The 117,614-nt window shown below is 35.2% G+C and overlaps 4 protein-coding genes across 11 annotated transcripts; 2 read left to right on the forward strand and 2 right to left on the reverse strand.

Moving 5' to 3' along the window:
- Nucleotides 1–622: 622 nt before the first annotated feature.
- nr2c1 (nuclear receptor subfamily 2, group C, member 1) lies at nucleotides 623–17,518 on the reverse strand. 3 transcript variants are annotated; one of them, XM_048155661.1, is made up of 15 exons: nucleotides 15,808–17,518; nucleotides 14,418–14,457; nucleotides 11,510–11,618; nucleotides 10,886–11,116; nucleotides 8,355–8,433; nucleotides 8,054–8,233; nucleotides 7,778–7,925; nucleotides 7,588–7,684; nucleotides 4,292–4,470; nucleotides 4,046–4,199; nucleotides 3,835–3,956; nucleotides 2,608–2,747; nucleotides 1,943–2,080; nucleotides 1,753–1,858; nucleotides 623–1,626 (listed from the first exon to the last, which is right to left on the reverse strand). In XM_048155661.1, exons 3-15 carry the CDS (start codon nucleotides 11,561–11,563, stop codon nucleotides 1,452–1,454), a joined length of 1,803 nt encoding a protein of 600 aa, XP_048011618.1. In that variant the 5' UTR covers nucleotides 11,564–11,618; nucleotides 14,418–14,457; nucleotides 15,808–17,518; the 3' UTR covers nucleotides 623–1,451. The 3 variants fall into 3 exon arrangements, with proteins under 3 accessions (XP_048011618.1, XP_048011617.1, XP_048011619.1); XM_048155660.1 differs by lacking the exon at nucleotides 14,418–14,457; XM_048155662.1 differs by lacking the exons at nucleotides 14,418–14,457; nucleotides 15,808–17,518 and adding an exon at nucleotides 14,315–14,343.
- A 566-nt stretch (nucleotides 17,519–18,084) lies between these two features.
- fgd6 (FYVE, RhoGEF and PH domain containing 6) lies at nucleotides 18,085–51,031 on the reverse strand. Of its 4 annotated transcripts, none has more exons than XM_048155376.1 (21): nucleotides 50,762–51,031; nucleotides 46,590–48,597; nucleotides 38,160–38,271; nucleotides 37,465–37,532; nucleotides 37,293–37,323; nucleotides 33,658–33,809; nucleotides 33,351–33,507; nucleotides 31,017–31,104; nucleotides 29,888–29,938; nucleotides 27,058–27,116; nucleotides 26,902–26,973; nucleotides 26,745–26,813; nucleotides 26,190–26,273; nucleotides 26,018–26,097; nucleotides 25,767–25,866; nucleotides 24,455–24,598; nucleotides 24,265–24,367; nucleotides 23,985–24,079; nucleotides 23,726–23,854; nucleotides 19,243–19,391; nucleotides 18,085–19,156 (listed from the first exon to the last, which is right to left on the reverse strand). In XM_048155376.1, exons 1-21 carry the CDS (start codon nucleotides 50,769–50,771, stop codon nucleotides 19,120–19,122), a joined length of 3,798 nt encoding a protein of 1,265 aa, XP_048011333.1. In that variant the 5' UTR covers nucleotides 50,772–51,031; the 3' UTR covers nucleotides 18,085–19,119. The 4 variants fall into 4 exon arrangements, with proteins under 4 accessions (XP_048011333.1, XP_048011331.1, XP_048011332.1 ...); XM_048155374.1 differs by lacking the exon at nucleotides 50,762–51,031 and adding an exon at nucleotides 50,521–50,750; XM_048155375.1 differs by lacking the exon at nucleotides 50,762–51,031 and adding an exon at nucleotides 50,521–50,749 and having other exon boundaries at nucleotides 38,160–38,268.
- Nucleotides 51,032–52,758: 1,727 nt separating this feature from the next.
- On the forward strand, nucleotides 52,759–95,730 carry vezt (vezatin, adherens junctions transmembrane protein). Of its 2 annotated transcripts, none has more exons than XM_048157367.1 (12): nucleotides 52,759–52,930; nucleotides 59,282–59,419; nucleotides 68,344–68,433; nucleotides 71,143–71,327; nucleotides 71,408–71,689; nucleotides 80,686–80,835; nucleotides 80,934–81,081; nucleotides 82,236–82,564; nucleotides 82,875–83,068; nucleotides 85,304–85,401; nucleotides 87,674–87,878; nucleotides 92,806–95,730. In XM_048157367.1, exons 1-12 carry the CDS (start codon nucleotides 52,895–52,897, stop codon nucleotides 93,309–93,311), a joined length of 2,361 nt encoding a protein of 786 aa, XP_048013324.1. In that variant the 5' UTR covers nucleotides 52,759–52,894; the 3' UTR covers nucleotides 93,312–95,730. The 2 variants fall into 2 exon arrangements, with proteins under 2 accessions (XP_048013324.1, XP_048013325.1); XM_048157368.1 differs by having other exon boundaries at nucleotides 80,698–80,835.
- Nucleotides 95,731–96,379: 649 nt separating this feature from the next.
- Nucleotides 96,380–111,428, forward strand: metap2a (methionyl aminopeptidase 2a). 2 transcript variants are annotated; one of them, XM_048157369.1, is made up of 11 exons: nucleotides 96,380–96,659; nucleotides 97,844–97,945; nucleotides 99,081–99,146; nucleotides 103,560–103,662; nucleotides 104,194–104,355; nucleotides 104,547–104,728; nucleotides 106,356–106,450; nucleotides 106,519–106,615; nucleotides 106,707–106,810; nucleotides 109,579–109,694; nucleotides 110,712–111,428. In XM_048157369.1, the coding sequence occupies exons 1-11, from the start codon at nucleotides 96,503–96,505 to the stop codon at nucleotides 110,962–110,964; spliced, it is 1,437 nt and encodes a 478-aa protein (XP_048013326.1). In that variant the 5' UTR covers nucleotides 96,380–96,502; the 3' UTR covers nucleotides 110,965–111,428. The 2 variants fall into 2 exon arrangements, with proteins under 2 accessions (XP_048013326.1, XP_048013327.1); XM_048157370.1 differs by having other exon boundaries at nucleotides 96,392–96,659; nucleotides 97,847–97,945.
- Nucleotides 111,429–117,614: the final 6,186 nt, after the last annotated feature.

Consider the following 117,614-nt stretch of genomic DNA (forward strand, 5'->3'; position numbering starts at 1 on the left):
CACTATTTTTCACCGCAGCATTGGGGGAATTGGTGATCCTCTGCCCATCTTGACTTCTGAGAGACACTACCACTCTGAGAGGCTCTTTTTATACCCAATCATGTTGCCAATTGACCTAATAAGTTGCAAATTGGTCCTCCAGCTGTTCCTTATTTGTACATTTAACGTTTCCGGCCTCTTATTGCTACCTGTCCCAACATTTTTGGAATGTGTAGCTCTCATGAAATCCAAAATGAGCCAATATTTGGCATGACATTTCAAAATGTCTCACTTTTAACATTTGATATGTTATCTATATTCTATTGTGAATAAAATATAAGTTTATGAGATTTGTAAATTATTGCATTCCTTTTTTTATTCACAATTTGTATATATATATATATATATATATATATAATTTTTTTTTTTTTTTTTAGAAAATGAGTGATGGTTTCTCTAGATAAGACCCTTATTCCTCGTCTGGGATCGTGTAGAACGTTTTGAAGCTGCAATGAAACTAATTTTGACCTTCAACCGTTTGGGCTCCATTGAAGTCCACTATATGGATAATAATCCTGGAATGTTTTCATTAAAAACCTTAATTTCTTTTCGACTGAAGAAAGAAGGACGTGAACATCTTGGATGACATGGGGGTGAGTAAATTATCAGGAAATTTTAATTTGAAAGTGAACTAATTCTTTAATAAAAATATGACAACAAATATAAAGGTACACAAGGTACTGCTTGGAATGAACCTGGAACAACTGAATGGATTCCAACACGTTTGACCAATACATTTCCATGACTTCCATTTCTTTACTAGATTTATTAAGTCTATTATTATTTTATACAGAGATTGCACTCACATAGTATTATTTTGCCAATGAAATATATTAGAGCATAAACAGAAAAACATACATGCACTACAGAAATTCCCATGACTTTTCCAGGGATGGAGAAAAGATGGAGTTTTCTGTGACCGTGGGAACCCTGTATATCACATCAAATGTGTTCATAAAAAAGGAAAAGGCAAACAAATACCAAAATACCAACATTTTTCCCCTTGATTTGACATTTATTATTCCTATATACATGATTCATATACATACAGAGAAAGTCAGTGCTTGGGGGTGGGGGGGGGGGGGCAAAGTTCTCTTTGGAACAAGTTCTTAAGAACAGGTTCCTTGCACTTCCTGTGTCTTTATAGACACTTGTCTAAACATAAGTACAGCAATACAATAAAAGCCCAAATTATCCAACCGCAGCAGTTGCAGTAATCCACTTTATCCATACTACATAACTCAGACACAATCACTGACCAAATGAAAAAGCAAATTCATAACAAAATGATTTTCTCATTCAAAACTCATATGATTATATCATCAAGATCGCTGTTTTGGCCCAAAGGGTCTGAGTTAGCAAAGCTAATGACATTTTAAAGCTGATGGGTGTGGCTGTAGGCGAGGCTTCAGTCACTCAGAGTTGCTGATTGGCTGGCTGTTGTAGTCGGTAGACTCCATTTTGAGGATGTAGGGAATGATGCTGTCGATCTGGACGTTGCCGATGAGACCGGCGAAAAAGAGCTCTTCAGTCACCGCAGCGCTCATGAGCCGCAGTGCAGGCAGACGAACTAACAGTTTTGAAAGGCTAATAGAAAAAGAGAATTTATATTTTGTTTATAGTCACATCTAAGATATCTCATCATTAAACTAATTGAAAAAAATATATATATTTCTGAATATTTAAAATTCAGAAGCTACAAGAGTCAATCACCGATATGTGTCCTCTGGATACACTTTGCTCACATAGTCCTGCAGTTCCATGTAGGCTTTTTCCTGAAAGCGCTCAATCTGAAGGGTGCCGTCCACTCCGGAGTGATCTACGACAAACACATACAGTCAACTTCATTCTTACCTTTTTCATTTCCCTGCATATTTTTCACATAAACTCCAGTTGTGCTCACCCGGGCTGAAGAGAACCACAGCTTTGAGGTAAGCATATTCATATGCATCAGGACTCATGCGACTCATACTGTTACAAAATTCCTGCATACGCCAGATATGCTCCATGACTTGCTTCACCCGCTCTGGGGACAGTTTATCTGTTGAACACATGTACGCATCTCATTAGTTGTCTGTGCCTCAGTGAATTGGCACAAATTGGTTTTCAAACTGGGGCCTGGGGATCCCCAGGCATAACCTGATATTGCTGAGTTCAACATTTTTGTTGATCCTGGAACAACATTCAAATCAACCAGTCAGATTTGAGGGACACGTTTACAGATTATGTCAAGTTAAGGCTTAAAATCATGAATTGGCTTTTCTACATCAGTGTTATTCATCTATCATTTCCCTCTGATTTTTGGGATAACGTATGGGTAGGGTTAGGTTTAGGGGTAGGAATAGGGTTAAGACTAAATTTTTTTAGACTAGAATGTTGTGGAAAAAATATGTTGACCCAGGAACGCATCTAACTCAGCAATATCAGGACGTGCGATCCCCAGAGGGTGCTAGGGGGTCCGTGCAAAATTTGAGAAATGTATGCATGTAAAATATTGTGCTTAAAATATTGTTTTACATAATTTGACCACATTTAGAAATATATTATACTCAAAAATAGTAGCAATACCTTCATCCAGGCTGGTTTGTAAGTGGTTGATTATGGCCGTGAGGATCGTTTCTACATTCATAATGTGTGAACACTGAGCCAGACCTAAAGCAAACAACTCATTCCAGCAGGCCTTCATCAGCGTGATGCTGTTCTCTGAGCTAAACACAAAAAAATACAGAGAATGAAAATAAATAAAATCATTACACAGAACATTGCAATTTGAATTAGGTGTAGGAGAACAAATAAGGGTAAAAATGGCCAATTATGCCTGTAATTCTGTTCCACTGCCTAGGGGGCAACATTTTTAGGCATCATATGATCGCTTCTCTGACATTAAGGCTGTATTAAAAGGTAGGTAAGATTCCTAAGATAATTTTTACCCAGTTCTAATGCAGCATGTCAGAATGCATTCGAGTGAGCTGTATAAAAAAAGGTGGTGGAGAAAGCGCGGATTATAAATATACTTATAATTCATTTAGTACTTAAAAAAAAAAGTATATTTTAAAGTATTATATTTATTTTTTAATTATTAAAAATATAAGGTGATGATTTAAACCTGTATTTAGTGCTATCCACCCGAAACCAGGTGTAAACTGGCAGTGTTTGGGGTAACACATTACAAGTAACTTGAGTTACGTAATCAGATTACTTTTTTCAAGTAACTAGTAAAGTAACGGATTACTTTTAAATTTACAACAAAATATCCAAGTTACTTTTTCAAATAAGTAATGCAAGTTACTTTGTTTTCACATTTATTGATTGACAGTTCTCCTGTCCCCATGTCGAGAGAAATCGTAAGTGCAGAAGTGTTGTGTGCGCTGTATAAACATGACGGTTATTGTAGTTCTAGATTTAAATGTGAGCATTTACTCATCTCACTTGCACAAAAACAGACAGTATTCCTCAAAATGAACACAAAAAACAGTGAAATGCAATCTCAGAATATTGTACAAACCTGCAATAATTAAATTACACAAATATACTTTATGTATTTAATCTTACTTTATTAACCAAAGTCTTTGCTGCTGACCTTCGATGATCCAATCCAACCATACTAATAAGCAAAAATGATTTTGAATAAACATCACATTTGTGATCAGCCTGAAGCTTATTCAGTTCACTTTTGGTGTGAAAGGGCCTTTACATTTGCCAAAAATAGAACTTTTTTGTTGTTATTAAGAAACAATTACTTTTTAAAGAAAAAACTTTCCCCAACACTGTAAACTGGGATATTAATACACTCACCCAAGGGCCTGGAAGGCTGGAATAGAGCGTGCCCAGTGCATAGAGAGGAAAAGCAGACGGGAAGCTGATTCACAGATGTAATTCAGATTCAGGAAGTCTGGCATGGGCAGCGGCATCATCAGCTACACACAATATTTAATACAAACTGTTATTCGACCATCATTTTTAGTGCTATAACTGCAGTGTATGTCAATCAACAGTGACCCCTGACCTTAAAGGGCACATGCATATCTGAGAGCAGTGGTCCTTCCAGTTCCAGTAGGGCGGTGGACTGTTCATCAACCCTGACAGCCACTATCCCTTCTGCCACCTCTTCCCCACAACTATCCTCAGGCTGAAGCACCTTTGTGAGCGTGTCAAAGGCCCTGGACACAAACAAACACAAATGTGTAAGCACAGCCATGTACCGCACATCTTCCAGGCTTGACATCAGAACTACACGAGTTGCTTTCCGCACCGTGTGACGTCATTCGACTCTTCCCTCTGCATGTCTGTCATAACGCTGTCATCGTTACTCGCGGTCTCTATCCCCGATAGGTCGGTACTGCTGTCCATCATCTCACGACTTTTGTTGAGGTGACCGAGAGACGTGACCACGTTAGCCAGGGTACCCAGATCTCCCTGACTGGAATCATTCTAAAGTGAACATCAGAAAACTTGAATATACATATTAACATATGAATGTCATACAATGAATCTCATGAAAACATGCTCAGGTTAGATTTCCAGGGCATCTCCAGGGTTTTTAAAATCAAATTTAAGCCTTTTTTTAAAACCTGCACTAATAAAATTAATGCTGTATGAGCTGGGAAGGGCAAGTCTATGGTAACACGTAAAATGTTAATTAAATCGTAAAATGACTGTAAAAACCACCATTTAAAGTGTTGAAATACAGGCTTTGACAAGAACAAAAAGTTTTATAAATTGATAAACCTCACATTTCAGCCTTTAGACCATTTTTTCAGAAAAGGGTTGAGTCAAAATTATAAATGATTAGGCCTATATTTATTTTCTGATGATTATACACATATATTTTAATTATTTTTTTGCAGTGGTATAATAAAACAGCACAGGCTGAATGAAAATACTAATTAACTCTCTGATAGTAGGTGGCGTTTAGGGAACAGCAGAAATATAGTGGTTACCCTGGTAAGCAGCTGCACTTTTTAGAACTGCGAATTTGCAGGTGATAAACACCAAAAGGTAAACTATCGCAATTACTGTTTTTCCTTTCCTCTTGAAATGATAATTAAGACTTCTCTTATACAATTTAAAAGATTTAAGATTTTTTTTGGCCTTAAATTTGATCAAACTGAATTTAAGATTTAAGACTTTAAGGACCTGCAGGGACTCTGTTTTCAACCCAAAATCTTATTTTTAAAATTTGTAAAAATTATTTTCTTAAAAAATCTTCAGAAATTTTTATGTTGTAAGAAAAGAAAACTAAAATGCTGTAAAACTACTTGCAAATATAAATAATATATAGTATATAGTTAAATAATATATATTACTAAAGAAAACTGGGGGGAAATATACGTTTAATTTTCATTAAAATAATGCCACAGTGCAAAAAAAAAAAAAAAAACGTGGCAGTCCTAAAATAGGCTTCATTTTCTATATGTAAATTTTATTTTGATTTTGTGGTGAAACATGTCGAAGCATGTCCTTGACAGGGAGATTTACCTAGTAGTCTTTTTTAATTTCAGGGACCAGGAAAATAGATTTACAAATAGATTACAGCTGAGTTTCTAAAGGAACCAAAGGGTTAGTTCACCCAAAAATGAAAATCAAACCTGTAAGACTTTCATTCATCTTCGGAACACAAATGAATATATTTTTAATGAAATCTGAGAGATTTCTGTCCCTCCATTGACAGTCTACGCAACTACCACTTTGAAGCTTCAAAAAGTTCATAAAGAGATCGTAAAATTAGTCTAAATTTTCTGAAGAGACTCGATTGCTTTATATATTGAACAGATTGAATTTAGGCTTTTATTCACGTATAAACATTGATCAGCGAACATAAACAGAAGATCGACCGTACATGCTTTGAAGCTCAAGAAGCTCTTGCGGAAGCTCAAATGTGCTGCGTAACACAAGAATAAACCTCATTGGTTCTCGCAAGTCAAACAAGCATGCTTGAGCTTCCTATTACCAGATCAGATGTGTGAGTTGATGAACAATTATGTGAATAAAAGTCTAAATTTAATCTGTTCATCATTAAAAGGATCTTGCCTTCAGAAAATTTGGACTAAACCGCTCAATTCATATGGATTAGTTTTACAATCTCTTTATGAACTTTTTGAAGCTCCAAAATGGTATTTGCGTAGCTGTCAATGGAAGGACAGAATCTCTCACATTTCATTAAAAATATCTTCATTTGTGTTTCCAAAATGAACAAAAAGATGGGTTTGGAATGGCATGAGGGTGAGTAATTGATGACAGAATTTTTGGGAGAACTAACCCTTTAAAGGTGCCCTAGAATTAAAAATTGAATTTATCTTGGCATAGTTAAATAACAAGAGTTCAGTACATGGAAATGACATACAGTGAGTCTCAAACTCCATTGTTTCCTCCTTCTTATATAAATCTCATTTGTTTAAAAGACCTCCAAAGAACAGGCGAATCTCAACATAACACCGACTGTTACGTAACAGTTGGGATCATTAATATGTACGCCCCCAATATTTGCATATGCCAGCCCATGTTCAAAGCATTAGACAAGGGCAGCCAGTATTAACGTCTGAATGTGTACAGCTGAATCATCAGACTAGGTAAGCAAGCAAGAACAATAGCGAAAAATGGCAGATGGAGTGATAATAACTGACATGATCCATGATTACATGATATTTTTAGTGGTGTTTGTAAGTTGTCTTTCTAAATGTTTCGTTAGCATGTTGCTAATGTACTGTTGAATGTGGTTAAAGCAGGGGTAGGCAAGTTCAGTCCTAGAGAGCCGCTGTCCTGCAGAGTTTAGCTCCAACCCTGAAAAAAAACCTTCAGCTGCCTATAGCCTTCGTAATCCTGAAGAGCTTGATTAGCTTGTTCAGGTGTGTTTGATTAAGGTTGGAGTTAAACTCAGCAGGACAGCGGCTCTCTAGGACCAAACTTGCCTACCCCTGGGTTAAAGTTACCATTGTTTCTTACTGTATTCACGGAGACAAGAGAGCCGTCGTTATTTTCATTATTAAACACTTGCAGTCTGTATAATTCATAAACACATTTTCATTCTTTATAAATCTCTCCAACATTGTAGCATTAGCCGTTAGCTACGGAGCACAGCCTCAAACTCATTCAGAATCAAATGTAAACATCCAAATAAATACAATACTATACAATACAGCATGCATGACGAACACTTTGTAAGGATCCATTTTGAGGGTTATATTTAGCTGTGTGAACTTTGTTTATGCTGTTAAAGGCAAGCGCGAGCTCCGTGGGCGGGTGAGCGCAAGATTTAAAGGGGCTGCAGCATGAATCGGCTCATATTTAATGATGCCCCAAAATAGGTAGTTAAAAAAATTAATTAAAAAAAATCTATGGGGTATTTTGAGCTGAAACTTCACAGACACATTCAGGGGACACCTTAGACTTATATTTCATCTTGTGAAAAACGTTCGATGGCACCTTTAATAATAATATATATAATTTTTACTAATAATTATATAAAATACAATATTCTAATAATATTAATAATATATTTATTTTTAATAATAAGAATTACTACCAAAAAAAAAAAAAAAAACATTTTACCTGATCTGGTGAAGAAGGAATTAAAATGGTGTTGTCAAGTTTGGAAAGTGATTGCTGTATGTTCAAGAGCATGTTGGAGTCCAGTAAACTGGTGGACCTGTGATCAGACAAAGTGAGAGCTAGAAATGGAAAAAAAAAAAAAAGAAAAAAAAAATCTTTTTGACTGACAAAAACACATTCACATCCATACCTGGTGGTCTCTTTTTCATTAACAAACGTTGGCATGGCAGCGAGAGGGCTGCAGAGGTTTTTGCGGATGTAGATCTTTTCGATGGAGGGCGCACAGTTTGCTGGCTTCTCTCTCGACACCTCCACTGGTTTCCTCTCACACTGAACAGCTGTTGGCAGAATTTCACCAGGTGAAAATCTTAAGTCTTATCACAAAAGTAACAGCACACCCCTGCATCAGTCATGTCCAGAATGACAAATGGTTCAGGTACATGTTATGTATCTGATCTGGACTCACAGTCTTGTTTCATGCCGAGGGCCATGCAGCGCTGCAGTCTGCAGTACTGACACCGGTTCCGATGGTGTTTATTGATGATACATTCTCCAGAACCGCGGCACGTGTACACCAGATTCTTCCTGATGCTGCGCTTGAAGAAACCCTTACAGCCCTCACAGCTCACTGCTCCATAATGACGACCTAGACACAAACACACAATGACCAACAGAACAAATGCAACTATATACAAGTGTCTTTCTCCAATAATAGCTTGCAGACAGTTTGCGGTCTACACCTGTGTGAGTGTGTGTGTGTCATGTACCTGAGGCCTTATCTCCACAAACTACACAATACTCCACTGGAGGCTTCGTAGCGCCCTGTTCTGATCCCTCTGTCACAAACTGAAAAACAAAACACTCTAGCCTATAAATATGAACATTAACATTGTGTAAATTACAAAAGGAAATACCATATACAAAACAAACAAGCAAGTACAGACTATCACAATTCAAACCGATATGAGAGGACTACAGTTATACAGTTACACCTAAAAAAAGTATTGTGGTGGTACCACATTACAGTGATGTATCAGATGCTAATACTATGGTATACTTTGACATATACTTGGTATCAAAGTATTTATATGGTGTTTCTCTGCACTAAAGGCTCAACTTGAGTTTGACATTAGCATGTTGCTATGCTAACAGCGCAACTCTTTAATAAGCGACACATAGCACACACAAAAGTTGGGTAAAACCATCCATTTACACCAAACTGTTTTAATAAAGTGGTGGATCCAAAATGGTCAATATCACACATTTTATACATATTTCATGTTAATCATTTATGGCTTATGATTTATCAATATTTCTTTTGATTTCATATATTCATGTACTCCTACTCCATATATTAATCCTCATCATATTTTCAAGTATTTACACCTTATTGTACTCCTTTATGGTTACTCGTCTTATATCTTTAAAGGGTTAGTTCACCCAAAAATGAAAACAATGTCATTTATTACTCACCCTCATGCCGTTCCGAACCCTTCGTTAATCTTTGGAACACAAATTAAGATATTTTTATTGAAATCAGATGGCTCCGTGAGGCCTGCATAGTCAGCAATGATATTTCCTCTCTCAAGATCCATAAAGGTACTAAAAACATATTTAAATCAGTTCATGTGAGTACAGTGGTTCAATATTAATATTATAAAGCGACAAGAATATTTTTGGTGTGCCAAAAAATATAGTGATGGCTGATTTCAAAACACTGCTTCAGGAAGCTTTGGAGCGTTATGAATCAGCGTGCCAAAGTCACGTGATTTCAGCAGTTTGGTGGTTTGACACGCGATCCGAATCATTCGACATGCTGATCCATAACACTCTGAAGCTTCATTAAGCATTGTTTTGAAATCGGCCATCACTATATAAGTCGTTATTTAGTTTTTTTGGCGCACCACAAAAAAAAAACTAAATATTCTCGTCTCTTTATAATATTAATATTGAACCACTGAACTCACATGGACTGATTTAGATGTGTTTTTAGTACATTAATGGATCTTGAGAGAGGAAATGTCATTGCTGGCTATGCAGGCCTCACTGAGCCGTTGGATTTCCACAAAAATATCTTAATTTGCGTTCCGAAGATTAACGAAGGTCTTACTGGTGTGGAACGACATGAGGATGAGTAATAAATGACATTATTTTCATTTTTGGGTAAACTAACCCTTTAAGAGTATGTATGCTTGCTATATTCAATTGTTCTTCAAAGTGTTCCAATGTGACAGGTTATATTGACAAGTTTGTGGTTAGATATTGGACGCCTGCCAAGTACTGAAGCGATGATGTTTTCAGAATTAGTTGCTCATTTGAACTTGATGTATCTTTTTATCAAAATATGTCTGTTTCCTGCAATATATGTCTGTTTTTCTGCAATATTCTCTTAAAGGTGTCAAAACAACATCTCGTATTTTCATCTATCTTTGACATTTGACCAGTCACTCTGACCTAGACATTACACCAACTATGACATAATGGATAAATCTGTTTGACCTTTTCTTATTAGACCAAATCATGAGCTTGAGTGGGATGTAAGTTTTCCTATGCTTATGGTATAAAACGGACTGGGTCTTAGATAGTTTAGCTTTTTCTTTGCTCTTTTAGCTGCTTCTAATTCTTTTCTTCTACCTCTCATTTCATTCTGCAAATGTCTTAATTTTGTTCATTCTTTCTCTATATTCTGATCTTCATCTTCATCTGTTAGATACAATACTCTGGATTTTATTATTAACTATTAATTACTTAAATAATTTGTTTGTCTCTATAATTTTTAAATAATAAATTTGTTATTCCTTATTCAAATTTGATCTCTGACATAATCATTGCTGGATTGCCTGGATCTCATTGCCTCAAGTTTTTGCATCATAAAGGAATGAAATATCTGTTTTTTATAATGCAAATGCATAGATTATGCATGCAGTTGAACGCATAGCCTTTGAAAGTAAACTCCATTTGATAGCATGCACAAAAACAGGCAGTCAAGTCAACACATGCCAACTAGACTAGAAAGTTTCATCTTTGTCTAGTGTCTATAGAAGTTATGCCTGCTAAAAATGTACTTTTTTAAACTAGAGTTGTGGGTGTCTCTTAACTGGTCTCCAGTAGTAGTAGGAGGCCTAGTAGTAGTTGTTGTTTCGTTTCTTTTTCAACTGTGAAACAATGCTTCAGGCCAGTGTTGCCACCTTGTGGACCAACTAAAAAGGTCAAAGAAATTCAAGGCGCATACACAGTATGCGCACACTATGCTAATGATGAAATGTACAGCACGCCTACTCAATGCTGAAATGTTTACCTGGATCTGTTGTCCTGTCAGCTCAGGTGATGCGAAAAGCAGTTGATTGACAGCTGACCCATCGGCAGAGGTTAAGATGACCTTGGCTGGTGAGTTCTCTTGTTTGATGAACAGTTTCTCCTGGTTGGGGTAATCCAGGTTAGCTAATATAAACTGCTGCTTGCCGGCTCCAGCCTGATCAATAGCTGTGACTATCTGCACCTTCTGAGCCAACTGCTGCTCCGTCACAATCTGATACAACACATGACAACAAAAACCATCAAAATGGAACCTAATGACGTTTACAGCATTAAGTTCAGTGAACGCCTGTTCACACAAACATGAATGATTGGCACTAAAATTCTTCTTCTTCTATTTACTGTGGCTTAGCAAAAAAAGCACCAAGTCGTAAGGTGTGTTCGATTTGAAACAGCGCTGTGCAGCACCACTTCAAAGTCGAACACACCTAAAGTTCATGTAACAGTGACTCTGTGACCAAAAGTGCCAATCTTATTGGTTGGCCAGCTTTTTTTTGCAGTGCGATGATTTTTTTTTTTTTTCTTACAACCATCCATAAAAAAAAATATAACAGCCATTCATTAACAATTCAAATACTTATTGCACTAAATGTACAATCTAAGTCACCTGTAGGCCTCCATCTGCAGACACCAGCTGAATTCTGGGACTTTCTCCTTCCATGATAACGATTTGTTAAAACCGTGGCTTAGCAACGCCCCATCAGCCACACGCCCACCTGAGAAAAATAACACAAATCTATGTTCTGATGCTTTTTTAAAGGGTTAGTTCACCCAAAATGCAAATTCTGTCATTAATTACTCACCCTCATGTTGTTCCAAACCTGTAAGACCTTCGTTCATCTTCGGAACACAAATTAAGATATTTTTTATGTTTTGTTTTTTTTATCTCCCATAAAAAGCAACGAAATTACCACATTCAAGGACCAGAGAAGTAGTAAAAACATCATTAAAATAGTCAGCGGTTCAACCTTTACGGTGGCACATCGCTGCCACATACATAATATTTTTTCCACTCAATTAGGGCTGCACAACGATTAATCGCGATTAATCGTTTGCAAAATAGAAGTCTTTACGTTATAAATGTGTGTGTTCTGTGTATAATAATTATGTATATATAAATACACACACATACATGTATACATTTAAGAAATATATGTATGTATAAATAAATATATTTTATATTATATATAAATATAAATATTTTATATATAAATATAACATTTTTCTTAAATATACATATGTGTGTGTATTTATATATACATAATTATTATACACAGAACACACACATTTATAACGTAAACACAGACTTTTATTTTGCAAACGATTAATCGTTGTGCAGCCCTACACTCAATTATGTCGTAATAACGAGTTATGTCGTTAAAACGACATTTTCTTGTAATAACGAGATGTTATGTTGTTAAAACAACATCTTTTTCTCGTTAAAATGACATATTTTCTTGTAATAACGAGATGTTGTTAAAACAACATATTTTGTACATGACGTGTATGTTTACCTTTATCTAATCTATAATAGAGAATTTATAGGCTATAGCTTAAATCAGTGCCTTTATCACACTTCCGCACTTGAAAAGCAAGCAAATATAGTGTATAATACCTTTCAATGCCTGTATCAATGGCTGTGCCCATAGAGTAATAAACACAATATTATTGTTTTATTGGCGTATATACCCATTTGTAAATATGCAGTTTCTAATAATAGAGCACAATTTTATCATTTAGCATTCCTTATTTGCTGGAAAATAAGTTGCAAATGTTGTCACATGCATCGGGTCAGACTTAAGTTTTTGAGAGGAGAAAAAACACCCCCAGATAAATCTTGTTGGTGTATCAGTCGTATTTTATTATACATTCAAAAATAATGTAGCTAAAATACCAGTAAAATTTTGCAAACATTTGGCTATAAACCTGTATTTTAGGCTATTTCCACAACAAATTCTTAAAATGTAATGGTAATCAATAAAAAACAAGAATGAAAAATATAAGTATAAATAAACTAATTATAGCTACATTAGCTACAAACGATATTTATTTTAAAGTCTAAACTAATTTATTTAAAGCGAAGCTTAAACTGAAACTTGCTCCTCTCTCATTCGGCACGAATCCAAATATTTCTATTTTCGCACTTGGACACTAAACTATTATTTATTATGTTAACAATGCTTTGTACTTTACTCGTGTCCCAGTATCCATGTAAAACAGCATCCTTCACACACGCAAAAACGTGTTTTGGAATAACAAAGTTAGTAGTCTCATACTTCAGTGCTATAGCCTAAAATTGCTAAAAATTTGTTATAATATTCATCCAAGTTATTTTTACTTCACAAATGCAGAGCTAAAAAAGATAATAGTGTTTAAAATATTACATGTATTGGAAAAAATATTTTACCCACATATCTAGTTTTTCTAGACAAATCACTTACAAAGGCGATCATTTGTTTATATAAAGCATATACATTTACATTTTTTTTTCGAAAATAAATGAACATTTCACTAGATAAGACCCTTGTTCCTCATCTGGTATCGTTTAAAGCTCTATGAAGGCCATTGAAATCCACTATAAGGAGAATAATCCTGGAATGTTTTCATCAAAAACCTTAATTTCTTTTCAACTGAAGAAAGAAAGACAAACATCTTGGATGACATGGGGGTAAGTAAATTATCAGGAAAATTTTATTTGAAAGTGAACTAATCCTTTAACTGCATGTGTAAGCAGTTCCTGTAAAGCTGCTTTGAAACTATTGTGAAAAGCGCTATAGGCCTATATAGACAAATAAATGTGAATTGAATAGCCTATTTAATTGATAAACTGATGTAGGCTATATAAATCTAAACTCTATTATAGATAAGATAACGGTAAACGTACACGTCATGTACAAAATATGTCGTTTTAATGAGAAAAAGTTGTCGTTTTAACGAAATAACATCTCGTTATTATGAGGAAATATGTAATCTTAACAACATAATATCTCGTTATTACAACATAATTGAGTGGAAAAAATATTATGTATGTGGCACCAATGCACCACCGTAAACCTTAATGTTATGAAGTGACGAGAATACTTTTTGTGTGAAAAAACTAAACAAAAATAACGACTTTATTCAACAATTTTTCCTCTTCCCTGCCAGTCTGCTACGCAGACGTAGCAAACGCACTGCAGAGCTTCTGTGTTTACGTCCGAATGCTGAACCTCTCTGATTTCATCAAAAATATCTTAAATTGTATTCTTAAGATGAACAAAGGTCATACGGGTTTGGAACGACATGAGGGTGAGTGATTAATGACAGAAATTTCATTTTTGGGTGAACTAACCCTTTAACTGCAGTTTTCTCACCGCTGTCATTTTTGTTGTTTATTTTGTTATTGAGAGAAAAGCATGCAACACATATTTACATATTTATCTAAATGATGCTCCCAGCACTGTGTGCTGTGTTATAACTCATAATGTTCGTTAACAGCAATAAAATAACTATATCAGGGTCTTAAGATACTGTACAAGTTTTCAAACTGGGATCCACACAAGAGTGCATGGGGGTCTGTGGAAAAGTTGAGAGAAAAACAGTGTAAAAAATAAATAAATAATTAATAATTCTAAAATAAATAACTAAATAAAAATTGATACAAATAAATAAATAATTATTTAAATAAATAAATAAATAAACATAACAGTCCAGTAAAATGCATAGTATTGTATTGTTATAGAATCTAAATATTTCCAAATAAAATTTTACAAATAATTTGTTTATTATTTTTTCACAGTATAAATTGGAACCTGACTTTTACATTTTAGGATGGGGGTCCCTTGAACAATGATGATCATATTTGGGGTTCTGTAGCATATAAAAGATACTAGGATGTTAATTAAATAATAATAATAATAATAATAAAAGCATAAGCTGTCTAGGATGGCTTACATACTGAAGTTCAATATTTAGGTTTATGGGACTGTTCAAATAATAATGCAAAGGAGGTCTGCCTCAATTCATATTATGTTTCAACCTATTTAATATCAGTGATTCACGACCTTACAGTTATTGTCATTCCATCATCTTGACCAATTATTTAAATCAGGACTCAACATTAATGAGCTACTGTTATACGCTCTACATATGTATTCTGTTCAGTGTTGTAAATCAGTTCAGATTGATAAAGAAATACTGAAATCTCACAGGCAGGCATTTGATTAGCAGTAGCTACATTAGCACACTAGCCAGCATCGCGATTTGGTTTTAGTGTTATTCAAAGAATACAATGACTTAAGAATGAATAAACGCGATCTAGCGTGAATGACAGCTGGGGGTCAGTAACTCCTATGGAATGTGTGTGTGTTGATCCGGGAAGATAAAGTTAGATCTGTTCCTGTAGGTTAAAGGTCATGATTGAAGGGTTAAAGCTCCTCAGACATACACAGAGGGATCTTCACTGCAGCAGCTCCTCACACGCGGATTACAGGACAAAATCTAGTACCTTCAAAAATTTAGATCATCAAATAACCCATAAATAGGTCAGAATAATCGCCTTTGTGTTTTTGTTATCGGTATTTGTTGTGTTTATCAGAGCGCTGATGTCAGATTTGCCCACTAATAGCGTTAGCTTGCTAAATAACGTCATACCTGTATCAAATTTGCTATGATGGCCATGAAATGTCTAGTTATATGCGTTTAATTTTCTTAAATATCCAAAAAGCTCGTCTTGACAGTTTATCGCAGACATGTAAGGATTGATTTGATTCCCGATATTTCCTGTTAAGTTAGCGGCTAACTTACTACGCTAACGCGTGTTAGCAGGCCGGCTAACAACAGTGCTAACATTATCCCGAATTATTAATCCTGAACAATTACTGCAAGCACAATGTGGTTTAATAATGTAGAAAGGGTTCATCTTACCCTGAAACCGTGAATAATTATCCAAATACTGTGATGTTTTGATAAATTATCGTAAACTGACGGCTCACTGCAGCTACAGGAGGTCAGAGTTCGCGACCCGTTCAGAGGAGACCGGCACATCTGCGCATGCGCGAATGCACTCGTGAGCTAGGCAGTCAGCGTTGAACGTTCATTTTAGTGAAGGTTGAATGATAATTTACGCCGTTAGCCAGTATGACTTATTTATATTCCATTTTTTTATATAGTAGTGCTCTAGGAAGCCAAAATGATATACAATGGCCAATAACGGTCCCAGTTTAGCCAATTGTGAATTCTCTTACGTTAGCTGTAACATCTACAGTACCAACAGCTCTGCTAATGGATGATGCACAAATCAATAAAAAATAAAATATTTAAGTCAGTTGCTGTACTTGTTGTATTAGCCCATATTAAATATGCATTGGCTATCAATAACTTTGCTCTCTTGTTATTGTATCGTCAATTGAATGAAAGAACCCATATCATGATGTGTGCAATGTACTTTTATATTTAGCAAACATAACCCAAGTCATTATGAACCAAAGTTTAACCAGAGACCCATACATGTTTATCTCATTACATTACATTATTTATTAAAAAAATTATTTGCACTTTACATTTATGTTGGGGCATAGTCTACTCCCTTGAAATCCTCAAGATATTAACAGATTACTTCAGGATGTAAAACCTTCAGGAGATCCTCAGAACTTTGGGATACAACAGTGAACTAGTGCCAAGATGACCAGGAATAGCAATTTTTCTTAAACAAACAAAAAAAAAAAAAACAGTGGTGTATCTGTTTCCCAAAATCAAAACAATCTTACAAAATGTAAACATTCAAAACACAAATGTGATCAATATCGAACATATTAGCACAAAACAAAACAAAAATCCATTTCTTGTTACCCTTCAAACGGTGAAAGATCAGTGGCTTGCTGTGCTTGGAGCTGATGAAGGATTTAGTGAAAACTGTAGAGAATATAATCAGGTCATACCCATTGTCAAAGTGTCCTGAAAAAGGTGCATTAGAGTATTTAATGTGTGTTATATCTTTCCCTGATAAGAGCACTAGTTTTTCTCTCTGTATTCACAGCCGGTGTGCTATAATGTCATATATAGTAAGTTAAAACAGTGCTGAGTTAGCCAGCCTAGCACTGTGTCTTTACTACCCATAATTCATGTAGGCCATTAAACATCCTGAACTATTTTAAATACACCTGCATTATATTACCATTTACAAAATATGTACACTTCCAGTTCTGTCCAGTATAATGTTTAAAACAGTCAGTATGCCTACTTTTTTTATACAAAAGAGTTTAAGATTATTAAAAACATTTTTGTAACTGTAACAGGCTAACTGAAAAAAAATCAAATAACAAAGGGCCTCTTCAGGAAATATTAGCAGAACAAATATGTATAAATTGTTCGTAACTTCATTCTTGCTAAAATTGTTTGTGCATACATAAACTGTTGCATGCAATGTGTAATTCTTGCATGAATGCTCACATTTCATGCGTGAATCTTTCAAAAATCATTATGTAAATAGTTACATGTAACGCATTGTTTTTGAAAACCATTCCGTTCTTAAAGGGTTAGTTCACCCAAAAATGAAAATAATGTCATTTATTACTCACCATCATGTCGTTCCACACCCGTAATACCTTCGTTAATCTTCAGAACAAAAATTAAGATATTTTTGATGAAATCCGATGGCTCAATGAGGCCTGCATTCACAGCAATAACATTTCCTCTCTCAAGATCCATAAAGGTACTAAAACATATTTACAATAGTTCATGTGAGTTCAGTGGTACAATATTAATATTATAAAGCGACAAGAATATTTTTGTGCGCCCAAAAAAACTAAATAACGTCTTTTTAACAATATAGTGATGGCCGATTTCAAAACACTGCTTTGGAGCTTTACGAATCGAATCAGTGACTCGGAACGCCAAAGTCACATGATTTCAGCAGTTTAGCCATTTGATAGGAGATCCGAGTGACTGATTCGATTTGTAAAGCTCTGAAGCAGATTTCTGAAATCGGCCATTACTATATTGTTAAAAAGTCATTATTTTGTTTTTTTTGGCGCACAAAAAGTATTCTCGTCGCTTTATAATATTAAGGTAGAACCACTGTACTCACATGAACTGATTTAAATATGTTTTTAGTACCTTTATGGATCTTGAGAGAGGAAGTGTCATTGCTGTAAATGCAGACCTCACTGAGCCATCGGATTTTATCAAAAATATCTTAATTTGTGTTCTGAAGATTAACGAAGGTCTTACGGGTGTAGAACGACATGGCGGTGATTAATAAATGACGTTATTTTCATTTTTGGGTGAACTAACCCTTTAAAAATGTATATTGTTACATTCAACGTGTGCATCATACGTAAAACCGTTCTTATGTAAATTGTTGCAGGTAATGAAAGAATTGTTTGTAAAACCACGCTTGGGTAAATGGTCACATGTAATGTCTAAAATCTTTGTAAAAAATGTTCTGCAAATGGTCACGTTCAACGCATTAATCATTCGTAAAACGGTTCGTGTAAAAACTGCGCAAATCAGTTGTAAAAACAATGGTTTTACATACAACGCATACATAAAGTCACTCTGTTTGTGCTTCACGATTAAGGCCCAGTAACTTTTTAAGCCTTCTTTTCCCAGCTTTCACAGTTGAAATCACAAAATCTCCCATAATGCACCATGCCAGACAGCACCACATGATCGTGCCAAAGGTGCGACCTGGCATCAGACATTCCTTGTGTCATACTTGCTCATGCACATTCAGACTTGACTATGAATCACACTAGTGACCAAATTTTTAAACCTTCATCAGGAAACAAGTAATACCTGCAATTAGATTCAAACTGTCCCTATGACATCATAATGGAGTGTTTCAAAATATCTAGCGTTCCAACACTGGCAAGGATTCGAGTCACTGTCTGGTGGTTTTGACTCTGAACGCACTGTGGGCTGGTTTCATGGTAATGTTAAGCACCAAAATGAGCTGTTACTGAGAGGCAGTGTTTCATAAAATGACATTAAGAACAAACTTATGGATTAATACCTCATATTTTTGAAGTACAATGGAGGCAGTCTGATTAAACGGCCAGTTGTTTTACCTTCATTAAGGTGCTTAAGATAGATTAATGCATAAACTACATCTTCCAGCATCCTTTGCTTCAAACTGGGTTTTGATTTATGCATCCTCAGACGCACCACCTGTGTAACACACTGGAGAGACCCAGACCAGCGACATTCATTTATTCTATTTAATCCAACCCTGACCAGTCAAAGGATCATGGCCTCTTGAAACGCTTCGATCCATCTGAAAAAGAAGCTCAGATTTAGTTTGAATCAACGATTCTTTGATTAGATTTATAGACCAAACTCTATAGTGTTTTTTTGGTGTACCTCTGAGCAGTGGGGATGTCCTCTGCTCTGAAGATGTAGTAGAGTGTGTTTTTATGGTACAGTTTAAACTGCATTTTCTGAGCCGGTCCTGTCTTCTCTTCGCGGAGGAAAAAGCCCAGCAGTGGCTGGCTCTCCAATGCTGCAACATCCTGAAAACAACACAATCATCGTCACATGACAGCTTTTATTACGTCATACACATCTGCATGACATTCTCATGACACTGAAAAAAAAAAAAAAAGGAGGAGTATAGAGGAAATAATCGACGTAATTAGAGTCTTCAGTATTGCAAAAATGGCTGTTTTCAAAATAACAGTTTTTCCAAGAACAAGCAACTTTTTTTTCCTGTAACTTTACTAAAAAGAAATTCAAATGTCATCTTAAAACTGTATATGCTGACTGTATATGTTTTTGGTAAAGGAATAAATGTTTAGTTAAACAATGTCGCTATGTTTATGATGTTTTTTTTGTAGAGTAGATAGTTTTGCTGCCAACCATGGGAAGATTCTAGTTTTGTGGACACTGTGTATGTAACATAAATTAAAGGGTTAGTTCACCCAAAAATTTAAATTCAGTCATTAATTACTCACCCTCATGTTGTTCCACACCTGTAACACCTTCGTTCATCTTCAGAACACAAATTAAGAAATTTTTGATAAAATCAGATGGCTCAGTGATCGCCAGCAAGATCATTTCCTTTTTCAATGCCCAGAAAGCTACTAAAAACATATTTAAAACAGTTCATGTGACTTCAGTGCTTCAACCTTAAAATTATAAAGCGACGAGAATACTTTCTATGCGCCTTTATTCAACAATATCTAATGAAGGGCGATTTCAAAACACTGCTTCATGAAGCTTTACTAATCTTTTGTTTTGAATCAGCGGTTTGGAGCGCCAAAATCATTTGATTTCAGTAAACAAGGCTTCGTTACGTCATAAGTGTTTCAAAACTTCAATAGTTCACGTGACTTTGGTGACCACTGATTCGAAACAAAATATTTGTAAAGTTTCGAAGCTTCATGAAGCAGTGTTTTGAAATCGGCCATCACTAGATATTGTTGAATAAAGTCACTATTTAGTTTTTTTGGCGCACAAAAAGTATTCTTGTCACTTCATGACATTAAGGTTGTAGCACTGTAGTCACATGAACGGTTTTAAATATGTTTTTAGTAGCTTTCTGGGCATTGAAAAAGGAAATGATCTTGCTGGTGATGCAGGCATTACTGAGCCATTGGATTTTATCAAAAATATCTTAATTTGTGTTCCGAAGATGAACGAAGGTCTTACAGGTGTGGAACGACATGAGGGTGAGTAATTAATGACAGAATTTTAATTTTTGGGTGAACTAACCCTTTAAGGTCCTTTTAGTCTTATGATAAAGTGTGAATTTACATGTTCAAATTGGATGTGAAATCCTGAAGATTATCCTGCGCATAAATTTTAAAAATGCACGTAAAAAACTTCATGCGCTCAATTGAGTCGGATTAACTTTTTATCCCATAAGAAAATATGCGCATAAACTACGATGGAAACACATTAACTGAATAAATTCCTTGATATGCATCAAAAAAGACATGACTTTGTGACTTTTGGTGTGTTCAAGTCCTTCTGGGAAGTTCGTATTTACGAAGTTCGTTGTGTTTACGATGTCAGGTGCATTCAAGTCACTTTCGTCAAAGATTGCGGTGTACCTTCTCTTCATTAACCACACACAAATATAGAAATGTTTTTGAAATATGCTTATAGAAAATGAAGAACAAAGAATGTGTGTTTTGCTTTTTGATGTTTTAATTAATTTATGAAGCCAATATATACTTTGTCGGTACATATTATATTGTTATATTACAATGCATCTTGGATGACATGGGGGTGAGTAAATTATCAGGAAAATTTTATTTGAAAGTGGACTAATCCTTTAAGTAAAGATCATAATCCATGAAGATATTTTGTAAATTTCCTACCGTAAATATATCAAAAATGTATTTTTGTGAGTGGATGTGCAATGCTAAAGACTTCATTTGGACAACTTTAAAGGCGATTTTCTCAATATTTTGATTTTTTTGCACACTTAGATTCCAGATATTCAAATAGTTTCATCTCGGTCAATTATCATCATATCCTAACAAACCATACATCAATGGAAAGCTTATTTATTCTATGATTTATAAATATCAATTTCAAAAAAGTGACCCTTATGACTGGTTTTGTGGTCCATGGTGACATTTTAGCACCAGTTTATCAGGAAGTGATTATTTTGTTCACTTCAGCTCACTGGATGGAAACAACTTTATTCACAGATGTTTTGTGCGCAAAAAATTCCAATTTTGCGCTCAAATTTGCAACTTTGGATGGAAACAGCTATTGTTATGCAAGTTTCTGTGTGTAAATATATTCTTAAAATGTTCATAAAATCATTCTTAAAACAGCCAAGTGTGACAGTTTGATTCCTTTTAGTAAATCATTTTGTTCAAACAGATTTCATAAATGAACGGTTTAAAAAAAAAGTCCCTCTGTGGAATTTTACATCTTTTTTATAGTGACATAATTAGTTAAATGTTGTCATTTGTCACTATGTTTTCCACTTGAGATCTTTTTTTAGTTTTATTAGTGGCATTTAGCATATACTCACAATAATCCACTTTTTTGTGCATCTGATAATGGTTAAATATATATAAAAATAGCCTTTAAATAGTTTCAATATAGTTAGCTACTATTTGTTAGTAGCTTGGTCAACGACAGATTCAAAGTAGCTTTCCCAACAAAGCTCTGTTAAAAGCCTTTTTACGTACAGTGCTCAGTGTAAATGAGTACACCCCCTTTGAAAAGTAACATTTTAAACAACATCTCAATTAACACAAAAACAATTTCCAAAATGTTGACAAGACTAAGTTTTATATAACATCTGTTTAACTTACAACATGAAAGTAAGGTTAATAATATAACTTAGATTACACATTTTTCAGTTTTACTTAAATTAGGGTGATGCAAAAATGGGTACACCCTACAACAAAAACTACTACATCTAGTACTTTGTATGGCCTCCATGATTTTTAATGACGGCACCAAGTCTTCTAGGCATGGAATGAACAAGTTGGCGACATTTTGCAACATTTATCTTTACATTCTTCAAGTATGAGCTCTTTTAGAGACTGGATGGAGAGTGATGCTTGTCTCTTCAGAATTCCCCATAGGTGTTCGACTGGGTTCAGATCAGGAGCCACTGAATCACTTTCACCCTGTTCTTCTTCAGAAATCCAACAGTGGCCTTAGATGTGTGTTTAGGATCATTGTCATGTTGTAAAAGTGCACGACGACCAAGGGCACAGAGTGATGGTAGCATCTTCTCTTTCAGTATAGAGCAGTTCATCTGTGATGCCATCAATGAAATGCAGCTCCCCGACACCAGCAGCACTCATGCAGCCCCACATAAGGACACTGCCACCTCCATGTTTTACTGTAGGCACCATGCATTTCTCTTTATATTCCTCACCTTTGCGACGCCATACAGTTTTGAAGCCATCAGTTCCAAAAACATTTATCTTGGTCTCATCACTCCAGAGTATAGAGTCACAGTAGTCTTCATCTTTGTCAACATGGGCCCTGGCAAACTCTAGGCGGGCTTTTTTGTGCCTGGGCTTTAGGAGAGGCTTCTTTCGTGGACGGCACCCATGCATGCCATTCCTCTGCAGTGTACGCCGTATTGTGTCACGGGAAATAGTCAGCCCAGTTTGGCTTTCTACTTCTTTAGATAACTGCAGTAAGCTTGCATGCCAATTTTCTTCAACCCTTCTCATCAGAAGACGCTCCTGTCGAGGTGTTTACGTCCGTGGATGACCTGGACGTCTCTGTGAGATGGTTGCAGTTCCATCTTTTTAAAATTTTTGTACCACTTTTGCTACAGTATTCTGACTGATAAGTAAAGCTTTGCTAATCTGCTTGTAGCCTCCATCTTTGTGGTGTGAAGAAATGATTTTCTTTCTCAGGTCTTGTGACATTTCTCTTCCATGTGGTGCCATTGCTGACAGCATGAAATGGGAAGGGCTTTTAACACCCTTTTATAGTCAACTGTCTGCTGGACACCTGTGTAATGAATAATTAGACTCACCTGTGGTTGAATTCTTGTTAAATTAGACATTTGTAGTCTAAAATTTAGCTTTGCCCCACCCTAATTTGAGTAAAACTGAAAATTTTGTTCTCCAAATTATATATTTAACCTTACTTTCATGCTATAAGATAAATAGATGTTATATTAAACTTAGTCTTGTCAACATTTTGGAATTTTTTTTTTGTCTTCATTGAGATATTGTTTAAAATGTTAGTTTTCAAAGGGGGTGTACTCATTTACTCTGAGCACTGTAGCTTCAATATAGTTATCTGCTTTTTGTTAATAGTTTGTAGTGTAACTATGCTACAGAGATACCACTGAATGATAAAGCTTCCTCAACACTGGCTAAAAGTTATTACATAAATAAAGTCAGCATACTTCACTAGCGGCGTAAGTGTAGAGGACTTTGTTCTTAATGACGAACCACAGCCTCTTCCACGGTTTCTTGTGGCCTTTGGATCTTTGCAGATATCCACTCATGGAGGAGTTCTCAGTGTTGGCAGACACCTGCGAGTGAGATATTCAAATAATGACATCAGCGTTGTGGTAGAAACCGAAACCTTCACTACAGCAAGATATAAGTTACATAAATTCTACACGTCATTGCATTAAAGGTTAATGTACAACTTCAGGTCACCTCTTTGAGGGCAGAAGGGATCTTTTTCTGTTTTCTAGAAAAAGCAAATGTTGAACTCCGCCCACTAGGGGAAACCGTTACATTGGATTGGTCACCTAAGAGACAAAAGCAAAATAGGTATTTATTTGCTGTGCAACCACACAAGTTTAATACTTAAGGTCAAGTATGAGCAAACAATCTCTAAAAATAAGCATGTTAAATAAATAACACTACTAGTAGAGAAGTGGAAGTAAGAGAACATGAAGGAAAAGAAATTTGGTTGACAGCTGAGATCTCTTACCCTTGTGCTGTAGTTTGATATAGCAGTGGTCGCACACTCGTGCCAGCTGATTCTTCAGGTATTCCAGGTAGTATTTATTGGACGAACATGCCTGACACACCACCTGTTCCCACAACAAACGGATATCAGTCAGTCCTATTTGTTCATTCAATAAAAAGAAACAAAGCCTAGAAGTTTTCGTATTTCGAACCTTTCCGCAGGCACGGCAGTGGTGGCGTCTCCAGGTGAGCGTGAACTCGCACGTGCAGATCATACACATGGTCGTTCTCAAATCTGGAATCCAGATAGGAGCTTTAGAGCCCAGCGGTAGACCGTCATCAGAGATTCCCTCCAACTACACACAGAAAAATCACAGACGCATGAGACAAAGTTAAATGTCTTTTCGCACAAGTTTGAAACACACACGCACACACACACACACACACACACACACACACACACACACACACACACACACACACACACACACACACACACACACACACACACACACACACACACACACACACACACACACACACAAAACATGATAAAATTTGAAATAGATGCATGTGAGCTCCTTCACAAAGTATCTGAAATACTGTACTGTAATGATCAGTTGCTTTTTTATTTGGAAGCTAGGGCGATTTTTTTAATTGTATGAATGCCAAACAAGCTATTTATTTACTTTTCCTTTTTTATTTTTATTTACTTGTTTTTGAGAATTTCGATATTGGATGGTGTGAATATCTTATGATGTTTATGTTGTTAAAGACCAAGTTTTTTTTTTTTTTTATACAGTATATTTCGTGTATACAAACTTTTTTTTTTTTTTTTATAAAAAAATAACAGCCTTGCTGAGAATAGTTCTGGTGCATTATTTGTGAATATTTCATACTTTTATATAAATGGCAAGGTCATATTTTAATTGTTTAACAATTCAATCAGGTATGAAGCATTGTTTTTTTTCTGAGAATTATCAGAATTTGGCATTAGAATTGGTATGAATAGTTCTGCTGCCACCTTTATGAATATTTTATGCTCTGCAAAAAGTGATATTCTTTGTTTTTTCTCTCTTTTTTGGCTCATTTTGCCTGTAAAGGAAAACCTGCCAAATAATTATGCACACCGGAATAAAAGATATTTTTAATTTCCAGCCTTCATAAAAAACTTATATATCACTTATAAATGATTAAACACAAAATTAATCATAGTTATTAAGAATGATGTGGTTTGGAATTGGTAAAATGTGCCTGGAAAAAAAAATATGATCAGAAAATCTTGCCTAATAATTCTGCACACAATATTTTAAATATATATATATATATATATATATATATATATAATTGTTTAATGTTTAAAGAATGTTTAAATATACAAGACAAAAAACACTTTTTTGTAATGTAAACACATCTTACCAATGAAAACCCTGTACATTTGATGAGAAAAAACACACAAACACACACACAAACAAACATACAACTAAAATCAACACGCACAGACACACACGTATGTACACCCACCTCTTGGCTTCGACTGGAAAAGAAAGAAATCTTCTTTCTGGTGTAGTCATCTATTGCTGTAGCGATGGCTTCAAGCCATTCGTCTCTTTCTGTGGCTGAACTGTAAATGTCAATTACAGTTAGTGATTTCAGTTTAATTAAATTTAAGTACCAGGAATCCATTTTATTGCACTAGTGATCAAAGGATGATTATCAAGTATAATTATTCATTCCACTACCGCTATTTTTTTCATGTAGTGTGTGTTTCTTACTTAGCAGACAGTATGAAGGAGCGTTCCACACTCTCAATGTTTAACTCATTCTGATAGGCCTCCTGACTGGGTTTGCTCACCTATTAAAAACGTGGGACACAAACACGTTACAACTCCTGTCAGTGTTGGTGTGTGTGTGTATAAGAGACCATTGTGACGGTGGATATCTGACCTTCATGCCGGCCAGAGAGAGCATGCTGTTGACTTTATACTGGCCAGACTGAACGGGTGTTGTGTACAGCAGAATATCATTAAACTGTTGAGAAAGAAACAGAAAATTTACTGGATGTCCAAAAAGAGAGTTGCACCATCCACATTTTCCTGTCATATGCAGTAATTTCCTGTATTGTAAATGATGTATTAATCCACAGAGTAATATTAGTGTGTGGTCACTGTTGTCCGTACAAATTTAGTTTTACTACCTCAAATGTGACTCATGCAATTAGATTGAAAATATCCATTTTTAACTAACTGAAATAAGCTGAAACTGAACTAAAACTGAATTAAAACCAAAATAGTAATATTTGGGAGGGGAAACTAATAACAATTACAAAAGAACACAAAAAAAGACTAAAAATTAAAATGAAAACAGAAAATCTAAAAATAAAACTAATTAGAAATATTAATAAAAACTATAACAGTACATAAATGATACTAAAATAACACTGTCCATTTTATAATAAACATTTTAATAGTATTTAGCCTTAACTTGACCATAGTTTCTCACCAGGAAGAACATTCTAGGCTGCATAATTTTCCTGGAGAGTTTCATCAGAGTGCCCTCCTTTAAGAAAACCTGCGTATGAAACAAGAACAGTACGTTAGTTTAGCAACACAGAGACACTGCTCAGACACAGTGAATCATGGGTACTTGAGCTTCTTACCCTGCCAGGTTGGACGATTTCATGATGACCATTCAGACTGTACTGAACCTGCATCAGCTTCTGAAAGTTATCCTGAATAAATGAGATGCGTGTTAGATATAATTCACATTCATGAGACTGTAATGCAGCGGTGTGGTTGTGTTTTTGTTGCATTACCCCTTGCTTCATGATGTCATTCGCGTGGTTTGCCACTTCTTTCACCACACTTAGGGCAGCTGGGTAAACCAAACAAACCAATAAAACATTGCAAAGATTTTTTTCCTTAACTCATAACATTACTCATAACAAACAAAATAGGCCAAGTATTTAACAGAATAAAGGTTTCATATTGCAGCAAAAAATCTCAGATAAAGTCAAAAGCTTGATAGATTTTTAAATTTACACATTATTTATAGTTAACTTGATTTATTTTAATATAAATAAGAAGTCAAAGAAATGGAAGTAGCGACAGATCTTTTCTTCTGTATTGTGACAGACGTTTACTGAAGAGGATTAGGGCCAAGCAATAATAAAAAAATTAAAACCATCTCGAGATTAAAGTTGTTAAATTTCGAGAAAAAAGTCAAAATAAAATGTTGAGAATAAACTCGTTAAATTACGAGAAAAATGTCGAGATAAAATGTTGAGAATAAAGTCATTAAATTACGAGAAAAAACTCGTTAAATTTCGAGAAAAAAGTCGAGATAAAATGTTGAGAATAAAGTCAATAAATTACGAGAAAAAAGTTGTTAAATTACGAGAACAAATTCGTTAAATTATGAGAAAAATTCATTAAATTTCGAGAAAAAAGTCGAGATAAAATGTTGAGAATAAACTCATTAAATTATTAGAAAAAGGTCGTTAAATTACGAGAACAAATTCGTTAAATTACAAATTTGTTTTCATAATTTAACGACTTTTTTCTCGTAATTTAATGACTTTATTCTCATAATTTAATGAGTTTATTCTTATAATTTAATGAGTTTATTCTCAACATTTTATCTCGACTTTTTTCTCGAAATTTAATGACATTTTTCTCATAATTTAACGAATTTGTTCTCGTAATTTAATGACTTTTTTCTCGTAATTTAATGACTTTATTCGTAATTTAATGACTTTATTTCTTGAAATTTAACGAGTTTTTTCTCGTAATTTAATGAGTTTATTCTCAACATTTTATTTCAACTTTTTTCTCGAAATTTAACAACTTTAATCTCGAGATGGTTTTGTTTTTTTATTATTGCTTGGCCCTAATCCTCTTCCGTAGACGTTCGAGTGAAACAGATTATTGAAAAAGAAAAATGTCAATAACATGCCTTTAGAAAAAAGAAATTTTCATTTCATGCAGACTTTGAAATACATATTTACATTTTGGAATCATTTAGACCTTAGTCAGGTTAGACACCATACTGAATTTAAATGAATGAAAACGAGGTTGTGAGGGGTAGACATACAATCTTTATCATGGAAAGCACTGCATAGAAGTCCTAGAATTTTCACAACTCGAAACTTTTAAAGGGTTAGTTCACCCAAAATTGAAAATTATGTCATTTATTACTCACCCTCATGTTGTTCTACACCCATAAGACCTTCGTTCATTGATGAGAATACTTTTTGTTAGCCAAAAAAACAAAATAACAATATCTAGTGATGGCCGATTTCAAAACACTGCTTCGAAGCTTAACGAATCATTTGTTTCGAATCAATTGTTCGGAGCGCCAAAGTCATGTGATTTCAGCAGTTTGGCAGTTTGATACGCGATCCAAATCACTTGATTCAAAACAAAAGATTTGTTAAGCTTCGAAGCAGTGTTTTGAAATCGCCCGTCACTAGATATTGTTGAAAAGATGTTATTTTGTTTTTTTGGTACACAAAAAATATTCTCGTCACGTTATAATATTAAGGTAGAACCACTGTACTCACATGAACTGTTTTAAATACACTGCCCTCCAAAAGTTTGGAAACGCCATAGAAAAGTGGGGTTTTGGACAATATTGGCATGAATCCTTTTTAATTTGTGATAATTTTGCACTGATAAGGATATTTTATTATATAAACAGTTTACACATAGAAAAAAACTTAAATTTTCGATTCATCAAAATATCCACCATTAGCAGCTATTTGACCTAAACTGGGTTCTGATTGGTTCAATGTATTATAAACTTAATTGGCAATCAATTGTTGAAGCTATTAAGGTGTGCTGACCCAAAAATCTTTTACAAACCTGGGCCAAGTTTAAACCAGTAACCAGCCATCACAGCTGGCAAAGGGGCATGTCTGACTTTGACATGTATATATTGCCATTGTTATGTAATCAAAATGAAAATTATTATTGGTGGTCTTCAGTGATAATGTCAAGTTACTGTAATGTATTTGCACCAAAAAATGATAAGGATTTATGCTGATATCATCCAAAACCACACTTTGCCAGGGGTGTTTCCAAACTTTTGGCGGGCAGTGTGTGTTTTCATTACCTTTCTGGATCTTGAGAGGTTCAGAGACATTGCTGGCAACAGAGGCCTCACTGAGCCATCGGATTTCATCAAAAACATAATATATAAAAATATATATAATAAATGACATTATTTTCATTTTTAGGTGAACTAACCCATGGAGTTTTATGGTTTTATGGAGTTTTTGTCTACTGAAAGTTTTTTCAGAAAGATGTTTGGCAGCTGAACAAGGTCTATGAGAAATATGAATGCCTTTGTATAGAAACAAGATTCACATTTTTACAGTCACACAAACTACATTGTTTAGGATAATGAAAAGGGTCTTTAAAAACTGACCAGCACTTACAATTTTGATGAATGAGGTGACAAAACTATGAGGCATGTCTAAGACAATGGTCCTAGCTGTAATTGTTGGTTACTGCGAATTTTACCAGGTCATTTTATTTAATTTATTTACTGGCTCCTGGTCATTTTCTAAAAGTGCCACCTTAGCACCGTAATCTGACTCCCTGCTCTAGTGTGTGTCATTTCCAGAGAAAATGGTATGCTCTTACTTTGTGTGTCTTTGTAGTCAGATGAATCCTCAGGAAGATTCTTCAAATAATCTGAAAGAGACATGTAAAAGATGAATTGGAAGGTTCAAAATTGGTCAGAGAGATTTGCTGTATTACTTCATTAGCTTAATTTTAGGTTTAATCATAAGTTTGTCCAACCCACATACTAAAGGGGTAAAGAGCTGAAAACCCATAATTCAAATTCACTTAAATTTAACTAAACTGTCATGTTTCAGTCTCATAACCTGATGTGTAGTAGCCAAAATTTGCCCATGAGGTGTCTGCTGTGTGTGGTTTCCTGCAATGGGCCTGATTTCCTCCTGTTCTGCTGTGGAGTGCAGTGTGTACTCATCTGAGGCCCTTGTTTACACCTGGTATCAAGATGCGTTTTGTTTGATCTGATCACAAGCAGACGCAGGGAGACGGATACCCGTTTACACCTGGAGTTTTAATTTGTCTCTTTTGTCTACTTTCAACCATTTCTGTCCTGATTTCTTCGAGGGGAAGGTCTATGGCGGGTTACCCAGACAGCAACATAGTGTGGCCCAGATCCGGCCCATATCTGGTACATGTGGATTACACGTGGACCAGATATGGGGCAGATCTAGGCCGTCACTATGTTGCTATCAGGTAAATATATGAGCTTTTTCAGATATTTCAAAATATACTTCCATATGAACGCGACCAGAGACAACAGAAAAACATACGGAGAGCAGCAGCTTTCGTTTCTGCTCTGATAGCCTCAAGACTGCACTGAACGCTGTTAATGTGTGGTAGAAATCAGGAATGATGTGAGAACATTGTGCTTGGTACGTTTTTCGTCTTTAAACCAAACTTGGGTCTTCAGCCGACAAAGTTTAAATCCTGTCTGGCTAGCGCACTTCTCATAATGTTTACACTTTAGTTCAGTAGGCAGAGAGTAGGTGGTCTTTTCGAACGCATTTGACCACACAAGCATCTACACTATGAAAGCAATCTGGTTAAACGACTACCTCTGGAAGTGGTCGAAAGTAGACAAGCTCAAAATGTTTTAGACCCTGTTTACACCTGTATTTAGCGTCATCCACTTGTGATCAAATTGACGAAAACGCATCCTAATACCAGGGTGTGTAGGAGTGAGTGTGTGTACCTGTGAGCAGGAGCTGGTATTGAGGTATCCGCTGCACCGGTTTCAGCAGGTAATGCTTCAAAGCAAGACTTGCACAGCGAGGACTCGTCTGAGGATGAAAGAGTGAAATCTTAAATGAGGCACTACCAAATGTATTTTTAAAAATAATGGCTTTCCCTGTTTGAAAAAAAGTACAAATATCCACTCTGCATTTACTAAATATTTAAAGGATCAGTTCACTTCAGAATTCAAATTTTCTGATAATTTACTCACCCTCATGTCATCCAAGATGTTTATGACTTTCTTTCTTCAGTCGAAAAGAAATTAAGGTTTTTGAGCAAAACATTCCAGGAACTTCACTGGGGTACAACAGGTTGAAGGTCCAAATTACAGTTTCATTGCAGCTTCAAAGGGCTCTATACGATCCCAGACGAGGAATAAGGGTCTTGTCTAGCAAAAAAATCAGTCACTTTCTAAAATAAACAAAGGTGTAGCTTGATGACGGCAAGTTTGAGTGCGGAATCTTGGGACATGTGGTCTTCACATCACAGCAGGTGGAAACAATTGGGATAGGACTCAGGCAGAAATCATGTTCATGGATGTGATTATTAACATTACTGTAGTATGAAGCAGAGCAGGACAGAGTGTTGTGGGAGCTGAACGAGGCCACTGGAACGATTGCGCAACACACTCCTCACGAGCAGCAGAACTCTTATTATGCCACAGCGCCAGCACCGCTTCCGCTTTTCTGGTCATTAGTATGAGGTAACACAGCTCTGTTCATCATATTAGATATATTTGAGTGTGTTGAAAATGATGTTATAACGTTACTCTGTGCGTTTGCTCGGTGGCTGCTGTGAGACACTGTTGCACACTGCAGTAAGATTTTAGATCAATTTTAGAGTATCATATTAAATGCTGGATGGCTTGTGTTGATAAATGGCATGCAATTTATTTTAAAACATATTGTATGATGGAAAAAATTCTGTAGTACTGTTACTAAAAATAAAGCTGCATCTGATTATGCTATGTTAGCTACTTGATAGTGTTTTTCTCCGAAGCATGGTAAATCATGGTACTCGCAAAAAATCAAGAAAATTTGATTTAAACAATAAGACTAAACATGTTGAGCTATATAACAATTAGTTTTCTGTCTATAAATGCAACTAAACAGTTGTTCCCTTGTCTATTAAAACTTAATATATTAAAGCGTCTTTGGTGTTTCCATGGTTTTTACCAAATAAAACCAGTAACGCGGGTATGACGCAATTTACAGGCGACTCCTCACACGTCCCGGGGACTTGGTTAAAATTGCAATTTTCTCTCGATTTACAAATAGTTGGAAACATTTGGGATATTGTAAGTACTCAAGTGAACAAAATATATAACACTGACCTAGTGGTTTTTGGATATTTTACTGCAAAATTCTTACATATTGCACCTTTAAGACCCTTATTCCTCGTCTGGGATCGTGTAGAGCCCTTTGAAGCTGCATTGAAACTGCAATTTGGACCTTCAACCCATTGTACCTTGTTGAAGTTCACTATATGGAGAAAAATCCTGGAATGTTTTCCTCAAAAACCTTAATTTATTTTCGACTGAAGAAAGAAAGAGATAAACATCTTGGATGACATGGGGGTGAGTAAATTATCAGGAAATTTTAATTCTGAAGTGAACTAATCCTTTAACTAACAATTAACTTTAATCAGTATAATAGTATGTTTTACATTGTACTCACGCTGTATGTAATTTTTATTCATTTCAAAAGTAAATTAAATGTCATAAATATTTTTTAAGATAAAATGTTATTAATTAATTTAATTAAATAATTGAAATTACAGTAAAATACAGCTGAAATAAAAAAAATAGAAAATACCAAGTATATCTATTGATTAAAATTCATTAAAATGAGCAATATGAACATACGATTTTGTGCAACAAGCATTCTACATGACTTTAATAATTAATTGCTTAATTGAACTTTTTGAAAATTGAAAGTCTACCCTTTAAAACAAATATTATCAGAACATTATGCATATTAAAATTATGCAAACAATAAGAATTTTGCAGGTTTCTGTTTTTAATTGTCCGTACATGTGGAATAATACTAAAACAGTGTCTCTCTCTCACACACACACACACACACCCACCCACCCACCCACCCCTTCCCTTTTATATTATGGTGTGGTATTCTATTGTTTTTATAATAACAAAAAAAAAATAGTGTTATGGAACATGTTTAAAATGAAGTATTTCTTAATTTAGATGTTATTCTCTATATTAATCTCTTTTAATCATTTTATATCATTATATGGACATTTGGTCCTATAAAGATGGACGCACACACACTCCTACCTCAAACTGACGTACAACGCTTGCGAAAGGAGGATTTTTGCGACACTGTTCGTCCAGCAGAGCCACGTTACGGTCAAACTCTCGTATGTAGGTGGAATACATCTTCAGATACGGACCCTTCTGAACAAAGATATCAGCCAACCTCTGATGATCAGACCTGTAGGAGTAAGAGAGATTCCCAGAAACAAAATGTTCCTTATTTGAACTCTCTCTGCTGCTAGCCACAAAACACACACAGTACTCCAACACAAAAATGACATGAAACTCATTTGCAACACATTTAACTTTCATATGGTGTGTGTGTTACCAGTGTGCCACTCTCTCCTCCAGCTCTTTCAGCAGGTCTTTATTAAGTTCGTAGAGTTGGGGCAGATAGTACAAGATTTGATTCAACACTTTCTCCTCCACCAATGGCTTCCCGCTCGCACGAGTCGCTTTGGCAACGGCGTCCCGGAAATCCTGACACAGAAATGGAGATGTAAGCTACTGCCAAAATTCCAGGCTACGGTAACTAAACAAAGGCAGCTAAACAAGATGAGTAACAGCAAAAAAACACATGCTAACATCCGTGAACTCAAACAATGGTTTTATTTACCGGCAATAAAACTTAAATGAAACCACAAACAGTGCTAATAATAGTCCATTCCAAATTTTTGAGATAAATCTTTTATAATTAGCTAAAATTAACAGCGCTATAAACTAGCACTCAACAGCATATTTTCAAACACAATCAACTGTAAAAACAAACAAAATGAAGTGAATAAACTGACAGCACAGTCCATCTACAGTTTTAACAGGAAGTAGAGAGGACATTTTCTCTCACAAACACATACACACATGCATCTTTAGGACAGCTGTTCAGGGTCATGGCCAAACAAGTGGGTTAAAGGGAGGGTGGGTGTAATTTCTTTCCGAAAACTCTCTCTGTCCGTTGATCTCTTATTCCTTTAGCACAGTCTCTCTGGGCAAGCTCTTCCTCTCGTCTTTCCTCTGCCGTCTCTTTCCTGTCACTCTTTTTCTGACTTTCGCTCTAATTCTTTGCATCATTCTGAATAAGGCAGGGTCAGGATGCACCACAGTTCTCTAACTGGTTAGCTATTGAGGTCGACAAGGGAATTTTCTAAGTGATGATGCTCTAAATGGGATAAATTATGAGAGGCAACTGCTTGCCATTGTTATTATTTTTAACAAAAACTAATAAAAATATTTTTTGTTAATTGAAATGATGCTGAAATAAAATAAAATATAAATAGTAGTTGAAAACTTAAAAATAAAAAATTAAAACAAAAGTAAGACATGTTGCCTTGGCAACTAACTGAATTAAAATAAGTTTATGTTTAAGTACTAAAAATTACTTGCACAATAAAAATGACAAAAGCATGCATCACTAAAAATTAACCTAAAATTTAAACTGGAAATTAAAAAATCATTACAAATATTAATACATATTATTATAGTAAATAATACTAAAATAAAACTGCTGTTTAGTATGGAAGCTTGTTTCCGCAATGGAACGAAAATAAAATTAAAAGATAATTGCGACTTTTTCTCTCACAATTCTGACTTTTTTCTTCAAAATTGCAAGTTTATATCTCACAGCTGACTTTTTTCCTCACATTTGCGAGTTTATATCTTGCAATTCTGACTTTTTCCATATAATTTCGAGTTTATATTTCACAATTCTGTCACAATTCTAACTTTTTCCTCGCAACTGCAAGTTTATATCTCATAATTCTGACTTTTTTCTCTCAGCAAAGTACTATTTACATGCGCAAACTCCGCCCATTGCAATCTAGAAAAAAGTTGTTCCAAAAATTGCTATTTTGGCCGATTTAGACAACATCTCAAATAACCACTTTTTTTTTTTTTTTTTTTGTTAATGAAAAATATGGAAAGTACTTTAAGAAAATTTTTTTACCTATTAAACAGCAACAGTTTTAACAGCCTTCAAAATGCCTTGCCATATAGATGTCCATCGTATTTGCATTACAGTTCATGTAATTTCTGACTTTTTCTTCGCATTTGCAAGTTTGTCACAATTCTGACTTTTTTCTTAGAAATTGCAAGTTTATATCTAGCAATTCTGACTCTTTTCTCACATTTGCGAGTTTATATCTCGCAATTCTGACTTTTTTCTTGCAATTGAGTTTATATCTCGCAATTCTGACTTTTTTCTAGCAATTGCAAGTTTATATCTCGCAATTCTGACTTTTTTCTAGCAATTGCAAGTTTATATCTCGCAATTCTGACTTTTTTCTAGCAATTGCAAGTTTATATCTCGCAATTCTGACTTTTTTCCTCACAACTGTAAGTTTATATCTCACAATTCTGACTTTTTTCTCACAATTTTTAGTTTATATCTTGAGATTGTGACCTTTTTTATTGTTTTTGACAGTTTATATCTTGCGATTCTGACTTTTTTAGCAATTGCAAGTTTATATCTCACAATTCTGACTTTTTTTCTAGAAATGTCAAGTTTATATCTTGCAATTCGGACTTTTTTCTAGCAATTTCGAGTTTATATCTCATAATTTTTACTTTTTCCTCGCAATTGCAAGTTTATATCTCACAATTCTGACTTTTTTCCTTGCAATTGTAAGTTTATATCTCACAATTCTGACTTTTTTCTCACAATTTTGAGTTTATATCTTAAGATTCTGACCTTTTTTTATTGCTTTTGACAGTTTATATCTCGCGATTCTGACTTTTTTCCGTCCAATTGAGTTTATATCTCGCAAATTCTGACCTTTTTTCTCGCAATTGTGAGTTTATATCTCACGATTCTGACTCATTTCTTACAATTTTGAGTTTATATCTCGCAATTCTGACTTTCTCCCAATTGCAAGTTTATATCTCGCAATTCTGACTTGCATCAGAATTGCATGATATAAACTCGCAATTGTGAGAAAAAAAATCTGAATTGTGAAATAAAAAGTCGCAATTACCTTTTTTATTTTTTATTCAGTGGTGGAAACAAGCTTCCATAGTTTAGAGATGGTTTAGCATGTTGCAGCATTCCGTGCTTTAGTACACTTCCTAACAATCTAATTTTAGCGCACTGAAGTTTTGCCCCCTTATTCCATTTAAAGCACCATTAATGTAACAAATTCACTGAGTTCAATATTACATTTCTAATTACTGTTGGACTTGAAGTGCAGTGACCTATGTATTGAACAATGCTCTTATAATGGCCATTACATTGAGATAAACAATAATAAACAGTAATTCTCACATGATTCATGCAAGATTACCAGAAAGGGGTGTGGCGGTACTATCCACAAAGTACTATTTACATGGGCAAACTCCGCCCATTGCAATCACATCTATAACTCAAAATCAGAAGTTCATCCATCTATAAAAACGTTGTCCCACTGCTAATTGGCCAGTTTAGACAACATCACAACCACTCTTTTGTATAGTTTTTTATTAAAAATATGGAATGTTCTTTAAGAAAAAATATAAGCTTCACATTTCTGCTTTCAGTTTTTCAGTTTTAACAGCCTTCAAAATGCCTTGCCCCATAGATGTCCAATGCATCACAGTTCATTCATTTTTGTTTTGTTTGTTTGTTTTTGTTTTTTTTTGGGGGGGGGGGGGGGGGTGAGTCGAAATTATTTTGTGTGGCATTCAACATTGTGCTGTTAACTTGTATTGAACCCAGAACATTTCAACGGTCAATGGTCAGTTTAGAATGTATGTACTCAAGCACTTCCTTAAATACACTTGGATGGAGCACACAGCTACTCATTAAAATCTTAAAATAAACAGACAAATGTGTCTGTGTGCAAGTTTCCCTCTATGATCCTACTGTAACTGTGAGAATCAAACACTATGCACATGTGAAATTAATAAAATACACAAATAAATAACTGGTCACACTTCCTGCATAACAATTCTTGCTCTGGTTCAAATCTGGAACCAATGAAAACAGTGATGACTTACGATGTGAAGCAACTTCAGGACATCCACAAATCTGCAAAGACAAACAATGTATCAAAATATAAGTTCAACTACATATCCCCCCCTAAATATGACTATTAAATATGAATATTTATTAAAATACTTGCGTGTCATAATAAAACACTTTCAAATGTCATTGGACGATTGTACTTACACTTTCTCTGAGCTCATTATCTCCATTGCAATGTGAACCACCTTGTTCCTCTTGGCTCTCTCGACCTCCTGAGGACACAAGTTAAAATGCTGTTATTATATTAGACCATTTTTAAATCTATGATATAATTTAAAGTGTCATTAACTTGCATAGTCGCTACATCCAACCATGATTACCAACAGCCTCATAGCAAAACAAATGTGAGCGTGAGTTTGTGTGTGTTGTTTTGGGCTGATGAGAGGCTGAAGTCTTTATTTGGATCGGGGGACTGTCTAAACACAAGGACAAAGTTTGACTGAAAGCACCCCCTGTTTGTCAAACGGGGTGTGTCTGGGGGTCTCTCTGGATTATCTCCAGACAGAAAGTCTGCTGGACACACCTTCCCAAAGCTGATTTATCCACAAGTGATTGGAGCTCATTATTTTAAAGTTTTTCTCTTTGAATTGAAATGACAACATTTTCAGCATATTTAAAGGGCTAGTTTACCCAAAAATGAAAGTTCTGTCATTAATTACTCATGATTTTCCTCATGTCCAAAACTTCCAAAAAAACTTGAATTCATCTTTTGATATTTTAGTAAAACCTGAGAGATTTCTATCCTTCTGTTGAAATTCCATTCCACTAAAACTTCAAAAAGTTCATAAAGACATCATAAAAAGTAATCCATATGGTTGCTGAGGTTGTTTTGTGCGTACCTCTTTATCTTTTGATTGGCTCATGTCTTCCTTACTGGAGTCGGAGCTGTTACCATCTTCCTCATTAGAGCTCAATCCATCCTCTGACAGATCACCACTCACAGAACATCTGCTGTCAAACAGGAAGTGCACACGTTCAGTCCAAAGTACATACAATCAAACATGTATTCATGCACAAACACACGCACATAAATACATTCAATTTCAAACTAGTTTCCTTTATATTGGCAGGCAGTAATATATGTTAAATATGTGCAATAATAATATAGTAATAATAAATGTGACCATGGACCACAAAACCAGTCATAAGGGTCAATTTTGTTTGTTTTTTTTAAATTGAGATTTATACATCATCTGAAAGCTGAATAAATAAGCTCCATTAATGTATGGTTTGTTAGGTAGGACAAAATTTGGCCGGGAAACAATTTGAAAATCTGGAATGTCAGAGTGCAAAATATTGAGAAAATCGCCTTTAAAGTTGTCCAAATGAAGTCCTTAGCAACGCATATCCACTTACACAAATATATTTTTTATATATTTACAGTAGGAAATTTACAAAATATCTTCATGGAACATGATCTTTACTTAATATCCTCATGATTTTTGGCATAAAAGAAAAATATTATATTTTGACCCATATCCGTGCGACTTATGACTGGTTTTGTGGTCCAGGGTCACAAATAAATAAAAAGAAAAATAAATAAAATAAAATAAAATAATTATAGAATAAAATCATTATCTATATAATATAAAAAAATATATTTAAATATTTAATAATATTTTAATATTAATAATATTATGTGATTTTTGCATGTGCCTGCAATGACACAACTTCATTTGTGAAGTAGATTTGGTACTTGCAGCTGGATTTTCATTGAATAAGAATTTCAATTTCAGTCTGTTTCTCACACATAGTTATCAAATGCCTTTAAAAGTCTTGGAATACAGTGCACAATAAGGACTACATTTATGGCGCTTTTATTAATTTTTTTTTCTTACATTATTTTACCTCAAATGTATCTTTTTGTACTCTACATAAGAAATAGTCTTCTGAAATGACATGAGTTAAAAAAAAAAAAAAAAATCAATTGTCATTTTTGGATGAACTGTTTATTTAGCATCCAGCACCAGATAGCACAAGCAAACTCTCACGCATGCTCATGCATTCACACACTTTCTGCCCTCTTTCTGGTTCCCCTCGCTCTCATTCTTTCTCCTGTGGCAGGACAGAGCAGCTCTTGTTTACAGCTTATATAAACTCACTCTGCAAAGAGACACACACACATCCACAGACAAACCCTCAAATGCACAACCTCTCTCACACACAGAGATACGCAGGCAGGAGTTTGGAGTTTCTGTCGTGCCTGGGCAATTACTGTGAATGCTGTTTAAAATTTGAGTTTAGCTCTATCTATTAAGGGCACTCAAATTCAGAAGCTGGAATGTGCCGAATCTGAATATCGCTTAATTATTAACTTTTACCACAGTGATAGCTCACACAACTCAAACTTATTCTTAATCATCTAAATGAGGATTGATTACAGATTACTTAATGTTTTTCATGTAAAGCTAATTATAATTATTACCAACTAACCCAAACTCTGTACCTTAAGGTAAATAAATAGCTTTTGATATCAATTAATTGTACATTTGAGAATGTCCATGAATGTCTCCAAAAGAAGGTTTTGTCTTTGTTTTGATTTTGCTCCAAAAATATAGCTAGTAGACACACACACACAGGTTTTCACTCCAAGTGCTTCTGCCTGACTCCCATTAACCAATCAAGTCCGCTGATAGTTCAAATCCCACAGTTAAAGAGAAAGTGGCTGTTTTCAGAATGTAATACTAGCATGGTGTCTGGTGTATAGTATACACTGTATTCTTATATATATTTACCATATATATTTCTATATATCTTATATATATTGACCATATATATTTACAAGTTTACAAAACAAAAAAATTTAGGCAATCAGTTGCCTCAAAATTTTTAAGTTAAGAAATTCAAAGTTTAAGTAAGCAGAACTGGCAGATTTTTATTTTATACTACTCATACATTTTAATTGTTCTTATCTTGAAATGTTTGAGTACACTAATTCATACATTTAACTTAGAATTATCATGTAACCCCAATGTAAACATTTTTATTAGTGTAAAATTAGTTGGCTATTACAAGCTAATTCAAAAAATGCTAACTTGCTAACTTGCTAATTTGTTAACATGTTAACTAACAATAGCATAGCACTTGCTGAATGAGTTCAGCAATATAAAGCATTTAACATGTTTGGTCTCAAAGCAAGCCGCATGCACCACTTGTCACCATGATGGTAACTCTCCATAAATCCACATTAAACGAAACTCTTCCGAATTAGTATAACAAAACAGTAATCACTACTAAATCTCCAACTTAACATTAATCATATATATATATATATATATATATATATATATATATATATATATATATATATATATATATATATATATATATATATATATATAGCATTTACTCTCCCTTTCGAGTGCCATGGGCAAAGCATTCTGGGAAATAGAAATCCCAGCCCAGTTTCAGTTAAACTAAAGTTCGTCTAAATTAAAAGAAATACGTTTATAAAACTCAAAACAATGAAACAGTTCAGTTTACTTAAAATATATCAGTTCTGTGAACTTGAAAGAAAAGAAAGTGCTAAATACTCATAAAAGTTAAAGGATTAGTTCACTTTCAAACTAAAATTTCCTGATAATTTTTGTTTGTTTGGTTAACAAGTTTTTACGCCATGTTAGCATCATGGCTATTTACATGGCAAAAAAAAAAGGTCAGTATCATCCATAAAATTTATATTATATAAAACATTTCAACTTAACATAAGATATAAAATCTAAAATACATTCAGGTGGTACATTTTGAAATATTCCATGCAAGCATGTTTCTGAATAAAAGCGTTTTCTAGCAGCATCATAAAAATTACAATTCAACAGAACACGCTTAATAGACAAAGGAACTTTACATGAGAGACATAAAGGAGGAACTTCTCCTATTAATAAAAACCCATGGGTAAGTCTTGAGTTTCCTGATAATTTACTCACCCCCATGTCATCCAAGATGTTTATGTCTTTCTTTCTTCAGTCGAAAAGAAATGAAGGTTTTTGATGAAAACATTCCAGGATTATTCTCCTTATAGTGGACTTCAATGGACTCCAAATAGTTGAAGGTCAAAATTACAGTTTCAGTGCAGCTTCAAAGAGCTCTACGTGATCCCAGACGAGAAATAAGAGTCTTATCTAGTGAAATGATCGGTTATTTTCTAAAAAAAATAAAAATAAAAATTATATACGTTTAAACCACAAACGCTTATCTTGAACTAGCTGTGTATTACTGCCCTCCACAGGTCAAAGTTTGAACTAATTGTTATATACTTGCAATAGCATATTGTATATGAGAATTTAGTTCATACTTTGACCTGTGGAGGGCAGTAATACACTTAGCAGCATCTACACTGCCTGAATTCTAATAGAGAAGAAGAAGAGGAGCTAGTTCAAGATGAGCGTTTATGGTTAAAACATATAATTTAATATAATATTATTATAATATAATTAAAAAATATTTTTTAGAAAATGACCGATCGTTTCACTAGATAAGACCCTACTTTCTAGTCTGGGACCGTGTAGAGCTCTTAGATGCTGCAAACTGTAATTTTGACCTTCAACCATTTGGAGTCCATTGAAGTCCATTATAAGGAGAATAATCCTGGAATGTTTTCATCAAAAACCTTCATTTCTTTTCTACTGAAGAAAGAAAGGCATTAACATCTTGGATGACATGGAGGTGAGTAAATTATCAGGAAATTTTAATTTGAAAGTAAACTAATCCTTTAATTTGACTGAACTAATTTGTTTAATTTAAGTTTGTCCTGCTCAAACCAATTAATTATTTTGAGCGTTACGGTTTACAGTGTATATAAATCTGTCAGAGCGAATGTGGATTTTCACATTTTCTGTATGTCACATACATATTTATATATATATATATATATATATATATATATATATATATATATATATATATATATAGCCACAAAACATATATATTACATACATACATATGTTTTGTGGCTATATGTATATATACTGTACACACAAACACAAATAATTGTTCAATCAAATATAGTTGTATAGTGGGATCCAGTATTAAAGCAGTGTATATTCTGTTGTTTTGTGCACAACAGTTTTTGTACTGAGAGATCAAAGATGATAATGTATTACTACTGTGATCAAGGGCTTTAGCCCACATGACTGTAAAATATTTGTTGGTTACAACTTGCTGACAACTCCAAACATACGACCACAAACTTGATTCAACGTCCTGTGCATCTGGAAACCAACTGCGAATTCAGCAAATGCTGTAAGTTTTCACCGGCACTGAGACCTCATCACTGACAAGCCATGTGTCTACAGTCATCACAGTAAACACACCAAAAGTCAAAAGATTGGAATTTATATTTCTAAATTTAGTTTCTTATATTCTTTGAATCATTTTTTATCTAAAGGCTTAAGCATAAATGCTTGAAATCAGTTTTGTAGACAAAAAATAATCTGTGCTTACACATGAATTCCAAAAATAAAACCAAACTTTATTACAAAAGCACTTACTGCTGACAAAAATTAGCCTGTGGGCTGTGATGTTTTATAATGAGGTCAGTGAAACAGTCAGCAGTTAGTATATTTGCAATCAGAATAAGATGATTCATGTTTTACTGACATGACATGATTTTTGCTACTGTGTTGGAAATGTTGTAATGACAAAGCAAAGCTCTGAGCCAGAAGATCTCAAATGAAAATTCTGAGAATGAGAGAAAAGAGTGTGGGAGAAATAGAGAGAGAGACAGAGAGAGAGAGAAAGGTTATTTTCCAGTGGCTCAGCTCTCTCCTCTACAGACATTTCCTGCTCTGGCCACTGAAAATAACCCACAGGAAAACAGCCCAACCTGGACTCAAAGAGTGGACTGTAACCCTCTCACACACACACTTCCATGACCACACAGACCAAACCAACACAGTGCACTTTAAAATATATATATTTGTTGCTCAGTAGCTTTTAAATGTTGATGCTAACAAATCACAACAGCTGAAACCAAAAAGTGCAGCATGTTTTGTGATGCAGATTTTGTCATTTTGGAGTTACTCTGTGTATACGAGTCTAAAGGCCCATTCACACCAAGGGCGATAACTATAATGTTTTGATAATCAAACAAATTCTATGAGAAAAGTCTACAACATAACAGCTATAACAATAACGACAGAGGAATGATTTTTTTCTCAGTTGATCAACGATAAAAACATTCACAGCCAATCAGAATCCACCAGCTTTAAAGAGCTTAAGCATTTAAAGCATCAGATGACATAACTGCAGTATGTGCTCACAACAAACCGAATGTTCTCATCCGTCGGTGTGGATGCTGTTAGTGTCATAGTTATCTTGTTGTAAACAGGCTTTTAATATGATGTAGGCATTTGATCAGGAAAGGTCCAAGAGATGTGAATATATGCTGTCATTTATAAACATGGCCTAAAGCAAAAGCACCCATCAACCCCTCAAGTCATTCCACTGTATCTGCAACTACTGTATATCTGATACTTTCAGATATTCTACTAGATGATTAGAATTCCTAAATTATATCTGATTGATTGATGTAGTCATTCACGTCATGTCTAAAAACGCTGTGCCACTTTCTTCTTTCCTACGAGGTTTTTCTTGTGAGCATGCTTGTCACGTGTTTACATTTAAAATAATGAACTTGAGCATGCAAAAGACACTACATGTGAACGGCCCCTCAAAGGCTTAGTTCACCCAAAAATGAAAATTATCCCATGATTTACTCACCTTCAGGCCATCCTAGGTGTATATAACCATCTTCTTTCAGATGAACACAATTGGAGATATATTTAAAAATATCCTGGCTCTTCCAAGCTTTCTAATAGTAGTGAATGGGGGTGTGATTTAGGGCTACACAACGATTAATCGTGATTAATCGTTTGCAAAATAAAAGTCTGTGTTACGTAATATATGTGTGTGTTCTGTGTATAATAATTATGTATATATAAATACATGCACATACATGTATAAATTTAAGAAATATATACATGTATAAATAAATATACATATTTATATATATTTTATATTACATATAAATATAAATATTTTATATATACATTTTTTTCTTAAATATATACATGTGTGCACATGTATTTATATATACATAATCAGGGGTTATTCTTGTGGCGCAAGTTGACTTGCGCAGTATGCGTATGGTTGTCTGTTGGAAGCTAGTTATTTTAGTTTATAAAGTTTTAAATATGGATATTTATCCTTACAAAAACCCGTATGGATTTTTTAAATGATGGATGGATACATTTTTTGGGGGGCTCCAATAGAGTACCTCAGAGATTACATGTTTTTGTATGCAAGCGAGTAAGCATTGTAAGACTTCTGGTTCCATCGCCCTAAAGTCTATGGGTTTTTTGAATGGGTTTTTGCTAAATCGCCTGAAATAAGGTCTGTGGTTAACAAAGCCTCTAAATATTTTCATGTTTTGATCTATGACATAAAACACACCAGTTATAACCCGCTTGCGATTTTTAAACTTTTATTGTGTCAACTTGCTAACAAGTTGCTAAAAGGGACTACATCCTTTGGCGGGGACTTTAGACATCATCACGACAAACAGGACATTTGGACAGTATTGGTCATGAAAAAGTGGATAAGTATTCATAAACAGCACAGATTATAATCAGCGAGCATGTTTTTAAATAAAGTTTGAGGAAGCTTGGTGGTGGTGGTGACGTTGATCCGTGACCATGGTGTGCTGTTGTCCGTTTATAGCCTACGGTTAGCTTTTTATATCTGACGACTTTATTTAGGCTTCAAAATGTATAAATGTTGTGTATACTTGTAAAGATTATCTTGATAGACAAAATGTGAAAGTGTCATAACCCTTTGTTAAACACAGAGCTTATTTTTTTGCGATTTTCCAAAAGTCTATGGGAAAAATGCATAGGCTTTCGATAGAGGGAATAGTGCGCCGCTAACTTCCTTGTTGGCCTACAAAAACATGTCATCTCTGAGGTACTCTATTCACTACCATTATAAATCTTGGAAGAGCAAGGATATTTTTAAATATATCACAGATTGTGTTCGTTGGAAAGAAGAAAGTCATATACACCTAGGGTTGCATGCTTTCCATGGGAATTAACGGGAATATATGGGAATTAACGGGAATTAATGGGAATAAACAGGGAATTTGCAAAATTACAGGTTAGCCTATAACAGGGTACTTAAATGTAGTTGAAAAGAACATCTTGCAGCATAATTTTGGTTAAAACAACCATATTTAATGCAATTTTAGTTAAAGTTGGAAACAGTTGTGCTGCTTAATATTTTTTATAACCTGTGATACTTTTTTCAGGATTCTTTGATGAATAAAAATTTAAAGAACAGCATTTATTTAAAATAGAAATCTTTTGTAACAATATACACTACCATTCAAAATTTGGGGGTCAGTAATCTTTCTTTTACCGTTTTTTGAAAGAAATTAATACTTTTATTTAGCAAGGATGTGTGAAATTGTTAAAAAAAGTATTATTAAAGTGATATTGTTAGAAAAGATTTCTATTTTGAATAAATTCTGTTCTTTTTAACATTTTTATTATTCAGTGAATCCTAAAAATAGTATTACAGATTCCAAAATAATATTAAGCAGCACAACTGTTTCCAACATTGATAATAACTAGTATCAAATCAGCATATTAGAATGATTTCTGAAGGATCATGTGACACTGAAATAAATAACACATAACAATTGCTGCAATAAAAATATATTTATTTTACTACATTAAAATTAATTGAATGCTGAATAAATAACATATTTCATGTTATGACCAAACAAAATGTTTATATTTGTTTTTATATGATACTTTTTATATAAATATTATAAATTTATATAAATTTCCCAACATTTCCAATTAATTCCCATAAATTCTCATAAATTCCCGTAAATTCCCATAAATTCCTGTTAAGTTTCCACATTGGAATATTTCCAAAATTCCCCAGGTTAAGTTCCCGTGGAAAGTTTTTGGAAATTTACCGGAAACTTTCCGCCCCTTTGCAACCCTATATACACCTAGGATGGCTTGAGGGTGAGTAAATCATGGGATAATTTTCATTTTTGGGTGAACTAACCCTTTAGCCACCCAATGCAATGGTGTAGTTATAGCAAATAAAAACCATGCAAAGCATCTAAACTCTGACCCTCTGGTCACATCAAAATATGTTGGTTGATTAATTATTATGTCCTTTAAATTATACAGTTGTAGTTGAGGATGGTGAAATAAATTATGACTTGTGTATACATTTATGTGCATGCACAAACTGACCTGTTCACCTCACATGGTTCCTGCACTTCATACACTCCTGTGTCCACATCCTGGTTGGAATAGACCCAGGGCAGGTTCATGTACTCTGGAATCTCTTCATATAATGGGACGTTCTCATATTCCACCCCACAGTCAGTCTCGCTGTCACCTTGAGCTTCTTCCTCATCACCAGGGGTGACTTGATTAGTGGGTGTGGCTTTATGATCCTTGTATTCCGCATCAGTACGAGTGCAATCCAGGGACTGTCCACTGCGAAGCAATTTCGGAAGCAACCGTGCATATACGCGCAGCTCTAGAAGTTTCCGCAAGCTACGTCGTGTTTGATCGGACCGCACCAACGGCTCGGAGGATTCGGATCCAGTATCCACTCGCTGAAGATCTGCAGAGGAAAATGACTTTGCCCTCTGTTTGACGAAAACAGATCCCACACCTCCAGCCTGCGGTTGGCTGTTACTGCGAGTCGGCTGGTTTTTACTGAAGAGAGGGATGCTAGGCAGGGCGACTCGCCATGAAGGTTTCTCCTGAGGAGGTGCCGGGAGTTCTCTGAATACGGGAGGACTGGAGTTAGGAAGCGGAGGAGGGGTGTGCGCTAGCGGAGACGTGTTTTGCTTCCGCAACACAACAGAGGCGGGAAGACTGTTTCGTTGGGGCTTTTTAGGCATGACTTTTGGTGACTTTTCCTCCCCATCCAAAGATGGCTTGCTTATAGCTGCAACTTGTGAGCCACAGCTGAGCTTAATCTGTTTAGGAAGACTCCGAGTTATTGGGTATCGAGCAAAATCTCCATATGCTCCGTCATCTTCATCATCACTTTGCACCTCCTCATCTTTACTCCTGACCAATGAATCTTGAAGATCTGATTGGCAATGCAAAACCAAGTTGTCCACTGATGTTGAGGCCTTGCACAAGGAATCAACCATTTGTGGGAGGGATTTCTGTCGAGGTGGAGGAGCTGGAGGTTGCGACCCCTCCTCTGCAGCTGTGTTCATGGAAGCTAGAGTTACACCATTTGTTGGAACCGAATAATGAGTGGATTCTAGATCAGGAAGCACGTCTTCAGCATGTGCGCTTTGAAAAGAGTCTACTTTGTGCAAAGAATCATTGTTGGTTGAGGAGCCAGTGTCTGTGTTATCCGTGTTCTCTTTAGGGGAACATAAATTTAGAGGTGTGTCAGTGTAGGCCTGACTTGTTGAAGTGTTTTCGGGATTTTCTAGTAATTTGTCTGTCTGAATCTGTTCAGAAGTTTCTGTAGGTGTATCTGCTTGAGTGTCTGAAGGTGCAATTTCCACAACATTCTGCCTAAGAAGTGCCCTCCGGGGGCGTCGTGGATGGGGTACAGGGAGTGGCTTGCTGGGAGGTGCAGGGTAACTAACATTGTCACTGATGCAAGAGCCAAAAATGGAGTTCCTGGTTTGTTTCTCCTGTGCAGATTGTTCTTGTAAGGGTTCTGTAGGACTGTGGATAATTTCTGTTTGTGTACTTGTCTGGTCCTTTTCTACTGTAGAAGAGTTAGTTTCTTCCTGTGCCTCTGTGGAAGTGTGGAATGAGTCTGTGGGAGCATGCAATTGTTCCCGTTCAGACTGGGAAGCATGTTCCCATGTGTCATTGTAAAACAACTGTTCTTTTGGGTTCTCGCCTTCTTTGAAATCACCTACCTCTGCTGTTCCACATATTTCCTTAGAATCCTCTGACTTGCTGTTACCTAGATGATGACCTTGAGTGCAGGGTGGTATAATGTAATGAGACAGGTGTGAGGGTAGTAGAGCAGGACCCCCATTTTTGGAGACAGGGGGATGCTGGGTCTTGCAGGGATCTTGTCTTGGCTGGAGAGGTTTCTGAGGGGCTTTGGGCAGGCATGGTTTGGGAGCGACAGCAGGTTTTCCTCTCTTGTGTGCAGTGGGTGAGGGTGAAGGCAGCAGGATCTCTGGTTTTGGGGCGATGGGGGGAGGAGATGGTTTCTGCGACTGAACCAGCTTGGGTTTGGGGGCGACCGGTGGTTTCTTCATTCCTACATAAACTCACACAGAGAAGGAAGAGAGGGGGGCACTACATGAATTCCATGAATAGACTTGCATACCACATACACACAGCTGAACACGATAGGTCACGACTGAGGTCAAGATTGAAATGTAGCTTTGAGACAAACATCAGCATATAAATGCACATCAAAGCTAGTTTTGATTTATTGGATTCTTTGCTTGAAGGTCCAATGTGTGTCATTATCAGGTCATGATTTTGTCTCAATAATGCCGAATAGCATATTCTTGTACAGCATTCTAAACAGTGGCTTCAAATGTTTATATCATCATAGTAGATTATCATTGAGATTTCAGAGCTTTCTTTTTACAGACCTTACAAAAAAATTCAGATTCTCGAGAATCAAAACAGACCATCTACAGACATGAAAATATAAGTTTATGTACCAAAAAATAATTTTTTGATTTGGTTAAACACTTTTAGAGGTATTCACCTATGTTTTGACTTTGATGAGCATTAAAATTACATTCAAGAATGAAAACAGTTTCAAATTAACTGTCAGCTCCATTTATTGAATTGTAAAAGATGACAGCTATAATGCTGACAAAATAACCAATCATCCCAGGTGGAAAAAAGTACACTTCTATAATGTACTTAAAGTGCTCTCTTTTCGCACAATTTTTTTTAACTTAATATGCTAAATATTCTTCTTTAGTACTATTTGAGATAATCTTAAGAACATCTAAGTGTGCTCAACTGTGCTATTTTGAGACACCATGAAATATGAACTAAAATGTGCTTTTAATATACTATTTCTGTATTTTAAAAATGTATTTAGATACCACTTATAGTATATTTGAACCCATAGTGTACTACAAGTGGTAACTAAATATATTTTATAAATACAGAAATAGTAGATTAAAAGCACATTTAAGTTCATATTTCATACTATCTCAAAATAGCACAGTTGATTACACTTACATGTTCTTAGTAGCTAAACACCCTAATTTCCTACAAAATGCAGTTACTTCAATTATCGTCACTTTGTTACAGCCATAAAAAAATAATATAAAGTACCAGAAAGATCATTAAGATTTTACATGGTTTGAAGTAGATCCTATTTTAATTTGTTAGTTGTACAGTATCAACGAGGAAACTATGGTTACCATAGAAAAGTTTTGTACAGAAAAGCGTTATATTATAATAAAATATTTTAATTTCAGACCTATACTTTTATAGATGTCGCAATTAGAAAATAATTGTGGTGGCTTCGCTGAATTCACCTAGATAGCGCTTTCGAATGGGGGAAACTCGGGTTTGTTGATGCTCTCTTGAGGAAATGTGGTCTTCCCATTCCAAGGGAAGCAATCCAAGACTAATCCCGGAGGCGCCCTCCTCCGCTCATTCTTTTCTCTGATCCGGAGCTCGTGCTTTTAGTTCGGAGCGTCTCGCGGGCCCGTGCTCGAGCTCCGGATCAGGGAACAGAGCTCGCGAACTGCCTCGCGCTGGAATCCCTGCTTTCGCATCAGCACGCGAGACGGAGTCATCAGGCGGATGTATTGTGGTGGTAGAGAGTTCCTTACAGCAGTGGAAAAAAAAAATCACGGGACTTTTCTTTATTCTCTTTGGTTATACCCTCCATAACAGTGTCCATATCGATTGAAGAGAACAAAGAAAAAAGTAAACTCGCCCCAAAATTGTTATCTGTGTGTGATAACCGAAGGAAAGTTGAAAGAAAGCTGAAACAAAAGATTTAAGTCAAATTTCAAAGTATCCCGTGCGGCTTCCATATATATATATATATATATATATATATATATATATATATATATGTCTGGGGGGGAAAACCTGGATACTGCTGAAAATAGAATATCCCTTCAGGTTCCAGCATTTGCGAATAACGTGCGGTGAAAAAGATGCCAAAATAAATCACAACCACAACAACGTTCCTTACCTTCTTCATCCAGGAATATCTTCTTGTGGACAATTCGTCCCGTTAGCACAAGATTAGCGTCTAACAGAGAATAGGAACACTGAAGCTGCGACTTCATTAAAGTTCCACCGGTTGCCACACTTGGAAATATTCTAATGAAACTGTTAAATGTTGCAACATTTTACCCATACATGCCCTACATTTCTTTCTTCCCTGCTTGTTCAAGAGAAGTAGCTGATGTTTATTCATCCAGGAAACTAACCTGTACTCATGATCCCCAAACGACTCTCTTTACTCCATGAATGAGCTGCATTCAGCACAGTTCTTTCAGATTCAGCTCTTTTCTTCTAGCAGGAGCCATTGCAAGTCCTAGAGGGAAAGACAACTCGGTATCTTCAAAAGATTATCCAAACTCTTTGTATTTTTAAGAAGTCGGAATGAGTTCCATGCTTTCCATGGTTTTTGCCACCGCTTTTGTAAAGCTGGAACGGCGAAGTCCAGTCAAAGAGTTCAATAAAAACTTCCATGATCCGCCGCTAGAGGCGATCTCACTGTTGGAGCGTTGGGGAATCTGAATCATATAGCGAGTCGGTTCATTGAACAGATAGTGTTTTCAACAAACCGATTCAGTAATTCATTTCACCAATAAATAAACAGTGGATGTGTCTGAGTATGTCACTTAAATAATGGTTTCTTCGAGATATACGAATACACATTGTTTTGGACTCCCATATTGGCAACATTATAATTTCAGCCTAATGTGCTCCTTACAGACAAGGAAATGTGCATTTCACAATCACAACAACCGATTACGGTTACTGTTTTAGCAACGTGTATATCTTTATTTACAATAGTTTATTAACAGTTCGTAGTCATTTTTAAGATCAAACGATTTTAAGGCAAAGTTCAGACTAGCGCGATTCAGTTTCACAGATTCATTAAAAGGATCCGATTCCGAAGAACAATTCTTTTGCGAATCGAACATCCACTTCTTGTGAGTTATGAACAAAAAGTAGATGTTCCTAATGCTGTTTGTGGCAAGAATAAAAAGCAGATGTAGTAGGATATATGATATGTTAAAGTTACATAAAAAACATACAGAAATTAATTATTTTTCCTCATTGAAATTAGTAGGCTATCCGACTGTATTCACTGTACTCAAATCTTCTATACACATTTTTAATAAAAAAGTTATTAGTTAGTTTATATATATATATATATATATATATATATATACATTGCATCTATGTATATATGTATGTATATGTATGTCAAACGCACATATATTACGTAAACTCTTATTTTGTACACGATAATCACGATTATCGTTGAACAGCCCTATATATATATATATATATATATATATATATTAGTTTATATATTAGGGCTGATAATCACGATTATCGTTGAACAGCCCTATATATATATATATATATATATATATATATATATATATATATATTAGTTTATATATTAGGGCTGTTCAACGATAATCGTGATTATTGTGTACAAAATAAGAGTCTGTGTTTACGTTATATACATTCATTTATATATTTAAGAAATATTATATTATATATTATTATATTATATTTCTATATATATATATATATATATATATATATATATATATATATATATATATATATATATATATATTAGTTTATATATTAGGGCTGATAATCACGATTATCGTTGAACAGCCCTATATATATATATATATATATATATATATATAGTTTATATATTAGGGCTGTTCAACGATAATCGTGATTATTGTGTACAAAATAAGAGTCTGTGTTTACGTTATATACATTCATTTATATATTTAACAAATATTATATTATATATTATTATATTATATTTCTCTCTCTCTCTCTCTCTCTCTCTATATATATATATATATATATATATATACTAAATATATACATGTATGTTTGTGTATTTATATATACATAATAATTATGCACAAAACAAACACACATATATTACGTAAACTCTTCACGATTATCGTTGAACAGCCCTAATATATAAACTAATATATATAAGCATCAAATTGTTTTTTAGAAAATCTAAAAAAAAAAATGTTATGAACATTTATGGAAATGTTGTTAAACCTCTACATTTTGTTTAATATATTTTCCTCATACTGGAAGTAACAGTGTTGTAAAATCAGTGTAAAATCAAGACCAACAGCCCAGTGGATGTCGGCATGTAGCCCAACAAATTTTGCGAACCGTCGTCAAATAGACGAAGAAGAGCTATGAACCATGGGAATTGTAGTTCAAGTCATGGCGTGTCTCTGCGCATTCAGCAGAAGCTACACAAGTCTCTCCTGTAATTCATATGAACTACCATCCCAGCGTGCGCATCTGATGTACACATATGGCGGAGAGCTATGACTGAGGATTTTGATGAAGAAGTTGTGTTCGAGGTAAGTTTCTGATCCAGACACTTGCGTTTACGCGGGCAGACAACCGCTGCTCAAATATCTGTGATAGATGTGCAGTTAGCAGCCTGTACTTAGCACGTAACACTCCTCCCTATGCACCTCTACAATGACTTAGAGCTGCTTATTAAGCACTTTGGGTTTAATTAAATGTAAACCGCGTTGCAAAGTAGGTCTGTCTCCTTTTTTTCATATAATACAACATGTTGGGAGACATAAATCTTGTATGAACAGGGTCAGAGTCTGTAAAACATAGTAAGCTGAGTACTTGGATAGCATTTTTGGGCATCATAGGCGCGTCAGGCACTAGGTTGCAATGTTGTCTTCTAGGTAGGCAGGTCACTAGATTTTGATACTTTATGATAACCAAAAATGTCATATAGATTGGTAGTTCTATAGGTTTTAGATATTGGTGTCCAAAAATGCTGTCTAGAAAGGCAGCCCACTAGTTTTTGTGACTGAAATGCCCCCAAAAAGCTGTTTATGCTTGTAGGTTATTAGGTTTTGGTACTATGTTTGAAAATCCTGTTTAGGTAGGTGTTTTGAGATTAGATGTCAAGGTAGGTACCTCACTAGGTTTTGAGACACAGCGTGAGTATAAGTATGGACAGTTTCTGTTTGTCTCTCTCTATGGTCTGTTTTATTTTATTATCTTTAAATTGAATTAAGTGCATCAAAGCATGTGTGGTTCTGATCCGCCTTTATGAGTCAAGATTGGGGTTGTCAGATCAACATCCTACTGATGCTGCATCACCAGGGAAACCATGCTGTCATATGCATTGATCTAGATTAGACATCTATTCATTTAATCTGTTTGTGGCAATGGTTCCAATAAATTATAGTAGAGCAAACAGTCATAAGGAATAATTATGGAGTAAGAATGTAACTATTTCTTTTTCCTGGATTAAAGGGTTAGTTCACCCAAAAATAATGTCATTTATTACTCACCCTCATGCCATTCCAAACCTTTCGTTAATTTTCGGAACGCAAATTAAAGCAGAACTAAGTAACTTTTTTACCTTCAGAAATAGTTTTTAGTCCTTACGATGGTTAATTGACTTGTAGTGGTGTGTTTGAGGCGTGCACTAACCCCCTCTGGCACGTCTACGCCAGAAAACAGCACTTGCAAGTTGAGCTGCATTGACCCGACACAATCTCGCCTCATGTTAACGTTCACGCGAGAGTGGCAAAATGCATTACGGTAATTCAAAAACAATGTACATATTTTGACTTTATAAGACAATTTCGAAAATTACCCACCTCCATCGAGATTTCTTGTACTGTATTTGCAAAACTACTGCACTGGTGAGCGTTGTAGTCCAGAGCTGCGCTTGGAGTATTTATGACAGTGTGATTCACTGAAGGAACCTGTAGGGGGAGCTTCGCAAATCTTACTGAGTTCTGCTTTAAGATATTTTTGTTGAAATCCAATGGCTCAGTGAGGCCTGCATAGCCAGCAATGACATTTCCGCTCTCAAGATCCATTAATGTACTAAAAACATTTTTAAATCAGTTCATGTGAGTACAGTGGTTCAATAATAATATTATAAAGCGACGAGAATATTTTTGGTGCGCCAAAAAAAAGACAATTTCAAAAAACTGCTTCATTAAGCTTCGGAGCATTACGAATCTTTTGTGTGGAATCATGATTCGGATCACGTGTCAAACTACCAAACTGCTGAAATCATGTGACTTTGGCGCTCCGAACCGCTAATTCGACACGCTGATTCATAACACTCTGAAGCTTAATGAAGCAGTGTTTTGAAATCGGCCATCACTATATAAGTCGTTATATTGTTTTTTTGGCGCACCAAAAATATTCTGGTCGCTTTATAATATTAATATTGAATCACTGTACTCACATGAACTGATTTAAATATGTTTTTGTACATTAATGGATCTTGAGTGAGGAAATGTCATTGCTGGCTATGCAGGCCTCACTGAGCCATCGGATTTCAACTAAAATATCTTAAAGGAGTGGTTCAGTGTTTTTTTTCTAGGCTTGTTTGTGTTTTTGGGGCACAGTTTAACATGTCTTAATGCTTTGTTTTTTTGAAAACACTGTATTTTTCATATATTTTACCTTTACTCTACACCTCTGTTTCCATTGTCATATAAACGGCTTGTTTGACTTCCTGGTTCTATGATACCACTCCCTCCGAAATACGCAATGTGCTCAGATTGGTTAGCGAGCCAAGTGTATTGCGCTTCGCTGATGCGTCCGGAAACGCCACGCCCCTTACCATTCTTTATTACGTGCTTCAGTGGAAAGTAAATAATGGCATCTATATAGCTGTATCAAATTGAGCCCGTATCAGACCCAGATGAAGAAGGTCAAGCAGAACCTCTGCGATCGCGGCTTTTAAAGGACGTTTATGAATGGTATTTCATTTTTTTTATTTGTGTCAAAGTGTTTAGATATGCTGTCACTGCTGTTTGTTAGCTTTCAATATACAGTTTTACCCTGATTAAAGCTTTACTCTAGCCGAATACATGACTGAGTAGTAGCATTTTTGTAAAGGTACCATTTAATTTATAGCATGAACAACTGTTTGTCTATGAACATAGACGTTTGTTGGAGAAATATGCACTATAATACAGCTAACTGGCTAGCGAAGCAAAAATGAGTTGGTCTTTGTTTACGTCCTTGATGCAATCAAAAATAGCAACAGAACTATTCGTTTAAAAGACATGTACAAACAATAAAACTTACTTACAGTTTGAAGCCAATAAACAGCAGCTTCTGCTTTTAAGATGGGGGCGTGTTTTGCAGGGTTTATGATGTCACCAACCCGGGAACAAGCTCGTTGTAGTCCAAACCGGTCGTTTTTGTAGGCAATAAACTGCCACTGTTTGCATTGAACTTTCAGCACTGTAACTTTGCCGATACTGTTTATGCTCAAGCAGCAACATTACACACTAACTAAAGTTAAAAAAGTGAAATCGCATTGAACCACCCCTTTAATTTGTGTTCCGAAGATTAACGAAGGTCTTACGGGTGTGGAACGGCATTAGGGTGAGTAATAAATTACATTATTTTCAGTTTTGGGTGAACTAACCCTTTAAAAAAAAAAAAAAAAAAAAATGTACCAATATGGGTTTTCATCAGCCAATATATCGATATATAGACCAGGGTAGTCAGCCTGTTATAATGCAAATATATACATAATTGTAAATAAGATATAGACAAAATTGCAGAAATAAAATGAACACCTCTTGTACACAATTTTTATTCATTATCCATTGAAATTATATATATTCATCATATATAGTCATGTAGACAGAACTGCTATCCCTTTAAGTTCATCCAGTTTTATTTGTGTTTACTTCGAGGTACCCATGGAAAATGAGGGGAAAAAAATTCTAAGGCAGAAAATGTATTGGAAACAAAATCTTAATGGGAATTTCAATAGTAAATGTACATTTTGTCGATTTCTGCTGAGCTTTATCATCAAGAAATTTCTGCATCTATTAAAAAAAACAAACATGTGAACGACTGGGAAAAGATTATTGGTCAGAAGTTGTAGAAATCCTCCTGTTTTGTGTATTTTGGGCAGTTGTTGGCATATGTTGTGCTGGTCAGATTTGGGTCATGCTTCTAAAATGTTGTATCTGTTGTATATCGTAATGTACTATCCAGACTTCAAAACAAAAACAGTCGGATTCTGTTTGCTCTCATTTGCTGACCTAAAATCAGGTCTTTCGCCTCAGGCCAGTTTAGCTGCTCTCTGACATCAATAAACACCCGCCAACCGATTCCTCTCACTGCAAATGAGCTTTAGAGCAAAAAGATCCAAAGTTCATGACGGGTGGCAGGCTACCTCAGTGGTGCAGGATTTGACTGAAATAAGAATATGAGAATTTTAAACCTCTTTAGCAACTCAAATCCAGTGGCAATGGTAAGTAGTGGAAATGAGCCAGTGATTCTGGATCTCTGGTTGGGAATTGGGACCTGCGAGAGTGTCGGATCTGCATCCTTCGTTGAGCGATGTTGCGTTTGAGAAGAGCTAAGACTAGAGCGAGGGATGTGCGAGAGGTAAGCGAGGAAAAAGGCAGGAAAGGATGTTGTTTCTGGTGTTTCTCCTCTGAGAGAGCACAGCCCTAAACTTCCTGAGAAAGATATCTGAATCATGACTCCTCTTTGTATCTCTCTCCTCCCTTCCTCTCTGTTATTTTCACTTATTTGTTCATCAAATTGTTTTTATTTTTTTTTTCCCTCATGAAATAATGTCTATTGCTAAGGATGATATATGTGAACTGAATACCAATGCTGAAATGTTAAAATGTGTGTGGGTCAATGACGTGACAAAAAGAAAAAAAAAAAGAAAAAAGAATTTTACATTTTAGTACAGTGTTCTGCAGTAAATCAATTGAAGTTGGCATGAAATGAAAGTTTTCTTCCCTATTGTGACGTATATCCGAGTGAAACTGCTTCTCGAACAAGAAAAAATGTAGGGTGGGACTTGATTTTTTTTCATTGGGAAATGATTGGATGGTTAAGGCTTGCTATTGCTGTGATGTCATGTGAGTGACAGGTTGCCCCGCCCTCTCGCAAGTAAACATCATTGGAGAAGAGATGTTGTTGCAAAAGTGAGGGGAAGTTGTTTTGATTAAAGTTTATAAGGGTGCATGGATAAAACATTTATAATAAATACTGCAATATTCCATTTTGATTTCATATTCGATAATATCTTTTGTCAAAATGTCTCCATAATGGGAAAAAAAAAAAATAATGGAGCAGTTTTGTTTTAAAATATTAATTATATTTGGAAAACCTTTGTCTGCCAAATCAAAGTTGGTGTGCTATGACTAACATACAGGAAAGAATTAAAATTTTTCTGATAACATTTGTATTTATGTATGTATGTGGTGTGACTGTCATGAGATCGCATTGAAGAAAAAGTGTTAAAAATCAAATTATTCTTTATTTTGGCATAATATGATTATTATTTCATAAGAATGAGTAGAGATAAACAAGTTTTACCTGTTTTTTTTAATTAATTAATTGATTTAGTGTTGTCAAAAATATCAATATTTCGCTATGTATTGATACTGAAATATCTGAAACGGTTCGAATACTCCTTTTCTGCAGTATCGATACACTGATACCACTGGTCTATATTATTAGTGCTCACATAAAAAGCCGCCTCTCAAACAGCTTGCGAGTACCAAATTGACTTCTTTTTTGTTGCTTATTGCTCTTAAACAGTCAAATACATACCAAAATATGTCTTGAAGAGTATTCAGGTAAATACAGTAAGTTTTGGATCGTAAATAGTTGAGAGAAAATGCATGTTGTGTAACAGTATATTGGATCCATGCATTCGCTCTTAAAGTGACAGCAGCAGGAATATTATTCTGCTGTCACTTTAAGAGTGAATGTACGGATCCAATATATTCTGTCATGAATAACTTTTGTAACTTTAATTGTAAGTATTAATCTGAATTTAATTTTACAAAGAAGACTATCCAGTGTTATTTTACATTTCGTTAGCCTCATAGCATAATTGCCCAGATCATATTTCAAAGGCAGATATCACAATTTGATATCAAAAATTATATTTATTTGTGCTATCATTTGCAATTTGTTTATTTGTTCTTATTTTATATGTTTAATTGTCTTTTTTTTTTTGTAAATCTAGTTTAATGATTCAAATAAAGCCTCCTGGTGCTGTGTGTAGGCTATTGCAACAAAATTATCCAAATGATCGAAAAAGATGAGATAATAACAAATTATCTGTATGGCGGTATATATGGCGGTTTTCCCCATGGTATCGAAAATCGTACTGAGTATCGATATTTTTCAAGGTATCGTATCGAAGTTGGAAATTCCAGTATTGTGACAACACTACTAGAAAATATTTTGTTGGGGAAAGTCATTTCAGAAAGACATTCTGTCATCATGTGACAAAAAAGCCATAACAGAAAGACCCCTGTCGACCATTTCAGCTGTGTCATTAAATATTTTTTAAAAGTCGTATTATCATTTTTATGACATGCCAAGGTTAGTTCAGGCAGTCAAATAAAATAACCCCAATAAAATCTCCTATTCATTAATCGAAAACATCTTTTCACCATTAAATGTGTTTTAAAAACTTTGGAAAAAAATTATGAGGATGTGGATGTGTACATTCACATATTCCAAATGTAATGAAAATATTACTTTTTTCTTGATGGTTGCACTACTTGACATTTTTTTCAAAGTTTTTGTTGAAAAATGTATAGAAGTTTTTCAAAAACCAAAGTAAAGAAGATTCTTCCTTTTCGTCATCTTGGACATCCTCATTTGTCATTGACCCATGTTTATTTAGAGTTGCGTCTCTCTCACCCCTCCAGAACTCTCCGCTGTTCCAGTACTTGCAGGATCTAGGACACACAGATTTTGAGGCATGTTCTCCCGTTTCTCAGGAGGAGGAGTCCAGCGCTGGTGGAGAGGAGGCACCGTTTCCTCAGGATATCCTCCCGTCTCACAAAGTGAGTGTCAGCACTTACCTTTCCAATACACAAACCAATACACAAACCTACAATCTCTGAAGACCCGTGTCTGTGTAATGTTAAATGAATTGGAAAAATTAACTTTTTTTCTAAACTTGAGCTGTGTTGCTTGAACAAACAGAAGCGGATTAGATGCTAATCTGAAGACTGTTTCACAACTAACACAATTTTTGAAACGCACATTGAAAGGAAACGGACTGTTCCAATACTAAATATTTTGTATCCAATAATAACAATTCTGTCATAATTTATACTCTTCCATTTTGTTCCAAACCTGTATGAACTTGTGTTCCGTGGAACACTAAAGAAGTTGTTTAGCAGAATGTTCACCCTGCTCTTTTCCATCAAATTAAAGTGGATAGGGACATGGGCTCCTAAACTCTGAAAAGTGCAAACAATATAATTTAATAGCGATTTCAGTTTGCTTCTTTCACAAAGTTATTGTATAGAAGTACTATTGTACTGCTATTGTATAAAAGACTACTTTTATTATGCTTTCTTCTATATATTTTTTTTCACTGACAGCCGGTTCACATTCAGCTTGAACATTCTGTAAAACTTTTCCTTTTGTGTTGTACAGAACAACTGAAGTCATACAGGTTTATAATTAAGTAAATTATGACAGAATTTTCATTTTTAGGTGAACTTTGAATCACCCTGAAATTTTACAGGCAATTTGAGAAAATTGTGTATAATATATAATAAAAAATGCAGGGTTTTTTTTAGGTCATGTGATCCTTGATTAATCACCTGTCAGTAAAAAGGCTTGTTGGTTAAAGGTGCCATCGAATTGAAAATTGAATTTACCTCGGCATAGTTGAATAACAAGAGTTCAGTACGTGGAAATTACATACAGTGAGTCTCAAACTCCATTGTTTCCTCCTTCTTATATAAATCTCATTTGTTTAAAAGACCTCAGAAGAACAGGCGAATCTCAACATAACACTGACTGTTACGTAACAGTCGGGGTGTACGCCCCCAATATTTGCATATGCCAGCCCATGATCGAGGCATTACACAAGGGCAGCCAGTATTAACGTCTGGATCTGTGCGCAGCTGAATCATCAGACTAGGTAAGCAAGCAAGGACAACAGCGAAAAATGGCAGATGGAGCGATAATAACTGACATGATCCATGATAACATGATATTTTTAGTGATATTTGTAAATTGTCTTTCTAAATGTTTCGTTAGCATGTTGCTAATGTACTGTTAAATCATAGATATATACACAATAGCTGTGTCCGAAACCGCTCACTCGTTCACTCATTCACTAATCCCTATATAGTGTATGGCATTTGAGTGCACTATATCTGTATGGAGTGAATGAAGTGAGTGAATTCAGACGCTGACGTATACACTGTGCGTCGGGAATATTTGTCTCAGAAACAGCTCGACGCGATAAAACTATTTTATCCTACATGTTATTTACATTATAAAACAATGTTAATAACAATAACAATCATAATGACTTCATTTTGTAATCATACATGCCTCTGTGCCAGCTTTGTAGTTTAATCGATTGTATAATTTTTTTTGTCATGCTTAAAGGTGCCCTCGAATGAAAAATTGAATTTATCTTGGCATAGTTGAATAACAAGAGTTCAGTACATGGAAAAGACATACAGTGAGTCTCAAACCCCATTGCTTCCTCTTTCTTATGTAAATCTCATTTGTTTAAAAGACTTCCGGAAAACACGCGGATCTCAACATAACACCGACTGTTACGTAACAGTCGGGATCATTAATATGTACGCCCCCAATATTTGCATATATGCCAGCCCATGTTTGAGCATTAGACAAGGAAAGGCAGTATTAAAGTCTGGATCTGTGCACAGACAAGGTAAGCAAGCAAGAACAACAGCGAAAAATGACAGATGGATAGCAATAATAACTGACATGATCCATGATAGCATGATATTTTTAGTGATATTTGTAAATTGTCTATCTAAATGTTTCGTTAGCATGTTGCTAATGTACTGTTAAATGTGGTTAAAGTTACCATCGTTTCTTACTGTATTCACGGAGACGAGAGCCGTCGCCATTTTCATTTTTAAACACTTGCAGTCTGTATAATTCATAAACACAACTTCATTCTTTATAAATCTCTCCAACAGTGTAGCATTAGCCGTTAGCCACGGATCACAGCCTCAAACTCATAGAGAATCAAATGTAAACATCAAAATAAATACTTTACTCACATGATTCGATGTATGCACACAGCATGCATGACGAACATCTTGTAAAGATCCATTTATATAGTCGAGAAACTCTCACGCTCACAGATTACGTGGTCTTTGAGCGCCTTCAGGCGACCGTTATGATTTGAATACACTACCTATGATTAACAAATTTTTTTAAATCATCCACTAAATTATCATCTTTTAAAGTTTAATGAGTTAACAGTGCCACAAATTATTAAAACACATTGCTGTTAGTAAAACACATTAAATTGATTTAATGCCTACATAATATTTTCATAATAAAATATTTGTATTAATATAATTTCATTTTTTAAAATTCATCTATATAATAATGTCCCCCTACATTTTAGTAGGTTTTATTTAAGTAGTGATTCATTAAAAAAAAAAAAAGGTAAAAAAAAAATGGATTTTGGGAAATAGTGCTTCAGCAAGTGTACATCGAATGTACACTCGAAATCAGAGAGAATTGTGGGTATAAAGTAGTGAACGAATGTAGGGAATGAAACCACTACAAAATGGCCGACACTTGATATAGTGGACTATATAGTGGATAGGGAGCGGTTTCAGACACAGCTCTAGTGTATATATCTATGCTGTTAAATGTGGTTAAAGTTACCATTGTTTCTTACTGTATTCACGGAGACAAGAGCCGTCGCTATTTTCATTTTTAAACACTTGCAGTCTGTATAATTCATAAACACAACTTCATTCTTTATAAATCTCTCCAACAGTGTAGCATTAGCCATTAGCCACGGAGCACAGCCTCAAACTCATTCAGAATCAAATGTAAAAATCCAAATAAATACCACACTTACGCGATTAGACATGCTGCATGACGAACACTTTGTAAAGATCCATTTTGAGGGTTATATTAGCTGTGTGAACTTTGTTTATGCAGTGATAGAGTCGAGAGCAATTAAAGGGGCCGCAGCCTGAATCGGCGCATTTCTAATTATGCCTCAAAATAGGCAGTTAAAACAATTAATTTAAAAAAATCTATGTGGTATTTTGAGCTGCAACTTCACAGACACATTCAGGGGACACCTTAGACTTATATTTCATCTTGTAAAAAAAACGTTCGATGGCACCTTTAAAATTTTATTTGTTCGATGAAGAGCCTCCATGCTCGAAACATCACCTGAGTCCATTATTACATTTTTGAATTTTGCAGCTTTGGTGTGGCGACCTTTCTTTTATTTATTTATTTATTTTTATAATTATGCAATTTTTTTTTTTAATTTTTTTTTTTGTTTCATTCATAACCCAGACTGTTACAAATGTAATTGCCATCTTTTGGAATAAGAAACATTTAAGGCAGGAACACAGCAAGCCGATGGTCGGCCGTCGGGCAGTTTTTGTTCGTCGGCCGACTAAGTTTTCTCAGTGTGTTCCACATCGTCGGCTGAAGTTGGTTCTTGTCTGCTTTTTTTCGGCTGATTCCACATTGGTGTTGAATTGGTGTCGGAGCTCGTCGGGCCATCTGATCATTCTGATTATCTGTTCAGCTACTGCCACCTGCTGGTACAGAAAGGCATTTCATCTTACGCAGGCGCAGAACAGATGTTCTACTTGGCCGTCGGCTGTCGAGTGTTGGTTTGGTGTGTCAGGGCAACTTTGGACCCAGACATTGCCGATGTGAGCCAACCTCGCAGTCTGCATTCATCGCCACTAGTTTGTCGGCGTTGGCTTGATTGTGTTCCTGCCTTTTATATGTTCCAAAATTTCTCATTATAAGTCTATAACATTACATTATTAGACTTGTAATGAGAAACTAAATCTTATTTCTAAATTTAATACAAGAAGTCAGATTGTTATTGTAGGCAATTGTAGCTTTTGAAAAGTAAATGATGTTAATTCACTGTGTCTCAACAAAAGATCTTTATATGATCTCTATATAGTACTTAAATTTTACTAATTAGTTTTCACCTTTATATGCCACAAATTCTCTTACCTGTCAGCAATAATGAATTTTTTAAGGCCCGTTCACACCAAGAATGATGACTATAAAGATAACTACTGTATATTAGCTTTCACACCATCAGATGATATCTCTCTGTTTATTCTAAGAGTACTCTGCATATTTGTCATGTTTCTCTAAATGCTCGAGCTCTTTAAAGCAGGATGTATTCTGATTGGCTGTCAATGTTTTTCTTTCATCTTCTGGAAAAAAAAAATCACTGTGAAAGTGATTCCAACAATATAGTTTCTCTGTGACATTATTGTTATAGTTGTGGTGTGGTATTGTGCTATTCTTTTATATTTAGAATGATTTTGAGAGCTATATCTTTATCATTATAGTTATCGTCCTTGGTGTAGACTGACCTTAAAGGGTTGGCTCACTCAAAAATGAAATTTCTGTCATTAAAGGGTTAGTTCCCCCAAAAATGAAAATTCTGTCATTTATTACTTACCCTCATGCTGTTCCACACCCGTAAGACCTTCGTTAATCTTCGGAACACAAATTAAGATATTTTAGTTGAAATCCGATGGCTCCTTGAGGCTTTCATAGGGAGCAATGATATTTCCTCTCTCAAGATCCATTAATGTACTAAAAACATATTTAAATCGGTTCATGTGAGTACAGTGGTTCAATATTAATATTATAAAGCGACGAGAATATTTTTGGTGCACCAAAAAAAAAAAAAAAAAAAATAACGACTTATTTAGTGATGGCCGATTTCAAAACACTGCTTCAGGAAGATTCGGAGCACAAATGAAGTGTATCGAATCTGCTGTTCAGAGCGCCAAAGTCACGTGATTTCAGCCGTTGGCAGTTTGACACGCGATCTGAATCATGATTCGATACACTGATTCATTTGTGCTCCGATGCTTGAAATCGGCCATCACTAAATCAGTCATTATTTTGTTTTTTTTGGTGCAAAAAAAAAAATTCTCATCGCTTTATAATATTAAGATTGAGCCACTTTACTCACATCAACCGATTTAAATATGTTTTTAGTACCTTTATGGATCTTGAGAGAGGAAATGTCATTGCTCCCTATGAAGGCCTCACGGAGCCATCAGATTTCAACTAAAATATCTTCATTTGTGTTCTGAAGATTAACGAAGGTCTTACGAGTGTGGAACGGCATGAGGGTAAGTAATAAATGACAGAATTTTCATTTTTGGGTGAACTAACCCTTTAAGTACTCACCCTCATGTCGTCCCAAACCTGTAAAACCTTCATTCATCTTCGGAACACAAATTAAGATTTTTGATGAAATCCGAGGGTTTCTGACCCACACGCAGGCAGCAACGTCATTGCACCTTTTGAGGTCCAGAAAGATGGTAAAGACATCATTAAAATAGTCCACATGACTGCAGAGGTTCAACCTTAATGTTATGAATCAACGAGAATACTTTTTGTGCAAAAAAACAAAACAAAAATAACGACTTTATTTAACAATTTGAACTGTTGTTGTCATACACAGTTGATATAGTGAACGCAGTTCAGCATTTCCGTTTTCTATGTCAGAATACGTCACTATAAATTACTTTTTGATTGGAAAAAAAAGGTGTTACAGCTGGATACAGCTGTTACAACAGCCATCAGTGTGAAACTGTGAAGGCCAGTCTCATTGTCACCTCAGGAACGGGAAGTGATGAATGACTGAAGAATTGTCCAATCTTGTTTGGCAATGTGCTGAAATTCCACTCAGTGTGTGTGAATGAAGCTCATTCCTTTGGCAGAATGAAATATTGTTTGTGCGTGCATGTACACACTTTATTTTTTTATTTTTTCGAAAAGTTTTCAGAGAGCATCATATTTTAAGTTTACACAGTTCAGGCTGTCCCTGTTTGTGTTCCCAGTCTGCGACGACACACACACACACACATAGTCTCTTTCTATTCTTCAGTTGTCTGACACACACTCAAAGCATCTAGAATGTGAGTCCTACAGCAGTGGAATACTAAAGACATGAAGAAAGAAAAGAAGACAAAACAGGCAAAACCTCCTTGTGTGAGTGTGAATGACCAATATACTTTCCCAAAACTACACATTTGTTCTGAAATTTTAAGATATCAAGTCTGAAGTTGATTTAAAAAAATCTGTCTTTGTTCCTTTTTCTCATCTGTATATCCTATGAATGTGGGCGGATCTTGGGCTCTGATGTACAGTGCACAGCATAAATGAGTACACCCCCTCTGAAACTTCTGAAAGTCAGCAATTACTCAATTACTTAGAAGACATGTTAGGGTTCTTTAGAGATATAATGTTCCAGCAAGTCTGCTTAATCAATTACCAAAGAAGCATGTCAAAATTATTCAGAAAAATAAGATTTTCTTATCAGGGTGATACAATGTTGTGCAGCAAAAATGAGTACACCCTCCTAACAGTTAAATGAAAATGAAATAAAAATTTTCTGGTGTAAGTTTAAGACAACGTTTGTTCAACAGGTAAGTATGTTGAACCAAAACATTTAAAGAGAAGTAATTTTCTTTGCAATTAAAAGTGTTATATAACCCATTGAATCATTCTCAGGCTTAATGCTGACGACAATGGAACCACTTGGGAGAGAACTGTCAGGAGACTTATTTCTTGGCACAAAAGAGGACAGTGGTACAAGATGATGACCAAATCATTGTGTGAAAATAAAGCAAAAGTAACATAGAAATTCAATAACAATGGACCTGTGACAAGGCCCCTGAAATAATCAGGCCTTCATTTTAAGCTTTCATTTAGTGATGAGGGATTTTTTTACGAGACAAAGAGCAGGAGAAATACCAAGCGAGTGTCTCAGAGCCAGCAAAAGCTATGAAAAGAGTGACTGTTTATCTCACAGAGTAAGATGCAGTCTGCAGAAATGACATGCATGGTTGTTGTTCTCACTGGAACTACCTACTGTAGCCAAAGCACAATAAAGTCAGTTAGCCATTTCCAAAGCCCATATTTACAAAATATAGATTCTGGGAATCAATACTCTGGTCTCATGAGACCAAATCAATCATTTTGGATCTAACAGCATCCAAAATGCTATGGTGTTGTTAGAGGAGGAGTACAGTGAGAAGTGCCTGGTTCCCACAGTAAAGTTCAGTGGTAGTAAAGCTCTTATATAGGGATGTATGAGTGCTGAAGGTGTGAAATTTGAAACAGAAGATGTTACCCTTTCCTCATTCCCTGCATTGTTGGGCATTTTTTCAACATGACAATGAGGATATGAATTCTCCCAAGGTGAAAAACCTTCTGTGGACATGTATTGCACTCAATCTTAACACTCTTGAGCACCTGTGGGGATTCTGTAGAGACGAGTTGAGCAACACTCCCCATTAAAGATCAGGGCATTTAAGGAGCTCATCATCCAGGATTTAAACAGGACAAATGTGACCATTTGTCATGAACTTGTACACTCCGTGCCAAGAACGGTCAGAGCAGTATATTCAGAATTATGGAGGGCATACTAAATGCTAGAATATTATACATTTGTTGAATTAAATCTAGGGTGTACTCATTTCTGCAATCCTTAATTTAAACAAAATTGGCTAATTTACTTATTTTATGGCTATTAATGACATATATTTCTCGGTTTTTATTATGTATATGTTTAATACATTTTTAGTTTTTCCATCTTTCCATGAATTGTATTAGTGATCATAAAGAAAATGCATCTTTTGTATTTGTTCAGAGGGGGTGTACTCATTTATGCTGTGCGCTGTAAATAGTTATAAATCTAAAATGTTTAAGAAATAAAGAATCAAGGGGAAAAAAAATCTGTCTTTGTTTCAAATGTGCAACGGGATGTTTAGTATGTAGGCTAAAATGACATGTGGTTTGTGTGATAATGACCCAGACAGGAATCAATAATCAGTCTGTGGAATGTTACTCGAGAGGGAATAATAAACATACCAGCATCTGACTTTTAATAAAGCTAAATATGAGTCTAAGTCACTAAAGCTGCATGTATTTGAGTTAAAACACAGTAAAAATGGTATTTTTTTTTAAAATAAATATTGTTACAATTTAAAATAACTGTTTTCTATTTGAATATATTTTACAATGTGTTTTATTCCTGTAATGTAACGCTGAATTTTCAGCATCATTACTCCAGAAATCATTCTAATAAGCTGATTTGCTGCTCAAGAAACATTTATTGTTATTGTTGAAAATGGTTGTGCTGTTTAAAATTGTTGTGGAAACTGAGAGATATGTTCTATTTTCAGGATTCTTTGAGAAATAATAAGTTTAAAAGAACAGCATTTATTTTAAATGGAAACATTTTGTATCATCATAAATATCTTTACTGTCTTAACCGCAGTGTGTGTGTATGTATATAATTTATTATATAATTTATTATTTCCCTTTAGATTGTCACAGTGATGAATGGTGATTTGCTATCTGTATTGCTAGTAAGTGGAATGTAGTTTTAGGAGAAGAGGGAGCGTTTCATTAAAAATTCATACAAAAAATTGAGTGCAATCTTACCTAATATTCTTTTTTTTTTTTAATAAAAGAGTTAGATGTTCTATGGACACATACTCACGTACACACAAAGCTTTCTTTCCCATCCAGCCAAAGAATTTATAAATTGTCATTTCTATGACATCAATACCATCAGCTCATTAACATAGAGCCAAAGGGTACTTACATATTAATGCTTATTCAGTATTTAGCAACTTGACCTGATCTGAACGACAGTATGAACTACATTGGTTTTCTTCAGAAATCTAGTGTGTTGTATATATTTATTTTTGTTTTTTTGCAGAAGGGTGGTGTTTGGAGGCTGGTTGATGCTCTGCGCAGTCTGAGTCCTCTGCATCGAGACAGCGCCACCCGTTGGCAGGAGCAGCAGCTGGTGAGAACGAAGCTCAATGTACACCCTGTCTCTCTTTCTCTTTCTGCTTGTCTTTCCTTTAGTAGTGTCGCAGAGTAACAGGACTAAACTTGTCTTCAGTATTTCATGCCTATTACTGCGTTTTGACAGAGTGCGACGACACCAACTTAACCTGGATTTAAATCATGCATAAAATATGCACAATCACATAAATATTTGAGGGAGGATAGTTGTTTATGTACAGTGCTCAGCGTAAATGAGCACACCCCCTTTTGAAAAGTAACATTTTAAACAATATCTCAATGAACACAAAAACAATTTCCACAATGTTGACAAGACTAAGTTTAATATAACATCTGTTTAACTTATAACATGAAAAGTAAGGTTAATAATATAACTTGGATTACACATTTTTTAGTTTTACTCAAATTAGGGTGATGCAAAAATGAGTACACCCCACAACAATAACTACTACATCTAGTACTTTGTTTGGCCTCCATGATTTTTAATGACAGCACCAAGTCTTCTAGGCATGGAATGACCAAGTTGGCGACATTTTGCAACATCTGTCTTTTTCCATTCTTCAAGAATGACCTCTTTCAGAGACTGGATGCTGGATGGAGAGTGATTCTCAATTGGGTTCAGATCAGGAGCCACTGAATCACTTTCACCCTGTTCTTCTTCAGAAATCCAACAGTGTCCCTACATGTGTGTTTAGGATCATTGTCATGTTGGAAAAGTGCACGACGACCAAGGGCACAGAGTGATGGTAGCATCTTCTCTTTCAGTATAGAGCAGTTCATCTGTGAATTCATGATGCCATCAATGAAATGCAGCTCCCTGACACCAGCAGCACTCATGCAGCCCCACATAAGGACACTGCCACCATCACCGCCGTATTGTGTCACGGGAAATAGTCACCCCAGTTTGGCTTTCTACTTCTTTAGATAACTGCAGTGAACTTGCATGATGATTTTCTTGAACCCTTCTCATCAGAAGACGCTCCTGTCAAGGTGCTAACGTCTGTGGATGACCTGGACGTCTCTGTGAGATGGTTGCAGTTACATCTTTTTTAAATTTTTGTACCACTTTTGCTACAGTATTCTGACTGATAAGTAAAGCTTTGCTGATCTTCTTGTAGCCTTCACCTTTCGGGTGTAAAGAAATTATTTTCTTTCTCAGGTCTTGTGACATTTCTCTTCCATGTGGTGCCATTGCTGACAGCATGAAATGGGAAGGGGTTTTAACACCCTTTTGTAGTCAACTGTCTGCTGGACACCTGTGTAATGAATAATTAGACTCACATGTGGTTGAATCCTTGTTAAATTTAGACATTTGCAGTCTAAAATTAGCTTTGCTCCAGAGACTTTCAGTGGGGTGTACTCATTTTTGCATCGCCCTAATTTGAGTAAAACTGAAAATTTTGTTCTCTGAGTTATATTATTAACCTTACTTTATAAGTTAAACCGATGTTATATTAAACTTAGTCTTGTCAACAATTTGGAAATTGTTTTTGTGTTCATTGAGATATTGTTTAAAATGTTACTTTTTCAAAGGGGGTGTAATCATTTATGCTGAGAACTGTAGTTCATTATAAAGGTACTTTATTGTATCACTAGATCTTGAGTCAGAGGTGGTGAGCAGGTAACAAAACCAGCCTGACCAATCAAAATGAGCTCAAACCCTGCTCAATGACCAATTAAACTATCCGAAAATCTAGCCCAAATAGCAAAACTCAAGATATGCCACTCCCATACATAAAATATATATTGCACAGTCACTTTTATCATAAATACAGTCTTTCATAAATAAACTTAAGACTGACAGCTGGTGAACAAAGTCCTTGTGGGTGGTAACCCTTTATTTTTGCAAAATATATATTTGAAAATTAACTATATAATTTTATTTCCATGACCAATGGCATACATGATTGGCTGTGATGCTGTCTTTGTATTGACATCAATGTTTTTGGTTTATTGTAAAAAATCATGTCTGGCTTTATCACTTTATGTATTTTCCCTCTGAAATGAAAAAAAAGAGAAGAAAACTAACTATTTATGGTTTACAATCTAAAATAAAAAATTCAAAATATATATTTTTTAATTGATTGAAAATATTAAAATAAAAGCAATTGGCAGATGTTTGAAACCAAATTTAACAGTATTATTTAGTTTTAAAACTTTCATTTTTATTTTAACTACATTGTTAAACTTATATAAATAGTTGTTAATTCTAAATTATTTTAAATGTATATTGTCAACTGAATTGGCAAATAAAGCAGTTGGCAAAGTTTTTTTAATTAATATATATTTATAAATAAAACCATTTGTTGTCTCTGTAATGTTGTCATTTAAGTGGCTATTTTAAATTAAAATGTAAACATTTATAAATGACAATTAAAGAGACGTTTAAAATACATTTCTCAAATACAGCTGATTTCTGTATAACCATAAATTGAATTTAAAGTAATTATTATTTTATTGATTTTTTTATTTTATTGATTTTTTATTTTTTTCAAATGGTTTTAAATGATTCCAACTCCTCCATAGGATCTAACTGATACTAATCAGATTATTTCAAAATCAGCAAGATTCAGAGACTAAGATCTTGTCTTGTTGTGCTTTACAGTACAGAATCCCAGTATTGCCGCAAGGCAGTCGGATGATCCGATAATTAGATTGATTTGCAGCCACAGAGAGATTGTGTTCAACTGTGTTTGTTTTCCCGCAGGACGCTGCCTTCCGCCAGTATTCTCTGCGCTGTCTGTTATCTCAGGACGTGCTGTTGCAGGAGGACGTCGAGCTGATCGAGCTTCTGGATCCGAGTGTGCTCTCTCTGGGCTCCACTGATACTGTCTGCCCCAGTGCCAGCACTGCTATTCCAGCGCCATGCTACCTCTCGCCACCCTCTATATGGTACACACCCACATCAATACAAACAAAAACTCCTTACCTTTCTCAGGCTGATATGTTACCGATGTGTTTCTTTGTTACAGGGATGTGTCCGTTTTGGTCGGGCTGCTTGCTGTCCTGCTCGGCCTGCGCTTTTCGTACCCTGACCACGAGCAGGCTCTGTGGCTGTGTGCCGTCCTGGTGTGTGTTATGTGTGCGTGTCGCGGTCTGTCTCTGTGGCGTAAGGCAGTTCTACAGCGCCACGTCCAGTCTCTAGCCATCCAGATGGAGAATTTGGTGAACAACAGCCGAGCGCTGACCAGTCTCTCTCGCAAATCTCTGCGTCTCATGCAGGAGACAGAGGTCATCTCACGAGGATTCACACTGTAAGTGTCACACCACACATGGACCCTTCTGCTTTAGTCGAGTTGTTTTATGTTTGTTCATGTCTGCAGTGTCTTTAGATTTTGTTTTGTGTGAAAATCTGAGATTGATTCTTTTAGTGTTGTGCTTTAGTTTTGCACGTGATCCAGTTTTGCAGTTGTTTAAAGCTGAAGTGTGCATTTTGTGTGCTGCTCATGAGTGAATCTTTTTCCTAAAACAGTTTTCCTAAACACTTCCGTCCATGATCGGTTAAACAAACAGAGCAAAACACATATTTAAGAATAGCATATTTATAGTTGACTCTACATATGAACATTAACCTGAGATAGGAAAGTGCTATTACTTGGGAGAAGCAGATCCATTTTGCATGACACACTGTCTCATAGTTTTAAATGATTTAAGTGTGTGTGTGTGTGTGTGTGTATAATATAATATAATATAATATAATATAATATAATATAATATAATATAATATAATATAATATAATATACAGTCAAACCAAAAATTATTCAGACACTAGATATAATTTATATTTTTTATTAGTGGATGCAGGACATTATAGTTCATTTATGTAAGTGAGGATAGCAAAATAAAGTAAACTGTAACATATTATACCCAAAAATTATTCATACAGTGGACTACCAGTAAAATTGATAACATTTTGGGACCAAAAATTATTTAGACACTTTGACCTGACCATGTGTTATCTGACATAATTAAGATTATTTTTTTCTGACACAGTTTAACTCTGAGATCTTGTCATAGTTTATTACTATTTTTTAAGCTATAGTGAATAAACTGTATTAATGAATGAAATGTTCAAGGTGTCTGAATACATTTTGGTTTGACTGTATATATATATTACTATTATATTATTATATTGACATATACATATGCACAGTGCCCTCCGCTGTGGTGTCAAGACATCAATAGCATATATATATATATATATATATATATATATATATATATATATATATATGTATATATATGTGTGTGTGTGTGTGTGTGTGTGTGTGTGTGTGTGTGTGTGTATGTATGTATATATATATATATATATATATATATATATATATATATATATATATATATATATATATATATATATATATATAATAAATCTATAAATATGATTAAAAGATTAATATGAGGCAGAAGTACAGAATGTCACATTTTATTATTGGCTGTTTCAACACAAAATGTTTTACCAACTAAGAATTCCAGCACTTTGAGTTTCATCCCTCTGCCTAATGTGAGCATAAGTATTGGGGTGGTTTAACTTAAAGTAAATGTGTAAAAGCTAATATTTAGTTGTAAATTCCTTGCAAGCAATCACAGGAGCGAGTCTGTGACCCATAGACATCACCAGACTCTTGGTTTCACACTTTTTCAGGTCTTTAATGCAACCATTTTCAATGGTTTCTCATTTTGGGGAGTTTCTGCCTTTAGTCTCCTCTTCAGCTGGTGAAATGCTTGTTCAATAGGATTTAAATCTGGAGATTTACTTGGAATGTCCAGTTTGGAATGTCCTGAAAAAGATGGTTACCGCTGGCAAACTTCAGCACCCGACAAAGACCAGGTCAGATGAGAAAATCAACAGAAGTTGATGATAGACAAATGACAAGGGCTGTGAAAAAACTCTAAAATAACTGTCAGTAAAATCACCAGCAACCTCCAGAAAGCTGGGGTGATGGTCTCACAATCTGCTGTTCGCAGGAGACTTCATCAGCCAAAAATAGGAAATCCAATTTGAATTTGCAAAAACACACAGAGATGAGCCAGTAGAGTTTTATTGACTAATAAGACAAATATTAACCTTTATCAAAAGTGTGAAGAAGAAAAGAAACTGCAAATGATCCAAGGCATACAAGCTCATCTGGAAAGCATGGTGGAGGTAATGTCATGTCATGGGCATGCATGTCTGCCTCTGGAACAGGCTCACTCATCTTTATTGATGACTTATTCAATGATGACAGCAGAAGAATGAATTCAGAAGTGTACAATAGAATCTTGCCCACCAGTGTTCAAGAAAATGCCACCAGACTCACTGGGAAGTGTTTTATATGGCAACAGGACTATGACCCAAAACACTAGTACTGCCAAGTAAATCAAGGAGATTATCATGGTAATGAAATTTTGGGTCTTAGATTTACCAAGTCTCCAGATTTAAATCCTTTTGAACAAGCATTTCACCAGCTGAAGAGGAGACTAAAGGCAGAAACTCCCCAAAATAAGCAACTGTTGAAAATGGCTGCATTAAAGGTCTGGAAAGGCATTTCAAAGTGTGAAACCAAGAGTCTGGTGATGTCTATGGGTCACAGACTCACTCCTGTGAATACTTTCAAGGGATTTACAGCTAAATATTAGCTTTCGCATTTGCTTTGACTTAAACCGTCCTAATACTTATGCTCACATTAGGCAAAGGGATGATACTCTAAAAGTGCTGTTCTTCTTAGTTGGTAAAACATTTTGTGTTGAAACAGCCAATAATAAAATGTGACATTCTGTACTTCTGCCTCATATTAATCTTGACACCACAGCTAAAAGAGCAATTTTGTCTTTACTGTCCCAATACTTACGGAGGGCACTGTATGTGTGTGTAAATAAATCTGATTTGGTGCACACATGGACAAAGGCGGCTGTGAAAATAAATCTGCATTGTTTATCCTTTTGATCTTTCATTCAAAAAATTCACAAAATTCTAACCTTTTATCGAAGTAATACAATTGAAAGTGGGGGGAAACTCACATTATGAAATAAATGTTTTTCTCCAATACATGTTGGCCACAATTATTGGCACCCCTAGAAATTATTATGAGTAAAATATCTCTGAAGTATATTCCCATTCATATTTACATTTTTAGCACACCAGGGTGACTAGGAGCATGAAATTGTCCAGCCATGACTTCCTGTTCCACAGGAGTATAAACATGAGGAAACACAAAGGCCAAATTCCCATAATTATCCATCACAATGAGAACTGATGTGCAGCAAAAGATTGTTGAGCTTCACAAAATAGAAAATGGCTTTAAGAAAAAAGCTAAAGCATTGAAAATCCCCAATTTCCACCATCAGGGCAATAATTAAGAAGTTCCAATCAAATAAAGAGATGTTACAAACTAAAGATGTTACAAATCTGCCTGGAAGAGGACGTGTGTATAAATCGTCCGAATGCACGGTGAGGAGGAAAGTTTGAGTGGCCAAAAACTCTCCAAAGATCACAGCTGGAGAACTGCAGAGATTAGTTGAGTCTTGAGTCTCAGAAAGCCTAAAAAATTATCAAACAGCAGCTACATCCCCACAAGTTGTTTGGGAAGGTTTCAAGAAAAATCCTCCTTGCTCATCCAGAAACAAACTCCAGCATATTCAGTTGTCAGACACGACTGGAACTTCAAACGGGCTTTTTGGAAGCAAACCCACCAGATGGGTTTGGTGCACACATGGATAAAAAGTGCCCCATTCCCACGGTTAAATATACTGCTGGATCTTTAATGTTGTGGGCCTATTTTTCTGCTTGAGGTCCTGGACATCTTGTTCAGATATATGGTAAAATGGATTCTACCAAATATCAACAGATAAAAAATCAAAACCTGACCGCTTCTGCTAGAAATCCAATAATGGGCCGTGGTTGGATCTTCCATCAGGACAATGATCCAAAACAAACATCAAAACCAACACAAAAATGTGTCACTGCGCACAAAATAAAGCTTCTGCCATGGCCATCCCAGTCCCCTGACCTGAACCCTATAGAAAATGAGTGGAGTGAACTGAAGAGAAGAAGCACCAACATGGAGCTGGGAATCTGAAGGATCTGGAGAGATTCTGCATGAAGGAATGGTCTCTGATCTCATCAGGTATTATAGGTGAAGCTGTTGTCTTGGGAAAAGGACGTTGCAATAATTGGGTGCCAATAATTGTGGCCAACGTGAACTAGAGAAAAGCAGAGAAAAACATTTTATTTAATAATGTGAGTTTCCCCCCCCCCACTTTCATTTGTTTTTACTTAAATGAAAGGTTAGAATTTTGTGAATTTTTTTTTGAATGAAAGATCAAAAGGATAAACAATTTATTTTCACAGCCACCCTTGCTCATATAAGGGTGCCTAATAAAAAAAAAAAAAATTATATATATATATATATATATATATATATATATATATATATATATATATATATATATATATATATATATATAATGTGTGTGTATGAGGGAGAGAGAGAGAGATAGAGAGATAGATATATACTAAAAAACTATGTACATTTGTAACTAAATATATATATATATATATATATATATATATATATATATATATAGATATAGATATAGATATAGATATAGATATAGATATATAGATATATAGGTAGGTGCTGGTCATATAATTAGAATATCATCAAAAAGTTGATTTATTTCACTACTTCCATTCAAAAAGTGAAACTTGTATATTATATTCATTCATTACACACAGACTGATATATTTCAAATGTTTATTTCTTTTAATTTTGATGATTATAACTGACAACTACGGAAAATCCCAAATTCAGTATCTCAGAAAATTAGAATATTGTGAAAAGGTTCAATATTGAAGACACCTGGTGCCACACTCTAATCAGCTAATTAACTCAAACACCTTCAAAGGCCTTTAAATGGTCTCTCAGTCTAGTTCTGTAGGCTACACAATCATGGGGAAGATTGCTGACTTGACAGTTGTCCAAAAGACGACCATTGACACCTTGCACAAGGAGGGCAAGACACAAAAGGTCATTGCAAAAGAGGCTGGCTGTTCACAGAGCTCTGTGTCCAAGCACATTAATAGAGAGGCGAAGGGAAGGAAAAGATGTGGTAGAAAAGTGTACAAGCAATAGGGATAACCGCACCCTGGAGAGGATTGTGAAACAAAACCCATTCAAAAATGTGGGGGAGATTCACAAAGAGTGGACTGCAGCTGGAGTCAGTGCTTCAAGAACCACTACGCACAGACGTATGCAAGACATGGGTTTCAGCTGTCGCACTCCTTGTGTCAAGCCACTCTTGAACAACAGACAGCGTCAGAAGCATCTAAAGACAAAAAGGACTGGACTGCTGCTGAGTGGTCCAAAGTTATGTTCTCTGATGAAAGTAAATTTTGCATTTCCTTTGGAAATCAGGGTCCCAGAGTCTGGAGGAAGAGAGGAGAGGCACACAATCCACGTTGCTTGAGGTCCAGTGTAAAATTTCCACAGTCGGTGATGGTTTGGGGTGCCATGTCATCTGTTGGTGTTGGTCCACTATGTTTTCAAAGGTCAAAGGTCAACGTAGCCGCATACCAGGAAGTTTTAGAGCACTTCATGCTTCCTGCTGCTGACCAACTTTATGGAGATGAAGATTTCATTTTCCAACAGGACTTGGCACCTGCACACAGTGCCAAAGCTACCAGTACCTGATTTAAGGACCATGGTATCCCTGTTCTTAATTGGCCAGCAAACTCTGCTGACCTTATTGTGAAGAGGAAGATGCAATATGCCAGACCCAACAATGCAGAAGAGCTGAAGGCCACTATCAGAGCAACCTGGGCTCTCATAACACCTGAGCAGTGCCACAGACTGATCGACTCCATGCCACGCCGCATTGCTGCAGTAATTCAGGCAAAAGGAGCCCCAACTAAGTATTGAGTGCTGTACATGCTCATACTTTTCATGTTCATACTTTTCAGTTGGCCAAGATTTCTAAAAATCCTTTCTTTGTATTGGTCTTAAGTAATATTCTAATTTTCTGAGATACTGAATTTGGGATTTTCCTTAGTTGTCAGTTATAATCATCAAAATGAAAAGAAATAAACATTTGAAATATATCAGTCTGTGTGTGATGAATGAATATAATATACAAGTTTCCCTTTTTGAATGGAATTAGTGAAATAAATCAACTTTTTGATGATATTCTAATTATGTGACCAGCACCTGTATATATAAAAAGTTCAGATGCAAAAGCTGCTAAATGCCACCTTCGTCAAAAATGAGAGAATGATATTATTGAGCAAACGCTCTCTGCACATAATATACGTTCATCAGATGCTTTCGCTTCAAATCCTCTAAATCCCAGCGTCAGCCCATTCAGAAATACCGGTTCGTTGGCAGAAACTGCTAAACGCCACTTTCCTTTGTCAGCAAAAGCCTCTAAGTCCACAGAAGAACCAATCGGAAGACGTGAATTGAATCGTATGATTTCAAGACGAATGATGGCGTGCGTATGAATCGGCTTTTAATGGCCGAGCTGCAATTTTTTTTTTATTATATTTTGTCCATTGTTACAGTGGCAATGACAGGATTCCGCGAGTAGGAAGTAATCAAAACAGTGTTCCTTTTGCCGCTGTAAAACTGATAGAAATGGGCATTTTACTTTTGTCTTGTTGTCCAAAGAGGTGGACTTAGAGGTTTTTGTGAAAAAAGCACACATGGATTAGCTGGTTTTGTAGCAAAAGACAGTCAAATTTGTTAAATATCAGTTAATTGACTAAAGTGACATATTTGAAAATAAGCCATTTCAATAACCTTTCATTGCCATTAAATTGAAATTTAAAACAAAATGCTCATTTAAAAGAAAACTTGTCAGACTTGGAGGTTTTTGCATCTGAACTCTTCGTGTGTATATATATATATATATATATATATATATATATATATAGTGGTTGTCAAATTTGTAATGTGTTCTATACATTTTATGTGGTTTGATTCATTCATTTTTTTTACACACTATATCCTGCATGTGAGTTACTGGCATGTGCTCATTTCCTTTATATAAATGAATACTGTTTAAACATAGATTTAATAATGTATGTGTGTATTTAGTTTGCTTTGCATGTTGAATGCAATATGTCTTTCACTAGATACTCTCTGTGTTCTGTGTAATAATTCTTAGTAATATACAGTATGCTACTGTTCAAAAGTTTGGGGTCAGTAAGATAAAAATTGAACACTTGTATTCATTAAATCAGGGGTTCTCAACTCTGGCCCTCGAGATCCACTTTCCTGCAGAGTTTTACTCCAACCCTAAACAAACACACCTGAACAAGCTTATCAAAGTCTTCAGGATTACTAGAAAGCTACAGACAGATGAGTTTGATCAGGGTTGGAGCAAAACTTGAGCAAAAGTTGAGAACCCCTGCATTAAATTGATCAAAAGTGATAGATTTGTTTTTGTAACAATGTAGTCTTTACTCTTTCAAATACTCTTTCTTTTGAACTTTCTATTCATCAACACTGAGAAAGTTCAATGAAGACTGGAAGGCTGCTTAAAATTCAGCTGTGCTATCCATTTAAATATAAAAAAAGTTATTTTAGAATAATATGTAATCATATTTCATAGGGCTTGGTAAAAAAAAAAATAATTAATTTATCGATTTTAATCGATTCTTTTTTTTACGAACCGATATCGATTCTTAAATCCCAAGAATCGATAAGTCTAGTCTGTTTTCAGTTGATGAATGAGCAGATTATGTAGCGTCTCACATCTAATAAATCGCAATAATCTTTGTGCTTTGTTACTTTTGATATGAAGCAAAGTCTCAGATTTCAAATGACGTCCATCTTATTATAAGATTCAAAAAATAAATACCGTTTTGGCGGTTTATTGTGACGTGACAGATCACTTTAGCACCTCAGTTAAAGAGAAGCGGCAGCACGGAGCGCATGTGATCATCCTCTCCTCCACTTTAATACCAGTTACAGCGCGAAATGAACATGAATAAACATCTGAAGGTATGTTAAAATATACAGTACAACTTACCGAATTCCGTATCATGTTGTGTAATAGCTCAATCAGTGATTCAACCTCAGAAAGACATCAATAAAATAAAACAGCTTGTAAACATTGTCACGTAATGTCACATTTACCTCAGGAAAACATACTCAGTGACCATATAAATACTTTGAATGTTGCGATCCTATCAGACTTATGATAGCAACTTGAATCGTAACAAAGCACTGTTCGCCAGAGGAGAACTGGCCCCCCGACTAAGCCTGGTTTCTCCCAAGGTTTTTTTTCTCCATTTAACACCTATTTGCCACCTATTTGCCACCTGATGTCACCTGTTGGAGTTTGGGTTCCTTGCCGCTGTCGCCTTTGGCTTGCTTAGTTGGGGACACTTGACATTTGACTTGACATTTGATATTCAACAGTATTTTGATCTGCCTGCATTGACACTATTCTTTAAGAGCTGCTGTGCAGCCAAATTATATACTAGTTATCAATGTAAAGCTGCTTTGACACAATCTGCATTGTTAAAAGCGCTATATAAATAAAGGTGACTTGACTTGACCATAAACTCATTAGTCAGCTAGAAAAATGAACTCTAGAAAGCAGCATTCTGATAAATACAGGTATGCACATTACATATATTCATTATAATTTTTTAATGTTCTTCAATATTTAATGCATATTTGAATAAATCAGTTATGACATCCACAATTTAAATGTTTATATTTAAAAAAAAAAAAATGAATTGGAGTAGAAATATGATCTCTAAACTTTATTTATTATATAAAAAAAAACATCATTGATTGTAATTTAAGGGTTTGTATATAAATTTAATTTTAACCTTAAATATTATTGTAGTACCAACTGACTCCCATGTGTAGTTTTTTTTTTTCCTCTAGAAAATGTGGCATATACTGTAACTGATCCAAAATAATCGATATCGAATTGAATCAAAATCGCAATCGAAACGAATTGAAAGCATGCGAATAGAAATCGAGTCGAATTGTGAAAATTGTGTCAATACCCAGCCCTAATATTTCACAATTTTACTCTTACTATATTTTTGATTAAATAGATGCAGCCTTGGTGAGCATAAGAAAATCTTACCGCCCTCAAACCTTTGAACAGCAGTGTAGGTGTATTTGTCGTTATTTTTGTACATTGTTAGATAGCTTCAGTCTAGTAGTATTATATGTGTTGTATGTGATGTGTGTCTGCCCTGATGGTTCTCGGACGTCTGCACAGTTGGATCACATTTCACTTGTCAAGTTTACTCGACAGGGTGAGTGGCGCCTGTCCCTTTAACAGGGCGGGACAGCTTCGGAGTCAGCAGCTGATTGGTCTAAGGAAGGCGGCCTATCAGAGTCTTCGCTGCGCGTTCCGAGCTTCTCGTCTCGCCACATGCATCATGCTCAAATCATATCCTGATCCAACAGTATCGCAGTGATCAGTTGCTTTTACATTACAATTTCTAAACACTTGGAATCTTAGTGGTTGTGTCCTTGACTATGTTTTACATTTCCGCTGAACTCAGAGATTGACAATGTCACCAACTACGTGTCCACCGTGCCGATCAGAGAGCTAGGTCTCGGTCTGGGGGTGGAGCATCTTTCTGATGAGCAAGCACAAGAACTGACCAATGAATACAGCCTGCCTGCACTTAAGGTACAGAAACTCACACTGTTGATTTGGGCTGGACAATATAGATGAACTTGGATCTCATTCATTTTCTGTGTTTTGACCATTAAGATACTGATCTTGATATTTATCTGTAAACATATCTTGATTTTTACCTGTAAATGTCTTTTTTTTTTTTTTTTTTTTTCCAGTAGTGACACAATTTGGAGCTATTATTTATTTATTCATTAGCAGTATAACAAATAAAAAACAATATTTAACTGAATATATATTTTTCTTAAACCTATAAAAGCACAGTGATGATGCAAACTTACAGTATTTGTCTTGTAAAGATAATCAATTTGTCAAAACGTTTTTTATATATAAATTTTTTTCCTTTTTTTTTACATAATAAAAACAGCAGTTGTTGCCAATTACATATTAATTAAATGACAGTAAACATGTATTTAGCTTTATTTATTCAGGTTTTTCAGTCAATAATAATATAAAAATATTTTTATTTCTGTAATTATATTATATAATATACACACACACATATATACACACTAGACTGGAGTAATTTTGCTGAAAATTCAGCTTTGCATCACAGAAATAAATTATATTTTAAAGTATATTAAAATAGAAAACCATAATTTTAAATTGTAATAATATTTCACAATATAGTAAAATAAAAATAGTAATAGCATAATAAAAATAGTAATGTTTCCAAACTTTTGACCGGTAGTGTGTGTATATATGTGTATGGGTGTAATATATATATTTTTATATTTATATTTTTATATTTTTTTAATTTAAAGTGATAAATACCAATGTTTACCTACATATATTTTTCATGAAACATTTAAAAGCACATTAAATGTTATGCTGCTGGGACGTACGTGAATATTTTTGATTCATGACACAAATTAATTATTATTTGGATTAAATTATTGAAATGGACAGTTTAACAGAACTCACTCAAAGACATTAATCAATCATTTATTTCTGTGAGTCTGTCTATTCCACGGCATGTTTAGGAAACCTAATGGTCAATAAAAGGCAAATTAAGAACATTACAATATTCGTAATGCTTCTCCAAAATCATTGCGACCGATATTCAATATATTGCCCAGCCCTTTTGCTGTTATAAATAACACAACACATGATTCTCTTCAATAAGCATTGGTTTGATTGGTTTGCAGACGTTGTTCCAGTTGTGGGTCGGGCAGAGCTCAGAGTTTTTCCGCCGATTAGCTCTGCTGCTGTCTCCAGGGAGGGAGGAGCTAGATTCCAGGCCACGCCCCCTCACATACAGTAGCGTCCCTTTGATTACTGACTCTCTTCATCGCACCCTGGCCGGTTGCCTTGGTGATCTTCAGCGCAGCTATGATTTCCATCGCTACTTTGAGACGCAGCACCAGTCGCTGCCCTCAGGAAGAAACGGACGGGCTCAACAGAAGTGTAGAGAGCTCAATTCTCTGCATACGTCTGTCCGCAGTTTACAACTTCACCTGAAAACACTCTTAAATGAGTATGTACTACTTAGTTAGTTTCATTTTTTTATATTATTGTTTTTTTTTATTAGAATTATTTTAAATGTGACACAAAATTGTTGAAATTAATAATTTTCTAAAAAAAAATATTTTTTAATATTATAAAATTCATTATTAATATTATGAAATTCAATATAAAATTCACTAAAATATAAAATCATATGACACTGTGTGTAAATCAATTGATTTACTCCATTTTCATACTGAATACAAAATAAAAGATTTACCTAGGGTGCACATGCACCTTTTTAACACACTTTCTTATCACAACGCTTTAATTTCTCATAGGGTTATAATTCTGGAGGATGATTTGGAAAAGTTAATGGTTGCTAAAGAGACGGAAGAGATGACATGTGCTGGATATCAGGACCTGAGGGAGCGTTTGCAGCTGCTGCAGCCACACATGCAGGCCAGCACCTGCTGCTGGGACGACACGCTCTCGCAGGTCGACCGCATGCTACGCCGGGTCTCCAGCCCCCCAGGTCAGAGGTCATCCACTCAACCAATCACAACACTCTGCTGTTGCGCGGTTCCTTTGGAATTTGAATGAAGTACTATTTTGTTAGTGTCATTTTGCAGTTTTTTCTGAACATTTTTGCGACTATTTAATTTCAGTTTAGATGTAACCTATTTGTGATTCTTGGTTAAATTTGAGACATTTTAAATGACTTAAAATTCACAAATTCTTGATTTTGGTAGTTCATCCAAAAATGAACTATCATCAATACTCACTATCATCATTTTTTTTTTTATATTAATTATTTTTTTAATTCAATGACCAGGTGCTGCCAAGCTTCAAATATGACTTTTTTTTTCTTTTTCTTTTTTCTTTTGACTTAAATGTTTACAAAAAAATATTGAAGTCTGAAATGTCAGTGGTGAGAGATAACAGGTTCTTCGAGTACAGGTCAAATTTAACTCATGTTAAAGGGTTAGTTCGCCCAAAAATGAAAATTCTGTCATTAAGTACTCGCACCCATGTCACCTTTCGGACATTAACACGGAAGCACTGCACTGTGTTTACTGAGATTGTTGAATAAAGTCGTTATTTTTGTTTTGTTTTTGCGCGCAAAAAGTATTCTCATCACTTCATAACATTAAGATTGAACCACTGTAGTGACGTCGACTATTTTAACGATGTCTTTAGTACCTTTCTGGACCTTGACAGTGGTAATTAAATTGCTGTCTATGGAGGAGTCAGAGAGCTCTCAGATTTCATCAAAAATATCTTAATTTGTGGTCATACAGGTTTTGAATGACATGAGGGTGAGTAATTAATGACAGAATTTTCATTTTTGGGTGAACTAACCCTTTAAATCTACAAATGGAATGCTTTGTCTTTAAATTGTTCATTTACTTTAATAGTTTTATAAAAAGCTGAAACTTATCATGGTTTAGATATTCTTGACAATGTCACAAATCCTGCTATCATAAATGGGTCAAAAATGGCCGTAAGACAATAGAAAGGATATTATATAAGGGATATTGTACAGTCAACCGGTCATTATCAGTCATGTATTTATAGAAAAATATGGTAACACTTTAGATTAGGGACCACATATTATATTCACTATTAACTAGTTTTCCCCTCCAGAAACTCCTAATTACTGCTTATTGATGGTAAGTAAGGTAGTTAAGTTAGGTATGGGACAGGGTTAAGGGATGTAGAATATGGTCATGCAGAATAATGCATTAATATGTGCTTTAAACAGCCAAACAGTACTAATAAACAGCCAATATGCATGCTAATAAGCAATTAGTTAATACTGAATATCTGTTCCCTAATCTAAAGTGTTACCGAAAATATTCCACTGCAGAAACAACTGACCAGTAAAAACAAAGAATTGACTAATCACAATCAATTACTCCAGAGTGCCTTGTGATATGCCTGTAGCATGACCATATATGTGTATACAAGCTCTCTGAATGACGTCCTCACCGTGTAATAGGTGCGTCAGCCTTTGTGCGGTAACAGCGTGTGTCTTAGGAGTATTTTTAGAGTTCCTTATTCGACTGATTTCCCTCCCTTCAGTTATTTTAGGGATCTTTAGGGAAGTAAGAGGGTAAAAAAGGACAGAGAGAGAGGGATGGAGGGGGTGATGTCCTTTACAGAATTAGGCCACAATGCACAAGTAGATGAAGTCATTGGTCGCATGGCGCCCAGCTTCATTTGATTTCCCTCCTTGGAGCTGGTGCTTTTACTGTAGGAAGGTCAAAGCTCAGCTGTGCAGTTGTTTCATGTATTTTTGCACGTCTACACACGTGTCCCAAACAACAGCAGCTATTTTTAACACAATAACTTAATTACTCTCCGCAAGATCCAGTAATGCATTTCTGCAGGCAACGTTTGCAGTAGATAAAAAAAAAAATAGGATATGTAAATATGACTTCATGTAAACAGCCATCCAAATATGTCAATTTTATGCATATATGCCAAAATCTATAACATTTATTTATCTATTATGGCAAAGATTTAGTCCTTTAGGATGTTAAAGGACTTTAGGTTATATTAGCTTTAGGTTATTTTAGCACCCCCCCCCCCCCCCCAGAACATGGGCAGAACATCACAATAATAACATTACCACATCAAGCGACATTCGATTCCCATAGATTTTAGTGCGCCATGAATCTAGAAAATGAATTTGTCCCATGTCATTTTTCTTGTGTAGAAAGGAGACACATTAGCAGGATACTGTGTATTTGTGTGTGTTCCTTAGAGAGTTCAGATCAGCCAGAGGAAACAGCTGCCCCAGATCCTCCTCCTGCCGCCCCCATTACACACATACAGGACAGAGACCCTGTCCCTGAGGAACAGGTACTGTGTGTGTGTCTGTGTTTGTGTGTGTGTGTGTGTGTGTGTGTGTCTCTGTGTGTTTTTGTGTGTGCGTGTGTGAGTATACATTCAAGCATGAGAAAATTTTTAGCATCTGCAATATTAGTGATGTTTAAGGCAAGCTTTATTATTGCTCAGACTTTGTCTATGATAGTTTTTTAAAAGTTCTGTTTGAAATTCATTTTGAGATTTTTTTTTTTTTTTTTTTTTTCGATACAGCTGTCCTAATGTAATGAAGAAAAAGCTTAAATAATTAATTAAATTCTTAAAAAGAAAACCCTAAGTAATTTGGTATCCTCTTTATTATTTTAAACAGAAAATAATATTATTATTATTAATAATTATTATTATTTGAAAGGCCCCGTTTACACTAGTGCGTTTTTGTTTTAAAACAGCGTTTTAAAATGAAAATGATCCTCGTCTATACTGTCGTTTCCACAGCATTTCAGAAACGATCCATCTACACTACACGGCCTAAAACGCATGTCACATGACTGTTCATGCACACCTCTTGCGCATGTAGGTAGCTGTCCGTGTGAACCGGAAGTTGCAAACCACCTTTCTCCAGTGTTGTGACATATTTCCAAGTGAAACAGAATATTGAACAGAGGGCAGGGTTTTACTTTAGCGCTCCTCCTCTCCATCTCTCCCCCATAGCAGACTAACGGTTGCAGTGGAGTGGTTTACGCGATTTCAACCCAAGCCGTCAAACTGATGTCATTAGAGAAGGGGCACCGTTGCAGAGGGGAGGAGCATTTTCAGATTTTAATTAAATATTACGAAGCCAAACAATTTTTTGTGTGTGGCATGGATGAATTGTTCACCACAAAACTAGCAATTTGAGCTAACAAAATAAATAAGGTCAATTTTGATTTCATGTGTACTTTAAAGAAATGCAGAGTTTAACTATACAATGGCTGCTAAAAATAACAACAAAGCCAGCAAAGATTGCAGTTCAGTCTCCATGTTATTGTTTACACGGTCGTCAAGGATACGCAGAGCGAACATGGGCAGCCACGCCATCATTTTCAAAAGTCTCCGTTTTGGTCCATATACTACAACGCAAACGCAGCTAGTGTAAACGACAGGCGTAACTGTGGTTAACCTTTTGCGTTTTAAAACAAAAACATGCTAGTGTAAACGGGGCCTTAGGGGATGTTTACACAACACCGCTTTCAACTAAAAATGGGAAAAAAAATTATGCGTTTTGGCCATTCATTTACACAACAACGGCGTTTTGTTGGCCTGAAAACGGGTTTCAAAGTGCTCGTTTTTGAAAACAGTCTCCGTGTAAATCTATGAAAACGATGACATCGTGCACATGCGCATTACATGTTCAGTCTATAGTGTTTCTTCGCCATCTAAAGGCCTGCCAGCAGAATACAGCGTTTTTAGTCATTTTCACGAATTCGTATGAATGGGGATCGTTTTGACAATGGTGTCATCTGTACGTGGAAAACTCTACGAGGAAAGTGTACGAGGAAAAACTTCTCCGTTTTAACCATATCGTTGTCGTATAAACGTACCCAAAGTCATGTGGTACGACCAATATGCGGAAACATACATTTAATAATTTTATAGAGAGGACCTCTGAAGACCCTCATGACTGTCAAGCTCAAAATATTGTCTTAAAATATTAAATAAAAATTAATTAAAAATTAAAATTTGACCTTTTTATGATTGATTAATTCAGAAAATGTCAAGTGGTGCAGCTCCCCAAAAACATAATCTTGACATTCTGAATCACAACATCTCTTAAATGAAATTCATGATATTTGATTGATTTATAAATTGTGTCCTAAAAATCATTTTACCTTGAAAGATATTTATATTTAAAACCTTTTTCTTTTCTTTTTTTTTTTTAAATTAATTATTACCAACCTATATGAATACAAAGACTACATTTGTAGTCAGAATTTGCCACGTGCATTTTAAACTAGATTTTTTTAAAAGTCTTTCTTTTCTTTGTTGTGGACATATCTTATTTCTCATTGCCCCATGAAAGCCATGACAAACAAGCACCACTCATATTTTGTCCAAATCTAGTTCATTTGCTTACTGTTTGTATATAAAGTGCTTGTTATTGTTATAATTTTCATCAACAGAATTTCACAAATGTAAATTGTGGAACAAAGCAAAACAAACTGCTAAGATTTCAGTGTTATTATTAGCGGACATGCAGCGATATTAATAAACAATGAATTTTGAGGTTATTAGCTTAGTTGGGATTTAAAAAGTTGCTTTTTCTGGCCAGGAACTGGAAGCGTATGTCTCGGACTCTGACTCTGAGACGGAGTGGAGAGGAGCTGTGGACATGCTGTCGCCATGGGAACAGGAGCGCCAACGTCGTGAACGTGAGGAGTCGAGACGCGTTTTACTCGAGCTGAAATCCGTCCTGGGAATTCGAACGTCAGATGGAGAGAGGGACAAACGCAAGCTTCTGCTGTTCAGTGATCAGGGTACTACATGCACAAACACACGCATGGTTCTGTCATGCTATAACAGAATTTAATATTTTATTATATTAAAGTATTCTTCTCTCTCATAAGTACCATTGGCCGACTGAAGGCCGATAAATTATTTTTTATACACAGTTTCTTTTGAATGGCTATCAAATGAAAGCAATGCTTTTAGTAACCAACTAACAGGACAGTGTTAATCAATTTAGACAATTCATTCCAATAAACCGGCTTAAACAAACAAACAAACAAACAAAAAAAAAGTTTTTACCAACCAATTTGAGCCATCCCTCAGTAGTGTTCACAAAGTTTCTCATTTGTACTGCAATTATTTGGCATTTTTTATTAATGAAAACATTTATTTATTTAAATCTGTTATTTTAATATTCTTTTATATTTTAACTATTGTATATAATATTCTGATAGCTTTTATTTGTTTTGGAGACTCTTATAAAATAGGTTTATTTGCGTCCATGGTCAAAAAAACACTTACATTTTCTCATATTATACATTGCAGCATTACCTGTTTTTCCTGAGTTTCGTTTCAGTTTTAATGATTCCAATTCCAATTCTGCTTATCCCAATTTGTATTCATTTTTAATTTTGATTCCAATAAGGTAAAAAAAACTTCGCATTTATTAAAAGTTTAGTTCACTTTCAAATGATAATTTCCTGATAATTTACTCACCCCCATGTCATCCAAGATGTTTATAGGCATTTCTCAATACCAAGTTCGCAAAGTTCGGACTGGCATCCTTGTTAGTTAGGACTTGGCAAGTTCGAACAGGAGAACACAAGTCCGGTGATTCTGCAAATGGCACAGCAGCGTACTTGATAACTTCTCCGGTTATCTCTGTATATTTTAGGCAACAATAAAACGAAATGTGTAATAAAACACCACTCTGCCTCTCTTCGTTTTATTTAAAAAACAAACTAACAAACAAAAACATAATAGCCTCAGGCAACGATTGATTGATTATCTTCAATGTCTGCATATATTTATAATAAAACAAAATATTAAACAACCCTGCCTCTTTTCGTTTACATTTCAAAAATATGAAACATTAATATTTGTGCATACTCTGATTATCTTCACTGTAATGAAATGAAACATAAAACACAACCCTGTCTATTTTTGTTAAATGTTAGTTTTAATGATCAATATCCATTATAAAAGGTATAAGAATATACAATAAGCAAACAATTCAGTCAAGCGTACAAAATCAGCGCTTTAGGATGCAACGGTAAAGTTAAATTACCTAAATATATAAAGTTATGAAACGTTATGTCACTTTGCCCTCAGCCAAAACAGAGCCAGCGGCAAACATCAGAAGGACTCGTCGAGGTAAGGCTGCTCTCGGCTGGGTACATGAGCGCTGAGCGTCCGGTGATCGTCTGGATCTCACAACTCCGACAACGTCAGATTAAATTTTCAGAAAGGTGCTATCTTTATCAATAAACCACAAATTTGAGCTTTAAACCAGCACATTCTCGCCTGAAAAACTTTTAAAACTACATATCATGACATAATAACAGTAATATGTTTAAATTGCGCGGGTTTTCTCATTTACTATTGACGCTTTTAGTTCACAATTAGTTCAAACTTTGACCTGTGGAGGGCAGTAATACACTTAGCAGCGTCTACACTGCCTGAATTCTAATGAAGAAGAAGAAGAAGAGAGCTAGTTCAAGACAAGCGTTTATAGTTAAAACGTATATAATTTTAATTTTTTTTTTTGTTTTGTTTGTTTTTTTTTTTTTTTTTTTAGAAAATGACCTATCGTTTTGCTAGATAAGACTCTTATTCCTCGTCTGGGATCGCTTAGAGCTCTTTGAAGCTGCACTGAAACTGTAATTTTGACCTTAAACCGTTTGGACACCATTGAAGTCCACTATAAGGAGAATAATCCTGGAATGTTTTCATCAAAAACCTTAACTTAACTTAACTTTTCGACTGAAGAAAGAAAGACATAAACTTCTTGGATGACATGGGGGTGAGTAAATTATCAGGAAATTTTAATTTGAAAAGAATTCTTTAAGTCTTAACAGGCTAAAGAAGTCTTACACAACTTTTGCCTATGGTTTAAAAATACCATAGCAAAAACAACTAGCCTAACTAATATAAATTTCAAGCATTATTAAAGACAAGTAAACACTCAATAATTAAAAAAGAACAAATAAACAAATTAGCAATTGCACAAATAAATACAACTGAACAAAGATATGATTAAAATAAATAGTGTTTTAAGATTTTCAGGTATTCAGGTACAGAAACTGTAATCAAATGTAAATTAACACTGCAGTTTATAAATAAATACATTACAAATATAGTTAGAAAAGTTATTCAGTCAAGAACAGAGAGAGAATTTTCAATTCGTCTTTTGTTGTCTGATTAATGTTATTATAGAGACGGCAGCAGGAAAATTAGGCTGCTGTCACTTTAAGAGCTGTACTAATATACTGTTGAGTTTTCTTTGTCAACTGTTTACATCAACTTAAGACATTACCGACTGTGTTTACAAGAATATTTTGAAATATTTTTGTGTGTATTTGTCCATTCAAGTGCGAAAGAGAACTCAGTTCAGTATTGCGCAGTATAAGAGGCGGCTTTCTGTGTGCGTTTTGGATGTGTGCAGCGCAGAAAACAGTGCACTGGTCTTCGATAAGAGGAATTGAAATTTCAATTTCATAACAAGCAACTGATTCCAGAATTGGAATCAAATTTCGACATTTCTCACATAATCTGAAACAATTCGATAAAAGATTGTCTCTCTAAATCCCAACCTTTCCGAGAACTTATACTGCTCAGACTGCCCTGTCTGTTATGATTGGTTTACCACTTACAGCGCGTGTCATAAACGAAACGCTCATTACCATATCTGAATTTCAGCTCTTCCTCAGTGCTTGATACACATTGACATGAACAGTAATGATGGGGTCGGTTTTACCATATCAATTCAAGCATGAGTCCGATAATGAAACACTGTAGCTTCTTCTCGGCATGTCAACAACACAAACTCTTCCAGGCCTCAGCTACAACTACAGTGTTGGAGGGCAGGTCAAAGTAGATGTTTTTCACGGGCAACCAATGAAGACCATAGGCTGGCATTATGCAAATTTGAAAAACCTATGTAGGTTCGTGCAGGAAGTAAGACTGGAATTACTGTTGACTTTTTCAGTTCAGAATCATTTTTTTTCTTTTAGGAGACAATAACATTTATCGTGCACTTTAATCTTTGAAACTTTGCGGACCTTTTACAGTAACAAACAGCTCACATTATATGAAAGGTAGTTAGCTTAGCTTCTCTAAACTACTGTCAAGTTTTAAATTACTTGCAGCTTGAAAAACTACAAACCCGATTCCAAAAAAGTTGGGACACTGTACAAATTGTGAATAAAAACAGAATGCAATGATGTGGAAGTTTCAAATTTCAATATTTTATTCAGAATACAACATAGATGACATATCAAATGTTTAAACTGAGAAAATGTATCATTTTAAGGGAAAAATAAGTTTCATTTCATGGCATCAACACATCTCAAAAAAGTTGGGACAAGGCCATGTTTACCATGTTTTTTATAACAGTCTGCAAATGTTTGGGGACTGAGGAGACAAGTTGCTCAAGTTTAGGAATAGGAATGTTGTCCCATTCTTGTCTAAAACAGGCTTCTAGTTGCTCAACTGTCTTAGGTTTTCTTTGTCGCATCTTCCTCTTTATGATGCGCCAAATGTTTTCTATGGGTGAAAGATCTGGACCGCAGGCTGGCCATTGATGTTGTAATTGATGCAGTATGTGGTCTGGCATTGTCATGTTGGAAAATGCAAGGTCTACCCTGAAAGAGACAACGTCTGGATGGGAGCATATATTGTTCTAGAACTTGGATATACCTTTCAGCATTGATGGTGCCTTTCCAGATGTGTAAGCTGCCCATGCCACACGCACTCATGCAACCCCATACCATCAGAGATGCAGGCTTCTGAACTGAGCGCTGAACTTCAAATTTTAATTCGTCTGACCACAGAACTGTTTTCCACTTTGCCACAGTCCATTTTAAATGAGCCTTGGCCCAGAGAAAACGCCTGCGCTTCTGGATCATGTTTAGATATGGCTTCTTTTTTGACCTATAGAGTTTTAGCCGGCAACGGCGAATGGCACGGTGTATTGTGTTCACCGACAATGTTTTCTGGAAGTATTCCTGAGCCCATGTTGTGATTTCCATTACAGTAGCATTCCTGTATGTGATGCAGTGCCGTCTAAGGACCCGAAGATCTGGGGCATCCAGTATGGTTTTCCGGCCTTGACTCTTACGCACAGAGATTGTTCCAGATTCTCTGAATCTTTGGATGATATTATGCACTGTAGATGATGATAACTTCAAACTCTTTGCAATTTTTCTCTGAGAAACTCCTTTCTGATATTGCCCCACTATTTTTCGCCACAGCATTGGGGGAATTGGTGATCCTCTGCCCATCTTGACTTCTGAGAGACACTGCCACTCTGAGAGGCTCTTTTTATACCCAATCATGTTGCCAATTGACCTAATAAGTTGCAAACTCCAGCTGTTCCTTATATGTACATTTAACTTTTCCGGCCTCTTATTGCTACCTGTCCCAACTTTTTTGGAATGTGTAGCTCTCATGAAATCCAAAATGAGCCAATATTTGGCATGACATTTCAAAATGTCTCACTTTCAACATTTGATATGTTATCTATATTCTATTGTGAATAAAATATAAGTTTATGAGATTTGTAAATTATTGCATTCCTTTTTTATTCACAATTTGTACAGTGTCCCAACTCTTTTGGAATCGGGTTTGTACCATTTCTGTTTCATTTCTGTTTCATTTCTGAATCGGGTTTGTACCATTTCTGTTTGTCTTTCCCAACACTAAATCTTTTTCAATGTATTTTTTTTGTCCTTCTAGCTGCTCTGGCTCCATTTGCTAAGGACACATCAGAAACAGACACAAACTCTTTAGAGCCACATATTTCAGTGGAGTCCATGACTACCACAGGCAACCATTTCTCCCAACAAGGAGAGGAGAATGAAAGCGAGCAGCAGACTGAAATTCTGAGTGGGGCGGATGGAGCGAAAGATTCTGAGACTGAATTTTGCTGTGGAGATTCGGATGTAACTGGGGCAGCTAAAGACACCGCTGAGGAGACTGCAGAGGAAACGCAGCTCTTCCAATCAGATGGGCTCATAGATGATGGGACACACCCACTCACACCCCGAGTGCCCACCCTCTCTGTGATTGACAGATTGACAGAAATGCATGGCTCAGAAGCAATCAGTTTCAGCTCCGCCCTGGCCGCCCAGGTAGCAGCGCGTTCGCATACGTTCACACACATGCAGGAAAGCACCTATGGGGACTCAGATGAGGAAGACGAAGTGACATCACAGCAGATGAGAGGAACTGAGGAGGACTGAAAAAGGAGGATATTTATTCTCATCTTTTTGGTTGTATTTATTGAGCTTGATTTCAGGTCATAGACATCATTGGATGTAACTGGTGTGTGTGCGTCTCTGTTTTAAAGTGTGTGTGTGTGTGTGTGTGTGTGTGTGTGTGTGTGTGTGTGTGTGTGTGTGTTTTTTGGGGGATTTATGTTTCATGTGGCATCCCATGTCCACCCTCCTCATGACAGGCCTCAGGTACAGACTGGCACATGCTAGTACTCAAAATAACAGACCAAAACCTAAACACACAGTAACTAACACAAACTCACATGTGCAAAACTACATGTCCTTGGCCATGTTTTGTTTTTATTCACTGTAACAGAGGTCCCACACTAAATAACCAAAACATGAAATTAAAATGCCTAAAAAGTCAGTTATATTGTGTAAATCTCACAAAGCCCGCCCATCAAGAATATGTCTGAGTCATATTTCACCCCAACATTAAAAGGAAAAAACAAATTATATTAAGAAAATGAAGTCTATTTTAGATCTTGTGCATTGTGACATTTTTCATGACAATTATGCACATTTCCCCCAAATTAAATCTCATTCTCATTACCGCAATGCAAAATAAAGTTTTCCTTAGTGTAATGCAGAAAATGCAATTTATTTTAAATGTATACAATAGATTTTTTAAATCAGCAGTGATTGTACAACAGAATGTATAAATATTTTCTGGTAACATCTTTTTTGCAGTATGGTAATGACAATTTAAATGTGTATATATATAAAGAGAGCGAGTATATGTTTGTATTAGAATTTTTTCTGTATTGCAGTAGAGAAGTTATTGTTTTTTTTATTTACACTACACTATTGATTTTTTTTTTTTCCCCCATTACACTAATAACAGTTTTACTTATTTTTGGAGTGCGGTACTGAGAATGAGATTTTTTTTTTTTTTTTTTCAACACTGCGGTAATAAAATCTTTTCCCCCCAGTACACTAATGACAATTTTATTTCTTTATTTAGAATTGCGGTAATGAGAAAAAAAAAAAAGTAATTCTCATTACTGCAATTCAAAATAAATAAAATCATCAATACCCTAATGTGACAAAAATCTCAGTGACATTAGGGTATTGACGATTTCATTTTATTGTTTTTTTTTTTACCACATTGCGGTAAAATCTTTTCCGCCAAGTACACTGACAATTTTATTTATTTATTTATTTAGAATTGCGGTCATGAGAATGAGATTTTTGTCACATCAGGGTACTGACGATTTTATTAATTTTGAATTGCAGTAATGAGAATGAGATTTTTTTCTTTTTTTTCTTCACATTGCGGTAATAAAATCTTTTCCCCCAGTACACTAATGACAATTTTATTTATTTATTTTGAATTTCAGTAATAAGAAAGCAAATTTTTTTTTTTCCTCTTCACATTATGGTAATGATAATCTGGGTAAATAATATCAAGTAAATAATGCACAAAATCTTAATGGTACCAAAAATAGGCTTCCTTTTCTCTATGCTAATTTTTATTTTAGCTGAAATATGACCCATGCATGAGATTCACACCATTAATTACAAAAAGAAAAAGGCGAAGTTAGTACTGACATCCTACTGGATTGCAGCTGGTATGTTGTCCTTGAAAAGACAGTATCTCTCCTGAAGTGAAGCCTCCTTTTTGTATGTTTGTTTTTGTGAGGCCATTCTTTAGGGAAATAAATAGCTGCCCTGATTTCATTTATGCATCAAACTTTGACGTTTTCTGTTCGGGCACAGCTGGCGTTTCACCACTGTCACATCACAAGGTTATTGCTTAAGTAATTTTAAAAGTTTTAAAATATACTTGTTACCAGTTTCAAACTTTTGAACTGCCTGAAATTGACTATGTGATTGGATTTCCTTTTTGTTTACCTTTACAAATACTGATTTAAAAATGTTCTAAAATAATGATCAAGGCTGCTTCGTCCTTCAACACAAAACCCAGTTTTAATTTAAACCCTCTTGTAACTCTTAACACTGTGGAAAAGGTACCAAGCTACAGTTTAACTTGCCTTAAACACTTTTCCCTTGTAAGGACTGTTGCACTTTACAACTAAAGTTAAATGTTATAATGAGACTTAGAATGTCAGTGACTATGTTATAAGACCAGACAGCAAAACCTTTAGATATAACAACGTTTGTGTGTGAATTGTATGATGTTTTTATGTCTAACATTCTTAATTTTCCCCCATGCATATATGCATGACTTCAAGACTCTCAAACAATTGTCTTGGCCATGTTAGAGACTGTCTGTGTTTGTCCTCACTCAACACCAGTTTTGCCTTTTTTTTTTTTTTTCTTTTCTTTTTTTCTCTTTTTTTTTTTTAAAGGTTCAAGTTTTTCCTCACTCCAAAAGTGGCAATCTTGCATTTCATTTGTGAAATAAAGTACATGTACATATGTGTTTGACTGTCTTTGGTGACTTAATGCAGTTTCATACGAAGAATAGACTTCTGTACACACTTAAAGTATTGCTGTATAACTAGATAGGAAACGCATGCATTAGATTTATTAGAGGAAAGTTTCTGCCATCTACTGGACAATATAAAAATAGATTAGGAGTAAATGTACATTAATGTTGTGGCAATAATGTTACAATGCAGTTAGAATGGTCCTACGATTTTTTTAATATATAATATTATTGTTTCAGAGTTAAATATGACCCTTCGTGAGATTAACTGTAAATAAATGAGTGAAGGTACGAGTCTATACACATTATGACTGCTCAAAACGTACACATTATAGCTACTTTAGAATATGAAGATGGAATAAATACTTTAGATATTTAAAATAAACCTGCAGTTTTGTCTAATTTTCTCTGAATGGGTTTCATTCATTAATATTCCGCTCGCTACGTTACAAACTCCACTATATCGCAGGCTTGATTCATGAATATTTATCATTATGAGTGACGTTTGCCCATTGGGTCTATCTGATTGGCTAAGAGGCAGAACGCACTAGTCAGCAGGACGTGTTCATGAATATTAATTAGATTACTTTTCTTAGATGCTCTAGGCAGCAGCGTGAGCGCGACCTAATTAACATTAATGAGCTAACTCTTCGCTGTAGTAGGATGCTTGTAATTTCGCATTCCGCGTCATGCACTCAGCTGATTCGGCAGCTTTTCTCCGCTCCTCCCACAATTCATCCGTCCCTCTCCACTCGCGTCCGCAATCATGGAGGCGAACGGGACCGAGCAGCTGCAGCCGGTGAAACCGGTACAGCCAGGCATGGACATGCTGATTCTTAACGGGGACGCGGCGGAACGAGAAGAAGCCGACCCCGCCAAGAAGAAGAAGAAAAAAAAGAAGAAAAGCAAATTAGCCGTTTCTGGTGAGTGTCTCATTAATAGTAGTAAGTGCAGAGACCCCTTTATAACACTGCTGCTTTAAATATCAGCTCTGAACTCTGCTTAGATTAACTCAAGACGGGGCTGATCTGTCCTATTAGAAGTTATGTAAGTGCAAAAGTAAAAAAAAAAAAGTTTTTTTCAATATTAGGAATTTTAGTATGCATTGGAATGTTTTGGGATCCTAAAGAAAAGATTAAAAACATATGTATTTTTAAATTAATGTAAAATAATTAAATAATATGTATTTAAATATATAATGTTAACATATTTATTATTTTATGTATTTTTGTCTTAGATACAAAAGAATATAGATTGCATATATGCTGCTTTGAGGTCCCAAAGGAAAGCTTTTTCAAATAATTACTTTTAATATGTTATACTTTTATTGATTTACTATTAAACATTAATTTATTATTTTTATAGATATAGATATAGAAGAATATAGATATAGGCTGCATCTCAAAATATTATATTATAATATTATAATTAATTTATGCTGAAAAATGCTGTCTATGTTGGCAGTTCACAAGGATTTCAGCTCAAGATGCCCTCGTTACTTTTATACTTACACTTGTATACTACTTTTATACTACCTAGACATTAAATTTTATACATCCAAAATTTAATGTCTAGGTAGTTTTTTTTTTTACCCTAAGATATCCAGAAAAGTCCAGAAAGTTATGCATAGCTACCCATAAATAAATACTTGAAATTAAAGTATGGTTGTCACTTCAGGTCTCTTTTAAAGTTAATAGCTTATGTTCGAGAAGTAATCTGATTTGAGAAATATCATTAAGTTATAGATTATGTAAAAATTCTGCTATGCATACACTTGTATTTCATAACATGTACTTTTCTGTGTACTTGCAACATCACGTCTAATGGGTTGCCCTACCAAGGTTATATGATGCTGCATATTGTTCCTCAGGCTTGTTCTGAGCCAAGTTTGCTTTCGTATAGATCCAGTATATGAGATGAATTTGTGGACAGTTTCCAGACTGACAGCAGTTACTCACTTCCTTGTCATACACACACACACACACACACACACACACACACACACACACACACACACACCTACACAGACCGCTGCTTCTGATGCATCTGGCACACTTAGCACTTCCTTTGCTTATGTGCTTGTTCACCTGTGTGTGTGACTTTGCAGCAGGACACGGAGAGCAGGGTGAGGATGGCGAGGTGGAGATGAGGAAACAAACAGAACAGCAGAACCTGGATGAGAAAGATAGAGAAGAGGATGGAGAAGACGGTATTCCACTTTTAAATGAGCGCTTCTAGTTCTTATACTAATTTTTTACCACATAAATGATCTAACACCACTTGTTTTTTTCTATAATGCTTTAGTGATCTTATTCACTGATACACTACCCAAATGTGCATACAATATCTGGATAACCAGTTACATTTGTCAAAATGTGCAGGAGACAAAGTGCACTGCACAGGGTTTTTATCCCACAATGCAATGTTCCCTTCCATTTCTAGTGTGATGAAAGAACTGGAAGTAATTTCAACAAAGATTTTTGACATTGTCTTGACAAATTTTCTTTTTTTTTTTTTCTCAGACTTCCTTGAGTTGAGATGTTATTTCACAAAATTGGATTAAAAATACAGTTAAACTCTTTTTTGATTTAAAAAATAATAACTCAAGGTCATGTCTCAACAACATACTACTGTTTATTGTTTAATATTTTTTGTATACTAACTTCTACACAGTAATATTTAATAATTTTTTTAGTATATATATATATATATATATATATATATATATATATATATATATATATATATATATATATATATATATATATATATATATATATATAATATATTACTACATTTTTAGTTGTCAATTGTTTTGTGATAATGCAATGAAACATCAAATTGTGCAGATATACTTGTTTTGGCCTGGCTGTAATTTGCCTTTTTTGCCAAATAATTTTGTCAGATTAATACCTATACATAAATGAAGTTTACTGTTTTGTTTTTTCATTAATATTTATAATTTAATATTAATAATTAAAAAAAAAAATGCTAGAATATTTTCCTGATATTCTGATCATTTAATCTATTTTGTAAGGTCAATTTTTTTAATCAATTTTAAAAACAAATATCCCCCCCGGCCATCACTTTTGATACATATATATATATATATATATATATATATATATATATATATATATATATATATATATATATATATATATATATATATATATATATACACATGCATGCATACAGTATATGTTCATCGCTACTGTATATATAAAATGTTAAAAAAATAAGCAACATATAATATATACTGAGCAGTATACAGTATGCCCGTAGAATAATGTTGTTTTAATTGCTCGTCACTTATTATTGTGTCAACCCTGTTACCATCACAGACGGTGAGGAGGCTGATAACATCTCTGGGAAAAAGAAGAAAAAGAAGACAAAAAAGAAGAAAGGACGTAAGGGTTTTTTTTTTCTCCATAGATGTTAGATAATGACCTCTGAAGAGAAATGAGCAGTAATCAGTTAGGATCTGTGACCGTGTCAGTGCAGCACCTTTGAATGTGTGCCAATACGGGGACCGCGGTACGAATCAGCGTATGTGTGCTGCTGTTGATGGGGGCAGGGAGTGTGTTTGGCCAATGCAGCGGACTGGCGTAATGCCAGATCACTGTGCCCCTGGGAAAATCCTGCAGTGCAGCCTTTATTTCAGCTGAGGATTTTGAGCGGGTCCCAAGTGCCACGAAATGCTTTGTCGCTATTTAGCAGATATGTATCAGAGACGTAACATAAAACGTTCAAGTCAGCTTAAAAAAAAAAACAGATGTTATCAGCTAACTTTTCCACAAACTTTCGCTGTAATTTTATAGCTGACGTGTGTCTTATGATGTTCAAAAATGAGAGAAAGTGTATTCACACTCCCTTACAATCCTTTTTCCTTGGTGCTCAAAAGAAGTAAAAACAAAAGTATAAGCAAAATGTTCATGCTGCTCTTTTCCATGCTGACAGCATATAGTGATCAGGGTCTAAAATGACCAAAAAAAAAAAAAGTTATTAAAGTAGTTCATATGACTTGTGCACTTGTTATTCAATCAAAAGAGGCCATCTGCATTGTCATGTTAGACAAGTACATACTGCAAATTTTATAAGCAGGGGTTTCAATTGGTATGGTAGGGTAATGGCGGCTGCCATACCTTGGTTGCCTGATCAGGTCAATGCAACTAATATATTTTTGTGCATTTTTGACAGATTCATTGATTAAAACGGGAGTTTTCGCATTAAATGAGTTTGTGCTGAACTGACAGCTTCACTGATTATAACGGAAGCGCTCTTTACTTGCTGTCTAATTTTTATTTGCAATTTGAAGAAAAGTTTTTGTTTTTTATGAGACTTTGTGTGACAAAAATAGAAAAAAAAAAATCCATTTTTAAATGTTAGGCTTCTTCTTTCTCCCTCGTCTACACTGCGTTTCCACAGCATTTCAGAAACGATCTCCGTCTACACTACATGGCCAAAAATGCATGTCACATGACCGTTCATGCACACTGGGTATGCGCGTTCAAGTGTAAACAGTTGTCTCTTGCGCATGTAGGTAGCTCATAGCTGCAGTATTAAAAAATGCAGTTTAACTGCACAATGGCTGCTTAAAAATGACAACAAAGCCAGCAAAGATTGCAGTTCAGTCTCTGTGTTATTGTTTACATGGTCGTCAAGGATACGCAGAGCGAAAGTGGGTAGCCAAGTCTCCGTTTTGGTCCGTTTACACTGAAACGCAACCCTGGCATTTTCAAACTAAAACGAGCTCTGCAGCGTTTTCGAAAGTCTCCGTTTTGAGGGTCGAAAACGGCAGAGTGTAAACAACAGGCATAACGTTAACTGTAGCAAAAGTTATGCGTTTTAAAATGAAAACGCATTAGTGTAAACTGGGCCTTAGAATAGTGATTGTTGGTCAATATGCTGCTGGCTGTAGTGGTAATTTAATAAAAGTTTTTGTTGTTCATCAAGTGTTATCCTACATTAATGTTATTTCTACATTGTTTTCTTTTGTAAAACTAAAAGTTTTGAAGGATGAACAAAAAATGTTTTTGGTCATCACATTAAAGATAACTTTTAAATTTGATAATATTCAGACTGTTGAGCTTTGAAGTGCGGGAAAAAGTTGTGTGAAGTACTTGAAATTGGGACTGTCACGCAGGGCCGGGTCTGGGGGGGGGGGGGGGGTCTAGTAACGAGAGATTTCTCGTGTGCCCCTCCAACATCCCCAGGATACTCTTTTTTTTTTTTTTGTGATAGCACACAAAATGTAAAAAATATATCAACACTAAATTAGTTACACATGCAAATTACTAGAAACATTGTGCTGTTGTATTTTTCTGGCGCGCCTCACGGCGCGCATCCTTTTACAGTACTCCCTCACAGGCATGCTCAGCACTTCAGGAGCTCACACCATGCCAGAATTGCCAGAATTACAAGATTTCAACTTGTAAAAAGCATTCATGTCCTCATCCACATCCTTTTTCTAAGCAGTTTTCCAAGACTTTTGCACACCTTATCACTTCTCAAGACGGCCATTGACAATTACATGAGCAGATGACAAACAGCTCCTTCATAAATGCGCTCTAGTCTCTATTTAAACATGCACACACCGTTAATATATTGCTACACGATCATGGAACACTTGGAAATTTAGCTTGGAATTTTAAAATTGTGATTTCCAAGTCATGAAAAATCTCGAAAATGAATAAATAAAAAATAAAATAAAAATAGATGTAACTAATCTAGTAATATAAAATAGTTTTGTTCACTTATGTTCAGCTCTGAAATATTCTATCAGCATATTGCGCTATTTGTTGAATAGTAGCCTATTATTTGATGTCAAAAGTTACATGCTCCTTTCAGAATCTGCAAAATATCAATAATTAAAAAAATAAATAAGTGAGATCAATTTTTTTTTTTTATTTAGCACTGCAACAAAAATGTATTATTATGAGATGTTTACATATAGTCCACAATATATAATATCTGCCTTTACACAAATTAAGCAGTTCAAAAGTTTACACACACTTAATTTATTCTCAGTACTGTGTGTCATTAATTTAAGACTGTTTTTATAATTTTCTTTATGATTAGGCCCATGTTTGGGACTCTTCTCATACCCAACTGTTACAAATGGTGAAAACATTTACTGATACTCCAGAAGGAAACAATGCATTAAAATTCAGGGGGTGTAAACATTTGCACAGGATGGTTGGGGGGTAAATTGTTTTTATTTTGTCTTCTGAAAAGTGTTTTATAAAGCTTTTGTAGGACAAAACTAAAAACAAGTAGATCTTTAAATAAAATAATAACTTCCAGTCTTATTCCAGTCAGAATTTCCAGTCATCCTGTTCATAGGTTATTGTGTTGTGTTGTCTTGGGCATCAGTGAATGTTTGCAGCTTTTGATCATCCAGGTAACAACACACACTATGAAGAATCAAGCATATAAACTTTTGAACTGGATCTTTTGTGTAAATTCAATTATTATGTCTTGTTTTTATTTTTATATAGTCAAAATAACTGAGCACAACTCTATAGAAATTAACCAAAAATATAAGGGGGAAAAACTCGAAAAAGGAAAGAATCATGTAACCAGGTCTTCTAATGGTTTAAATTTCTTCAATGAACCAAGTTGTCTTCTTCCACTTTTAAATTTTACCATTCTTAGAATTTTGGATTTACTCTAAATCTTTTTCTGAAAAACAGAAAACAATGGCTTTGTTTTAAGTAACTTACAGTAAATTAATATAACATGAATATAACATTTTCCCAAAATGAAAATATTCAGTAGAAATTGAATGTGTACATCTTCCATTATTATGCCAAAAGTTATGTCATTTTTAGAAAATGAATTGTAATTTTAAGCCATTCGTATATGTTAGACCAAAAGTCTCACAGAATCACAAAAAAAAAAATCACAGAAAGTACTTTTGTGATCAATATTAAATCTGAAAAAAACCTGAAAAACGGAAGAAACTGTTTAGTAGTTAAAAGGGGGTGCGGGGGGCGAGGGGATTAGGGAGATCATAAACCTATGATTCATATATCATATTATGCTGCCCCCACCAATTTTTCAAAATGCCCCCCCAGTCACGCAATCCTAGAACCGGGCCTGCTGTCACGTCAAGGGAGTAATATTGGATGACGTCATTAGAGTCATACATTGGCTTTTGGTGAGTTGACGCCACAGATTATAATGCACAAATAGCAGAATGTTAATCTAATATAGTAATAATCTTTAAACTTAGTAAATTACCAACCTAAATGCTGTTTTTGAGCTTCTTCATCTCAAACTTACGGATACACAACACCGACTTTTAAAATTTTGAAAAAAAAGGGGGGAAAAAACCTGAAATGCGTCATACAAGTCACAGAGAAAAACTGGGCGTCTTACATTAACCGACTGATTATCACACGCTACCAAACTTTCAATTTGTGTCACAATATCAAACCTGCTTGATATGCTTCAACTAGATGGAATCATGGTCTAAAGCTTAAAAATCAGTGTCTGTGGCCATCATACACTACATGATTTTCTGTGAACTCCGACTGACCAAAATCTTCAGGATATCGTCAGCGTTCTTTTTAACACAGTGCTCTGTGTGAACTGTAGGCATATTTGAAATGGTGCCCAAACACTATCCAAATGTATAGCTTTACTTTCATTGTATGGAAAAGAGCAGCGTGAACATTCTGTGAAATATCTTCTTTTGAGTTCCACAAAAGATTCATTCTTAGAGATTTAGAACGAAATGAGTGTGAACATTTATGTGACCTATCCCATCTTTACTGAAGATGTTGTTCTCACATTGATATCTACCTTCTCTCCTGTAGCCAAAACTCAAACGGACCCACCATCGATCCCCATTTGTGATCTATACACCAGCGGTGTGTTTCCTGTGGGTCAGGAGTGTGAATACCCTCCATCACAGGATGGGTAAGGATGTTTTGTCTTTTCTCAATGTGAATACACTCTTTAATGCCCTCAGGTCACCTTGTACTTTCTACGGGCTGCTCTACCTCGTATTACCCTGTGCTCTGTGTAATATTATATCGCTGAGACTACTGACACAGAGGTCACTCATGTTCCCTCGCGCCTAAAGTACTCTCTCCAAAAATAGTTGTGTGCGAGGGCCAGCTCATAAACTTAACTTCCTCACATCATCTTACCTCTTACTGAATCTTCGAAGGCGTTTATGGCTTGTAAATGGATAGTCTTGACTTGACTTTGCCAAACTTTATCCATAATAGTCAGAGAAGGTACAACCAATCAGCTATAAGTTGCAATTGACTGATATAAACAATATTTAATAGCACATAAGCTAAAAGCCGCCATTTCACCCCATTTATGAGACTTTTCCCGATCATTACAGAAAGTCTGTAATGGCCCATCTATCTTTAATAGTGTTTATATGAAGGTGGATATTCTCAAGGTAAAAATAAATGTTCTTGCTACATCACCTCTCAGGTCTAGCGCCGCTTGGAGAATGAGCAACGAGGAGAAGCAAATGATGGATAAAGCCAACGAGGAGATGTGGAATGATTTCCGGCAGGCGGCCGAAGCCCATCGGCAGGTGCGGCAATATGTGAAGAGCTGGATCAAACCTGGAATGACTATGATTGACATTTGGTGAGGATGTTATGACATTAACATCTGTTAACCTGCAGTGTGGTTCTTTTTTAAAGTGTTAAAATAGAAAAATTTAACTCCAACCGGGTTTGAAAATATCAGTTGAAGTGATGTTCTTCATAAAAGAAATGGATGTCAATATGTTTTTGGTATTAGCGACACATCTCATTTTCATGTGTTCTCTGGTTCAGCGAGCGGTTGGAGGACTGCAGTAGGAAGTTGATCAAAGAAAACGGTTTGAACGCAGGGCTGGCGTTTCCTACCGGGTGCTCACTGAATAACTGTGCTGCTCACTACACACCAAACGCTGGAGACCCTACTGTCCTCCAGTACGACGACGTGTGCAAGATTGATTTCGGCACACACATCAACGGTACGGCCATGGACGACACTATATTTAAAACAGTAGTCTGGTATTCATAGTATAGTTGTATAGTATTCATAGTATATTATATAGTATTCATCTACTAATATAATAGTATTATTTATCATAATTAAAAGCCGTGTAGTTAAAGTAATATTAAATCATAAAGTACTCAATTTAAAAGCTCAATTTAAAATTATTGATGATTGGCTTTTAATAATAATATCATAATAATAATAATTATTATTATTATAAACCAATTATTGTTTTAGCAAAAATAAATAGTAAAAACCTGATATAGTTTTACCATTAATTTTTCCCACTATGAAAATAGCCACAGAAGCTGGCATGGCATTAAAAACAAACAAACTATTATTATTATTATTATTATTATTATTATTATTATTGTTGTTGTTGTTGTTGTTGTTGTTATTATTAAACAATCATAATAATTAAAAGCAATGTAAAGCAAGATAAAATAAAATAAGAATTAAATTATGATGATTGGCTTTTATTAATAAACAATTATAATACATTTATTATATTTACATTATTATAATAAAAGCCATGTAAAGTACTTAATATAAAATAGTAATGAAATGATTATGATGATTGGCTTTAATAATAATAATAATAATAATAATAATAATAATTTATTGTTGTTTTTATTATTATTATTATTAATAAACAATCATAATTAAAAACCATGTAAAATACTTCATATAAAATAATAATTAAATTATGATGATTGGTTTTTAATAATAATAATAATTGTATTGTTGTTGTTGTTAATAAATCATAATAAAAGCCGTATAAAGTACTTAATATAAATAAGAATTAATTTATGATGATTATTTTTTAATAATAATAATAATAATAATAATAATAATTTAATTGTTGTTATTATTAACAATAAATGGTTTATTATTATTAATAAATCATAATAAAAGCCATGTAAAGTACTTAATATAAAATAAGAATTAATTTATGATGATTGGTTTTTAATAATAATTTTATTGTTGTTGTTGTTGTTATTATTAATAAATGGTTTATTATTAATAATAAATCATAATAAAAGCCATGTAAAGTACTTTATATAAAATAAGAATTAAATTATGATGATTGCTTTTAATAATAATTATTAGTAATTAATAATTAGTAAATAGTAATTAAAACCCATATATCCATATATTTAAATATAAAATAAGAATTCAATTATTATTATTAACTGATGATGATTATTATTTATACAACAGTTAGTTATTAAAAACTTTAATATAAAATAATAGAACAAAAATGCAACTGTACACTAGCAAACCTTGAACATATTTGGCTGAATCTATGTTTCTCATGATCTGAGAAATGCATATTAGGAAAGTGGTGGGGAAATTATTATGCATTTGATTTAATGTTTTCACTGGAGAGTAGACTGTAGATGAGCGATGGACTGTGAAATGAAAATGTCTCTGTATTATCCCTGTCATAAGCGTGTTTTTCTTTTTTAACATAAGAAAGGATTCATAAAATGGTGGGAACAATGTTAGCATAACTTACGTATGACAAAAAACGCTCTTTGATTCATAGTGTTAGCACAAAGCATTTACTGTGTGTGTGTGTGTGTGTGTGTGTGTTTTAGGCAGGATCATTGACTGTGCCTTCACCGTCACCTTCAATCCAAAGTATGACCGCTTGCTTGAGGCTGTGAGAGATGCAACCGACACGGGCATCAAGGTGAGCATGTGCGACTGACGCGATAAATTATCATGCGTGTGCAGAAGTAACATTGTCTCTTTCCACAGTGTGCAGGTATAGATGTGCGTCTTTGCGATGTTGGAGAAGCAATACAGGAAGTGATGGAGTCATACGAGGTTGAAATAGATGGGAAAACGTACCAAGGTGTTGACTGAAATAAATTCTTTCTTGCAAATTCTTATTAATAATAATCTTAATCTCCTAAATGCACCTCATTTTGTGTGTATTTCCTCAGTCAAACCTATCCGGAATCTGAACGGACACTCAATTGGTCAGTATCGGATACATGCCGGTAAAACGGTGCCTATAGTGAAGGGAGGAGAAGCCACTAGAATGGAGGTGTGTGTGTGTTTGTCTGTGTTTATCATCTTGTATGTGTTAAATTGAAGGTGTCCTTATCACTTATCAAAATTTCCTGATAATTTACTCACCCCCATGTCATCCAAGATGTTCATGTCCTTCTTTCTTCAGTTTAAAAGAAATGAAGGTTTTTGATGAAAACATTCCAGGACTTTTCTCCATATAGTGGACTTCAATGGAGCCCAAACAGTTGAAGGTCAAAATTAGTTTAATCGCAGCTTCAAAACGTTCTACATGATCCCAGACGAGGAATAAGGGTCTTATCTAGAGAAACCATCACTCATTTTCTAAAAAAACAAACAAAAAAACACACACATAAGTTTTAACAATAAATGCTCATCTTGAACTAGCTCTCTTCTTCTCTATTAGAAGTCCAGCAGTGTAGACACTGCTAAGTGTATTACTGCCCTCCACAGGTCAAAGTTTGAACTAATTGTAATATACTTGCACTTTATACAGAGAACACATTAATGGACATTTTTAAAAAGATTTCTCTTGGAGTAATTTTAGAATTTCTGTCGAATATTCAATTGAAAGACTCTATGTAATTGTTGTTGTTGTTATTATTAATGTTGTTGTTATTGGTATATATTAGGGTTGGGCATCTAAGGTATAATGCCGATCCGATACGCATCTCGATACAAAGTATCCGATCCGATATATTAACTATACATGTGTGGCATTTTGCGATGCAATACGATACGATTCACACCCATATCACGATACGATGCGATAATTCAGCACTAGCTAATTAGATCAAGTTTATGTGGTGATGTGAAAGAGGATGCGGTGCCATTGAATTAGTTTGATTATTTATTAACCAAGTAAAACCAATATTTTTTTTACAAACTGGCTTTTCAAGTGAGATATCAGATTAGTCGTACTGCCCGTGTATTTTACAGATGTGCGGCACATTTTACAAATTGCATCTGTCTTGTCAAGTCGTCCGTCTTTCTTGTAAAATTCATAGTCTTCCCAAACTTTAGATTTAAAATTCAGTGGAGGATAAATTATCTCGGCGTCCGACATGTTTGTTTTGCTTACTACTCGCGCTTCCTGACAACTACCTTTGGGCGCATCACTGGCTTCATCCGCGCAGCTGATACATTGAGTTGTAGTGTACACACATCCGCAAGTCCGTTGCTTAGGCCTACTTTATGTAGGTCGATTAAATTATGCGCAAAAAACAGGTTGACGGCACTTGTTAATAAATAAAGAAATACATTCTGTATTAAAAGGATAAGCTGTATCTAGGAAAAACCGATGCATCTCGCAAAAAACGATGCATCTCGATTTGCTTCCAAAATTTAATTCATCCTCTGCTGCTCTACCGATGCACTCGCATCGTGCACACGCATGACCGCGTCTCGATACATATCGGTTAATCTTCCCATCCCTAGTATATATGCCTGATTTTGTATAGTGATTGTTTTTAAGACAAAATTGTTAAATTATTGTAAACAATGTATTGAAGTGATACTGCTGATTGCCATGAATATAGCCATTGCTGCTGATATGGCATTAAATCATAAATAAATAAATAAATAAATATATACTTGCACTAGCATATTGTATATGACAATTTAGTTCAAACTTTGACCTGTGGAGGGCAGTAATACACTTAGCAGTGTCTACACTGCTGGACTTCTAATAGAGAAGAAAAAGAAGAGAGCTAGTTCAAGATGAGCATTTATGGTTAAAATGTATAAAATTTTATTGTTTTTTAGAAAATGAGCGATGGTTTCTCTAAGACCCTTATTTCTCATCTGGGATCGCTGTAAACTGTAATTTTGACCTTCAACCGTTTGTGCTCCATTGAAGTCCACTATATGGACAAAAATTCTGGAATGTTTTCATCAAAAACCTTAATTTCTTTTCGACTGAAGAAAGAAAGACATGAACATCTTGGATGACATGGGGGTGAGTAAATCATCAGTAAATTTTATTTTGAAAGTGAACTAATCCTTTAATGCAGTATGTACTGTATGTATGCATGGTATTTCATGCCATTCTCTAATCTTAAAGGTGTCCATTTCATGTTGGCTATGTTTAGAATGGCATTACTACTCTTAATATTTATGCAGTATATGCTGCTTAGATTACTGTATTCCATAATGCAGTGCACTCGTCTTGACTTTTCACTAATGAACTGGAACAAGGTTTTGGATATTGACATGTTTATAAAAAAAAAAAATGTATGCCTAATGTTTTTTGTCTTGTCACATTCAGTTGAATTACATAAATCACGTAAATAATAGCCTGTATTTTCAATTCAAAATGTTTTTTTTTTTGTTTTTTGTTTTTTTACATTTGTCTTGATCATATTGCCATTGTTTTACCACAAAAACCTGAATGAAAACTGAAAAAGGCAACCATTTTTATTTGTGACATGATAATAACAATGTAGTTTACTACAGTTTGAAACTGCTTACTGGTTAATGTTCCTTTTTTTATATATATATAGTAGGCAGTACACTGTTTTGTATACAGTATGATTTGTGTATAGTAGTATACAGATTATGTGCAATATACACTTGTACAGTATTCGTATTCAGTTTCAAAAGCCCCAGTAGTTGCTGTTGTATGCTAGCATATATGCTAAGGCTAATTGTTTAAAGTTGTGTAATTGTCCTTTCTGAGAATTGAAAGACTGAAATGGCAATTTTTTTTTACATTCATCATCATGTTTATAGAATAAATATGTAAGTATTTTGACTGGCTCTCTATTAATGTTCACTGACGTCCAGGAGGGGGAGGTGTTTGCGATTGAGACGTTCGGCAGCACTGGTAAAGGAGTGGTGCATGATGACATGGACTGCTCCCATTACATGAAGAACTTTGATGTCGGACATGTGCCAATCAGGTAAGAGCCAATGTTAATCAGCTAGTCTGAAACTTCACATTTTGGCCATTCATTCACATGACAACGGCGTTTTAGGGGCCTGAAAACGCAAAGTTTCGAAGTACAAGTTTTTGAAATCGATACTGTTATTGTCTCAGTGTAAACTACAAAAACGTGAATTTGTGAAAACTGTGACGTCATGCGCATGTGTATTAAGCATTCAGTCTATAGGTGCATGGTGTTTCTTTACAAAGTGACATCGCCAACTACTGGCCTGGCAGCATAATACAGCATTTTTAGTTGTTTTCTCGGATTCGTGTGAATGGGGATCATTTTGTCAACGCTGTTATTTGTACGCAAAAAACACAGTGGAAAAACTTTTCTGCTTTTAGTACATTGTTGTCGTGTAAATGTACCCTTAGTCTTCTGGGTTTTGACGTCATGACTGCAGCACTCTATTAAGCAAGTATTTTTATGAATAATTTCTACATTGTGTGCAGTGTCTTCAGGTCATTTTCATAAAAATGTTTTTGTTTTGTTAAAAATTTAAGGCATTGTATGCATTTACACGAGTTTACATTTATGCATATGGCCTGATGCAGCTATTTACAACATAAGTTCTAGGTTTACAAATGCTTTATACACAGCAATTTTTCGCAAGAATGTTTTTTGGATTTGAAAACTATTTACACATTGCTGTAATTACACAGAAACACAGTTCACCATTTTATGAACTATTACATATAGAATGCAACAATTATGTAAGATTGGTTAATAAACGATTTGCACAAAAAATCTAAATTATAAAATATTAACGGACATGTAAATTTTATAGAAGCTTGAAACTCATAAAGGAATAGCTGATCTACAACTTAAAATTCTGTTATTGTTCACTCACGCTTCTGTCGTTCCAAATCTGTATGACTTTCTGTGGAACACAAAGTAGACGGTTTGAAGAATGTTCAAACTGCTCTATTCTTTAAACCAGATTAATAAACTGAAAGAAACATTTCGTAACCTTTCTTTAATGCACTTCAGGCTGCCCAGGGCAAAGCACTTGCTAAACGTGGTGAACGAACACTTCGGCACCCTGGCGTTCTGTCGCCGCTGGCTCGACCGTTTGGGTGAAAGCAAGTACCTGATGGCCCTGAAGAACCTGTGTGACCTGGGCATCATCGACCCCTACCCCCCTCTGTGTGACGCCAAGGGCTCGTACACAGCTCAGTTCGAACACACCATCCTGCTCAGACCTACATGCAAGGAAGTCGTGAGCCGTGGAGACGACTACTGAGACGTACATATGCATAAACACTCACACTCCAGTCCCATGCAAAAAATAAACAAACATGTATGCATTCTTAAAAGAAGAAACTTGTTTAAAACCCGAAATGCTAATTTGACCATATACTCGGCATTAAGTTAGGCAAACTACTATGCATGTGTACAAGCCAGTGCCCGAATTAATGTGTTTTCGAAGTGAGCAAGATAAAGACTTTCTACTCATTTGTACTCTGTGTAGTGAATGAGAGAATGCAAAGAGTATGGCTGCTTGGCTTTACACGTCACTGAAGGGCTTTTGCAAGAAAAACAAATTCATCAGGAATCAGTCAATATGCGCACAGCTTTTACAGGTTTTTTTTTTTTTTTTTTGGTATTTGTATAATATCAAATGACTGTCTCATCTAGTACCTATTACATTTTGAACTCCCTGAATTTTTTTTAAAAAAGACTAAATAAACTGTACAATACTTCAAATTGTTTGTAGTTCTTTACAGGCTAAATCTTTCATAATTGCAAAAATATTTATGCATTATTCCTGAAATTAAGATTAAGTGGTATGTATAAGGTTTATTAAGAGTACATACTGAAAATATTTTCAAATAGTAACTGAGGAAACTCTGCTCAAAATATCAGGTTTTAAGTTAGAATTATGTAAATGTTGTTATAACACGACTTCATCCAAACCTTCTTTTTTCCCCTGCGAATTTACTGTAAAAATCAGTCCAAAAAAAACCTTTTTTGTCAACTCTGAAGCTAAAAAACTTCCACGATCACTTTTACCCTTCAAGATTGCCTCTGATGGTTTTAGATATCTGGGGTTCTTTTTTACAAGTTCATTTAATAATTTATTTGCAAAAAATTTTCAACCGCTTGTGGACAAATCCAAACTGGATATGGGTAGGTGAGCCTCTCTCCCTTTATCCCTTGTAGGTCGCATTAACCTTGTCAAAATGGTTATTCTGCCTAAATTTCTATATTACTTTCAACACATACCTATTTGCATTACTAAATCTTTCTTTACTGGCTTTGACAGTCTTTTGCGTTCATTTCTATGGGGGAATAAACCCGCTAGCCTCAAAGAAATCAATTCTACAACTTCCTAAAGCTAAGGGAGGCTTTGCACTCCCCAACTTTCAGCAGTATTACTGGGCTTGTAACATCAATAAACTTCTCTTTTGGAACAAGGATACCTACTCTGACAGTTGTCCTCCTTGGGTGCATACAGAAATTTTATCAATGAAAAGCACTCTCTATTCTGTTGTCTGTTCTCAACTGCCCTTAGTTGTAAACAGAGTCTCGGATAAACCAATAGTCACTAGCTCCCTTAAAATTTGGGTCCAATTTAGGAAACACTATGGTTTACATAGAGGCTCTACCCAAATGCCCATCCTCAACAATTACTTTTTTCCCCTCTTCTAACTCGGATCCAGCATTTCGCCTTTGGTCATCTAGTGGCCTTATCAAGATTAGTGACCTCTATGACAATGGAGTATTTGTCTCTTTTTCTTTCTTATCTCAAAAGTATAACCTACCCAGTCATCATTTATTTCGGTTCTTTCAAATCAGACACTTTATACAGAAGCAGTTTCCTCATTTTCCTAACCGTCCCCCTGAAACACAAATTGATCACTTTCTCGCTTTAAATGCCAGCCACAGGCATTTAATCTCAGTTATTTATAATTTAATAAATTCTATTAGTTCGGACTTTAATGACACTCTTAAAGATACCTGGGAGCAAGACCTTGGCATTACTATTACAGAGGATCTATGGCATAACATCTTGAACCAGGTACACTCTTCTTCTTTATGTGCCAGGCATGGCTTAATGCAATGTAAAATACTATTCAGAGCTCACTTAACCAATGCCAAACTGGCAAAAAATCTTCCCAGACAAGAGTGCTGCCTGCAACCGTTGCAAGCAGTCACCTGTCAACCATCTGCATATGTTTTGGACGTGTCCACAGCTAGTAACTTTTTGGACCAATGTATTTGAGACACTTAAAAAACCTCTCAACACTAATATTGACCCTGACCCATTCATAGCCCTTTTTGGGGTCTCCCCTAGGCCTGATCTGGTGGCCCGAGATCGTAAAGTTATTGCTTTTACTACAATCTTGGCCAGACGGGCTATCCTTCTTAAGTGGAAGCATGTTTCTCCTCCAACATATGACCGGTGGATACAGGACATTTTCTACTGCATTGGGCTTGAAAAGTTAAGATGCTCACTCTCTGGTTCACTTAAAACTTTTCACAAGACCTGGGATCCCTTCTTAAATTACATTAAGGGTTTACCTTGCACACCTGTAACTAGCAGTGTTACATAATTTTCATTCATCAGAAGGATCTTTTTAGAAGGAACTTTAAGAAATGTTTTTATTTTATTTTATCTTATATATATATATATATATATATATATATATATATATATATATATATATATATATATATATATATATATATATATACACACACACACACACACACACACACACACACACACACACACACACACACACACACACACACACACACACACACACACACACACACACACACACACACACACACACACACACATGTATAATTTTTCATGTTTACTTTTTTTTTTTTTTTTTTCCTATGACATTGATTTTGGGGAGGGGGATCAGGTAAGGGGTTAATAATGGACAACATTTAATTGTTTACTGTTTTCATGATGTCCTATTCTGTACTGTCCCTAAAAACCAATAAAAAAGATTGGGAGTAAAAATCAGTCCAAACACTATTATTGCCATTTTAGATTTTGCATATTTCACAGTCATGAATTTGGTTGTTTGTTAATGGAATCTGTTGGGCTATGTTTAGACTGTCAGTCCAAATCCGATTTTTGTGCATATTCGATTGGAATCCCATCAAATTTAGCAAGTGTGAATGGCCAAAAATCACATGAAATGCAATGTTTACAAATCCCTTTTGAGCTACATTCATATGTGGTTTGAAATCCTATTCAAATCGCATTTCTGGAAATTAGTTTCACTGCTCTGATCGAATTTTGTGTGGTTTGTGACTTTCTCACGCCATGTAAAACATAAACGTCAGACACTGTTATAGGAAACATGCTTAAAGTCACTGCAAAAACAAGGCTGTGTTGTTGCAAAGTGCCGGACGAGCAGAAAAAAACAATCTAATGGAGACATGTTTTGAAACTGGCGGAGACGACAGCACGGATTAAGCCGTGGATACCAGCCTCCTAATTTATATTTCTGCCGTAGTGCCCTGCCTCATACACATTGTCATGTTGTCAAGTCACCTTTATTTATATAGCGCTTTTTACATTACAGATTGTTTCAAAGCAGTCTTACATAACAGGAAAATAATGTAACAAAGTTTGTTTTGGCTGTACAGCAGCTCTAGATGAAAATAGTGTCATTGTCCAGCTTAAGTAAGTTCAGTATTGGTTTATTTCCATTGTAAAAATCATTAGTTATAAATTTAATTAATTTATCTATACAGCAACTCAGTTCAGTTTACATACAATGGTGTCAATGCAGGCAAATCAAAAACATTGTTGAATATCAAGTGTCCCCAACTAAGCAAGCCAGAGGCGACAGCGGCAAGGAACCCAAACTCCATCAGGTGACAAAAGGGGTCAGGGGGCCAGTTCTCCTCTGGCCAACAACCAACAGTGGATGATTATGATTCAGGCAGCATTACAGGTCAGAAGTCAGACTGGGATCCGAACAGTCCAAATATTTAATCCACTTCCATCTGGTTGAAGATCGGATTCATCATGCCGGTATGAAAACGGGTTTGTTGGGGATCTGTGTCGTGTACGATGAGGCCTTCACAAGGGGAGAGTCTAGTTGACCCAAACTCTGCTGACACTTCAGGGATGTGTTGTGGTCATGTTTAGGTGCAGGTCCTTCTTCTGATCTGGATATGGCCCAGATCTGGCTGACTATGGTAAACCTCAGCATAAACAGAGAGACTAATATTAGTGTAGATGCCATTCTTCTTCCGATGTTACGAGTACATTGGATGTTATAGGAAGTGTTCCCGGTTCCGGCTGACCTAATTTATGCAGCCTAATAATCCTTTAACGGATGTGAAAATATAAATTGATAATGTGTAATATGTATGCCAGGTTAAAGAGATGCGTTTTTAGTGTAGATTTAAACTGACCGAGTGTGTCTGCTTCCAGAACAATGCTTGGAACAAATAGGAAAAGGATCTATCGCCTGCGGTTGATTTTGATATTCTAGGTATTATCAACTGGCCTGAATTCTGAGATCGCAATAGACGTGAAGGACTATAATGCATTAAGAGCTCGCTCGAGTACTGGGGAGCTAAACATTGTGCTTTGTAAGTAATAAGCAAGATTTTTAAATCTATATGATGTTTAATAGGGAGCCAATGCAGTGCTGACAGAAATGGGCTAATATGGTCATACTTCCTGGTTCTAGTAAGAACTCTAGCTGCTGCGTTTTGGACCAGCTGTAGTTTGTTTTCACACTTGGGTACTCTTTAAAAGAGCCGACTCATTTAAGTGAACCAAGTGAAACAGAACCCAGTTTTCTTTATGTTCACACTGTCCCTGAAAGTGGACTCGGCTCCTTTTTTGGAATGTGGTCTCAGACCTCTTTGTGTTCATACTGTTGCTTTTTGGATCTAGTCCAGTTCAGTGTTAGATGGCTGACCCTATGGCCTTCAAAATGTGTATGTGCCTAACCAAGGTATTTGTAAAGATTATTATTATTTCTATTTTGTTGTAAAACTGCTTTAAATTTTCCAGGTAGGTATACCTAAAGGTAGCCTACATGATAATTATGTATTAGCCTATATGATATGGTAGTGCAATGTACTCTTGAGACCAAAGAAAAAATACAATGAAAAATGTGAAATTCATTGATGTTTCGCATAATAAAGTAAACAGACATGTAAAAATATCCATTTATTACATGTAATCAAAGTAAAAACACAATACTGAAATAATTGTTTGTTCATATCAACTCTCAGGGTCTTCAGCAGACTTTCTATGCTTGTGTCTAGTTCTTTGAACATATATATATATTTTTTTTTTCCACATACAGCTATGGAAAAAAATTAAGAGACCACTTAACATTGATTTCTGAACTTGGAGTGGTCTCTTAATTTTTTCCATAGCTGTATATGTTTTGAAATGTTTATTTTAAAATCAAATTATATAATATTGTACAAAATATATAGGCTATTGCAATAAAACAATAATAAAACAGTTTGTTTTGGGAAAAAAAGAAAAGAAAAGAAAAAGAAAGATATCTTGTATAATAAATATATTCAAATCTGTATAATGACCATAAACCTTTTTCGTATGGATTTAATTAATGTCCACATTGTTCAATGAAATCAGGTGATTGGGACACTTTTCCCCACTCATCTCAATGGCAAAAAGTCAACCTGAATTCACCCTATATTCTACCATTTCATTATTAGACAAGATGAAGAACAAGCATGTCTTCATCTATGAATGAGGTTTTTGATCTGTTGTACAACTTCGATCAAACTGCACCTCCAACATCCAGCACTAATGTGGCGGGCGGTGAATTATCTTCAGCCCATTGGTGTTGGTGATGGAAACAAGAGGCAGGGGAGAAAGAGGAGGAGGATGGAGTCACCCTCTCATCAATTCTCTGACCCGAGGGCCGGCTCAGGTCAGAAAGTAAAAGTGGAGGACCAGGGTACTGCGCCGGCATGGCAGAGAAGTATTTAAGGTGAATCTCATGATGTGAATGCCAGTGTGGTTTTTGTTTACTGGAGCGCTGCACATCCAAAGGTCTTGTCTTCATTTTCAGCTAAATACCCTTTAAAGGGAATTTAATTAATTAATTACTTATTACTAATTATTATTAACATATGACATTTTCCAAAACACAGAAGCACTTAAGAATCACAATCAGTATGCCATAAATAATAATATAAAACGGATAGTTCCGGCCCTTTATTCTGATTGGTTGAGCCCGGGTGTGTCTCATACGTCCTGAAAAGTGAAGCTGCGGGCTCTTTGATTGCCCCCTGGTGGCTGGATGCAGTACAGGTCATAAACCCCGCCCTCTCAATGCAGTCGAATGAGACTTCAGTGAAAACTTAAAAATAAATTCTGCTTCAAATAAAACTTTCTGAAAGATGGTTTTGGTCATTTAAGGTAGTTGTTATCACGCTGATATATATTCAATTGTTCGTTTTTGTGATGATTTAGATTTTAGCTAGCAATTTGATGCTATATAGACCTTATGTAGCCCCGCCCCTTTTCAGCGCTGCGCTCGTTGTCTTTTGACTTCCGGCTTGTATTTCCACAGCGATCATATGTATTTATGAATGAACTGCTCATTTTAAAATCTTCCCGTTCTACTGACATTTGTTAAGACACCCGCTTTAAACATTACAATGCTCATGATAACTTTTGTTAACTCTACAACAGGTAAATCCACTTCACCAGCTAATTATTCTTTGACTGCGATGCCATAGAAATATACAGGGCTACCGCGAAAACGGAAGTTCAAAGACAATATTCTAAAGATGGCGGCGCACATGTTTCTCTGGAAAATAAGGTCTATAAAAACGGGGCGTGTCGTCATGATTCGAAGTTGATTGACAGCTTGTCTGAGGACTGTCGGAGCTTCGAGGGGAGATTGAAGATGTATT

The sequence above is a fragment of the Megalobrama amblycephala genome, linkage group LG14, assembly GCF_018812025.1.
Source record: "Megalobrama amblycephala isolate DHTTF-2021 linkage group LG14, ASM1881202v1, whole genome shotgun sequence".
NCBI lineage: Eukaryota > Metazoa > Chordata > Actinopteri > Cypriniformes > Xenocyprididae > Megalobrama > Megalobrama amblycephala.

What these genes read in the sequence shown, in the direction of transcription:
- metap2a (XM_048157369.1), top strand. Translation starts at nt 96,503, where the DNA reads ATGGAGGCGAACGGGACCGAGCAGCTGCAGCCGGTGAAACCGGTACAG. An exon ending in GACAAAAAAGAAGAAAGGAC is followed by an intron (nt 99,147 to 103,559) that starts GTAAGGGTTTTT and finishes TCTCTCCTGTAG; the next exon opens with CCAAAACTCAAACGGACCCA. An exon ending in AGATGGGAAAACGTACCAAG is followed by an intron (nt 106,616 to 106,706) that starts GTGTTGACTGAA and finishes GTATTTCCTCAG; the next exon opens with TCAAACCTATCCGGAATCTG.
- fgd6 (XM_048155374.1), bottom strand. Translation starts at nt 50,617, where the DNA reads ATGAAGTCGCAGCTTCAGTGTTCCTATTCTCTGTTAGACGCTAATCTT. An exon ending in GATATTCCTGGATGAAGAAG is followed by an intron (nt 48,598 to 50,520) that starts GTAAGGAACGTT and finishes GAGTTTATGTAG; the next exon opens with GAATGAAGAAACCACCGGTC. An exon ending in GAGGAGAGAGTGGCACACTG is followed by an intron (nt 33,508 to 33,657) that starts GTAACACACACA and finishes TTACTCCTACAG; the next exon opens with GTCTGATCATCAGAGGTTGG.
- vezt (XM_048157367.1), top strand. Translation starts at nt 52,895, where the DNA reads ATGACTGAGGATTTTGATGAAGAAGTTGTGTTCGAG. An exon ending in ATATCCTCCCGTCTCACAAA is followed by an intron (nt 59,420 to 68,343) that starts GTGAGTGTCAGC and finishes GTTTTTTTGCAG; the next exon opens with AAGGGTGGTGTTTGGAGGCT. An exon ending in ACATGCATCATGCTCAAATC is followed by an intron (nt 80,836 to 80,933) that starts ATATCCTGATCC and finishes ACTATGTTTTAC; the next exon opens with ATTTCCGCTGAACTCAGAGA.
- nr2c1 (XM_048155660.1), bottom strand. Translation starts at nt 11,563, where the DNA reads ATGGAAGGAGAAAGTCCCAGAATTCAGCTGGTGTCTGCAGATGGAGGC. An exon ending in TTCCTTCTTCACCAGATCAG is followed by an intron (nt 4,471 to 7,587) that starts GTAAAATGTTTT and finishes TGTTCACTTTAG; the next exon opens with AATGATTCCAGTCAGGGAGA. An exon ending in GAGTCGAATGACGTCACACG is followed by an intron (nt 4,200 to 4,291) that starts GTGCGGAAAGCA and finishes GTTTGTGTCCAG; the next exon opens with GGCCTTTGACACGCTCACAA.